Source organism: Anabrus simplex, chromosome 2 (genome assembly GCF_040414725.1).
Source record: "Anabrus simplex isolate iqAnaSimp1 chromosome 2, ASM4041472v1, whole genome shotgun sequence".
Classification (NCBI taxonomy): Eukaryota; Metazoa; Arthropoda; class Insecta; order Orthoptera; family Tettigoniidae; genus Anabrus; species Anabrus simplex.
The window spans coordinates 1,206,103,879-1,206,248,057 of NC_090266.1; positions in this window are offsets into that span (position 1 = coordinate 1,206,103,879).

The following is a 144,179-nucleotide window of genomic DNA, read 5'->3' on the forward strand; positions in this document are numbered from 1 at the left end:
CTTCCCTTTCCTAATATGTTTACCCTCCAGGGTTGGTTTTCGCTGGGACTCAGCAAGGGATCCCACCTCTACCGCCTCAAGGGCAGTGTCCTGGAGCGTGAGACATTGGGTCGGGGATACAACTGGGGAGAATGACCAGTACCTCGCCCAAGCGGCCCCACCTGCTAGGATGAACAGGGGCCTTGCGGGGGATGGGAAGGGATAGAAAAGGAAGAGGGAAGGAAGCGGCCGTGGCCTTAAGCTAGGTACTATCGCGGCATTTGCCTGGAGAAGTGGAAAACTACGGGAAACCTCTTTCAGGATGGCTGAGGTGCGAATCAAACCACCTCTACTCATTTGACCTCCCGAGGCATAATGGCCCCGTCCCAACTTTCGTACCACTTTTCAAATTTCGTGTCAGAGCTCGAAATCGAACCCGGGCCTTCGGGGGGTGGCAGCTAATCACACTAACCACTATACCACACAGGCGGACAGAAGGCTTATTACTGGACAGTAAGTGCCGATAGGTAAAGTGATGACCGTAATGGACCCGCTTAATTACAACTTCCGTAATCATAATAATATTACTGCTACTACTACTACTACTACTACTACTACTACTACTACTACTACTACTACTACTACTACTACTACTAATAATAATAATAATAATAATAATAATAATGTCTTTACGTTCCACTAACTAATTTTCACGGTTATCGGAGACGCTGAAATGCCAGAATTTTTTACCGCAGTGTTTTTTAGTGCAAGTAAATCTACAGACACGAGACTGGCTTATTTGAGCACCTTCAAATACCACCGAACTGAGCCGCCATCGAACCTGCCAAGGTGGGATCAGAAGACCAGCGCTCTATCGTCCGAGCTACTCAGTCCGGCATTAGAGGTTGGAATAAGTTGGTCGTGTGGTTAGGGGCGCGCAGCTGTGAGTTTGCATTTTGGTGATAGTGGATTCTAACTCCGCTGTCGGCAGCCGGGAAGATGGTTTTCCGTAATTTCCCATTTTCACACCAGGGAAATACTGGGACTGTACCTTTATTAAGGCCTCGAACGCTTCCTTCCCACTTGTATCCCTTTTTTCTTCCATCGTCGCCGTAAGACCTACTTGTGTCGGTGCGACGTAAAACAATTTGTAAGTACATGTTTCGGTAATTCCGGAGACATGTCCGCAATTATAAGATTAATAATTCGGACTTGTTAAAAGTTCAGTGTTTTCTGTAGTGTTTTCTGACATATTACCAGCTACGGAGTTTGAGTGGGGCGTTTGACTTTTATTTTCGTAATAGTTAGTAATAATGGACTAACACAGTTTTTATTATAATATTGGTACGTGGCTTTACGACGAATGCAAGCTGACAGCCGCGCGCTCCTAATCACACGGCCAACTCGCTCAGTAATAATAATAATAATAAGAAGAAGAATAAGAATAAATGTTTACGTGCCAATGGAGACGCGCGGCTTCGGAATTTTGCCCACGGGTATTCTTTAACGTGCCTGTAATTCTACCGATCAGAAGCGGACGTATTTGAGCACCTTCAAATACCAGGGGACTGAGCCAGGATCGAGCCTGCTAAGTTCATGAAACCAGAGCTTGAACCGTCTGAGCCACTCAGCCTGGCAACGTTTATTTTGATACGTTTAATAGGCACTGCAAAAGCAGAATGCTTTAATTTACCATTAAACAAGTTCTTTTCATTTGGAAGTACGAAGAGGAGGTACGTTTAATTAATTTATTTTTATAACATGTCCCTTATTGATATGAAGCAAAACGTTCGATGTGCTTTGACAATTCAATTCTGATACTGCTCACTTGGAAATCCAATCCCACGCATTCTTTCGTTTACGTAAGAAACTTTATTTACGTACACGTCAACACGGGGTGTTTCTGCATACGGCGAGTTGGTCTCCCAAGAATCCATGGTATTGAAATCACACTGTGGGAGAATATTTCACGTAAGCAGTTTGACAAATTCACTAGACCTGTCACGTGCCGGTTTGGTCGTGTGCTGTTCCTAGCGACGGGGGTGTGGTGGGACGGGTTCCCGCCCCTACATGAAACCACCGGACTAGAGGTATGAGCTGTCTGTCTGACCTTGACCTGAATAACAGCTGTCAGAGAGGCGAATTATCGTCCGTACTAGTACGCGAGTTACTTCGTAGTAGTACGAGGGCTATTTTTTTTTTCAAGGTCCGATCGGTCGCGACAGTCAAACGCCCGCGAATATATGATGAACCGCTGCGCAAATGTGTTGCGCAACGTCGTTGTATTTGAATAATTCCAGTGTATGAATACCACGAATACCATGATATGCTGCTAGTGTATCGTGTGGCAGAACAGAACACGGGTCGCCCTCCATGAATCTATCGGAAAAGGCTTCCCAACAGACGGGTGCCGAATCCAGCAACGATACTAGCTGTACTGCAGCGTATTCGCGATGCAAGTTGTGTTACATCACGCTTTCAGAAGCGATGGCCTAAACGGCCACGTGTAATTCTAGACGCGGAAGAAGACATCCTGACAATGGAAATGAAATGGCGTATGGATATTAGTGCCGGGAGATCCCAGGACGGGTTCGGCTCGCTAGGTGCATGTCTTTTGGTTTGACACCCGTAGGTGACTTGCGCGCCTTGATGATAATCAAATGAGGATGAAGACAACACATACACCCAGCCCCATGCCAGGGAAAATAACCATGATGGTTCAAATACCGACCCTGCCGGGAATCGAACCCGGGACCCCTGTAACCAAAGGCCAGCACGCTAACCGTTTTGCCATGGAGCCGGGCATCCTAACAATAGTAAACGATGATCCCGGGCGCCGTACGCGTAGTATATCACGTGCCGTTGGTGTACCAACTTGGACCATACGTAGGACACTGCATGAAGAACGAGTGCATCCTGACCATATTCAACGGGTGCAGTGTCTTTGACAGCTGATTACCATTTTCTTACGAGTTGATGTACGTCGCCACGACACAGATAGATCATACGGCGACGACGGGACAGGAAAGGGCTAGGATGGTGAAGAAGCAACCGTGGCTTTAATTAAGGAACAGCACCAGCATTTGCCTGGTGTGAACCTGGCAAACCACGGAAAACCGTCTTTAGGGCTGCCGACAGAGGAGTTCGAACCCACTATATCCCACTCATGGGTTGTGGAACATCCCCATTCAGTAGGAGAAGGCAATTTCCAGCATCGGTTATGAATTAATACCTGGATGGGTGTAGTAGGAAGTCGGTTACGTGGACTAATCATCTTTTTATTAATGTTACCTTGCTCCTGTAGATACAGTACGTTACTTGAGCTTTCAGAGGACGTGTCGCTTCGACTACGCAGAACCACGTGGATTTTACACGATGGTGCAGACATTTCCTCAACGGTGGACAGGACGATGTGGAACTATCAATTGGCCAGCCAGATCTCCAGACCTTATTCCAATGGACTTTTATGTCTGGGGGAAAATGAAACACAAAGTATATCGAACTGAAGTAACCACTTCGGACGACTTCCGTGAACGTATTGTTGATGCAGCAGAGGATATTCTGAACAACCCTGGTGAAATGAAATGAAATGAAATGTCGTATGGCTTTTAGTGCCGCGATATCCCAGGACGAGTTCGGCTCGCCAGGTGCAGGTCTTTCCATTTGACTCTCGTAGGCGACCTGCGCGTAGTGATGAGGATGAAATGATGAAGACAACACATACACTCAGCCCCCGTGCCATTGGAATTAACCAGTTAAGGTTAAAATCCCCGACCCGGCCGGGAATCGAACCCGGGACCCTCTGAACGGAAGGCCAGTACGCTGACCGTTCAGCCAACGAGTCGGACACAACCCTGGTGTCTTGGCGCGAATGCGTCGCAACTGGATTCGGAGAAATGAAGCCTGCAGGGAAGCCCAGGGTGATCACTTTGAACAATTGCTACGAGTTTTACTTTGGTATGTCAGATGTTACGCCATTTGTGCAACGTAATGGCTTGGGAGTACAGTACAGTATCGTTATAGTATTTTGAGTCTCGATAGGTCGATATTCTCATAAATCCGAGCAGGGAAACTTATGTACCGGTAACAAAAATTATAATCGAGAGTTTCAGTGCGCGAGTGCGGAAGACGTGCTTGTTAAAACGCTAGACATTGACCTTGAACGCATTTCGGCAGTTGCTCAATCCTACACTGCATGTTGTTTTCATTTTTTTTTTGCTACTTGCTTTACGTCGCACCGACACAGATAGGTCTTATTGCGACGATGGGACAGGAAAGGGCTAGGAGTGGGAAGGAAGTGGCCGTGGCCTTAATTAAGGTTCAGCCCCACCATTTTCCTGGTGTGAAAATCGGAAACCACGGAAAACCATTTTCAGGGCTGCCGACAGTGGGGTTCGAACCTACTATCTCCCGAATACTGGATACTGGCCGCATTTAAGTGACTGCGGCTATCGAGCTCGAGTTAAAACAGAAGACACTTTGCGTGTTTAAGGGCCGAGGACCTTAAAACAGCAATCATCATCATCATTAACACGTATAAAAATTCAAAAAATGCTTGTTTGATATTCATCACTACTGAAATATGAAAAAAATTCAATCCAATTAGTTATTTCATTCTCACACTCGTAGAGGGGTGCGTGGGCCGTCAGCTATACGTGTAGCTCTTGGGCCATGGAGTAAGGAAGTAGAGTTGTGAGGATGAAATAATTCAAGTTGGACGTATGTCTTGTACATACAATAAATTGAATTGAACATGTTAGTACATACCTGAACGCACAGAGAGATAACCGCAGCAACAACATGGACCCCAGAGTAGGCCCACAGAACACACCACCCAGGACAGAGACCCCCCAAACACCCCGTTTATTGAGTAAATGTTCGTGGTACGATGTTGACATAGTACAATGTTGACATACATACCTGGGTAAATAAATAAACAAACAAATAGATAGAAGTAGTTGGCCTTGAACTTGCTGTGCCGAGTGAGACGAGTTCTTAGTCCAAATATGTGAACAAAACAAGCACTGAGGTCATTGTCCATGCTACAGTTTTAAAGGCTACAGAGCAGATTAAAGGCGATCTATCACAAGGCCGAACTTAAACATGTAACAGAACGTAAGATGTAACTCTGTCACATGAGAAACGAAACACACCCGGGCTGGGGAAACAAACACAGATCTTGCAGCACTGTCTTGAAGCACAGGACAGAAACATAGAAGTATACCGGCACACGACACAAAAGTTGAATTAAAGACGGAAAAAGTATTGTGTCACATGAAGCTAAACTAAATAATAAAAATAATAATATAAAAATAACAATAATATTAATAACAAAACATCAAATATGAATAACAAGTATACGACTTAAAAGGAGAGTAAAAAGAGGAATAAGAGGAAAGTATGAACAGGTGAATAATAATAATAATAATAATAATAATAATAATAATAATAATAATAATCAAACGAGAAAAAAGAGTAATAAGAAGAAGTTCAATATGAGTAGTATCAATAATAATAAGACTGAATAATAATAATAATAATAATAATAATAATAATAATAATAATAATAATAATAATAATAATAATACCGGTAATGTTATTTGCTTTACGTCCCACTAACTACTCCTACTGTTTCTGGAGGCGCTGTAATTTAGTCCCGCAGGAAATATTTTTACGTGCCAGTAAATCTACCGACACGAGGCTGACGAGCTGCTTCGAATGCCACCGGACGGACCCAAGATGAAGCCTGCTAAGTTGGAAACAAGAAACCAGTGCTTTAAACGTCTGAGCAAGTCAGACTGGCCACTTTTATTTTGCTTTATTTTACCATTACACATATACTTTTCGTTTGCAAGCACGAAATAATAATGTAATTTTTTACGTCCCAATAACTACTTTGGCGGGTTTTGGAGATGCCGAGGTGCTGGAATGTTGTACCGCAGGACTTTTTTTTAATGCAAGTAAATCTACAGACACGAAACTGGCGTATTTCAGCACCTTCAAATACCGGTACCCCCGAATTGAGCCTCCATCGAACCTGCCAAGATGGGATCAGAATACCAGCGGTCTATCGTCCGAGGTACTCAGCCCGGCATTAGAGCTTGGAATACGTTGGTCGTGCTGTTAGGGGGGCGAAATTGTGAACTTTCATTGGGAAGATACTGGGTTCGAACTCCACTGTCGGCAGCCCTGAAGATGGTTCTCCGTGGTTTCCCGTTTTCACATCAGGAAAATGCTGGAGCTGAACCTCATTTAGGTCACGAACGCTTCCTTCTCACTTCTACCCCTTTTCTGTCCCATCGTCGCCATAAGACCTATCTGTGTCGGTGCGACTTAAAGCCAATTTTGAAAATCATCATAATTAGGACATTATACAACTGTCGAGATCCATAGTTATAAACGATGAGAAGTATTTTCTAGGCAGATATTATTGGCGAGTTGTCAATGATAATAATAATAATAATAATAATAATAATAATAATAATAATAATAATAATAATAATAATAATAATAGTATTTGCGTTACGTTTACGGTTTTCGGAGACGATGAGGTGCCGGAATTTAGTCCCGCAGGGGTTCTATTTACGTGCCACTAAATCTACCGGCACGAGTGTGACGTATTTGAGCACATTCAAAAACTACCGGACTGGGCCAAGTTCGAACCTGCGAGGTTGGAGTCAAAAGGCCAGCACCTCAACTTTCTGAGCCACACAGCCCGACAGGAGGCACGAAATGTAGGTACGTTTAATTTATTTATTTGTATAACATGTCCATTATTCGTTTGAAGTAAAACGTTGGCTGTGCTTGCCTAATTCAATTCAATCCCATGCTTGCTTTCGTTGGCGTAAAGACATAGGTTTTCAGGTCATTTCCATACTCACTAGACCACGGGGCTGACGACCACAGATATCCCAATCCCCTAAGTGACGTAACAGCAAATGAACCAGTATTAACGCTGACAATTCGATACAGCTCCAGGGTCCGAAACCGATAACTAGGGTTGTCTGACGGAAACTAAATACTAACAACAAAACCAGTCTGGCGAGAATGTAACGTAACATGGTGAACACCGGTAGCAGCCTTCAGCTGTTATCGTAGTTCAGTTGCTCGTAAACATAAAACCAGTTTGGCAAGTATATTACGTAACATCTCGTGGCATTAGAAAGGAAGCGTTCAGCTGTTACAGTAGAACCAGTTTGGTACGGATGGCGCGTGACTTGCCTGTTGTCAACGGAAAGCTATTCATTCGCAGAACGAGGCATACTACCTATTCTAAAAACATCATATCACTTTGCTCTCGAAAATAACTTCCGCGGATTACTAAAAGTTTGATATATAGTGGTTCGTCACATCGTTCTCTATTGCTACAAGAAATATCTGCACGTATACACCTAACACTCTGTATATCAGGAGACAACGAAATAATTTAAAACGCTAAATTGACACTACCAAACAAACCACGACACTTGCTGAGATACAAATCAGACACATTGTAAACTACCAGCCGTCAACGATAAGTACGCTCTGTTAGTTCGAAGATGTAACAGCATAACGTTCTAATATGAAACATGGAGTCGACAACCTCCCGACCTATATCGATAAATTCTATCTTTCTTAACTACGTATGAAGAATCTGTTGTCCGAGAGAGTTGGCCATGTGCTTAGGGTCGCGCAGCTGTGAGCTTGCATTCGGGTGATGGTGAGTTCGGACCACACTGTCGGCAGCCATGTATATGGTTTCCCGTTGTTTCCCATTTTCACACCAGGAAAATGCTGGGGATGCAGGCCTACCTCAATTAAGGCCACGGGTGCTTCCTTCCCACACCTAGTTTATTCTATTCCACCGTCGCCATAAGACCTATATGTGTCGGTGTGGCGTAAACGAAAAAGAGCAGTCTGTTCTTGAAATCTCATCTCATAATTTTGTTATACTCGAAACAGTACATTTCTCTGACCTGGACGTGCGCGTAGATAAATTCTCGTAGTAGTCCAACACGATGGCAGCCTTGACAAGTTTTAAGGCTGCCTCTGCTTTTCTGTACAGGTTTAGATATAGCACGCTGTAATGAGTAGTGGGAATGTCATACGCCTCATTAGGCTAGGAATCGACAGTACCTTGAGGAGGCATTCAATCCATTGGTTGTCCCTCTCATGGCGAACGTTGCAAAGCAGATGTTTCAATAACACGATTCACACACACTTTACGTATTTTCAGTGGAGATCTCTACATCACAACTTTACAGTGGTTGTTATATCTCCGGACTTAAACCCTATTGAATGCAATCATTTCTCCGCGGTCACCTCGAAGTATAAAGGAACTGACTCTTACGATCCTGCAAACGTAGACTGCAATACCTCGGGAAGAAATCCAAGGCTTATTGACTCCCCACCTCAAAGAATTCGCCATTATATTAGAGCTCAGTATTGTTGCATTCTCTACTGACTCTTTCAGACGTAACCACAGAGGAAGCAGAATGTGTCATCAGCGTTGTATTGCCGAACCATTACCGTGCATAGTCAGTTGTTGTAATGTCCGGCTCCCTGCTAGCTTGTGCTAGCCTTCGGTGTAAGGTGACCCTGGTTCGATTCCAGGCCAGGTCAGGGATTTTATCTTCATTGGTTATTTCCTCTGATTCGGGGTCTGGATGTGTGTACGTACAGTACTCATCATTACAATTCAACACAACTAGGGCCCCATCCTCACAGACGCACAGGTCACCTAAGGGCATCATTTCGAAAGACCTGTACCAGGCCTCTCTGGAAGCCATAGCCATTATTATTATTATTATTATTATTATTATTATTATTATTATTATTATTATTATTATTATTATTATTATTATTATTATTATTATGATTATTATTGCAATTTCTAATTCAGGAAGTTTAAAATGATTACTGCTGAAATATATTTCTGGAGATGTTCAACTGCATAATTAAGAAAAGGCTCAGTCTGAAACACAATTACGCGTACAACAGAAATTTTTTAAGATGGCCATACAGGAACGTAATGGATTAGAGATTGTCAAGATGGCTTAATCAAGTAAAGAGAATGTCAGGTGGCGGACTGCAGAGAAAATTTTCAGATTGATGAGATAAAAGCCGAAGGAACTGGACAGTTCAAGGGAGAGTGGAGAGGGTGCTCTCGGAGGACCACGGGTTTAATGAGGAACATGAGGAAGACAGAATATTTTGGAGAAAGAACACTAGTTTTGTGTGAGGAAAAGCCACTACATTGAGTAAAACTTCTTATTGAAAGAAATATTGCTCTTAAATGAAGATGTAGTTAAGGCTTAAGCATCACACTGTATAAAATATGATACTGGGGTAAGAGAACGCCTTGTGGGTATTTCACGGCTTGGTACAAAGCTTGTAACATTAATATTCGTGTGTAAGCCTTGTACCACGAGAGCAGGTGGAGATGTCATCCTTGAACAAGATTACTGCGTGTTTAGGAGGAGTTTATGTCTTCTGCTGTCACTTGCATTTATCAGTATGTGAAAGTGACTAATGCAAGACACGCAGGAGATTGTTAAATGAAAGTATAATTGCTTTTGTAGGGCACAAGGGAAAAAGGGGGGAATGCCATCTGATCACACGGTACTAGCCAGTACGGCCAATACATACGTAATGAACAGAAACAAATACTGGAGAACTTGTCCAATACGGGAAAGGGAATTGTCTTGGAGATACTAAGCCATTTAGAAAACATGTACACGTTAAGAATGGGTAACGTCTACACGATAGAGTGGAAGAAAGAGAAATGTCAACCCGTGCGTGTTGCACAATTTGCTGATTGTGGAATTAGGCTAAAAATAAAACGACTCTGAAACCATTAGAACCAGTCGTTCTGCTGAAGATGATATCGAGTACTTTAAAGGTAGACAGACCCGCGACACCTCCTTGCTAGAGAACCTAATGGCATGTGGTATGAATGCATTTCGGTGTCCTATGAAAGCTAAAGGTACGTATTCTGCAAGACCTTTAACATCAGTTACACGAACCTACTACGCTGGCGTAGCAGGGGGCGTCCCAGGTGGCGGTTAGAGGGGTTCTAACCGGCTTGCCGGCGGAATTTAGCGCAATAAAATAGCTCTCGTGGACCAAACACACAACCCTCTATGGGTGGGGAACGCAGACGAAGAATAGGTACACCCACGGTATCCCTTGCCTGTCGCAAGAGGCGAATAAAGAGATGACCAAGGGATGATCGAATTAGAACCGTGAGACTGCTTGTAATTAGTACCATCACGCGGGGAACACAGTGGGTCGCCTTTAATTGCGAGCGGTACCCCTATGTTAGGTACACAATAGGTTCATGATTAGTAGCAACAGAATGTGAATCAGGGTGGGATTTACAGTACCCGTGATTAGTACCCCTACACGCGGAACACCACGGGCTTACGTTGCCTGTAAAGAGTACTATTATGAGAGAAACACCACGGGTCTAGGCGTCGCCTGTGATTAGTACTACTATATTACGAGCGATACAGAGGGACAGCGTTGCCTATGATTAGTACCCACTATGTGAGGAACACCACGGGATAGTACGAGTCCCTGTGATTAGTACACCTATGTGAGGAACACCATAGGTTTGCGTTGCCTGCATTTGTACGTGGCACCGCAATCTGAGAAACATCGTAGGTCTGTAGTAGTACCATAATGTGCGCAATGCCGTCAGTCTGATTAGTACCGCATGAGTACCATTATGGGGGGCAGATGACCTGGATTTTGGACCCCTTTTGACAACAAGTATCATCGATTCATGATTGTGCTTTAGAAGCAGTCACTTGGTCAGTAGTACTATTGTTTTACGATAGTTTCTGGGAATGTGCTGGCTCCGTGGTGTAGGGGTAGCGTGCCTGACTCTTACCGGGAGGCCCCGGGTTCGATTCCCGGCCAGGTCAGGGGTTTTTACCTGGACCTGGGGGCTGGTTCGAGGTCCACTCAGCGTACGTGATTAGAATTGAGGAGCTATCTGACGGTGAGATAGCGGCCCTGGTCTGGAAAGAATAACGGCGGAGAGGATTCGTCATGATGACCACACGACACCTCGTAATCTGCAGGCCTTCGGGCTGAACAGCGGTCGCTTGGTAGGCCAAGGCCCTTCAAGGGCTGTAGTGCCATGGGGTTTCTTTGGTTTCTGGGAATGTGGGGCATTGTGGGCAGGATCCACTGATTGTTTTAAATACATATTCACCCTGTCATTCTTCGTCATCACGTTTTGTATTCTTGTCAGTGGATGATTTTGGAATTTTAAATTGTCATTACATCTCGTCTGATTTCGTACCATTAGGGGCCGATGATCTACATGTTAGGCCCCTTTAAACAACAAGCATCATCATCATCATCATCAGTTAAGCATAGCCAAACCAGCAAAAGCAAATTCACCTCCCTACAGGCCATGAAGGCCCTTAGAGGAGTGGAAGGTAAGGGCTTCCACCATTGTTAACCTCGGCACATGATGGGGTAGAATGGTTAGCTCTACGCCCGGCCGCCTTTGCCCCCAGGAATTAACCTGTTACTCTTTTTTGGTGTAGGCTGACTGAACCTCAGGGCCGTATGCACCTCCGGAAGTGGAAATCTCGTTTCTTAAATTTTACGACTTCCTGACGGGGATTCCAACCCACGTCCTTCCGGGCAAACCGAGCACGCCTTTACCGCCTCGGCCAGGTGGCCCATATAACCGCACCGGGGAGTAGTTAAGTACACGTGACACCTATACAGCTCAAGCATATAATTTTGAAATTAAAGGTACTTAATACTAAGTGTGAACGCGTTTAAGCAAACTGAAGCAAAATTACGTAACATAGGCACCGATAACTTTTTGTCTGGCTACTTACTGTGTTGTCCAGTGTGTTTGTAGCCTTTGTGGCGTGCAGTTACTTGTGTGTTCGCTCTGTGTGACTCACGCTCACTTATCGTACGGCAGTACGGACTTAGTAGTGTGGACATTTATTCGTGCCTTTCAGTGACTACGTCTACTAGTGTGTAGCCTCATGAAATAACTAGCAGGCCCATTTGGGGAGGGCAGTCCTCCCCCCATATCACAGTCAAATGTGCTCATACCGAGCAGTATACAGCAGGTGTCTCATAGTGTCGGGAGTGCTTTGGCGGTTCTAAATCAACCTACGACTGTAATGTGGAGGCGAGTTTTCCATCTGTTGTGGCGGTCAACAAGCGTGCATTAGAAGAACCTTCAGGTAACATCGATAAGAAACAAGCAGTTACACCAGAAAATGCTACAGGTAATGTTTTACAACAGATATATTCTCCCAGTGATTCCGGGTCTAGCTCAGCTTCTAGTCAAGGTGATAGTGTTTCTAATATGAATGTGGAATCAGCTGTGCTTCCTTCTCAAAATAGCGGAACACCGCCTCGGCTCAGTGCATATGATTATAACAAAGCTAACCGGTATCACATTGACTCTTCAGGGCCTTACTACATCTATGTGGAAGGGAAAGAAGGAAACATAGGTAAACTACATCTGATGGCGTTTGGTAAAATAATTTATCGGGAATGTCCATCTCACCGTCGAAATATCAAAGATATTTATTCCATCGGGAGAAATCTTCTTAAAATGGAATTTCATTCAGCACAAGCAGCAAACTGGTTCGTTAGTTCTACTTTCTTTTCCTCACATCAATTAGAAGGTTACATTCCGTCTCATGTCATAACTCGATAGGGTGTCATTCGAGATGTACATAAAGAAATAGAAGAAGACGAACTATTACAAGTGATAGATTCTTCTGTTAAAATCAGACTAGTCCATCGTATGTACAGGCGCACAATGAAGGACAATGTTTAAACTGCTGTCCATACGGACTTGTGTGGTTACTTTTGACTCTCAGACGCTGCCAGACAGTGTATCAATATATGGGGCACGTTGTGAGGTTTCTCCATATGTGGCTCCAGTACGTATTTGCTACAATTGCTTGCGCTTCGGCCACATAAGTAAACACTGTCGTTCACAGGGTAGATGCAATAACTGGGGTGTGTCGCATACTCCAAACCCCTGCTCACTGCCTCAGCCTCAGTGCGTACACTGTCAAGGTCAACACAGTGCACTCAGTAAAGAATGCCCGGAGTATAACAAACGATTAGAGATAAACGAGGTTTCGGCCAAATATAACATGCCATTCAAGTAAGCTAAGGAAGCTGTTACGAAAAAATCGTATGCTGAAGTGGTTCAGCCATTACCTCTCACACATGAGGAAGCTTTTCCTCCCTTACCAAGACACCAGAATCACAAAATTACCGTGTTCCAACCTAGGCGAACTCCTCTGGTGTTTACCGAGACCATCTATCCCCACCCATCGGTATTTTACCATCCCCATGAAGTCAGTGGAGGTCCAGTGGGCCCCAACCCTTATCCACCTCAGCCGCACTTAATAGCACCTCTTACTGCAAGTCCCTTGCTTGGCAGCTCTTCTCAACCACCACTTACATCATCAGAATCCCTTATTACTGGTATCCTTAACCTAGTTACACACCTTCTACACGGAATTCTCCTATCCAATCGTGGTATCCCTTCGGCATCGGAACTTCGCGAAATGATAACACAGAACATTCATAGAAGCATTTAAAATAATGCAGTGGAATAGCCAATCAGCGCTGGCTCATAAACACAGTCTTAAAAAAGAATTACATGATCGGCACATCAACTTGGCAGCATTATCCGAGACATGGTTTCGCGCTGGTATACCAGTTATGTTTCCTGGATATAGCGTTCTGCGTTCAGACAGATGATGGATATGGTGGAAGTGGTATGTTAATAGGCAACAATATTCGTCACAGAGCAATATCCCTTAGATTTCCCGGAGCTCTTTAATTCCAAGTGGTACCGGCTCGTATCTTCCTCCCTAGGGTGGCATTTACATTAACCCCTCAGCGTCGCTGCCATTTAAATAGCTTCCTACCCCGCGGCCGGATGAGATTTCAAGTACGCGCGACTGAAATACATCGATTCACTTAAAGCGTTACTGCAAGTATAAGAGTAGCCCGATTTTTACGAAATTTGGAATTCCTTATGACAGAACTATGTACATGCAGATAATTACATACTTGTTTCACATTTCCTTAGTAATTTAGTTCCGTGTAATAGAGTTCGAAGCACTCTTTGAGACAGGGACTCACATCACACTCCTGGCAGCAGTACACTGACGTCTTCTTTTCGCCGTGTTTTGAACACGGGATACAATGTCTCTGAGGTTTGGATTTCCAACTCTTGGGTGCAATTTCCTGATAAAATATCTTTCCTGCAACCTTGGAACTGTATTATCTGATGCGCGCCGGACTTAAATACTTCGTTCCCCTCCCGAGCGAGCGTATTTTGTAAACAAACCTTTCACCAGCTGAACCCGATAAGGTAATTGCTCAATATTTGTCTCTGTGACCTGTGTGAGTATTATTAGAGAATTTAGCAATCAGAATTCACCGTTGAAAACTTCTCTTTGACCTGTATAATTATCTATAGTCTCTTACACGAAATTTCCAAGTACTGTTTCCTCCTCATCGTCACTTTCATAATTTACCACTGCTACATCATCTATTTCATTATCACTGCTGCTTATACTGTCACTACTATTTCCGACTAAACTTTCATCTGAATTGTACAATATTTCAAGCACGTTACTATCAGTCATACCACAGCTGAGCGCCGTGCGTCACACGGACTGATGAAGCTGCAGCGAGACCGAAAGCAACAGGACGAAACTGAATGAGGGGAATAACATTTATGACGAAACAAACCAACTAGATACATATTTCAAATAAAAGTTCGAGACAACGTCTTTCTAACGAGATATGTACCATGACCAACTGGTTCTCGTATCGTATGACAGAAAGCAGCACTAACTGATGCCTACACAGAGCGCTCGTAGAGAGTTACGAAAATATTACAAGCTGAGAAATAGACAAATATAATAAATAAATCACACTCCCAATGTACAAATAGAGCAAAGAACATCACTCGAAAAGACAAACTTCTCAGATCATCATTTCTTTATTTTATTCTGTGGTAAAAAATGAAGCAAAAAGACTTTAAAAAAAGCAAGAGATTAGTGCTCAGACTTATTTGATAAATAATTATCCTTGCAAAAACAACTACATTATAACGATTTTTCAATTCTTATTTACAACACTGATAAAGCCGAAAACGTCTTCTTGGAAACAAAATAATTTGCATATCAGTAACTCCAAAACTCTTCGCGCTATAGCCGTAAATGTGAAACCATGTATGGGTCTATACCACGTATAGAGGTCAGCGGCTACGGAAGAAAAGAGGGTCTATACCACATATAGAGGTCGACGCTGAGGGGTTAATATCTATCTATTGCCCATCACGTATTGTAATTCAACCAGGCGAATGGGACAGTTTATTTAACCAACTGAAACCTCCATATATTATATGTGGCGATTTGAACGCCCATAGTGTAGCTTGGGGATGTGCTTATACGGACCGTGCTGGAATAGCCCTGCAAGATATGATGGATGACTACCACCTGGTCATACTCAACGACGGTAGTTCTACCCTTATATCTCGGCCTGGACATTGACCTTCGGCAGTAGATGTAACTATTTGTTCTCCAGCCATCGCTGCCAACATAACCTTGGAAGCACAACGATACTCCCTGGGATCTGATCATCTTCCTATCGAAATTCATTTACAAAATAGCTACGCCTTGCGTACAACCTTCTACCCCACCACAAAATGGAACACCAAACGAGCAAATTGGATTGCCTTCAGCGAGAACATAGACTCCCAACTTCGTACTGCAACTCTCCCTACCGACCCACTTACAAAATACGACAGTTTAATACACATCATAAATGCTGCAGCTTCGGTTAGTATCCCAGTGAAACAGCCTTCCTGTTTTCCGAAACAACCCCCTACGCCGTGGTGGGACATAGAATGTTCCCGAATGATTGCAAGAAGGAAACTTGCTTTTAAACAATATCGACGCCTTTCTTCCTGGGAGAATTATACTAATTATCAACGCACAGGTCAAAAGATTTTTAAAGCAGAAAAGGCGATCCAGTTGGCGAAGATACAGTGAAGAAATTAGCAGAGAAACCCCACTTACTACAATCTGGAATAAAGTAAGATCCTTAAAAGGGCTGGAGAGTAGCTTCCCACGTTCTTCGTTTCCGTCTGATTGCGTCGAGGCTTTTCATAGTCATATTGCTCCACCGACTGTACCGTAGTTGCCCGGTTGGCGCTCTTCACAGAACTGGGATCGCACTCATTTTCTGTCACGGTCACTCACTTATAAGGAACTCCAACAGGCGTTAAAATATAACAACACTGCCCTTGGCAAGGACTACACCCAGTTCTCGATGTTATCCCATCTCCCTCGCACAGCGCATGTTCTACACATTTTTAATAATATATTTGGACACGGGAAGAATTACCTTTGGACTGTATTACTCAAATTATCATCCCTATTCTGAAGCCTGGAAAGGACCCTAGTGACCCTTCTTCTTACAGAGCAATAGCTCTTTCCTCGTGTGTGGTAAGGACTCTGGAAAGGATGGTGAGAACACGACTTGAGTGGTGGTTAGAACACCAGCAGCTGCTTCCTCAGTCGCAGTATGGATTCCGCCGTGGGAGAGGAACATTGGACCATCTCCGTATCTTCACTTCTGCAATAGAACATGGTTTTGTGATTAATGGATATCTTACGGCTCTTTCACTGGATATCAGCTCAGCCTATGATAACGTCAGTATACCGGTTCTCTTCAGTAAGCTTGAAGCAATCCATATCCCTCCAGCTTTTATATATGGTCTTCAGACATTGTTACAAGAACGATATATCTATGTACGAGATGGACACAGTCGTTTACATGGCCCTCGTCGCGTGTGTAAAGGTCTCCCACAGGGTGCTGTGCTCAGCCCGGTTTTGTGTACAATTTATACCTCTGATCTTGAGCATCTGTTCAGCCCCTCGATTCACGTTTTACAATACGCGGACGACGTGTGTATTTACACTACTTCCTCTAGCTCCGAGGTTACATCTCTTCGTTTACATTACGTGGCCTGCGAACTGGCAAATGGTTGCGTAATAATGGACTTGAATTGTCTCCATCGAAATCTACTGTGGCGACTTCTACGCGGAAGAGAAATTTACCTCAGCTTGGTGATATCCATTTAGGACCATTCACATTTCCAGTGAAATCATCATTACGCCTATTGGGTATGCACTTTGATAGTTGACTAAATTGGAGTTGCCATATTGCTCACCTTCTTCCAAAAATTGAACGAGCGATTAATATTCTCCGCTTTAATGACCCGTACCTGGTGGGGAGCTGATCCTGTAATACTTTTGACTCTGTATCGTTCTATGATACGCTCCATGATTGATTATGGGTGTTTTTTGTATGGGAATGCTCCTGCATACGTCACAAAGAAACTCGACACCATACAATTTCGGGCGATCCGCATCTGTTTGGGTCTTATGAGATCCACACCAACAAATGCTCTCTTAATAGAAGCTGGAGAATTATCTTTGCTAATGCGCCGATAAATGATAGGCAAGAAATTTCTGCTACAACGTTCTGCTATTTCACAGCATCCCATTCTTATTACACTTCAACGATTGACCGTTATCGAGGAGAGACATGGACGACGCTCACGATACAAGCCACAGCTTCTGTTACGCTGCTACAACGAACTGAAAATGGTTTTCGCACTAAATCTCAAAACACGAACCATGCCCGGATTTGAAGCCAGCTTTCAGAGTTCTTCATATCGACTGCCGATATACTATCTACCTAGATATCTCACCGCAGAAGCTCATACACAGAACTGCATTCCGGCTCTGATTCGCTCCATGTGGCCCAATAGTTCTTATATCTTCACGGATGGTTCCAAATTCGCCGACTCGGTGGGATATGCATATTACTGCCAACAAACGGGAGAATGTGGTAGCTTCAAACTGCCGCCCGAAACCTCTATTTATACAGCGGAAATTTTAGCTATATGTGCTGCACTTCATTTTTGTCAAAACAGGCGATTCGATTCTGCTCTCATCATTACGGACTCCCAAAGTGTTATGAAGAAATTACAAAATCTCAAGTGGAATCTCCAAACGCATGGTTACTTGTATGACATCGCAGAGCGAGCTTTCAACATCTACCCTTCAGGTTGCTCCATAGTATTTCTTTGGGTCAAAGGACATAGTGGAATTTTCGGCAATGAAAAAGATGATGCACTAGCCAAACGTGGTGCATCGGAAGGGTTCTTTACAGCGCTGCAACTTCCATGGATGGATTTTATTCGCACTATTCGACAACAAATTCGTCAGAAATGGTCTACGGAATGGGAAACATCTCAACTGCATAAAGGTAGAGCTTATGCTGTCGTACAACCCAACATCCCTCCTAAGCCATGGTATTAGAAGTTTCATCGGTCACGAGGTCTAACGGTATACGTCATCCGAATGCGACTCAATCATGGATCATTCCCTTCACACCTCTATCACATAGGAGTTTCGGCTTCACCACGCTGTCGATGTCAGTATGCGAAGGATGGAGATCTCAACCACATTTTGTTTAAGTGTGGCCTTTATGAAGCTTCTCGCAGCCGCTTTTTATCTGAACTATCTGATCTACAAGTGCCGTTTCCGACCTGCGCTGCATTGGTGTTGCACGGTGAAAACCATTCAGTTCTCAATGCTGTGATGAACTTCTTGAGAACCGCGGAAATAAGAATTTGACTTTGTGCTCTTCGCATTTTTGCCAGTGTTGTGCAGTGTTTTGTGTTGTGTTTGTTCTCCCCCTCTTCTTCCGGAAGAGAGATTCAGTGTCGTGTTCTCTACTTGAAGACTGTGGCAATCTGATTTTCATTCTTGTATGTCCTTTATACTGACAATTTATTTTTTTATATGTGTGCAGTGTGTGTACCTTGTACATAGAGGATTCTCACAACGTAAGTAAAGGTCAAGAGTGTTAGCACGACCAGGGATAAAAATAATAAATTAAAGGAAATACTTACAATTATCCCAACAAAGGCCGTCGCTGATTGAGGAAGCACTGGACACAAGAGGCCTAGCGAATCAACTAAAAATTAGCTTAAATAATTGACTGAAATAATAATTCCTTGATTCATTTAAGAAAACTTTAATAATACCAAAACATTTATAATTTACCGACCTCAAAATTAATTTTTTTTAACTGTTTTAAAGATACGATAAATACTGAATTCTATTTAGATCAATTAAAAGAATAACCCAGTAGAAGGTAAAATCCTTATATCAATAATTGCTGAATGAAAACAGAAGACCTCTTTAGAATAATAAATGAACGAGGTTCAATTGAAAATTAAATAATTAAATCCACCATAATAGAATGGATAATGAAAACCTATCTAATAGACTATCTCGGTTTTCGGAGGTTGCGTGAAAACAGTAAGGATCAACCAAACACACTATATCACCAAACGAAGAAATAATTCAGGAACATGCAAAAAATCACAGAAGTAGGATAAAATAATTCAATATTCCCCAGAGACGATAACTAAAATCGAAGGAGTAAGTCAAATACAGCAGAAAAGATCCAATGCACGCAACTATTTCCAATACAGATGAATGTCAATACTACAATAATCCGCAGATTCTCAAATGTCAGTTTCAACACAGCAACGCCCCCCATTTCGTTTGCATTCTATTACACAGGACAACCGCCATGATTAAAATGAGAACACGATGTACCGAGTAAGTCATTAGATCAGCTTTCATTTAAAGCACAAGTTTTCTTTTTAACAGCCCGAAATGGTTTGAAAATATTTTAAATAATAAATATTTGATTATGTTTTAAAACAAGAAAAGAAATAAAACCAGGTTTTTAAGGTTATACAATTAATTCGTACACCATCTTGTCGGAGCTCCTTGAACATAATTATTCCTTTCGTGCACGAAACCTAATATAACTGAATGCAGAAGCAAAATTAACATATGATTATCTTCTTAAATTAAATTGAAACCTCAAATATTTTCACATTACAAGTTAACGACAATGACCTGTTTTCGACTCTAAATTTTTTTTTAACCCACAAATAATCCGAACATCACCTTTAGAAATTCTCACATATCGTAGACTTAAGTGCTCAGCATCTTAGCACTATAAAATAACAGGATTAGTTCCTCAGTTAAAACAGTCATAACATCCAATGAAGCTACTTACGAGGTCGGTGTTTTCAAAAATTAAATCATTTCAAAAAAACAAACCACATCTTTGGCACTTATGCCAGATGGAGAATCCATCAACCGGGATCAAATATCCGCACCATCTTCCCTTCTTGTAAGATAATTTGTATCTTTAAGACACAACCAGCAGAGATTAGCTCAACGCGTCTTCCAGTTTAAAGGGCAAGAAATAGAACAACTGCCACGCTGATTGTTAGAGCACGGTTCATGGCCAAGCAAGCTTATCTTCTTGGCGCCCAGATAGCAGCACAACTACTCACTTCGAATGGTAAGTACTAAATCCACCACTAGATGGCTCACCATCAGCAATTTAATGAAAAGCCCATACAGTTACGATATTCAACACTCGGAGATGCAGACAAATGATGTGAAGGCATGAATGTAATAGAGACAACATAGTACCATGACGAGTAGTTATTCAACTCCATTACAGCCTCCCCCCCGAAACCATCAACCTGGGGTGGCGTATCACAAGCAGTCATAGTTGAAAACCATCTGTTGTCTCAAGAATATGTGTAATAAAGGTTCCATCTTCGATAATTTAACATAAACACTTCTCAATATGAACAGAGATATACTAGGGTGATATATAACAGTGATCAGACCACTCACAGTTGTTTAGTGTTCAATTAAGTCCATGTTTTCACGCGCAATATCATCAGCACGCCAATTTTCTTTAACATGTTCAGATAATACTAAGATTACTAAGGTAATCGGAGTTTGCTTAATCACAATAAATTTTCAGACACATAACCTACACAAGAAAACAGGTCTTACAAGGTTTAAAACATAGCATAATTCTCATTCGAACATAATTCAGGGCTTCAATTATAGGGAATGACAAGACTTCAAGAGTGATAACCATATTACCACATAAATACCCCAAAAGGAAAACACAAGAAGAAGAAGAAGAAGAATAAGAAAAGGACCAAAAATAAATAGGAAAACATAAGCCTCTACAAGAAGTAAGTCAGTGCAACGAACATTAGATAATTCTTCAAGTAACTTATCACACTAATCACTTTATCATCAGTTTCCTCCAATCCGATCAGAATACCACAGCAAGAGCCGAAACCAGAATATCAGATCATTCACGATAATTATCACATCAAGTTTAAGTGTAGCAAATAAATCAATATATCAATAAAGCTAAAATTTTAACAGACATATCTGTGAAATCAAAACTCCCCAATCAATAGATGCTAACCCTTTTTTTTATTTTCAAATCATTTCTTGGCTTAAATTAATATTCCTTTCGCACAGCTTCAACTTCCATAGGCCTACTACACATATACTCATTCCAAGCAGAAGGTGAAAACAAGAAACAATAATAAATAGAAAGATACTGAAAAACACGTTTAGAACAGAAAGCTAAGCAAGAGTAGAAGATATGAATGTTTAGAGCAATGGTAAAAGGTTAATTACAGTTGGAGACATATGTACAATTCAGATGTAGGGTACGCGTAAGGTGGGTCATCAACAACCGAACTATCAGCAATTACCAGGCAATCAACACACAATATCAACACTTACACCGGGATAGAAAATGACCAGGAGAAACACCGGAGACTAACTAGCCTGAAATCACATAGTCCTACTACAAGCTCCCATATGCAGGTAGAGGATCGGTGACTGCAATACCGACTGTACAAGGAGAATAATCCCATACTTATTCTTCTACATCACAGAACGATAAGTTACGATACCAATGACACTAATCCAGGAAGGCTCCAATTTTTTTTTAATGCGCTAGACAGGCAGGTTAATCGAAATGAAAATTAAGATCGTAGGATTAACAAGATGACTTCAGAAGAACGGTTTATGGCAGAGAATATAAGAAATTGAACCAAAAACAAGACGACAGTCACCAAGATACCAATTAGCTAATAATCATTTCCAAAAGAGTTGTAGGTGCATAGATTAGTTCAATTTAAATCCCACTCGACACCAAGAAATCACATCAAAGGTCAAGTCCAACCTTCTCTTGATGTCCATCGAAAACTCCCCCAAACTAGATTACCACAACAATCCAACACCACTCTAATGATTACCAGTGCCGATGTGTCAGCCACAATGGTAAAGGACATACAAATCCTCGTCAGCATCCCACAAATCACAGAGTGCCCACCCAATATCATTACAACAACCGCAATAACCACCATCATGACTTCAGAGGAACACAGTTACCTCTCAACGAAACCATAATGCCACCCCAACATAATTCCCAAAATCAAACCCATAATTCCAAACTTCACCGATACACAAGGATCAGAAACCATACCATAAGGTCAAAAGGATGTACACTCCTTAGGTCATGAATCCTATATTACCCAAACCAAAATCTCACAATAACCCATGAAGCCGACGAATGCCAGTTCTCTAACATGACTCTACAACTCTACACCAAATCAGTACAGCAAAATAGGTATAAATTTCCCTAAAACCCTCAGCAGAAAGAAAACAGATGTACAGGCAAGATACTCGACTGCAATTCAAAATAAGGCCACCCGATTACAACTTGCATAGGCTCAGAAATAACGCTACAAGATATAACGGACCACCTACCTTAGTAGTTCACATGCCTAACCAAATTAAAGAACAGCAACAAGGGGTTCATTAAATAAACGCGATGTATACAGAGAACCAAATTACTTCAAAGAAAAACGTGAAGTTCATTTACCCAAAAAAAAGAAATCCATTTTTCCCCAGAAACCAAGAATTAAGATACAGTAAGAGCACAAGGCTCATGCACACAGCAACCAGTAACTCTTCTCCAGCTCCGGGCGACAGGATTTCACCCAGTTAACTTCACTCGGATAAAGGCAGAGTATCCAATACCCTCAACACCTTTCCTCAAGTTTTCATAACAAAACCTTTAAGACCCATAGCTCAGAGAAACACACTTTTCTTATTATCACCGCAAGTAAGAACCCAGACAAGGAAATATCTCGAGATTACAAGATACATCAGAAATTTTACTGTACTACATTATGGAACGCAAACACTCAACATAGGTAATTAAAATCATAGAATTTTTCTAATAGACACTATATCAATACCAATATCACCAAAAAGAAATTTTTTTAACACAGAAGGTTTTCTTATAGACATCCATCCTGCACCCTGCTGAATCATACTACCAAGGCCACATTACCAAAACTGGGAACCACCTCAATTCTCAATTTTCAATCTCCCACCACAACAGGTCCCAATTAAATTCACACCGATCATACTTAACGATGATAATAACATTATTTTAAACTTCCATCTATTGATCACTGAGTATTAATTTCACAGATATTCCCTACTTAAACATGATGAAACATCAAATACAGTCTTTCTTACATTTGTCCACTTCAACAAGATTCATACTTACCAAGGATGAAAATTATCAAGATACACACGCCCCAATACATAACTTCCCAACCTCCATATGGACAGCACAATTTCCGCACTTCCATTACCCATTTTAATCAAACAATAACCCGATTCATTATTACCAACCACCAATAAGATTTAGAACTCAACCAACCCCCCACAATATATCAAGTCGCTTTCACTTGGGATAAATGAACTCTCCGAATCCTTTTTGCCACAGGATCACTGACAAGCATAGATACAGGGCTCAAAAACTGCAATATCGTACAAGGTCCCTGAAATCTAGGAGCTAATTTTGAAGTAAATTTATTTATAGCCTTGCTGACAGGATAACATTTTACGAAGACTTGGTCTCCAACACTTAGCTTGGTGGGTTTTCTTCCTTTGTCATAGTTCTTTCGTACCTTTTCATACGACACAGCCAACCTCGTTTTGGCCTCATCCCACACCTTTCGCACATCGCGAGGAGTAGAGACTTCAGGAAGCAGTTCCTCAATTCGAAGGAGATTAGATAGAGGAGAAAATGGAACAAAACTCAACATTAATTCCATAGGAGTTTTGCCATGAGACTCATGAACAGCAGTATTAAATGCATATGACAACCAATGAAGACAGGTGTCCCACTTGGTATGATTCGAGTGGTGGTAAGCTATGAGAGCAGATTTTAAATTTCTATTCATTCTCTCGGAATATGAGGGATTGGGATAATATGGAGTAGTGGTCACATGGGAGATGCACAAATCAAACAAGTACTTCCTGAATAAATGACTAGTAAAGCCAGCAGCATTGTCAGATACAAGAAACTTAGGAGTTCCAAAGGAGGCAAAAATAGAATTTAAACAAGAAATAGTGGACTGCGAATTGGTTGATCTAGTCGGGAAGATCCAGCAAAACCTGGTAAACCCATCAATGCACACCAATGCATGAGTATTTCCTCGACTGGAACGTGGAAAGGGTCCAACATAATCGATAAACAATCGTTCCATAGCTCTGGAAGCTTGAGTCGATGACAACAACCCCGCACGTTTGTTTAGATTAGGTTTACTAATAGCGCAACTTTTACAAGACTTAACCATGGATGTGATATCCCGATCCATGTTTTTCCAAATAAAGAACTCCCTTATTTTTGACCTAGTTTTGAAGTTTCCCAAGTGTCCACCAACAGGACTATCATGGTAATACTGAAATATGACAGGAATTAAAACCTTGGGGACAACGATCTTTATCCTTTTATCATAACGAGATTGACAACAGAGTACCCCTTTCAGCAAGGAATAGGGTTTGATAATTTTACCAGAATTAATCTTTTCCAGAATTTCCTTTAACTGAGGATCATCGTTTTGATGCAGAGCAATATCTTGATACAACATTGGAAGATTAGTCAAGATAGAATTCACATTTACCGAACCAATTTGAGGTACACTCTTCGCTTCCAAGTTTTCAAAACCATCCTCCTCATCAAACATACGACTAAGCCCATCGGCGATTACATTTTCCGTTCCACGAATGTGCCGAACATTAAATTTAAAAGCAGAAATTCTCAGCGCCCACCTAGTTAGTCTTCCAGTTCTTTTGGGTCTTTTCAGAACCCAGGAAAGAGCTTCATTGTCTGTCTCTAAATCAAAATTAACATGCTCCACATAAACACGGAATTTCTCCAACGAAAATAGTACCGCTAAACACTCTAATTCATAGACAGAATATTTCCTTTCCAGAGGGGAGAGAGCTCTAGATGCGTAAGCGATAGGACGTCTACCCATTTCCGACTCTTGCAATAAGACGCCTGCAATAGCCTTCCCTGAGGCATCAGTCTGGATAATGAATCTTTTATTAAAATCAGGAATAGCAAGTATAGGGGCATTACTGAGAGCTCTCTTCAAGGTTTCAAAGGCTCTTTGTTGAGGGTCTTCCCACACAAATTTGACATTCTTTCTACGTAAGGAATTCAAAGGGGCAGCAATTTCAGCATAATTCGGAACGAATTTTCTAAAGAAATTAGTCATGCCAATGAATCTGGCAATCCCTTTTACATCTTTAGGTGGTTTAAAATCGTGAATAGCTTGAGTACGGGCATGATCAATTGAAATACCCTGTGACGATACTATATGTCCCAAGAAGGAGATTTGAGATTTGGCAAAATTGGTCTTGGAAAGCTTGACAGTTAAACCTGCTTTCTTCAATCTTTCAACTACCTCCTGTACATGCTTGAGATGATCTTCGAAATTTGCAGAATATACAACAAGATCGTCAAGATAATGAATAACGTACTTAAATTTCACATCCCCAAACACAGAATCCAGTAATCGAGTTAACACAGCCGCTCCCGTCGACAGCACAAAAGGTATAACCGTGTATTCATACAGATTCCAGTCAGTGGCAAAAGCAGTGAGAGGAGTAGATTCCTCATCAAGAGGTATTTGGTTGTATGCCTGATTCAAATCAAAGGTCGAAAAATAATTAGCACCATGGAACCAAGAGAAGCAAGTATGCAAATCCGGTAGGGGCACAGACTGCATGACGATCTTACGGTTTAACTCTCTATAATCCGTCACTGGCCTGAAACATCCAGATGACTTGGGCACCAGAAACATCGGAGACGAGTACGGAGAGATAGAAGGTCGAATAACACCATCCTGAAGCATCTTATCGATGATTTTCTTTAATTCAACCATCTTAGGTGGTGATAACCTATAGGGCGGAGATCTAACAGGAATCTTGTCCGTAATATCAATGTGGTATTTAAGCACATTAGTCAATCCCAATTTATCAGTGAAAACTTCAGGATACCTAGCACAAAGATCACGAATTTTACGAGCTTGATCGAGAGGCAGGTGATCAAGATCTAATTTATTACCTTCGCCTTCCTCAACATCCTCATCCAATGCACAAGCAGAATACCTTTGTAACACTACATCTTCATGAAATTTGAAAATTCTATTAGGACAAAATTTGAAACTAAAGTTCCTATCTTGTAAATTCAAAATCATTCCAACCTTGCCCATAAAATCCGTCCCTAAAATTACTTGATAAGATAAATCAGAAGCCACGAGACAATCTGTCTTCCAAGTAAACTCGGCAATTCTAATTTTGACAGATATACAACCTAGAATTCTTAATCTGCCTCCATTAGCAGTCACACAATTAAGTTTAGAAGTCCTAATTTTAGGTAATTTGCAACAAACCTTCATCCTCGAATACCAAGTCTCACTCATAAGTGACACAGCACTACCGGAATCTATCAATCCCAATGCAGGTTCGTTATTCACTTCAATACAAATGGTCGAGGTTTTAGAAACAACATTACTAGAAATACCTAACATTCCCGGAAAAGAACACTCATTATTCACATGACCTTCAACCGACCAGCTCTCATCATCTGCATTGGGCATACCACACGGTCATTGAAAATTCCTATTGTTTACCTTAGGGCACTGCCTTTTCATATGTGACTTAGATCCGCAAACATAACAACTACCATTTTGTCTACGACACAATGTATCTTTACTTCTCTCGGAAGGGCAATTATTCCTCAGGTGATCTCTAGATCCACAAGCGTAACATTTTTTGAAGGAAGAAGAAGGCACAGGATGAGCGGAGACATTGTTAGACCGAAATGAAACACAGGGAGGGGGATACCTAGTGTGCCGGGACTCATCTCCATGTTTTACATCCTCGGCAAATGTACAAGCTTGCTCGAGTTCTGCAAAACTACTCGGGCACTTAGTCAAGGATAAAAAGGACCGATATTGAGGAGTAATGCCTTTGATTATACGACCTACCATCTCTTCTTCCGGTACCATGATTTTAAAAACCTCGCAATAAAATTTCAAATCCAAGACATAGGCCAATAGATTTTCATGCAAGAATTGCGTTCTATAACAATGTTTTGGAACCAGACTTTGTAACGCTAGGGACGGAATAAACCTTGTCAAGATTAACTCGTGAAATTCATTTACACTTAAATTACTGCTAATAGCCTTAGAAATTTCTCTTTTTAGTACACCTTGACAGTTGGGAAATAACACTCTAAAAATTCCCAGAGCATCCATGCAATACACATTAGCCGACTCAGATAATTCTACTAGAAACCGCAGGAATTTGATGGTTTCGTCAAGGGAATCTACAGAAAAGGTCATTACATTTTTGAAAAGATCCTTAATAGAATTAGGAGCCGAACTTGACCTAATCAACAAATTCTCAACCGCAGGACTAAGTCGGCAGCAATGAGATGAGGATGGATTATTGACGGTCTGAGGAGTAATTAACTCATTAGTGGCACCAAGGTTGTTACCTTCATTAGTTTCAATCTCATCACTTAATGATAACTGACCAACCTTCTTCATATTAATCATAAAATCGAGTTCAACCGAAACATTAATTACTGAAGTCAACAACGAAGTGCATTGAGACATCAATTCACCTTCAGGTCCAAGAGAAATCAAATCTTGCACCCTGTTAATAAAGTGATTGGTACGAGCTTTTAATCTTTTCAATTGGTAATCTGATGGATTACACTCTTTTAACTGTTTTATAAACACTAATAATTCGTTAATAGAACTGGACATTGCATGCACTGACTTACCCAAGTCGATGCTCATGTTACCTGGATCTACAGGGGAATCAAGGGAGCCCAGAAGCAAGTTAACATCGCCTTCCATAGAACCAGTGGACACTAAACCCCGAATATCGAGCTCATACAACAGCTCACCCTTCCTCAGCATTCTTGGCAACAACACAGCACGTGCACTCATATTGATATGAAACAGAAAACACCAAGGTTAGCACTCAATATAATCCTGTCTTTCCCTTCACAAGTTTAATTAACTAGTCTCAATTGACTTATTATTTCAGTCAAGGTGATATCAATGGCCTGACGAAATAGCCAACAGTCACAAGAAACAAGAAAGAAAAATATGCTTTCACAAGATATCAGAACGTAGCAGTACAAAAAACCACGCAATCTGATACCAAACACACTCTCACAACGTAAGTAAAGATCAAGAGTGTTAGCACGACCAGGGATAAAAAAAATAAATTAAAGGAAATACTTACAATTATCCCAACAAAGGCCGTCGCTGATTGAGGAAGCACTGGACACAAGAGGCCTAGCGAATCAACTAAAAATTAGCTTAAATAATTGACTGAAATAATAATTCCTTGATTCATTTAAGAAAACTTTAATAATACCAAAACATTTGTAATTTACCGACCTCAAAATTAATTTTTTTTAAACTGTTTTAAAGATACGATAAATACTGAATTCTATTTAGATCAATTAAAAGAATAACCCAGTAGAAGGTAAAATCCTTATATCAATAATTGCTGAATGAAAACAGAAGACCTCTTTAGAATAATAAATGAACGAGGTTCAATTGAAAATTAAATAATTAAATCCACCATAATAGAATGGATAATGAAAACCTATCTAATAGACTATCTCGGTTTTCGGAGGTTGCGTGAAAAGAGTAAGGATCAACCAAACACACTATATCACCAAACGAAGAAATAATTCAGGAACATGCAAAAAATCACAGAAGTAGGATAAAATAATTCAATATTCCCCAGAGACGATAACTAAAATCGAAGGAGTAAGTCAAATACAGCAGAAAAGATCCAATGCACGCAACTATTTCCAATACAGATGAACGTCAATACTACAATAATCCGCAGATTCTCAAATGTCAGTTTCAACACAGCAACGCCCCCCATTTCGTTTGCATTCTATTACACAGGACAACCGCCATGATTAAAATGAGAACACGATGTACCGAGTAAATCATTAGATCAGCTTTCATTTAAAGCACAAGTTTTCTTTTTAACAGCCCGAAATGGTTTGAAAATATTTTAAATAATAAATATTTGATTATGTTTTAAAACAAGAAAAGAAATAAAACCAGGTTTTTAAGGTTATACAATTAATTCGTACACCATCTTGTCGGAGCTCCTTGAACATAATTATTCCTTTCGTGCACGAAACCTAATATAACTGAATGCAGAAGCAAAATTAACATATGATTATCTTCTTAAATTAAATTGAAACCTCAAATATTTTCACATTACAAGTTAACGACAATGACCTGTTTTCGACTCTAATTCTTTTTTAACCCACAAATAATCCGAACATCACCTTTAGAAATTCTCACATATCGTAGACTTAAGTGCTCAGCATCTTAGCACTATAAAATAACAGGATTAGTTCCTCAGTTAAAACAGTCATAACATCCAATGAAGCTACTTACGAGGTCGGTGTTTTCAAAAATTAAATCATTTCAAAAAAACAAACCACATCTTTGGCACTTATGCCAGATGGAGAATCCATCAACCGGGATCAAATATCCGCACCATCTTCCCTTCTTGTAAGATAATTTGTATCTTTAAGACACAACCAGCAGAGATTAGCTCAACGCGTCTTCCAGTTTAAAGGGCAAGAAATAGAACAACTGCCACGCTGATTGTTAGAGCACGGTTCATGGCCAAGCAAGCTTATCTTCTTGGCGCCCAGATAGCAGCACAACTACTCACTTCGAATGGTAAGTACTAAATCCACCACTAGATGGCTCACCATCAGCAATTTAATGAAAAGCCCATACAGTTACGATATTCAACACTCGGAGATGCAGACAAATGATGTGAAGGCATGAATGTAATAGAGACAACATAGTACCATGACGAGTAGTTATTCAACTCCATTACAGGATGACCAAATGTTGTATCAACAAAGGTCAATTAAATAAATTAAAAATAAAATAAAAAATTACTGTGTTGTCAGCGTACTGGAATTCAGTTCAAAGGGCCCCTGGTTCGATTCCTGGATAGGCCAGATATTTCAACTCCACATTGTGAACTAACCAACACACGCGCTGGGGTGTCATCCACCCCAGGTGATTAAATTTCTGTTCGCAAGGGTGCAAATATTCATTTAATAATCTCTGCTGCTCAGTACCTTTTCGTCTGCAACCCCGTTATATGTATTAAAGATTAGCTATTTCAAACGTCGCTGTTTACGACTGCATGTCAAAAAAGTTGACTGGATTGGATTGCACCTCGCGTGTATATTTGTGTAACAAAATCCCGTCGTTTGATTATTGCGACTATTTTGCTTCTTAGGTATCAATTACCCATTATTGTCTTATATTCAAAATATTTTCCAGTCATAGTAAAATCTGTATTGTATTCTTTACTAATGAACTAGACATTGGCGTATTTGAAACTAGAACTTGTACTATATATATATATATATATTCTTGTACACAACAGGCGTTCAGCGCTCAAATACATGTTCACAATAAAAAGCAATAATAATAATAATAATAATAATAATAATAATAATAATAATAATAATAATATACAAATAATACTAAACTGAAACTCGATATACTAACTAGCTACCTGAACGAAATACTCCTGAACAACCCTAACCTACTAAATATATCCTATACAAGATCATTTTATCTGCACAATTCACCGATTCCTCGTTCCAGCACACTCATCACGTATCCTTATGCACTCATCGACTTGCGTCACATTCGTTGTTCCCTGACCTACTCTCGATAAATACCAAAACAACGCTAGTCAGCAATTACATTCCATCCTGTCAAATCACATACAAACAGCCCCTTCCTTTACAAAATCACACACCATTTACTCAACTCCACCCACTCCACTATTTACCCAATACCATTACTCCCCTCACCATTCATTTTATCATACTATATCCATCCAGTGCATATCATCAAATTATTAAACACGCTTACTTTTTCAATGCTGTTAGTCTTACAATCTTTATTTATAGCTTCAATTTGTTCCTCTAACCACGCCTTTTTTACCTCAAAAATTTTCTTTTTGTACTCCTTCCTCAATTTGCAGAAAACCTCCCTTTCTGCGCTCCCACCTTTCTTTCTATACTTTTCTAACGCACCCAGCACCCTCCTCCTCATTCCTTCACACTCTCTATTAAATCATTCTTCACCCTCTTTCTTATTTCTCCTTCTACATTCTGCCTTCTGCGCTATCATCTTTATTGGATGTAGCAGCAGTTCCAAGGCTTTATCAATATTATTCTCCTCTAACGCACCTTCCCACCCATATTTCCGAAGTTGTACTTCCTCCTTTGCTACCCTATCCCAATTCCGTCCCACTGTCTCTGACCATTTATACTTATTATATCCACCTCCTTGTTTATCCTTCGTCTCCGCTTCCTTCCTTATACACTTTTCTTCCCCCATTTTCAACATAACCCACACTGGGAAATGGTGTGAATCAAGCCAGTCTCCTATTTCCATTCTTACAATATCCTCCATCACTCCTTCCGAGCTTAAAACCATATCTATCACACTACCTCCCTTCTCAGTAACATATGCCAATTTCCCCGTACTGTCACCCTCCATCCATCCATTCAAATATACAAATTCCCCGCAGCGCACATCTCTAGGAGCTTCTCCCCATAACTGATTATAATTTTATCCTCACTCCTTCTACTTTTCAACATACATATACCATCCTCCCTACTATGTACTGGGCTCTGTTCCCCTATTCTCGCGTTCCAATCTGCGAATAACAACATATCCTCTTCTCCTGCAAACTTACCTCTTATCCTACTAATATCCACCAAAAGCTCTTCAAAAAAATACGTATTTGCATATGCTGAACTACTAGGATGGCAATAAACGAACGCTGGATTTATTTTATTCCCCCTTCCCTCAACCCCTCCCATATTCAATCTCAACCATATAGTTTCTATCATATCTGTCTCTATATCCTCTACCATTTCACTAATTTCTTCCTTAATTAATACTATCATCCCTCCTGGTGCACGTCCCTTACTCCTCTCCTTTCTTCTATATTTATATTTAATCACAAACCCCTTCCATGTTATCTCCCTCCCTGTTTCCAGCCACGTCTCCAGTAGTGCCACCACATCGAAACTTTCTATTACTTCCCGAACTTTCTTATTTCCTAATTTGCTTATTAATCCCACAATATTCACACATCCTATTTTCCAATATAGTTATAATTTCCCTCCCTCCCTTCTAAGTCTCCTTCTTTAGTCTTATTCCTTGTAGTTCTCTCCCCTTCATCCCCTATCTCCATTCCTCCTTTTCTTGGCGACCTATTCCGCTCCACGCCTTCCGTATCCTCCATCCCCTTACGGACTTTACCCCAAAGGTCTTTTTAAACTCTTACTTCTTCCCTTGTTCATAACTGATTTATCTTCCTTTCTATCAGACTTCTTAAGTCCTATCCCGCTCACTAAACCACTGCACTCTGTTCTCGCCGTTTCTTGCTGCTCACCCTCACTCACCCCTTCACTGTTCTGATCTATGTCCACACTACACTGTCCATTCTCACCTGTGTTGATCTCTCTTTCTTCGGTTCCACTCCTCGTTGTTACTTCTTTCTACCTTCCATCTTGCCTTGTCATCTCTCCTCCCTCGGCACTAGCACGATCGTCCATCTCCTTCAACTTCGCCAATGAGTGCTCCCTCTTCTGTTTGTCACCACCAACATCTGGCCTCTTATTCGTGCCTTTAGTCCCTGATATCTCGCTCTCCAAAGGTGCCTATTCAGTATCTTCATATTTTCACTTCCTTGCTTTCCCATGTCTCTTTTCACCCCTACTTTCTGGCCCTGTAAATTGTTGCCGTTTCTTATCACAATTTCTGCCATTAGTGTTGAGAAAAACTTTACCCTAATTGGCCTCCGCCCTTTTGTTCGTCCCACTCTCTCCACATCATCAATGTCCACTTCACTGAAGTTTATCTTCATCCTATCTCGTATGACATCAATCACCTTATCAATCAGTTCAATCTTGCCTTCCCTCTCACCTTATTCCACACCATATACAAATATGGCTTTCTTCATTCTCTCCTGCCTGTACCCCTCTGCTTCTCTCTTCATCATCATCACCTCCTCTTCCAGGTGTTTCACTTTCCCTCTTAATAACTCTATTTCTTTCTCATTGTTGTCCACTCTCCTGTTCGATTCCTCAGTCATCGTTTCCAGCCATTTCTTCATGTCTCCTACCTCCTTCCTCTGTTCCTCCATCATGTCCTTTATTTCCTGTACGTCCTTCTTTTTTTAACACCCGTCCATTCTTGATCTCCTTCCTCTGCTTCACCTGCCATTTCCCAATCGCGGCCCGGTACTGCTCAATACCGACCATGTTTACGGCACGCACTGCACCACGCGACTTCACTCCTCGGCTGCTCGAGCTGGACTGTGGCACAATATATATATATATATTTGCTATTAGCTTTACGTTGCACCGATACAGATAGGTCTTATGGCGACGATCGGACAGGAAAGGGCTAGGACTGGGAAGGAAGCGGCCGTGGCCTTAATTTAGGTACAGCCACAGCATTTGCCTGGTGTGAAAATGGGGAAACCACGAAAAACCATCTTCAGGGCTGCCGGCAGTGGGGTTCGAAGCCGCTATCTCCAGAATACTGGATACTGGCAGCACTTAAGCGACTGCAGCTATCGAGCTCGGTACAGTATATATGGGAGAAGATACGTTCCGGCAGTGGAACTGAATAGTTCTTGCAACTACGAGAGCATACAAATTTCACTTCTTCCAGCCATATCTATAAACAAAAATAAGTACCGTAAGAAATCGTCATTGTCACTTATGAGTCATTTAGAGCCAACTGATGTGAAAAATTTAATTTGTTGAAATTTGGTGTCAAACAAATCTTCATGTTTTATCACAGGTAAATTTTAATGCACTTTATTATATAGTTTTCTGGAATGAACGTATACTTCAAATGGTTTAATTTGTTTTATTCATTCATATTTTTAATATAAATACATTTTCAAATTTATTTCTGAAAATATTGTTAAGAAATTAGTAATTTTGTATTAATATGCAAAGTATTTGGCATATTCACAAGTTGTGCATGCACATTTTAGCTCATTAATATGGTTGTAGAAAACATTCGGAGCATACGAATTGATCATAGCCAATAAGAAGAGTTACTTTTACATAAATTATTCTAAAACACCCAAGGAACTCGTATTTTAAACATGCCTATGTTGAAATACTAGGTAAACATGAATGAATCATCTAGTTGTAACCTCAAAACAACACCACCTATTTCCTCTTCATTAATACCTACGCTCTTCTTCGTACTATTCCTTCTTTTCACCTCTAAAAAGGCGTTATTTCGGTATCTTATTGAAATATATACCTCTCTGATACGTTCTTTAAATCAGTATACATATCTAATGCGGTATTTAATATTCATATGCATTTTATGTATGTGCAATGTGTATTTTTTATATATATTGAACCCATAACCTTATATATGATGATATGATTTGATTTTGTATATATGATATGATTATACTTTAGTATCACTAGGTTTTATCATTTTATTAATAATTCTATTGTTATTATTGTTAACATGTTTCTCTTCTACCTCTGATTATTATTATTATTATTATTATTATTATTATTATTATTATTATTATTATTATTATTATTATTTCTTCTACATTATTTAAAAGTAGTAGTTATTATTAAGGGGGTTTTAGGTTGAGATTGGTTAAGTGTAAGAGAAGGCATTACGTCTATAACCTTGCCGGGATGCACAAAACATATTATCTTATTAGTAAAAAACTTTAATTTTATATAAATATAAATTCTGGGGTGTAATGCATTCCGCGCGTGTGTTTGCGTTTTGAAACTAGGTGCGTGTGCGCAAGGGTTAATCCTCTGAATCAGGGATTGCGTTTTTTTGCTCGTTATATTCCACTTTTCTTCATCAACATGTAACACCGTACTACTAAACATCACAGGAACACGCAATAATGAATGCATCCCTCCAAATAGGGATGGCATCAGAAAGTGCAGTCGGCTGTTAAACAGGGCCAAATCCACATCGAGCGCCAACCCGTAATAAATTGGTATAATATGCAAGGTTCTGGTAATACGTTAGACCCAAAAAGAACTGAACTGTTGCGAGTTCCCTTGATGATTTTTTGAAGTGTATAATAGAGCGTCCTTTGAATGTCTAATATCACTGATATTCGCTGTTATTTTCGCGATAAGTGTGTAGTTATATTTTTTCATCATTTTCTTTTTACTTACCAGAATTATTGAGACACTGTGCGTTATGTAGGGCCTAAATACAATTCCCATTCCTTAGGCTTCACAACATGTATTGTTGTGCATTTATTATTGTAGGCGTTATTGAAAGTGAAAGCTTTCAGAGTGGATGATCCTTAAACTTGAATAATTTAACATTCCCTTGTTCTTCCCGTGTAACCGTAATTTATGAATGCCGTAAAATCGCCGAGCGAGTTGGCCATGTGGTTAGGGGTGCTCAGATGTGAGTTTGCATTCGGGAGATGGTAGGTTCGAACCCCACTGTTGGCAGCTCTGAAGATCGTTGTCCGTGGCTTCCCATGTTCACATCAGGCACATGCTGGTGCTGTACCTTTATTAAGGCCACGGCCTCTTCCTTCCCACTCCTAGACCTTTCATATCCCATTGTCGCCATAAGACTTACCTGTACCGGTGTGACGTAATTGAACCTGTAGAAAAAAGAAGTAGAATCGATTTCTCTCAGCGTTTGGGTAAAGAATGTTAAGGTAGAATATTATTCTTGCGAAATATCACGCATTATAGGATTTCTTTTTACACCTGTCGTGTGAATTATTTGTTGACTGAAATTCATCTTGAACATTCAACACTAGTATTCTTAACTTCCACATTTGGATAATTCAGCGTGAGTGAGTTGGCTACGTGGCTTGCATCACGTAGCTGTGATATTAAATTCGGAAGATGGTGGGTTCAGTCCCCCAACTGTCGGTAGCCCTGAAGATGATTTTCCATGGATTCCCATTTTGACACCAGGCAAATACTGGGGTTATACCTTAATTAAGGCCACGGGCGCTTCCTTCCCACTCTTAGCCATGTCCTCTTCCATCGTCACCGTAAGGCCTGTGTGTGTTGTTGCGACGTAAAACAAAAGTGACAAAAAGTTACATAATCCAGAATAATTTCCAGGACTGGAATGGAGTTTGTAGAATTATTACGGACTGTAGAGGAGTGTAGATTCATCTGTTAGCATTTGGATAAAGAATGTTCACTTTGAATTACTCTTACGAAGCGCCGTACGCCATCAGAAAAAAATTAACCTGCATAGAAACGAACTGCCGCACAAAACATACAACCACCATTCAGATCACCTGTTAGAAGTTTAAAACTTGAGTACGTATGCATACCCGTAGTTCCGTTTTCTTATATGGGGTCAGAGATGAGGTGCGATGAAATTATATGGCATAATTTACGGCCAGATGCCCTTCCTGTCGCCAACCTCAGTTGAGGAGCTAATGAAGATGAATGATGATGAATGAAACTGGGTAAGGATGTGGATGGAATCGGCTGTGCCAGGCTGAGTGGCTCAGACGGCCTTCTGACCCCAACTTGGCAGGTTCCATCCTGGCTCAGTCCGGTGGTATTTGAAGCTGCTCAAATACGTCATCCTTGTGTCGATAGATTTATTGTTACGTAAAAGAACTCCTGCGGGACTACATTGCGGCACATCGGCGTCTCCACAAACCATAAAAGTAGTTAGTGGGACGTAAAGCCAATATCATTATTATTATTATGGAATCGGCTGTGGCCTATGAATAGGAACTGTCCCGGCATTTGCTTGGAAAGCACAGAAAACCATTCTCAGGACAGCCACTTGTCTCTTATCGTTAAAACGTGCGGTCACTCCACTGGGCAAGTTTAAAACTTGAGTGAAATAGTAATTTCCATTCCATTTACTCCAAGAAGCATGCAAAGATTCAGGAGGATTATTTCTAAATTTCGTACTCTTGGAAGCACTTTATAAACCCTACATATCGAGTGACGGAATTCTTTTTGCTAGTGGCTTTATGTTGCACTGATACAGAAAGGTCTTACGGCGACGATAGGATAGGAAAGGGCTAGGAGTTGGAAGGAAGCGGTTATACTGACACTAGATTAGGTACTTTGTGTTCTGGATTTACTCTTTCAAAACACCGTCTGAGTTGCAAACTCTTTTTGAAAACTTATATTACAGTACACTTCGATGATAAATAATTATATTGGCGTTAAAAAGACATTCAATTCCGTGATTTCAGAATGATAACTAATAAGGTAACTTAGGGAGATCCCGACATGAAGGAGAACTCGACACTTTTAAGCTTAGCGCCTCTGGTTACCACAGTACTGCACAGGTCAAACTTGCAACTACATTTACTGGAGCCGTATGGTTTTGTGCTCATAGTCATCCTGTTAGCTGAAGTTTATCACTATAAATACAAGGCGTATGAACAATTAAAAGTGAGTAAGTAAGTGATATATGAATTAAAAGTAACTTGCTATAATATCATGAGTAAGTTGTGTAACGAAATAGGTAGATATGCGATACTTTTAGGATAATATTTTAGGTTAGGCACACTAAGCAAGTTTCGGAAAAGCGGTGATGTCAATTCCAAATCGCCAAACCTTCAGCTTGGTAAGTGTTGCGACCTCTTGCCTGCCAATGAAACTCGGGGAGATCTAGACACGACAAGCTGGGAGATCTCGACACGTGTTGAGATCTCCCTGAATCTCTAAACCGGGATACATTTTGGGGGACATGGTTTAATGGTGCGTTAATAATACAGTTTAGCAGAATTAATAAATGATGACAATGTAGTGTATTAGGATATTTATAATATTTTTGTAATGCGATATTTTTATAATAATGTTTGTATCGTTAAGTTAAACTCAAGTTACGAAGATTGGAGACTGATGATCAAGTAGAAGTTTCGCATTAATAGTTTTGCATCCAAATAGTTATAGGTGTAGGATGCCACGGAAATATGTGTACAAAGGTCCGCTTGGACGATGGAATGCAGAAGATATGGCTGCTGCTAAGGACGTGAAGGAAAATGGAACTACTTTAGCAACAGCTGCAAAGTTTTTCAGTATTCCAAGGAATACACTCAGATCCAGAATACTGTCTGGTATATCTACCAATAGAAAACTGGAAAAACGAGCAACAATTGACAAAGCTATGGAGGACCAGTTAGTCAACCATCTTTTTCATCTCGATTCTAAAGGGTTCGGGCGAACAGTGACCGACTTACGAGAACTGGTTTTTAGGTTCACTCAGAGGAATGGTGTTAAGAAGCATATTTTAAAAACAAAACACAATGGTTTGATATGACTGGGTTTTTCAAGAGCCTGGAAATATTTTCTGTGTCAATGAAACTGGTGTTCAGCTCATATTTAAGGGAGGGAAGATTATCAGTGAAAAAGGAAAGAAAAACGTGTTTCACAACACCACGGCAGAAAAGGGATCTACGGTAACAGTAATGGTGTGTGGCAATGCTATTGGATATGCTATCCCACCCTTTGTTATAATGAAAGGGGTAAGGCAAAGATACACTCAAAAGGAATGCCCAGTGGATCAGTTGTTAAAATGTCCGAATCAGTGCATATGACCACTGAGGTATTTTCATTATTCCTTGATCACCTAAACCGTTACAAACCTCGGGACAGGAATCTGTTCATAATTGACGGACACTCAACGCACTGCAAAGATCCGGATGTGCTTGATAAGGCATCAGCTGTATGAATAGAGATGTGTTGCTTCCCCACATCCGCCACGATGACTTCACAGGATTATCGGGAAAATTTAAAGAATAGGAAACGCGAAAATGAAGAGAATCCTTCAAACCGAAGGACAACAACGAGAACTCGGCGTGTGCAACGGGAAGCTAGTTTCTCAAGCAGTTTTCTATGCTCTGAGAATTACTGCGCAGTATGTGACGACAACCGTAATGAGGCATGGGTCCAATGTAGTGGGGAATGCAGGAAATGGTTCCACGAGATGTGTGTGGAAAACGGAAACGATGAACAGTTTATATGTACCCACTGTGTACAATAGTTGTGTAACTATTCGGAAGTCCTACCTAGTGTCAGGTTCTCCCTAAATGCGGGAGAAGTGGACATTATTGCATCCTTTATTTATTTGATAATTTAACATGTTATGAAATGTTTTTTTCCATAAATAATAGAAAACATAAACTAACAGTGTACAAAATCACATGGGAAATAATTGAAATAATTGAAATATTTTACAAATAAAGCATGATCAAAATTACAGGCTTTTGCTTAGCGTGTCGAGATATCCCTGAATTACTATAATATTGGGTAAGTTTGAGGAGATAAAATTCCATCCTCATCAACAGTTCATCACCATCGATCGTCGGAGTGGCTATGAAGTATGATCAATTTGTCGGGATTTCCGCGAATTTATGGACTTTCAACGTAGACACCGCGAAAATAATGGTCTTTGCGGAAAACGGACTTTCTGGCAAAAATGATTACAAACTACATCGCCGTTAGTATTATGAGTGATGTGATAACCTCCCTCAGAAATGGACTTAAAACCAGCACGGTAAATCCAATCCTTACTCTGTGTGTCAGTTCTAAGTATGTGGGAAATGTATCATAACACCCTACCAGAAAATGTTGTCAAGTATATTGGCACAATGGCAGTGTACCGCTGAGTAGACAAACCCAGCACTTAACAACTCAACTAGAAGTAAATGGATGAATTATTATTTTAATCCACGTTGATGAGCAAAATGGTTTAAATTTCCTTTTTTAAATTTTTATACAGAAGTAACATGTAAGGTTTGGCCTAATTTTTAAAAATTTTGATTCATTTTGACGCATATCGATGGTGCGTGAGCCGTAGCTCGTATCCCACAATGCTCTTCCGATCTATTATCCTCCTTAAGAATGGTCATGGCTTCGAGCCACACGTGGATATGCAGTCCGTCAGGATAATGTTCCTTGTGTTCATTTCCCTGTGCTAATATGTAAAGGTAAATGAACCTTCAATACATTATACTGTAGGAGTGCGTAAATACATCATGAAAATATGCATTCCTACAGTACGGTACGGTAAGGTTCAGTTTACTTGACATATTGGCATTGGAAAATGAACGCAGCGAACATTGTTTTGATGAACTGCATATCCATGTGTGGCTGGGAGGCGTGGCCAATCTTAATGAAAATAAGAGATACTAAGAGCATCCTGAGATACGATGTTTGCTCGTACACCATCGATATATGGATGTTGGTGTGATTGGGAAACTAACTATTAGTTAACACTGTGGCTATGAACCTCATTCGTAACTCAGATCAACGAGCAGGGCGTCACATCATAGGGGTTGTGAATCGAAGAAAATACTGTATAAATTAATATTTCATTGTCTTTAAAGCTGACAATATGCAAAAGGAACCTGTATGAACGCCATATGGCGGATGAAAAGTATTATACTTCATTACACGAAGCATTAATCTATTTAATTTACTCCAACAATCCCTGGACTATATTCTAATTATAATGTTCAAATATGGAATGTGAAATGCAGGATTATTTAACGGATGTGCGACCGCCACAGCGAGAAACTAGCAATTTATCAAGTGGCCATAATTGTTAATTCTGTATGTCTATAGGCAAAGAGGGTTCTGTGTGGTGAAATCTCCCGAGAGAAAAGACCTGGCTCCATTAACCCGGTGTACTTTCGCTTTCAATTGCTGATTTCTGGAGGAAATGAAACTGTAAATATTAGTCCATTTTACCTTATGTGACATTACATAGAATTGGACGTCTGGATTTGTAGGGAGGATACCTCGTACAATAACTGATAAGCTACAGGAATGTTATCGGCAGGATAGGAAGTGTTAGATATAGATGCACTTCGTACTACCGCTCTCGGATATAAGTGAGGATCAGAGCTGTAGCCAGAATGCAGAAACATCACATATAATTATTAAAGATATGGTAAGAGTGTGAATTTGTATCAGGAAAAAAAAGGCACGAATTTTACTTTCAGAGACGGGTAACGCATCATTTTGCGTGTGATGATTCTAATGACTAATTCATAATGTGTGATACCTGAAGCCATCAATTTTCACTTTCGACTCAGTTAATTTATAACTGTTACGTTCTTCAATTTATAACTGTTACGTTCTTCAGTCTGTCGAAACTAATTGGGAATAAGTACATGTGTAAACTGTCTGAAAATGAAACCATATGGGAAGAGAATTATACTTGAAAAAGAAAGAACTTAATTAAAACAGATTAGGTTATGTTTCGTTATGGAAATTGCATCATCAGTTTATATCAAATTACGCTCAAATGTGTTTAGAAATGTATAAACATTTATGTCTGACCGTTACCGATTGACAGCAAACATTATTCATACTTTCTTTTCCATGTGATTGACATCGAAGAAAATACCAGTAAGGCAGAAGATCGAGCAAGTTACAAAGTCGCTCACATCATTGCGATGAATAATAATCCGTTCTCGATGTGTCCTATCGTGAAACAGTGTATACTCACCTTTGCGGGATGTTTTACCCCAGAAGAGGTGTGGAATTTGAAGCGGCCTGTCTCTCACAAGACAGTATCTTGTAGCATTCGCGGCATGGGAAGGGATTTGGAAAGACAGCTCAAATGTAAAATTCTAACTTCTGTGGCTTTTTCACTTGCACTTGATGAAAGTAAGGATGCAGTAGACTACGATCAGCTAAATGTATATGTGCGTGGTGTCGAGATGAAACTGTAAGTTACGGAGGGTCTCTTAGATGTGGTACCGGTACTGCTGAATTACACTGCTACAGGTCAAGATATATTTGAGGTGGTTTGTGAATCCGTGAACAATATGAACTTGTCATGGGAAAAATCTCCATTCCGTGTCTTCAGACGGCACGCCGCAAAGAGTCGGGCGACAGTAGACTTCGTCTCTCGGTTAAAAATGAAGTTAAATGTTAGGTCGGGAATGACGTGGTGAATATGCACTGTTTTATTCACCAAGAGGCACTTTATGCCGCAGCAATGGAACTGCAATCTGTTTTGGAAGTAGTATGGGCGTGTGAAAATTTTATCCGGCGGTACAGTGCTAATCATCGTCACTTCAAAAGTTTTTACGATGATATACCCTACCACAGTACTGTACGCTGGCTAAGTTTGGGAAAGTTCTTGACGTATTTTCTGCCATTCGTGAAGAAATATCTCAGTGATAAAATACACTGACTGACAGAGCAAATGCAACACCAAGAAGGAGTGGTCAGAACTTTATGCCAATTGCAGGGTAGACTGACGTCACTGAGGTATGCTCATGATGTGAAATGCGCCGCTGTGCTGCGCACGTAGCGAACGATAAATGGGACACGGCGTTGGCGAATGGCCCACTTCGTACCGTGATTTCTCAGCCGACAGTCATTGTAGCGTGTTGCCGTGTACCACAGGACACGTGTATAGCTAAGAATGCCAGGCCGCCGTCAACGGAGGCATTTCCAGCAGACAGACGACTTTACGAGGGGTACGGTGATCGGGCTGAGAAGGGCAGGTTGGTCGCTTCGTCAAATCGCAGCCGATACCCATAGGGATGTGTCCACGGTGCAGCGCCTGTGGCGAAGATGGTTGGCGCAGGGACATGTGGCACGTGCGAGGGGTCCAGGCGCAGCCCGAGTGACGTCAGCACGCGAGGATCGGCGCATCCGCCGCCAAGCGGTGGCAGCCCCGCACGCCACGTCAACCGCCATTCTTCAGCATGTGCAAGACACCCTGGCTGTTCCAATATCGACCAGAACAATTTCCCGTCGATTGGTTGAAGGAGGCCTGCATTCCCGGCGTCCGCTCAGAAGACTACCATTGACTCCACAGCATAGACGTGCACGCCTGGCATGGTGCCGGGCTAGAGCGACTTGGATGAGGGAATGGCGGAACGTCGTGTTCTCCGATGAGTCTCGCTTCTGTTCTGTCAGTGATAGTCACCGCAGACGAGTGTAGCGTCGGCGTAGAGAAAGGTCAAATCCGGCAGTAACTGTGGAGCACCCTGCCGCTATACAACGCGGCATCATGGTTTGGGGCGCTATTGCGTATGATTCCACGTCACCTCTAGTGCGTATTCAAGGCACGTTAAATGCCCACCGCCACGTGCAGCATGTGCTGCGGCCGGTGGCACTCCCGTACCTTCAGGGGCTGCCCAATGCTCTGTTTCAGCAGGATAATGCCCGCCCACACACGGCTCGCATCTCCCAACAGGCTCTACGAGGTGTACAGATGCTTCCGTGGCCAGCGTAGTCTCCGGATCTCTCACTAATCGAACACGTGTGGGATCTCATTGGACGCCGTTTGCAAACTCTGCCCCAGCCTCGTACGGACGACCAACTGTGGCAAATGGTTGACAGAGAATGGAGAACCATCCCTCAGGACACCATCCGCACTCTTATTGACTCTGTACCTCGACGTGTTTCTGCGTGCATCGCCGCTCGCGGTGGTCCTACATCCTACTGAGTCGATGCCGTGCGCATTGTGTAACCTGCATATCGGTTTGAAATAAACATCAATTATTCGTCCGTGCCGTCTCTGTTTTTTCCCCAACTTTCATCCCTTTCGAACCACTCCTTCTTGGTGTTGCATTTGCTCTGTCAGTCAGTGTACATGAACCCCTCACAATCTCCAAAGACTCTATGGTTAACACTGCATGGTTCGTCACAGGAACAAACACCCGCGTACTTAGGCTTGGAAATTACTGAGTATGGTAGAATCGTCTTCGAAATCAAGAGCCGGATTGCCCAAATAAAGTCTATTTTTATGCAGAAAAGTAGAATTCTGTGTTCCGACAGGTTCAACCTCAACCTTGGTATAAAGATCTTACATTCATTCGTCTGGAGCGTACTACCGTGTGCCTTAGACACCTGGTCGGCAAATAAAAGTGATAACAAATGCTTAGAGGCTTGCGGGATGTGATTTTTTCTAAATAATGTTCAAAACTTGCGTGCAAAGGTAAGATGACATACGCTGTGGTTTCCCGTAGAGTTAGGCATACGATATCTCTGCCGAACTTAACACGGAAATGACATCCTTCCTGGTGAGGTTCCATTTTACGCCATCCTTCATTAATGGTAACCGTTATGCAAGGCTACATTGCTGCAAAGAGACCTTGAGGAAGACGACAGATTGCAATAGATTGCAATAGCAATGAAGAGAACAACCATCCGACAGATGGCATGGAACCGTCTTGTGGCAACAGACCAGTCCTTGGGCAGAATACTTGTTGCTTACTATTGTAGCTTCTAACTGACCATCGGGGAGAGCGGAGCCTGGCCTCTCACCGCTGGTTTCTGAGGTTCAAACCCCGGTTACTCCACGTCAAGCGGATGTGGGACAGATTTTTCTCCGGGTATTCCGGTCTTCCCTGTCGTCATTCATTCCAGCAGTACTCTCCGATACCATTTCATAGAGTGAAATATTCAAACTACAAGCTAATAGGATTATGGTCAAAGAGTCTGGAGGCCTCACCTCCTAGTTTCCGGCAACGATGCCATCAGTAACTATTAGGTAATAGGTGACGTTCTTGCTTGCTGTTCGTTTGTTACCTCGTATACTAATATTGTAGATTAGCCCTTCCTCAAGCTATGTACTGTATATAATTATTGTCGTTAAGCGTCACAGAAATTAGCTAAATTAATAATTTTGTAATGTGAGCCTCCGAGGTTAAGGTGGCAGCGCGCTGGCCTCTCACCACTGGTTTCTGAGGTTCAAACCCCGGTCACACCATGTCAAGCGGAGGCGGGATAGATTTTCCTCTGCGTATTCCGGTCTTCCCTGTCGTTTATCATTCCAGCAATAATCTTCGATACCATTTCATCTGTCATACATTAATAATTGCCCCCGAGGAGTGCGATAGGCTTTGTCAGTCGGAACAATCCCTAAATTCGCCGTTAGATAGGCTTCATTCACTCCATTCCTAACCCGATCGAATGACTGAAAACAGACAGTGGATTTTCAATAATTTCTTAATTTTTAAATCCTATAGTAACATTGTAATTGTGTGCATCATCATTATTATAATTTTTATTTGATAAACATTTGTATTATTTTCATTTTAATTATAATACTGTATTGTTTAATATATGTAAGGCCAGATTGAGTGGCTCAGACGGTTGAGGCGGTGGCCTTCTGACCCCTACTTGGCAGGTTCGATCATAGCACAGTCCGGTGGGATTTGAATGTACTTAAATACGGCAGTCTCGTGTCAGTAGATTTACTGGCACGTAAAAGAACTCCTGCAGGACCAAATTCCGGCACCTCAGCGTCTCCAAATCCGTCAAAAGTAGTTAGTGGTACGTAAAAGCAATAATAATATTATTATTTATATATGTAAGCTATTGTATTGTTAGTCTACTTCCTTTGATTGTGAACATGTAAATATTTAATTTTCTGGTTAGATAGAAGAGGGGACCGACAATATAAACATATCGTACTCTATCATCATCAAATACGGAGTCTTCACCAGGATTCAACCCACAAAAAAAATTCAGCACAAGAAACACATATAACGCATCCGCTGTTTACAAACTCAAATGTCGTAAAAGTCCTAAACTCCAAACCGGTAAAAATTTGAAAACCTGAAATGCAGAACACGTCAGAGGATACAAACACAGAATCTAATACAGCAACTACTTACAACACAGGACGCAAATACACATAAAAATATAAGTATGAAAATTCTTCTCTGGAAGACACAGCTCTTACACACTACGTTAGGCTTGTTAAAGACGTTGGCCTTTACCAGAGGGTTGCCGCAAGCATGAAACTCGTGGAACACAACTGCAAATGACATAATTAGACCTGTGAAGCCTCTACGGTAGAAGCAGAACAATTATAAATGACATTTCTTACGTTCCATTTATATTGTGTGTAAAATTGAAAATAATAATTATGCTCGTTCACATTCAAATATATTTCGCATAATGGAATTACGAAGAAACAGCGATTATAAATATGGTTTATAATGTATAAATATTTCCCCCTCAAAGTAAATTCGAGTGCGCATATAGAGCGTTATATTCATATTATACCTGAAAGATAGGAAAGTCAGAACGTGTGTATAATTAAACATGTTTAATAATCGAAATTATTTTGATGATTCATCAACTAGATAAATACTTCATTTAACATACGATTACATTCACAAAGAAAAAACACATTTCAAAATATTTCTCTTTATAAGAAATTAATAATGAATAAATATTCTTCAGTAATTACTAATGAATTATATTGTAATATATAACAGACAATCTTAGATAATGTATAGACCTCGTCACAGTGGAGTAAAAACATGTAACTAACTTTTTCTTTGCATGTGTTGTGATTTTATTCATTTTGTTTCGATTGTTTTTTTCCACAATTCTTTGAACTTGTGATTTTGTATCGATTTAAAAGTAGCCATTACAACAGGGCCTCTCAGGGTGCATGCACCGGTACATTGCCCGGCGCAAAGTGCAAAAGACGAATTCGCCAGGTTGACCAGAGTGCTGACCTCCACTCTTGGATTTTAAACAATAGCCACATATCTCTCTTTCTATGCGCCTGTCTCCCGCTTCCTCACTTGCTCTGCAGCGCTCCACCACCCGAGCCGAGTTGAGCCGATCTGAGCCGAGCTTAGCCGAGTAGCCCCGAGACAAAACGCTGGTCCGAGCCGAGTCGGTCCGATGCACGGTGTATAGAACCTCTGCGTCTCAGTTTGAACGCGTGATATTTTGGGCGCATGAGAGGCCCTGCATTACAACATACGACCTTCATATCTCACCATTCATCGCGTTCGATGGGTTTCGGGAGACATGCCTTTAAACCAGAACGGCCTGGTCACGGCTGTGACTGTTATGCCTGCCCGGGAACAATAAGAAGTACGGTATATAACACAACATATCTCAAAACACAAACTGACACAATGCAAAATCCCTAGGCGTTATATCGTACACCTATTTGGCAATATTCAAGGACACACGATGACAAGGGTTCTGTCATGGGGGTTAGTTGCTGAGGGTGGCGGATCCGCACGGTATAATAATTATAATTTCCTGTGGCTATTTCCAGCCGTGTGCAGCCCTTGTAAGGCGGACTCTCCGATGAGGGTGGGTGGCAACTGCCATATGTAGGTAACTGCGTGTTGTTGTGGTGGAGGATAGTGTTGTGTGGTGTGTAAGTTGCAGGGATGTTGGGCAGCACAAACACCCAGCCCCCGAGCAATTTGAATTAACCAATAGAGGTTAAAACCCCAACCCGGCCGGTTATCGAACCCGGAACCCTCTGAATCGAACGCCAGTACGCTGACCATTCAGCCAACGAGTCGGACGGATCCGCACGGTTAAAGCGGGGAAGCATTCCTTACTCAAATTTAAATGAAGTATTTTTATACCGCTGCAATTGCATATACTAGTTAAACAAATTAACAGACATTTATTACCATTCGTGAAATTATTTCCAGATTAATCAAAATGCCCATGATTCATGGTGTGGATTACTGTAGTCATGGCCTAGTTTGTGAACCATGGGCAACGACTGAGTCGCCTAGTATGTGTTCCGGAGAATCTGGATACCAGTTGCTATGGAATTGGAGTGGGCATCTTGCACACATTCTGAGTCATAGCTTACCTTGTGCTCAGAAGGCTAGGAATATACAATCCATCGGTCGTCCCTAACTTTATAGAAGAGAGATCTTCACTGGGACTGTGTGTAAGTTGGGTAGCTTCCTGCTTCACAGAAATTACCGAGCTCAGAACATTTTAAGCAAACCTCGGACCTATGGGAGTATTGGACTCCCACTTCCACTTGGCATGCGAGGGACTCCTTGAGAACAACTTAGGGAGTGAAATTGAATTCGATGGTGAGTTATCAATATTAATGGGGATTGCAGAGGAAAGGAATGAAACTGGCTGAGTTAACCAAGAGGATGCGTCTGGATGTGTTAGGAGTTAATTATATTCGGGTAAGGGGGGATAACGAGGAAGAGATGGAAGATTATAAAGTGTGCTTTACAGGTGTTAAAAAGGAAAGGGCAGAGTATGAGGTAGGACTGTTCCTCAGGAATACTGCAGGAACCTACTACGCTGGCGTAGTAGGGGGAGAGGTGACACTCCCACGTGGCGCATCCCAGGTGGCGGATAGGGGGTCCTAACTGGCTTGCCGGCGGACTTGAGGGAAATAAAATACCTCTCGCGGACCAAACACAGAACCCCTTGTGGGTGGGGGACGCAGACGAAGAATTCACCCATGGTATTTACTGCCTGTCGAAAGAGGCGACTAAAAGGGGCGACCAAGGGATGATCAATTTAGAACCATGAAACTGCGTGTGATTAGTACCACCACGCGGGGAAAACCATGGGTCGCTTTTACTTGCGCGTAGTACCACTATGTTGGATACCAAATAGGTTTGTGATTAGTAGCAATCGAGAGCGCGACGGCTTTTACAGTGCCTGTGATTGGTAGCACTATATGAGCGACACCATGGAATGAGGGAACCCATGGTTGTGGCTTGCCTATGATTAGAACCCACTATATGAGGAACACCATGGGTAGTACGAGTCCCTGTGGTTAGTGCCCTTATGTGATGAACACCATAGGTTTGCGTTGCCTGTAAATGGCGCCACAATGTGCGAAACGGCGTAGGTCTCTTATACATGTGCGAATTTCATTACCTGTGAGTAGTATCATAATGTGTAGAATACCGCGAGTCTACACTACTCTTGATTAGTACCGCAGCATGATGTGCGATATAATACAGACCACTATCCGGTCTGTAGTGAACTAAGTATCCCTAGGCTTAGGGCAGAGAAAACGAAATCTGTCTGCAGGCGAATAACGGTAGAAAATCTCTGGGAACGAGGAAATTATGTAGAAATACATGGATAGGATTAGCGAAAAGTTCCAAACAATAGGCAGTAAGCAGGTTCAGGATATAGAAAGGGAATAGCTGGCATACAGGGATGCTGTAGTAGAAACAGCAAGGAATGCCTAGGAAGTATAAAAGAAGGGAAAAAGCGAACATGTTGGTGGAATGATGAAGTGAGGCTGTGAGGATCAGATTTTCATTATGTGCCAGGTAATTGAAAACTGCTACGAGAAGAATAGACAGTATGTTTCATAGATGTAGAGATGGCATATAACAGAATATGTTAAGCTTACTGGGAGACTACGGGATTAAGGACAGGTTATTAAAAGCACTCAAAGGCACTTATGTTGTCAATTGGGTTGCAGTGAGAATTTACTGTAGAATGAGATCTAGGTTCAAGTTTCTGGCTGGGGTTAAACAACGCTATAATCGTTCACGTTTGTTGTTCCGAGTTTACATGGATCATCTACTGAAAGGTAAAGTATAAAGTGGCAGGGAGGGATTCAGTTAGCAGTTTGGCCTATGCCGACGACTTGGTCTTAATGGCATACTGTGGTGAACGCGTGCGGTCTAATATCTTAGAATTTGAAAATATGTACTATGAGTATAATATGAAAATTAAGGAGGAAGTATGCTACAACTAGGAAATTACACCCACTTAACACTAATCACAGCAGAAAATAGAAATACCGAGCGAGTTGGCCGTGCGGTTACGGGCGCGCAGCTGTGAGCTTGAATTCGGGAGATAGTACGTTCGAACCCCACTGTCGGCGGCCATGCGGCTGGTTTTCCGTGGTTTCCCATTGTCACACTAGGAAGATGCTGAGATGTACCTTAATGTCCCATCGTCGCCATAAAGCCTATCTTTGTTGGTGCGACTTAAAGCAAATTGTATAAAAATAAAATAAAAAAATAAGTAGAACGACTATTCGCAAAATGAAGTAACGGGCAACAGAAAAGGCAAGACCTCGAAGGACATGAAAATGAAGGACACCAAGGGGCCATGGGGAAAATAACGCCCGGAACAGGAGATAAAAAATAAGTGACACGTGTTGTCCTAAATGTTGAAAAAAAGGGCAGATTTGTTTTGAATTTGTAAATCCTGATTTTTGTCATTCTTGAATTCTTTTTGTCTGTGTCTCGTAAAATGTGCCGTTCATCCACCACACTCCCTCTCTCTCTTTCATCTCACTCGCTATCTCTCTCCTTTGGGGCTCACTCTCAGCCCTGAGAGCCCTGGGCTGCACGCTCGTGAGGATACGAGGAGATGGAGTATATAGCCCCGAAGCTTAATAATGGTTATCGGACTGAAGAGTTCACAGTTCTTACCGTGGGTGGAAGTAGCAACATTTAATACCATTCCAGGCTTTTCTACTACTTTATGTTTTGTTCTCTACATTAACAGCAATTTTCTCTCAACATACTTAGATTTGCGCATTAGTAAAACGACAGACTGCATCTCCTACTGATAACATCTCAGAGATCTCAATTGTAGTAAGTTAGATAGAAAGTGGGGAGCATTCAGCCAGTCGTGGCCACCGTACTTTGTTTTTAGTACGATATCACATTCATAGAATGAGATTAAAAAAACTTGCAATCCCTCTATCTGTATTTGCAGAAGGAATTAACTAAGTACCGCTCAACTTATTTCAGATTACGACCACCTAATGGAAAATTAATTAGAGTTTTATTGCTCACATTCCGTATAAAACGTATTTACTCCCAGTGCTGGGGAGAAAAAAGAGTACATCGCTTGAGGTAATTAGCTCGTGGCGCCATAAGCCTGTGGTCAGGCACTCCTCTCACATTATGTCACTTTTCATTTGAGAACATTCACCTCGTGACAGTTAAATACTAACTCCTCGGCGGATGGAACTTACGGCTGCATACTACTTTGGCAAAGATAAAATCGATACCGAAATATACCCAGAAATGTCTGCACCTTGGCCTAAATGCAACAGACTCCATACTCAGGCTCGAATTGTTTTCTTCGCAGTAAGTTATCCAACATTTGAATCGTTATGCCTCATCAGATTACAAAGTGAATCTTATATTTAAATTGTCATATACTAGAAGAGGAGTCTTCAGGTCCGTGTTGATCGTACTGTTACGGTTGCGTAGCTGTGAGGTCGCATTCGGGAGGTGGTGGGTTCGAATCCCACCGTCGACATGTCTTCTATTATATCCTGAGATGTGTCTGCCCTATCTTCTTCTGTTCAGTAGCCAAAGGCTAATTATAAGTAAATGAACATTATTATTTGTTATCCTATAACTGGAGTAATATGGGGCTGGGATATAGGCTTGAGTTGCCCTGAGATTAGTGAAGTACACTTCCATATTTTTGGCTGCAGATCATACCAGGATACTCCACTCAGAACATCGAAAGTGGAACTCTATTTACCTAGAAATCTTTCTTCGGAGTTTCTATGGGTATTCCAATATTTAATATACTTATTGGAAGATAATTTTCCAACATAAGTGAGGAACTTCACCACATCGATATAATAATAATGTTATTGGATTTACGTTCCACTAACTACTTTCACCACCAGTCAAATGCTGGGGCTGTACCTTAATTAAGACCACGGCCGCTACCTTCCCATTCCTAGGCCTTTCTTTTCCCATCGTCGGCATAAGACCTATCTGTGTTGGTGCGGCGTAAATCAACTAGCAAAAAACGGCTTTCACGGATTTCGGAGACGCCGAGGTGCCGGAATTTAGTCCCGCAGGAGTTCTTTTACGTGCCAGTAAATCTACTGACATGAGACTGACGTATTTGAGCACCTTCAAATACCACCGGACTGAGCCAGGCTCGAGCCTGCCAAGTTGGGGTCAGAAGGCCAGCGCCTCAACCGTCTGAGCCTCTCAGCCCGGTACACATCGATATAGAAAGGAAGAGTTTTAATGCGTTTTGTGTGAAAATGCACGTTCAATTCGGACACAAGTCTCATGGGAACGAAATATCATTCAAAATATAATGCTTATTTACTATGTTAGTTATTTTGATGTGACTGCAAGATATTGCCTCTCTTTTACCTCATCTTATTAAGATACACTTCTAAGGATGGTTACTGAGTTGTACTTCCTCCTAAAACATTAGCCACCACTGAAACTTACGATTTACTCCATACGTGGGAATTTCTTGAACTTACTGTGAACATGTACGACTGTATTTAGTTTGTTGATATGTTAACGTTCAGTAATGGTTAAAAATTATCCCCCATCAATAGGAATCGCAATATTTTCAAACAGAATTTTACTGCAGAGTTTAATCTTAAAGCAGGATGAATATTCGTTGTTTTGGAAATTGGAAACCAGTAGAATTTATCCTCCAAACATCTTAATTGAATGTGTAAATTCAGTTCGTAATGAAATTCGTGCTGAAGTTAAAACCTGGTTGCTAATGGTTGTGTTATGTACTCTTTCTCCAATGAAATGTGTTTACAAATGGGAATGTTACCTGATAGGTTATTTTTTGAAACTAAATGTTCGTAACTAAAATACAATTTTCTGTATCAGACATACAACATTGGATTAACTTCTGTTACATATTGAATAAAATATTAAAGAAGAGCTATAATACACAGTCTATTAAAAAGTAATTGAGATACCATGCTGATAGATAATTTTGTTGTTAATATGATCCGTGTTCTCTATATCTTGTTGACCTAAATGTGTAGAGCCATAAGACGATTTTAATCGTGGTCCGCATATTCCTAGATTCTCGAACAGGGCAATAGGCGCGAGTTAAATGTGCCAGTCCTGCGTAAATAGAAGGTGAATGGACGTAGTGACAAAGACGAATGTTCCAAGTGATCGAACATTCTGAACAACAGAGACTGCAGAACCCTCATGTGTGAAATTTTCTAAAACATAGCACGTAGATGGTCACCATCAGAGAGGAATTACAGTCCCCAGCACAGATATCTACTTCCACTGGAACGAAGAGCCATCATCTCGGATGTTTCAGTACAGCAGCTTCACAGAAATTACATATATAAAAAAAGCCGAGGCTCCAACAGTGTTTGGACCATCGAAACTGGATCCTGGAGTCATGTAAATCATTTGTGTGGCGTGACAAATCAAGATTCACGCTACTTCGATCCGACGGACATGTATAGTTGTGGCTGTTACCCGACGAACTCTTCTACGAAAGTGTATACTGCCTACAGGAAGTGTGATGCTTGGTGGTGGAGTGACGTGGGGACGTTTTTTGTACCAATTACAACCGAAGGCATGGGCTCGTAATTCTACCATTAAATGGTAGATGATGAAATGCTCCAAACAATGAGGCATTTTTACCCAGCCGTTCCCTGTCGTTACTTCCAGCATGACAATACCAGGCCTGATATCGATCTCATCGAACATATTTAGGGCGATTTGGACCAGCAGATCAGTTATCGGAGGGTGTCACCATCTTTCACTGCCCAAAAGTCTGAGATGTGGCAAAAGGGATGGTGGTTTACTCCAGGGGACGTTCAATACAAACTAGCTGAGAGCATGCCTGACAGTGTGGTGGTTACTGTCATAAAATCCAGAGGTGGTTCTACGAAGACCTCAGACAGACATTTTGGATAAATAGTCAACTATTACTTATTAGAAAGTGTATCAATTCTGAACACTGAAAATACTAGGCACCATCAGGCCTATTGAAACTAATAGTCCAGTCAAGATGTACATCCGTGCTTGCAAAAGGCCCGGTCGTTCTGAATTTTGCATATGTTTTTAGGACCTAAACCAATATTAAAAAAACAGATTTGCAATTTCCAAAGTGTTGTACAAGCGGCGGTGTACCCAAAAAACCATGAAATTTTCTGGTTTTGCTCAATATCTCAGTGAAAGAAGGGTTTTACCGGTGTCGTCACTCTATATACTTTTAAAGTAGACTAAATTTGTAAAACGTTGAGACCAGGGGGCGTTCTATACAATCATAGGTTCCCAAGATACAGTTCGTCGAAAATAGGCAGTTTTTTCCAAAAATTGAAATTTTGTCGAAATGGTCAATTATTTTGTGAAATATTTTTTTTAAATACGCATCCAATGTCAAATATTATATGAAATGAACTTGTAGTAAATTTAATTAGCTTTCATTTGAGACCAGACTCTCAAAAAATGGCAGATAACCATAAAGTCGTGAGTGGGTTTTGAGGGGAAATGCAAATAAACTGTTCTCAGGTCTTTTTATGGTTTTATTTTTCAAACAGTTCATTTTTTATTGTTGAAACTTGTTTGAGGGAAAAAGAAAGGATGATATACCTATTGGGAATTACGTCATCATCAAACATTGTTTTATATACCTACATACTAAAATGCTTGTACAAACATCATGGTAAATTACATTTACACAAAAATGTAAACTAATATAAATCATGTAGGTATTGTGTTTTGGTTGCCAAATCATGCCTTTCTTTTTATCTAAGATGGCCCGGGCTTGGGCTCGCACGAAGATGGTGTCTCGATGGCCGTGATGGACGCTGGGAGAGGCGCTCAGTCTGTAATCGAGTCGTCTTCATCGTCCGAGCATTTCAGCTCCACATCCGGGACGTTAATGCACAATTTGCCACCGCATGACTGGCAGAGGACTGAGCAGTAGATCTCAGCCTTTCTGCACGAGCAGATCCCAGAGCACTCTTTCTTGAATTTACATGAACTTTTTCGCAGAAGGGCAGGAGGTGCGGGATCCATGGTGGTGGGGATGGTGGAGAGTCCCTGAGAAGACAGCTCCCACCTTCAATCAGTGGAATTCAAGTTGACTCCCCGCCACTTCTGCACTTGGAGGTAGCACCTTGCTGCATGGTGGCCTGCGGCATCTTCCATCGGTGGCAAACGGGCGAGGTTTATGCTCGTTGAAGTGACAAACGTCGTATACCTCAGGAAATCCAAAGTATCCCTCACGATGTCACCACCATATAGAGCCACAAAGCACTTGATGCCTGCTTCTCTCATGGCTTGTGGGACGGAGTCTGGCCGAAGGAAGACCTCCACTTGCTCAGCAAGTGTTTCACTCTTGCTCAGGAGTGTGGTGATTTTGGTCTTTCCTTGGCCAAACGGTGCTGAGGGGATATCGAACCCGATGAATAGTACCGATGAATAGTGAATAGTACCGTCCCTGGTGATCGCTGGGAGTCCTGGTGGTTGTAGGAGGTCGTAGAGTAGTGACAGGAACCAGCTTCGCCCTTTGTGCTCTTCAGAAGGTAAACTTATTCTCTTCAGCGCCTAAACCATTGAGAAGAACGAGCAGGTCGACGTCTTCTCCAACTATGACGAACCGATCGGCTACTGCTCTTTTTGAAAGCACCGTCATGACGGACTCTCCATCCGCATCTTCTTTGGCAACAGCCACTTCTACTCCCTTCTTCTGAAAGGCGTCACAAAAAAGAGTTATTAGGCGTATCTTGTTGTTCTCATTGACCAATACATGCTCTTGAACAATTTGAACTACTGTGGATTCATCGAACATCAATTCGTAGATGGAATGAGCTGCGTAGCGCCGGAGTCGTTCCGCTGTTTTGGTGTTTTTTTGGTAGATTCTTCGGGGTAGCCATCAGAAACGATGGAGACATTCTTCCCAAAGTGGTTACGGCCGTAGGTGGTATAACGCGCCAAAAGTGCTCGAACTGTGCTCTTCCGCTGCCACACGACCTTGTGCAAGAGGTAGCTACCGTCCAAAACGACGGGAGTGCTTTCATCTATCGGCGTGTGTGTGGAAAGAGGAGTGAAGGCAGAGTACAGAGTGGATTTTGTGCCCTTGCGCATCCCCTGTTCATTGAACAGAGACATCTGGAACGGGACCAACTCATACTTGAAGTCCTCCTTTAAATCCTCAGGACCTGTCAGTAAACCACTACTGATAGAAAGCAAATTGTTAGTTTTGGGAAATGGAGGGTGGAGAGCAATCCAGTTTGAGTATTTCAACATTACTGCTATATTGGACGATTCGAAAACGTCTCATGTCTACATGCTGCTCTCCAGTAGGATATGAGGTGCTGCAAAAACTTTCAAGTTCTTCACATATTTTCACCATAAACACCATTCCTGTCATCCATCTTGCCAGCATACTGTCGGAGATTGCCCTTCCTTGGGTCAACCCAACGTAGGTTTTCATGGATCGCGTCAGCTTCTGTTCAATTGTTAGGTCTGACCACAACCCAGACCAAAACTTGTCAGACCGGCAAATGGTGAATGATCCATTTGTGAACATGTCGTATTCACTTTCATCCATCCGATCTTATAGGGCCATCATATTCTGAAGATAGAGGTGCGCGCTTTTAGCGTACAAAAATATCCAGCTGCGTGGACAAAAGGGATCATCTTGTGGACAGTGTACAAATGAATGTTCCAATAGAAATTAAATAAAACCATAAAACCATAAAATGACACGAGAACAGTTTATTTGCATTTCCTCCCAAAACCCACGCGTCCCTGTTTTTGTTTATCTGCCGTTCGGGAGAGAACCGCTGGGCCTAGAGATACCACTATGGTCTCAAAGGAAAGCCAATTAAATTTACTACAACTTCATTAGTAGTATAATGGGACAGTTCTGCGGCCTCCTCCTCCGCCCGCGGCGCGGGAAATTTGAATTTTGGCGGGAGATTTGAATTTGTAAACAAAGCCACGTGCTTTTTGACAGCTGTCATCGACAACAACGCATCGCTAACCTCACTGCTGCCATCTTGACGGGCCTAAACCTCACTAGTGCCAACTTAATCTAACTAGCGTGAGGTAAACAAAGCCACGTGTTTTTTGACAGCCACGTGCTTTTTGACAGACAACAACGCATCGCTAACCTCAGTACTGCCATCTTGACGGGCCTAAACCTTAGTGGTACCAACTTTACCTAACTAGCGTGTGGTAAACAAAGCCACGTGCTTTTTGACAGCCACGTGCTTTTTGACAGCTGTCATCCGCCATCTTTAAACACTGTGCTGCCCTCTTTAGATGTAAAATTCGTCACCTGTCATCGGCAGTGCTGCCATCTTGACGGGCCTAAACCTTAGTGCTACCAACTTAACCTCACTAACGTGAGATAAACAAAGCCACGTGCAGCTGTCATCCGCCATCTTTAATCACAGTGCTGCCCTCTTTAGCTACTTACCTTTGAAATGTGGCGGCGGATAATTTGAACAATGCTTTTTGACAGCAGCCATCTTTAATCACCGTGCTGCCCTCTTTAGCTACTTACCTTTGAAATGTGGTGGCGGTAAATTCCACGTGCTTTACAAACCTATATGCTTTTCTGACAGCTGTCATCCGCCATCTTTAATCCAGAAAGAGCAGTGCTGCAATCTTTGTGGTGGCGGCAAATTCCACGTGCTCTTGTTTGGAAACAAATCAACATGCTTTTTAGACAGCTGTCAATCGCCATCTTTAATCACCGTGCTGCCCTCTATGTGGTGGCGTTAAATTCTACGTGCTTTACAAACCTATATGCTTTTCTGACAGCTGTCATCCGCCATATTTAATCCAGAGAGAACAGTGCTGCCCTCTGTGTGGTGGCGGCAAATTCCACGTGCTCTTGTTTAGTAAACAAAGCCACGTGCAGCTGTCATCCGCCATCTTTAATCAACAGAGCACCGTGCTGCGGGCAATTTCGTCAGTTGTCATCCGCCATCTTTAATCTACAGAACACCGTGCTGCCCTCTTTATGGCTACTACCTTAAGCACGTAGTAGCGGGCAATTTGAAAAGTTCTGTTAGCTATCATCCGCCATCTTTAATCAAGAGAGCACCGTGCTGCCATCTTTAGCTAGATACCTTTGAAATGTGGCGGCGGATAATTTGAAAAAATGCTTTTTGACAGCAGCTATCTTTGAGCACCGTGGTACCCTCTATGTGGTGGCGGCAAATTCTACATGCTTTACAAACCCACGCGCTTTTTTTCTTGACAGCCATCATCCGCCATCTTTAAGCAACAGAGTACAGTGCTGCCCTCTTTGTTGTGGCGGCAAATTCCACGTGCTCTTGTTTGGAAACAAAGCCACATGCTCTTTTGACAGCTGTCACCCGCCATCTTTAACCAACAGAGCACTATGCTGCTATCATGCGGGCAATTTCGTTAGCTGTCATCCGACATCTTTAATGAACAGAGCACCGTGCTGCCCTCATGCGGGGCAATTTCGTTAGCTGTCATCCGCCATCTTTTAATGAACAGAGCACCGTGCTGCTCTCCGTAGTAGCGGGTAATTTGAAAAGTTCTGTTAGCTGTCATCCGCCATCTTTGAGCACCGTGCTGCCATCTATGTGGTGGCGGCAAATTCCAAGTGCTTTACAAACTCACGCGCAGCTGTCATCCGCCATCTTACATCGCAAACCTCAGTGCTACACTCTTTAGTTGAAAAATGGTGGTGGATAATTAAAAAAAAGAAAAATTCTACAGCAGCCATCTCTCGACGCTAATTGCACAAGATGGTGGCTATACATGACTCCTTAAAGGAGCTTATGCAAGATGATCGCTATACATAGACGCCCTTGGGATGCTTACGCAAGATGGCGGTTATACAAGGCTCCTTATGAGACACCCTAGGGATGCTTGCGCGAGATGGTGGTTGCTCTTATGAGGCGGCTTAAGGATCCTTGGCTAGAGACGCCCTAAGGATGCTTGCGCAAGATGGCGCACGCAAGATGGCGGCTATACATAGCTCCTTATGAGACAGCCAGTACTCGATACAACATGTGATCAGAACATTGATTGATGTGTTCAGAACACAAAATAAGTAGAATCGAACACTGTACTCGATACAAGATGTGATTCAAACATTGTCTGGTGTGTTCAGAACACTACATAAGTAGAATCGAACGCTGTACAACATGTTAGGGGATACCTTTGTTCTAAGAAGATCAGATTGAAACATAACAAGACTAGAATTGAACACTGCACTCGATGCCGTTACATGTGATCAGAACAATGATTGATGTGTTCAGATCCCTAAACAAGTAGAACCGAACACTGTACAAAATGTTAGGGGATATCTTTGTTCTAAGAAGATCAGATTTAAACATAACAAGACTAGAATTGAACACAGCACTCGATACAACATGTAATCAGAACATTGATTGATGTGTTCAGATCACTAAACAAGTAGAACCGAACACTGTACAACATGTTAGGGGATACCTTTGTTCTAAGAAAATTAGATTGAAACTAACAAGACTAGAATCGAACACTGCACTCGATGTCGTTAACCTTAACATGTGATCCGATACAACATGTTAGGGGATACCTTGTTCTAAGAGAATTAGATTGAAACATAGCAAGCCTAGAATCGAACACTGTAAGAACATTGTTTGATGTGTTCAGTACAACTTCAATGATTTACCTAGTGTAAAACACACACTGTGCACATATCGCATAGCTAACACTTCAAATGATTTGCTTAGTACGAAAATAAAAAAATCTATACCGCGTAGCTAACTCGTTCATCGCACTGCTCAGACGCTTAGTAATTGCGAATACACTCATACGAAAATCAAGAAAGCACACTGCGTAGCCAACTCACTCGGCTCACTCGCTTAGTAATTGCAACACTGATACACACACGGATAAGAATGTTCCGAGATACTACATACTTACATGTTTTTTAAGGGGGGTGAATGATCAAAAATTATATGTACACATGTTGTCTCCTCCAAGTTGTAAGATGAAATAGACGCAGTACTGCGAGTTTCCGCTCTAGCTGGCGAACGGAAGTAGCATGATATCTCAGCAAAAAAAATAATACGCGTGAGGTTGCAAGTCAGACACAATGATGGATACCGCGAATCAAATCCTGGCAACTTATGCCGTCGGGAAGGGTATCCGGCGAGCATCTAGCTGTAATTCCCCGATTCTCGAGTTAGAAGTTGTAAAACATTCTTAATCCCAGTTCTTTGACGTCAGGAAGGGCAACCGGTCGAAAACATTAGTGTATGATGTAAGAGGCTAGATACTGCTAGTTTTGCGTCAGGAAGGGCAACTCAACAAATTCTTGCGATTTAAAATCTTCGTTTTGCGTCAGGAAGGGCATCCGGCAGTAAAACAATAGTTCGTGATACAGCGATTTAAAATCTAAGAAGAGCATCTAGCTGTAAAACCCGATTCTCAACAGATTCTTAATCCGAGTTCTTTGACGTCAGGAAGGGCAACCGGTCGTAAACAATAGTGTATGATGTAAGAGCTTAGATACTACAAGTTTTGGGTCAGGAAGGGCAACTAGTCTTAAAACAAAACAGATTCTTAATCCGAGTTGTCAGGAAGGGCAACCGGTCGAAAACTATAGTGTATGATGTAAGAGGTTAGATACTGCTAGTTTTGCGTCAGGAAGGGCAACTCAACAAATTCTTGCGATTTAAACTCTGTAAAACATATTTTTAACCCCAAGAGAATCGAACCCGAGACTACCGGGTGAGAGGCATGCACACTGTAGGCTATAGGTTTGTTCTACAGTCTTTGAAATTGTACGCGTATCTTCCGGCTCGACTAACCTTGAACGAAGACACGGTGTGCTGATAAGCGACTTGTAACTCACGAACGTCTTCTTAGCTGAGTAGCATTCAGCCCATGCAAGCTCTGTACGGAGAGGTTAAAACACAGTACCAATTAAGGTTGTAAAATATTCTGTTCTGTAAAACTGAAATAGTCCTCCTCTGTGGTGTAGTAGTTAGTGTGATTAGCTGCTTCCCCCGGAGGTCCGAGTTCGATTCTAGCCTACTCCTACCGAAGAAGCCTGCACAAGGCTTATTACCTCCATCCGACAGATGAATCACACTCAACGTCTTGTACTCAAAATCATTTTCGAAGGAGCCTGCACAAAGTTTAACGCCCCCATCAACAACCCTTACTTATTGCTGGCTTTTTTGCACACCCCGTCTCTTAGATCATACACCATAGTTTTACGACCGGTTGCCCTTCCTGACTAGGATTTTAAATCGATAAGTAGATGTCCCGACATAGCCTACTCCTACCGAAGAAGCCTGCTCAAGGCTTATTGTCTCCATCCGACAAATGAATCACCCTCAACACTCTTGTACTCAAAATCATTTTCGAAGGAGTCTGCACAAGGTTTAAGGCCCCCCATCAACAACCCTTACTTAATGCTGGCTTTTTTGCACACCCCCCCTCTTAGATCATACACCTTAGTTTTATACGACCGGTTGCCCTTCCTGACTAGGATTTTAAATCGATAACTAGATGTCCCGACATAGCCTACTCCTACCGAAGAAGCCTGCACACAGCTTAACGCCTCCATCCAACAAATGAATCACACTCAACACTCTTCAATCATTCTCACTACTTACGAAGATAGCGGGTTCGAACTGGAAGCTGTAAAAAATAGCAAATGCTAGGCGAGGGACCTGCGCGATCGTCATTACATGATCTAGCCGGATGCCCTTCCCGACGGCATAAGTTGCCAGGATTTGAATCGCGGTATCCATCATTGTGTCTGACTTGCAATCTCACGCGTATTATTTTTTTTGCTGAGATATCATGCTACTTCCGTTCGCCAGCTAGAGCGGAAACTCGCAGTACTGCGTCTATTTCATCTTACAACTTGGAGGAGACAACATGTGTACATATAATTTATGATCATTCACCCCCCTTAAAAAACATGTAAGTATGTAGTATCTCGGAACATTCTTATCCGTGTGTGTATCAGTGTTGAAATTACTAAGCGAGTGAGCCGAGCGAGTTGGCTACGCAGTGTGCTTTCTTGATTTTCGTATGAGTGTATTCGCAATTACTAAGCGTCTGAGCAGTGCGATGAACGAGTTAGCTACGCGGTATAGATTTTTTTATTTTCGTACTAAGCAAATCATTTAAAGTGTTAGCTATGCGATATGTGCACAGTGTGTTTTTGATTTGAGATAGCTATGCGATATGTGCACAGTGTGTGTTTTACACTAGGTAAATCATTGAAGTTGTACTGAACACATCAAACAACGTTCTTACAGTGTTCGATTCTAGGCTTGCTATGTTTCAATCTAATTTTCTTAGAACAAGGTATCCCCTAACATGTTGTATCGGATCACATGTTAAGGTTAACGACATCGAGTGCAGTGGTCGATTCTAGTCTTGTTAGTTTCAATCTAAACAAAGGTATCCCCTAACATGTTGTACAGTGTTCGGTTCTTAGGATAAAGGTATCCCCTAACATGTTGTATCGGATCACATGTTAAGGTTAACGACATCGAGTGCAGTGTTCGATTCTAGTCTTGTTAGATTCAATCTAATTTTCTTAGAACAAAGGTATCCCCTAACATTTTGTACAGTGTTCGGTTCTTAGGATAAAGGTATCCCCTAACATGTTGTATCGGATCACATGTTAAGGTTAACGACATCGAGTGCAGTGTTCGATTCTAGTCTTGTTAGTTTCAATCTAATTTTCTTAGAACAAAGGTATCCCCTAACATGTTGTACAGTGTTCGGTTCTACTTATTTAGTGATCTGAACACATCAATCAATGTTCTGATTACATGTTGTATCGAGTGCTGTGTTCAATTCTAGTCTTGTTATGTTTCAATCTGATCTTCTTAGAACAAAGGTATCCCCTAACATGTTGTACAGTGTTCGGTTCTACTTGTTTAGTGATCTGAACACATCAATCAATGTTCTGATTACATGTTGTATCGAGTGCTGTGTTCAATTCTAGTCTTGTTATGTTTCAATCTGATCTTTTTAGAACAAAGGTATCCCCTAACATGTTGTACAGCGTTCGATTCCTTTTATGTAGTGTTCTGGACACACCAGACAATGTTTGAATCACATCTTGTATCGAGTACAGTGTTCGATTCTACTTATTTTGTGTTCTGAACACATCAATCAATGTTCTGATCACATGTTGTATCGAGTACTGGCTGTCTCATAAGGAGCTATGTATAGCCGCCATCTTGCGTGCGCCATCTTGCGCAAGCATCCTTAGGGCGTCTCTAGCCAAGGATCCTTAAGCCGCCTCATAAGAGCAACCACCATCTCGCGCAAGCATCCCTAGGGTGTCTCATAAGGAGCCTTGTATAACCGCCATCTTGCGTAAGCATCCCAAGGGCGTCTATGTATAGCGATCATCTTGCATAAGCACCTTTAAGGAGTCATGTATAGCCACCATCTTGTGCAATTAGCGTCGAGAGATGGCTGCTGTAGAATTTTACTTTTTTTAATTATCCACCACCATTTTTCAACTAAAGAGTGTAGCACTGAGGTTTGCGATGTAAGATGGCGGATGACAGCTGCGCGAGAGTTTGTAAAGCACGTGGAATTTGCCGCCACCACATAGATGGCAGCACGGTGCTCAAAGATGGCGGATGACAGCTAACAGAACTTTTCAAATTACCCGCTACTACAGAGAACAGCACGGTGCTCTGTTCATTAAAAGATGGCGGATGACAGCTAACGAAATTGCCCCGCATGAGGGCAGCACGGTGCTCTGTTCATTAAAGATGTCGGATGACAGCTAACGAAATTGCCCGCATGAAAGCAGCATAGTGCTCTGTTGGTTAAAGATGGCGTGTGACAGCTGTCAAAAGAGCATGTGGCTTTGTTTCCAAACAAGAGCACGTGGAATTTGCCGCCACAACAAAGAGGGCAGCACTGTACTCTGTTGCTTAAAGATGGCGGATGATGGCTGTCAAAAAGAAAAGCGCGTGGGTTTGTAAAGCATGTAGAATTTGCCGCCACCACATAGAGGTACCACGGTGCTCAAAGATAGCTGCTGTCAAAAAGCATTTTTTCAAATTATCCGCCGCCACATTTCAAAGGTATCTAGCTAAAGATGGCAGCACGGTGCTCTCTTGATTAAAGATGGCGGATGATAGCTAACAGAACTTTTCAAATTGCCCGCTACTACGTGCTCAAGGTAGTAGCCATAAAGAGGGCAGCACGGTGTTCTGTAGATTAATGATGGCGGATGACAACTGACGAAATTGCCCGCAGCACGATGTTCTGTTGATTAAAGATGGCGGATGACAGCTGCACGTGGCTTTGTTTACTAAACAAGAGCACGTGGAATTTGCCGCCACCACACAGAGGGCAGCACTGTTCTCTCTGGATTAAAGATGGCGGATGACAGCTGTCAGAAAAGCATATAGGTTTGTAAAGCACGTAGAATTTACCGCCACCACATAGAGGGCAGCACGGTGAATAAAGATGGTGGTTGACAGCTGTCTAAAAAGCATGTTGATTTGTTTCCAAACAAGAGCACGTGGAATTTGCCGCCACCACAAAGATTGCAGCACTGCTCTTTCTGGATTAAAGATGGCGGATGACAGCTGTCAGAAAAGCATATAGGTTTGTAAAGCACGTGGAATTTACCGCCACCACATTTCAAAGGTAAGTAGCTAAAGAGGGCAGCACGGTGATTAAAGATGGCTGCTGTCAAAAAGCATTGTTCATTATACGCCGCCACATTTCAAAGGTAAGTAGCTAAAGAGGGCAGCACTGTGATTAAAGATGGCGGATGACAGCTGCACCTGGCTTTGTTTATCTCACGCTAGTGAGGTTAAGTTGGTAGCACTAAGGTTTAGGCCCGTCAAGATGGCAGCACTGCCGATGACAGGGGACGAATTTTACATCTAAAGAGGGCAGCACAGTGTTTAAAGATGGCGGATGACAGCTGTCAAAAAAGCACGTGGCTGTCAAAAAGCACGTGGCTGTCAAAAAGCACGTGGCTTTGTTTACCACGCGATAGTTAGGTAAAGTTGGTACCACTAAGGTTTAGGCCCGTCAAGATGGCAGCAGTGAGGTTAGCGATGCGTTGTTGTCTGTCAAAACGCACGTGGCTGTCAAAAAACACGTGGCTTTGTTTACCTCGCGCTAGTTAGGTTAAGTGACAGCTGTCAAAAAAGCACGTGGCTGTCAAAAAGCACGTGGCTTTGTTTACCTCGCGCTAGTTAGGTTAAGTTGGCACTACTGAGGTTTAGGCCCGTCAAGATGGCAGTACTGTGGTTAGCGATGCGTTGTTGTCTGTCAAAAAGCACATGGCTGTCAAAAAACACGTGGCTTTGTTTACCTCACGCTAGTTAGGTTAAGTTGGCACTAGTGAGGTTTAGGCCCGTCAAGATGGCAGCAGTGAGGTTAGCGATGCGTTGTTGTCGATGACAGCTGTCAAAAAGCATGTGGCTTTGTTTACAAATTCAAATCTCCGGCCAAAATTCAAATCTCCCGCCAAAATTCAAATTTCCCGCGCCGCGGGTGGAGGAGGAGGCCGCAGAACTGTCCCATTATACTACTTTCATTTCATGTAATATTTGACGTGGGATGCGTAGTTTAGAAGATATTTCACAAAATGAATGACCATTTCGAAAAAAAATTCACTTTTTAAAAAAATTGCCTATTTTGGAAGAACTATATCTTGGGAACCAATGGCTGTATAGAGCTCACTCTGGTCTCACATTGTAGCAAATTTAGTATACTTTAAAAGTATACAGAGCGAATATACCGGTCAGACCCTTCCTTCACTGAGATATTGAGCAAAAGCTGAAAAAAGTCCGAAATTTTCATGGGTTTTTGTGTACACCGCCGCTCGCACAGCACTATGGAAATTGCAAATCTGTTTTTTTTATATTGGTTTAGGTCCTAACAACATAGGCAAAATTCAGAACGACCGGACCTTTTGCAAACACGACCCCCTTTTCATGTTTAACTTGACTGGACTATAAGTAGTAGTATAATGGGAGAGTTCGGCCGCCGCCTCCACCGCAATGCTCCCAGTGGCCCCCTCCGCCTCCGCCTCACGGGTGGCCCTCCCAGTGGCCCCCTCCGCCTCCGCCTCACGGGTGGCCCTCCCAGAGGCCTCCTCCGCCTCCGCCTCCCGAGGGGGCCTTCCCAGAGACCTCCTCCGCCTCCCGCGGGAAATTTGAATTGGTAAACAAAGCCACGTGCTTTTTGACAGCTGTCATCGACAACAACGCATCGCTAACCTCACTGCTGCCATCTTGACGGGCCTAAACCTCAGTAGTGCCAACTTAACCTCACTAGCGTGAGGTAAACAAAGCCACGTGCTTTTTGACAGCCACGTGCTTTTTTGACAGCTGTCATCCGCCATCTTTAAACCACAAAGCACTGTGCTGCCCTCTATATCGCAGTAGCTGCAAAATTCGTCACCTGTCATTGGCAGTGCTGCCATCTTGACGGGTCTAAACCTTAGTGCTACCAACTTAACCTAACTAGCGCGAGGTAAACAAAGCCACGTGTTTTTTGACAGCTGTCATCCGCCATCTTTAATCTATAGAGCACAGTGCTGCCCTCTTTAGCTACTTACCTTTGAAATGTGGTGGCGGATAATTTGAAAAATGCTTTTTGACAGCAGCCATCTTTGTGCACCGTGCTGCCCTCTTTAGCTAGATACCTGTGGTGGCAGGCAATTCCACATGACAGCAGCCATCTTTAATCAAGAGAGCACTGTGCTGCCATCTTTAGCTAGATACCTTTGAAATGTGGTGGCGGCAAATTGAAAAATTTCACGTGCTCTTGTTTGGGAAACAAATTCACGTGCTTTTTTTCTGACAGCTACCACCCGCCATCTTTAATCAACAGAGCATAGTGCTGCCCTCTTTAGTTTGAAATATGGTGGCGGCAAATTCCACGTTCTCTTGTTTAGAAACAAAGCCATGTGCTTTTTTGATAGCTGTCATCCGCCATCTTTAATCAACAGAGCACCGTGCTGCGGGCAATTTCGTTAGCTATCATCCGCCATCTTTGAGCACCGTGCTGCCATCTTTAGCTAGATACCTTTGAAATGTGGTGGCGGCAAATTGAAAAATTTCACGTGCTCTTGTTTGGAAACAAACTCACGTGCTTTTTGGACAGCTACCATCCGCCATCTTTAATCAACAGAGCATAGTGCTGCCCTCTATGTGGTGGCGGTAAATTCCACGTGCTTTACAAACCCATGTGCTTTTCTGACAGCTGTCATCCACCATCTTTAATACAGAGAGAACAGTGCTGCACTCTATGTAGTGACGGCAAATTCCACGTGCTCTTGTTTGGAAACAAAGCCACGTGCAGCTGTCATCCGCCATCTTTGAGCACCGTGCTGCCCTCTTTAGCTACTTACCTTTGAAATGTGGTACGTCATCCGCCATCTTGCATCGCAAAACTCAGTACTGCCCGGTGGCGGCAAATTCCACGTGCTCTTGTTTGAAAACAAAGCCACGTGCAGCTGTCATCCACCATCTTGCATCACAAACCTCAGTGCTACACTCTATGTGGTGGCGGCAAATTCTAAATGCTTTACAAACCTATGCCCTTTCTTTGACAGCTGTCATCCGCCATCTTTAATCAACGTGCTGCCCGGTGGCGGCAAATTCCACGTGCTCTACAAATCAACATGCTTTTTTCTGACAGCTGTCATCCGCCATCTTTAATCACCGTGCTGCCCGGTGGCGGCAAATTCCACGTGCTCTTGTTTGGAAACAAAGCTATGTGCAGCTATCATCCGCCATCTTTAATCACCGTGCTGCCCGGCGGCGGTAAATTCCACGTGCTTTACAAACTCACGCGCTTTTTGTCAGCTGTCATCAGCCCAGCAATTCTCTTTCTATATAATAATTCCGTGTGGCTATTTCTGGCCAAGTGCAGTCTAAAAAAATAAATCCTAGTCTTGTTACATCAGGAAGGGTACCTAGCTAAATCCTGGTCTTTCAGCGTCAGGCAACTCAACAAATCCCCCGATTCTCGAGTTGTAAAACAGATTCTTAATCCGAGTTCTTTGACGTCAGGAAGGGCAACCGGTCGAAAAACATAGTGTATGATGTGAGAGGCTAGATACTACTAGTATTGCATCAGGAAGGGCGACTAGTCTTAAAACAAATTCTTGCGATTTAAAATCTTAGTTTTGCGTCAGGAAGGGCATCCGGCTCTAAAACAATAGTTCATGATTTAAAATCTAAGAAGTGCATCTAGCTGTGAATCCCCGATTCCCGTGTTAGAAGTTGTAAAACAGATTCTTAATCCGAGTTGTCAGGAAGGGCAACCGGTTGAAAACTATAGTGTAAGAGGATAGATACTGCTAGTTTTGCGTCAGGAAGGGTAACTCAACAAATTCATGCGATTTAAAATCTGTAAAACACATTTTTATTCCCAAGAGAATCGAACCCGAGACTACTGGGTGAGAGGCATGCACGCTAAACTAAACTGTAGGCTATGGGTTTGTTCTACAGTCCTTGAAGTATCGGCACAGTCATTCTGAGCGAGTTGTGGAATGCATGTGTTAGCTGAAATTGTACACGTATCTTCCGGCTTGTGTAACCTTGAACGAAGACACGGTGTGCTGATAAGCGACTTGTAACTCACGAACGTCTTCTTAGCTGAGTAGCATTCAGCTCCTAACATATCATGATTGTACGGAGAGGTTAAAACACACACAGTGTCAGCATATAGCACACCCCTATCGAAAGAGCCTGCGCGGTGCCGGCATGTAGGCTTCTCCTGATGAAGGAGCCTGCACAAGGTTTAACGTCCCCATCAACAGCCCTTACTTAATGCTGGCTTTTTTGCGCACCCCGCCTCTTAGATCATACACCATAGTTTTACGACCGGTTACCCTTCCTGACTAGGATTTTAAATCGATAACTAGATATCCCGACATAGCCTACTCCCTCCGAAGGAGCCTGCACAAGGCTTATTGCCTCCATCCGACAGATGAATCACCATCAACTTCTTGTACTCAAAATCATTTTCGAAGGAGTCTGCATAAGGTTTAATACCCCCTATCAACAGCCCTTACTTAATGCTGGCTTTTTTGCACACCCCGCCTCTTAGATCATACACCATAGTTTTATACGACCGGTTGCCCTTCCTGACTAGGATTTTAAATCGATAACTAGATATCCCGACATAGCCTACTCCTACCGAAGAAGCCTGCACAAGGCTTATTGCCCCCATCCGACAGATGAATCACCATCAACGTCTTGTACTCAAAATCATTTTCGAAGGAGTCTGCACAAGGTTTAACGTCCCCATCAACAGCCCTTACTTAATGCAGGCTTTTTTGCACACCCCGCCTCTTAGTAGTTTTACACGACCGGTTGCCCTTCCTGACTAGGATTTTAAATCGATAACTAGATATCCCGACATAGCCTACTCCTACCGAAGAAGCCTGCACATAGCTTAACGCCTCCATCCGACAGATGAATCACCATCAACACTCTTGTACTCAAAAATCATTTTCGAAGGAGTCTGCACAAGGTTTAACACCCCCCATCAACAGCCCTTACTTAATGCTGGCTTTTTTGCACACCCCGCCTCTTAGTAGTTTTACACGACCGGTTGCCCTTCCTGACTAGGATTTTAAATCGATAACTAGATGTCCCGACATAGCCTACTCCTACCGAAGAAGCCTGCACACAGCTTAACGCCTCCATCCAACAAATGAATCACCCTCAAACACTCTTCAATCATTCTCGCTACTTCGGAAGATAGCGGGTTCGAACTGGAAGCTGTAAAAATAGCAAATGCTAGGCGAGAGACCTGCGCGATCGTCAAAACATGATCTAGCTAGATGCCCTTCCCGGTGGCATAAGTTGCCAGGATTTGAATCGCGTACCCTGACTAGAAGAAGCCTGCACATAGCTTAACGCCTCCATCCGACGAATGAATCACCCTCAACACTCTTCAATCATTCTCGCTACTTCAGAAGATAGCGGGTTCGAACTAGAAGCCGTGAAAAATAGCAAATGCTAGGCGAGGGGGCCTGCGCGATCGTCATTACATGATCTAGCTAAATGTAGTTTTAGCTCAATACCTACAGGTAAGGAATACCGCGGATGTAGCTTAGTACCCTCGAGAAGTCGAGGATCGCGCGCTAACATTCCAAGGCTCGAACTCTTAAATTCTGACACCTCGGCATCAACAGGAGTTTCGATTCCGGCTTAAATACATCATCCTGCGGGACTACAGGAAAGCTCTTGTTGCATAAACACTTCGTTCCGACTGTACTGCAGTTGTCAGCGATTTTTTCACATCCGCTTGGTAACAAGCAGCACATTTACTCGCTGCAGTCTGCGCGAAGTGCTCACAGTTCTCTGTATGCGTTTATTACGTACACACATCTCCCGTCTGCTGTGAATATTATTCTTCAGCCTTTATCTTAAGGTAAGGGAGAACTGTTAGTTACTTTTTTTTTGTAAAGCAACTTCTACGCTAGACATCTACATTCATATATGTTTGTTCTTTTAGGTACCGTTCGAAAGTACGCATTTTATTCATCCCAGTAACAGTCTGCAGCACGTGCATTTTTTTAAAGGTATGTTTTCGAACTTTGAGTTGTAAAGATAACTAGGTTAGGTGATGTACCCTACACTACATTCATATATGTTTCTTCTTTTTAGGTACGACTAGAATATTATCATTCGAGTTTCAGGCTTGAACGCACGCATTTTATTTCATCCGAGTAACATTTTGCAGCGCGAAGATTTTAAGGTATGTCTGACCTCTATTCGTTGAAACTTGGTTTCTTCTAAAACATCGTAACTTTAGTCTATTGATTAATAGTTGTTCTCTTTAATCCTCACGCTATAGACGAGGTATAATTTCAAACACGCGCACATAGCTATGTCTGCCCTCAACAGGCTGAAACTTGGTTTCTTCTAAAACATCGTAACTTTAAGCTAATCATAAATAGTTGTTCTCTTCAATCCTCATACTATAGACGAGGTATAATTTCAAACACGCGCACATAGCTATGTCTGCCCTCAACAGGCTGACACTTGGTTTCTTCTAAAACATCGTAACTTTAGTCTATTGATAAATAGTTGTTCTCTTTAATCCTCACGCTATAGAAGGGGTATAATTTCAAACACGCGCACATAGCTATGTCTGCCCTCAAAAGGCTGAAACTTGGTTTCTTCTAAAATATCGTAACTTTAGTCTATTGATAAATAGTTGTTCTCTTTAATCCTCACGCTATAGACGAGGTATAATTTCAAACACACACACATAGCTATGTCTATCCTCAACGGGCTGAAACTTGGTTTCTTCTAAAACATCGTAACTTTATTCTATTGATAAATAGTTGCTCTCTTTAATCCTCACGCTATAGACGAGGTATAATTTCAAACACGCGCACATAGCTATGTCTATCCTCAACGGGCTGAAACTTGGTTTCTTCCGAACATCGTAACTTTAGTCTATTGATAAATAGTCGTTCTCTTCAATCATCATGCTATAGGCCTAACTCACAGCCATGTCCAACCTCTATACGTTGAAACTTGGTTTCTTCCGTAACTTTCACCTAATCTCTATCGGTCGTTCTCTTTTCAGATGTTCCCCTGCTGCGAGGAATGTAATGTAACGTTTGCAAGGCGTGATAACTTCATGCGCCATATGAAATCAAAACACCCTAGCATAACATCTGCTTTATGTAAAGTTTGTAGTGTGTATTTCGCTAACGTAGTGCGATACGAGGCTCACTTAGCTGAGGTACATCAAATATCTACTTGCCCTCAGGTAGTAGTAGGGAAAAAGCGTGCAGCTACTGATGTAGCTGTAGAAAGTACTAGTAGTAAAAAACCTAGGAAAAATGAACTTCAAACTATTCACTGTGAGCACTGTAACACTGATGTACCATCTTCGCATTTTCAGGGGCTCTTACGGAGTAATGCGCATAAAAATAATGCGTGTAGAAGTGGTAGTAACGCAAACATCGAGGAAATTAATACAGCATTTAAAAGTAGGATTGCTAGTTACAGAATTCGCACCAGTCAAAAGTTTCAGAGCACTTCAAACTTCTTAAATTGCATTCAACCGGATGTACAACAGCTTCTTGCTAAATCTTTGTCCAATCATAATTTATTTAAAGTTAATTTTGAACTTTTCGCCTTGTACATTAAAAGCACGGATGAATCCGAAATAACGGACATTAAATCATTTAATACGAAGAATTTTGTCATAAGTCAGTCGACTAATTTTAGTGATGTACTTAGGGATGTCTCTAACATTATCTCAACTAAGAGCGAGGAATTTCAGGAAAAGGAATCAGGGTGGGCTTTAGTTGAGATAATGTATCTAGAAGTTAACATCAATAAGTACAATCCCATGCGAGGTTCATCGTACATCGAGCTGCCGACATGGATTCAGCGAAAAGAAGCTGTTGTAAACATCCAAAACAATGACGAAGCATGTTTTGCATGGGCGGTGATGCTAAATCGAATGTAGCGAATAGAACATCATCGTATCCACACTATTCAACGCAGCTAAATTTCGATAGTATAGAATTTCCTGTGCTGATAAAGGATATTACGCGCTTTGAGGAACTAAATAACATTAGTTTTAATGTGTATGGTGTAGAGAAAAAGTCTGTAGTAGGTCCTCTGTATTATACATGTCATAAGAAGAGTACTCATATTAATTTACTCTATATTGAAAACAGTGAAAATAGCCACTTTTGCTGGATTAAAAATCTGAGTAGACTTGTTGGCAGTCAGTTGTCAAAACGTAATGGTAAAAAGTGCCTATGTGATGGATGCTTGCAGTATTTTAAAACTGAAGGTCAGTTAACGGGGCATTCCAAGAATGACTGCAATCATGTACGTACAGAGATACCTACTACAGGCAATAATGTTTTAAAATTTACAAATTTTCACAAGCAGATGTGGGTACCGTTCGTGATTTATGCAGACTTTGAAGCCATCCTCACGCCATGCAACACATGCTCACCTAATCCTGACAACTCTTTCACTAATACTACGCACATGCATGTCCCGTATAGCTTCGTGTATTACATCAAGTGTAGTTACGATAGTACGCTTAACAAGTTAGAGCTGTATCGAGGACATGATGCTGCTAAAGTATTTTTAGAAAGACTTGAAAGTGATGCAGTTCGTCTTGGTCGTATTCTAAATAGTAATATTCCTATGAAGCCACTCACCGAAATTCAGTTAAATGATCATGAACGTGCTACAAAGTGTAGCATTTGTGATGGGGAATTTTCCGAAAATGACCCTAAAGTTTTTGATCATGATCATTTAACTGGTTTCTACAGATGTGCCGCTCATTATAGCTGTAATCTTAAGTATAGAGTTCCTAAATTTATCCCTGTAATTTTTCATAACTTATCTGGTTACGACTCTCATTTCATCATTTCACAATTTGGAGCTTCAGATGAAAAAGTAGATATAATCCCTCAGAATAAAGAGCGGTACATTGCGTTTGCAAAGTCTGTAAAAGTAGATGCTGAGCATTCTATAAAACTGAGATTCCTTGACTCGTTTCGCTTTATGGCGAGTAGCCTCGATAAACTTTCTAGTCATTTACAGCCTGAACAATTTACGGAAATTCGACGCGTTTTTCCCGAAGAAGCGCAGTTTAATTTACTTCGGCGTAAGGGTGTTTTTGTTATGAATATCTCGACTGCTTAGACCGCCTCGAAGAACGTGCCTTACCATCGAAACAATCCTTTTACAGCTCGCTGAATTCAGCAGATATTAGTGATGATGACTATTTACATGCACAACATATCTGGGAGCAGTTCCACATTCAAACGCTGGTTGAATACTCCGATTTATATTTAAAGACAGATGTACTTTTGTTAGCTGATGTTTTTGAAAATTTTCGCTGTGTTTGCATGAACACCTACAGCCTTGACCCATGTCAGTATTTTACTGCACCTTGGTTAAGTTGGGATGCTATGCTAAAACACACACAGGTGAATTTGGAACTGCTGACTGATATTGATATGGTGCACTTTATAAAATCATCTATTCGAGGTGGTCTAAGTCAGTGCAGCGGGCGGTATTCGAAGGCGAATAATAAGTACATGCCGAGTTTCGAATCTAGACAGGAATCTCGGTATATCGTTTACCTCGATGCTAATAATCAGTATGGGTGGGCGATGAGTCAGCATCTACCGGTGAGTGGTTTCCGCTGGCTGACGCAGTGCGAAATTGATGCTTTACAGCTACACACCCTAGGTGATGAAGCTGATAAAGGCTATTTCCTCGAAATTGACTTACAGTATCCTAAAGAGTTACACACTTCTCATAATGACCTACCGTTCTGCCCTGAAAATATGAAGCCCCCGTACATTGCATCAACGACGAAAATGCTCATTGCTAATTTGTGTGATAAATCTAAGTATATCTTTCATTACCGAAATTTAAAACAGTGTTTGCAGCATGGTTTGAAGTTATCCAAAATTCATCGCGTACTAGAATTTAATCAGTCACCGTGGCTAAAGCCATATATCGATCTGAACAATAATTTAAGAACGAATGCGGTTAACGAGTTTGAAAAAGATTTCTACAAGCTCATGAATAACAGTGTGTTTGGTAAGACTATGGAAAATGTTGACAAACGCGTTGATGTAAAATTGATTACAAACTGGGAGAATATTAAGAAAAGGTATGGTGCTAACTATTTAATAAGTAAACCAAATTTCCACAGCTGCACCATCATACATGAGAATTTAGTTATTATACAGATGAATCGTGTTAAGGTTAAGTATGACAAACCTACCTACGTCGGCTTTGCAGTACTTGAATTGGCTAAAACACTCATGTATGAATTCCATTACGATTATATGATGAAGAAGTACGCGCATAATGCGCAATTGCTCTACACAGATACCGATTCGTTTATTTATCAGATCAAAACTGATGACTATTACAATGATATAAAGCCGGACTTGGGTAGGTTTGATACAAGTAACTATCCTGCAAATAATCAATATCATCTACCGCTAGTGAACAAAAAGGTTCTAGGTAAAATGAAAGATGAATATGCTGGGAATATTATCGATTCATTTGTAGGTACTAAATCCAAGTCATATTGCATAAAACTCTTAAATGAATTACAAATAAAGAGATTGAAGGGGGTTAAAAAGAATGTCGTTCAGAATCAGCTAAGTTTTGAAAACTATAACAATTGCATTAAAAGTAATCCGCCTGTTTTGCATAAGCAAATGTCTGTCATTAGAAGCAAGAAGCACCAGTTGTACACTCATTTAATTAGTAAGGTAGCCCTTAATAGCGATGATTGTAAACGGTTTGTCATTCCAAATTCTACCAACACGCTAGCCTGGGGGCATAGTAGTATTGATAGGTACTACTTTACATAAACATTATGCTAGAGGTGTGTACTTACGTTACGCTGTCTTACATCACAATTCACTGTAGGGGAGAGGTACGCTGAGAGCGTAGTACAGCAAGTTTAAACTTGTACATTCAAGAATTGCGTCGAGAAGTACGCAAACATCACTAGGGTAAAACGATTCGAGATAAAACTTGTACATACAAGATGTAAATAAATAATGTAGAATTGGCATATTCTTTTATTTTAGGTTAGGCATTACCTTGCTCCCGCTCCTTATTTGCAAGATAGAGTTTTTGTTTATTACTCATAGAAGAAAGAAGGTGATGAGCAGATTCGTAAGTATAGTATCGTCTAGTTCGGTGAGTATCTCGAGGGCAGAATTTTTTACCTCAAAAGTGTTTGATTCTAGTCTTGCAATGCAGTGTTCTACAATATCGAACTATGAACAGGACGGTGCTCAAAGATGGCGGATGACAGCTGCACGTGGCTTTGTTTCCAAACAAGAGCACGTGGAATTTGCCGTCACTACATAGAGTGCAGCACTGTTCTCTCTGGATTAAAGATAGTGGATGACAGCTGTCAGAAAAGCACATGGGTTTGTTTCCAAACAAGAGCACGTGGAATTTACCGCCACCACATTTCAACTAAAGAGTGCGGTACTGTTCTCTCTAGATTAAAGATGGTGGATGACAGAAAAGCACATGGGTTTGTTTCCAAAAAAGAGCACGTAGAATTTGCCGCCACCGGGCAGCACGGTGATTAAAGATGGTGGATGACAGCTGTCAGAAAAGCACATGGGTTTGTAAAGCACGTGGAATTTACCGCCACCACATAGAGGGCAGCACTATGCTCTGTTGATTAAAGATGGCGGATGGTAGCTGTCCAAAAAGCACGTGAGTTTGTTTCCAAACAAGAGCACGTGAAATTTTTCAATTTGCCGCCACCACATTTCAAAGGTATCTAGCTAAAGATGGCAGCACGGTGCTCAAAGATGGCCGATGATAGCTAACAGAACTTTTCAAATTGCCCGCTACTACGTGCTTAAGGTAGTAGCCATACAGAGGGCAGCACGGTGTTCTGCGGATTAAAAATGGCGGATGACAGCTGACGAAATTGCCCGCAGCACGGTGCTCTGTTGATTAAAGATGGCGGATGACAGCTATCAAAAAAGCACATGGCTTTGTTTCTAAACAAGAGAACGTGGAATTTGCCGCCACCATATTTCAAACTAAAGAGGGCAGCACTATGCTCTGTTGATTAAAGATGGCGGGTGGTAGCTGTCAGAAAAAAAGCACGTGAGTTTGTTTCCCAAACAAGAGCACGTGAAATTTTTCAATTTGCCGCCACCACATTTCAAAGGTATCTAGCTAAAGATGGCAGCACAGTGCTCTCCTGATTAAAGATGGCTGCTGTCATGTGGAATTGCCTGCCACCACAGGTATCTAGCTAAAGAGGGCAGCACGGTGCACAAAGATGGCTGCTGTCAAAAAGCATTTTTCAAATTATCCGCCACCACATTTCAAAGGTAAGTAGCTAAAGAGGGCAGCACTGTGCTCTATAGATTAAAGATGGCGGATGACAGCTGTCAAAAAACACGTGGCTTTGTTTACCTCGCGCTAGTTAGGTTAAGTTGGTAGCACTAAGGTTTAGACCCGTCAAGATGGCAGCACTGCCGATGACAGGTGACGAATTTTGCAGCTACTGCGATATAGAGGGCAGCACAGTGCTTTGTGGTTTAAAGATGGCGGATGACAGCTGTCAAAAAAGCACGTGGCTGTCAAAAAGCACGTGGCTTTGTTTACCTCACGCTAGTGAGGTTAAGTTGGCACTACTGAGGTTTAGGCCCGTCAAGATGGCAGCAGTGAGGTTAGCGATGCGTTGTTGTCGATGACAGCTGTCAAAAAGCACGTGGCTTTGTTTACCAATTCAAATTTCCCGCGGGAGGCGGAGGAGGTCTCTGGGAAGGCCCCCTCGGGAGGCGGAGGCGGAGGAGGCCTCTGGGAGGGCCACCCGTGAGGCGGAGGCGGAGGGGGCTACTGGGAGGGCCACCCGTGAGGCGGAGGCGGAGGGGGCCACTGGGAGCATTGCGGCGGAGGCGGCGGCCGAACTCTCCCATTATACTACTATAAGTATTGTAGGTAATTAGCAGTCACTGAAGGGTTGTGTCGATGGGATATGATTCATTGTTTCAAACAGAGACAACTAGACATCTGCGGTACATTTTCTACTAACATATATTCCACACAATTAGGTAATTTAAGTGTAAGTTCTAAGCAGTCACTCCACCCTAAACTACCGGCGTGTTCATTGTTGTAATATTACGGTCAGACGCGATGTTGCAGCAGACAAGGAAATAGACAAATAGTATGAAATGGAAACTTTTTAAGCACTTGTTTATTTTAATGCAGTGTAAGTACGAAGTTGAGGACAGAAATTCGTAGTTCATAAACAGAAACAAGATTTTATGTTGACATAGATTAAAGTATACCGTACCATACTTACCATAATCCGCATTCGATGTAGGAATCATTGCTTAATTTATAGAGGCTTCTATTATGAAATGAAAATGAACCACATTGTGATTTTATTCTTTAATTTCTCTTATCATTTTAAAATATGTCCGACATCATACAAATATAGAATGATTTTCGACGATTCTGGGATAGGAAAAGTCTAGGATTGCATAGGGCATGATTTTCATTTACAAGAAACTATCCTACTCTGTAGCTTGTGATCGAATATAGTCCCAATCTCCCAACCTTTCTTCGGAAACTGCGTCCGACATTTTCAAAGATCCAGTCCCCCTGCAGGTCAGTAATGTACTGAAGCTGCGACTGTGCACTCTGAAATGTATACGATTTAACACAGCACTCATCTCTTTAGCACAGCTGAAGGTCGGACTGCGCAGAGAACAGCACATCTCCACAGAATACGGTAGGAGCGTACGGCCACGACTTCAGACTGAAAGAAAGTGCTCCTAAAATCTTCAGCGACAATGGATACACAGGAATCTCTTTCCCAGACTTCAACAAGGTCAAGGATAAAAAAAATTATTTATAAAACCAAACTACTTGACTTCCGTTCATATATAGAAATTCTCTTTACGAACTACCTCAAGGATATAGGCCTGGAACATTCAATTTTTTTCTAAAATTAATTTCCCAGAAGAAGGCATAATTTTATTTCATCGATTGCAAATGCTAAACACACTTGAGCTCTTTAGGCCTTTTCAGCCGTGAAATTACCAGCTTTTCACCCCAGTGTAGCAGTGGGCTCATCATTTGGATTGCTACAGCTTTGAAATTACCAGCGTTGCACCCCAGTGTAGCAGTGGGCTCCAGTTAGATTGCTACAGCTTTGAAATTACCAGCGTTGCACCCCAGTGTAGCAGTGGGCTCCAGTTAGATTGCTACACAAAATTCAATTTAGAAAAGGCACTATCCACTGCCTGCACGACTGCAGGCGGCGTATCACAAGACATGTTTATAGGGTAAATTTTTTTCGAAATTTTCATCTCCAACATGCCAAAGTCACCGAAACTAAACTCTAACCGTATGATGATGATACAGCTCTGTTTAGGATCTTCTGGCAGGCACATAGAGACAAACGGTACATTTATAACCGCCAATCAAAATTAACGATCCTCGGAGGCCTGGGTTGGATTGCTGGCACTGTCGGAAATGACAGAAAGCCTGGTATGTGGTTAAAATGGCATGTGCTGCTCATCTCCATTTGCGGTGTGTCTGAAAAGAGCTGCACCACCTCGGGACTATTGTGCTTGTCACAACATCAGTGCTCGAATGTATAATAGAACAATAATTAATATCTTGAGAAGTAGGTAATAGAGGTAATCATTGACGGTTTGTTTGTACAAGTAGAGGAACTCGAAATGTTTCTTTACATACTCAATACACCATGAATCGCGCGTCATTGGTGGTGCGCCAGACTCCCTCACCCCGCCCCGCCAGCGTGCTTCGAGTTGTCCGATGTTGAAAGTGATCTGCACGTGTCCCGAAGGCGTTTGTACCATTTCCTGACTGATATATAAGCGGGAACATCGTCTCTTAGTCGCAGCTGATACTCCAGTCGAAAATGGCGGTACAAAAGCCTAAAATGACGTTGCACAAGCCTAACAGATAGCTAGCGCGACGCATGCTGTGTTCCGCAGCCGTCTGAGCAGCCTAACCTTCAAAGAAGAGAGACAGATGGGACACTTAGCTCTCAGGTCAGGTGAATGTTGGGATGCTTACTTAAATAAAAATGCACACGTCAAATGCAGTTTTCATATTTAAATGTATCATTCGAGCAGCAATCTTCAATGCAACAAAACAAATTGAGAGAGGTGGAAAATAGCTTTGACGTCTGTTGCGCCGATAATGGGAAGCATATAGAGACGTATTAGATGTGTTAAAAACAATTTGAGTTTCTCTAGTTCTAGAAACAAACCCCCAATAGTTATCTCTATTACTTCTGAAGATATTCATAATTATCGTATTACACATTCAAGTCGTACACTCTGTATATCCCCATGCTGTAATATTCTGTCTGTTAGGTCATCAGCCCAGAGGCTGGTTGGATCCTCAAATAGCATCACCAAAGGTTATGCAGTTATAAGGAAAACTCCAAAAACCAATGGCAGCACCAAAATGAGGCATACTAGGCAAGATGAGGAGTGAGGTAGTTTGCCATTGCTTTCCCCAAATGTCATGTAAGCTCTACACATGCCGTCAAAAATCGCTCACCACACCTAAACTCTCCCAACGGACTGCCACATGACGAAGAACAATTCATCCTCCAAATCACACACGTTTCCAGTTCTTCGCTGTCCAGTGGCGTCAATGTGTACATCATTTTAGGGCGTCATCTGGTCTTCTTCTTCCCCTTAATTCCTGTTTGTCATTTAAAATCGGGTCCTTTTAGACCCCTCTTTACTTCGTTCCAGGAGCTACGTTTCAGTGTGGCTGGGAACCCGGGCCTCTTAGTGACTTGATCGTCTCTCACAAGGGAAATCGCAGCTATGCGATGGCATATTGCGTTCAAACTTTGGATGGTCAATCTACGTCAAAAATAAACAGATACGTAACCGAAATTTTGTGCCATTGGCCTTTATTTAACGAGAAAATGGCCTTTAAAATTTACTGGTTCATTGCCTATTGGCAGTCTGAGTATTGCTATCTGTAGGACTGCAGGTCAAGCGGTGCCCATCCCTGAATTTTACGAGGGCGTTTCGGGTTCGAGGCGTGCCAGCACTTAATTTTCACTTCATCTTTTCTTTTCCACTGTTCTTTTAACTGTTTTTGTTTCCATGGTCATCGGACTGGGAAATAAGCATACTAAATACTATGCAAGGTGAGTTCTGCATGTCGCGTGTCGGTAAACGACACACAGTTTCCGTACGCACGTAGAAAATCAAACAATTTCGATGCATGGACAATGAGATTGAATAACAGATAGTTTTTTTTTTTGCTAGCTGCTTTACGTCGCACCGACACAGATAGGTCTTATGGCGACGATGGGACAGGAAAGGGCTAGGAGTGGGAAGGAAGCGGCCGTGGCCTTAATTAAGGTACAGCCCCAGCATTTGCCTGGTGTGAAAATGGGAAACCATGGAAAACCATCTTCAGGGCTGCCGACAGTGGGGTTCGAACCTACTATCTCCCGAATACTGGATACTAAGCGACTGGAGCTATCGAGCTCGGTGAATAACAGATAGAAAAAATAACAAAACTTACCCGATTACAGAGCTCTCTCTCAGCCTGTAGGCAAACGTTGTAACGTGTGATCATATTCCGGTTCAGTCTCTGAAATTCAGCCTCAGGAACTTTAAAATGTCGGCGTGAGTTTCATTTAAAAATACCAATACACGAAAAGAAGCTTTTGAACAACAGAAGCCATGAAATACACTTAACTGATCAGTTAATAATTTATAAGAAGCAATCACGCTGTACGGAAGTTTATCGCAGACTGGTTGAAACCATGACATCACTGGATGAGCTGTATGAGTCAGGCGGCTATTGCATCATTCACTCGCCCAGACACCACACAGGGAATACCCTCGCACTGCATAAAAACTGTACCACAAATTCGTTTTCTATCAACCCGCCTTGCCACCCGTAGCTTGAAAAGTCACAGTTTTTCTTGTTATTTGTATGACAATTGCTGCAGGTGTGATAACAGAGAGAGAGAGAGAGAGAGAGAGAGAGAGAGAGGAAGGGAGGGAGGGATATAGTGAAACTGTTTACGTTTTACAGCGAAAAATCAACGGCAGGCTGAGTGGCTCAGACGATTGAGGCGCTACCTTCTGACCCCAAGTTAGCAGGTTCGATCTTAACTCATTGCGGTTGTATTTGAACAGTAGCGTAGCCAGGATCGACCGGAGGGGTGGGGGTGGGGTGTTATATTTTCAAAATGACGATAGAAGATAATGATTGTTCTTGTGCGTGTGTGGTGCGCTCATGCTTGTCATTATAAGGACACTGATACAAGTTAATTATGTTCAGATTGCAGCACCGGTACACTCAAAATATTAAATTAAAATACAGAACAAGGACCAAATGATCAAGGTCTAAGGCAGGGCCTCTCAGGGTGCATGTACCAGTGCATTGCACTGTGCACGGTGCAAAAGACTACTTCGCTGGGTTGACGAGAGTGCAGACCCCAACTCCTCGATTTGGAGCAATAGCGCTGTCTCTCCCTATCACACGCCTGTCTCCCTCGCTCCGCCTGTCTCCCTCTTCCTCACTTGGTCCGTAGCGCTCAAAATCCGAGCCGAGTTGAGCCGAGCTTAGCAGAGTAGCCCAGAGACGAAGCGTTGGTCCGAGCCGAGTGGGACCGATGCACTCTGCACATGAACTCTGCGCCTCAGTTTGCACGCGTGAGATTTTCGGCGTTTGAGAGGCACTGGTCTAGAGTTTTACAGCGAATAGTATGTTCAGATTACAATGTAAAATCCAACATTCGAGACTTTTCAGTAATTACATTCAAGAGATCTGTTGGTTTTAGATTTATGTCTCTGTGAATGTTCAAAAGAGCCAACCCATTGAGTCGATTTTCACTTGTTTATTGTTAGTTTCTACTTATTTTCTTTTTAAAAAATTTCATGGAGTGGGGTGGTTTTAACCCCTCAGTGACCCTTCCTTGGCCACGCCCCTGTATTTGAAGGTGCTCAAATACTCGTACGTCAGCCTCGTGTCGGTAGATTTACTGGCACGTAAAATAAGTCTTGTGGGACTAAATTCCGGCACCTTGGCGTCTCCGAAAAACATAAAAGTAGTTAGTGGAAGATGAAACCAATATTATTATTGAAAAATCAACTTCGGGCTATAGTAAAGGTGTTTGTTTCGGTACAGTTTGCATTTAATCTGCTCATTAACTAGCTATGAGTCCGTATAGAGAAAAAAAAAAATAAACGGAAAATTTGAAAGAGAAGCTGGAGAAGAAAAGTTAAAATAATATGCCGGCGCGCCTTCCATATGGAAAATTTGACCACAAGACCAGCGTTGCTACAGACACTCACATCCAGATCATCAAGAGGTATGCAGGCTGTTGCACTTAAAGGAATATTTTCTCGTTAAATATGAACCAATGACACAGATTTCCTGTCACATATCTGCAAATTTTTTACGTACATCAACCTCCCAAAATTTGAACAAAATCGGTGACCCCGTTACTGTGGCTTCTCCTTGTCAGTGTGCGATGTGGAAATGAAGAACCTTGGCTAGTGACTACTGTTTGTTTCTCAGATCTATATTTTGAACACCATTACTCTCAGAGGAGGATGAGGTGTCCTTTCAGTATAACTGTGGAACCCGAGGAAGTCGGTGTTATATTGCTGCTAACTATACTTCAGCAGAGAAAAAGGAAAGCAATCGAAGAAGGCGAGTTTGAGTTCATCCTGTAAATTTAGATACTCAAACAGGAGCCTGTAAGGACATATTTGCAAATCTCCCAACCACTCGGACGAGTCTCGAAGAGGTGAAATACGGTGTGCGACGTATGTCGGCTATACGAGACACGGTTCGTGCCAGAGGAAGCCTAATCTGAGGGGCCAAGGCGGTTCTCGTTTGAACATCCAGACCTGCCTCTCCCGACACCCGCAGCATCACACGGAGACTCTGCTTCCTGCGCCCAGTGTGAAAGATGTTTTGGCCACTTAAAGTATCCAGACCGAAGCTCTACCTCCTTCTTCACTCCCACAACAGTTGCCCTTTGGGTCTGTCAATACTTGCCTCATATTGCTCCCTTTCCAGCCATGGCTGCCCTCTTTCTCAGCTCTGTTCGGGTCTTACTCCACAACTCTGGACTTCTTACCCTCTTTCATTCTGATGACATGACCATTCCACAGAACAGTTTTCGTTTGAAAGGATGAAGCAAGAGACTCCAGATGGAAGTATTCTCGTATCATTGTGCTTCGTACACGATATCTTCTAATATTCCCTTCGCACGGTATTTAATTTCAGCTGCCTTAAGTCATGAGTAGCATAAGTCTATATGGCAGTTGGAAGGAAGATAAAGTTTTGCAACATTGTTAGTTCTTCACTTAGCGCGAATATTGTAACCTGCATTGCCTACAAAGATACCACGCCAGCTTTCTAAACTCAAATAATATAAAACTTTCCAAGTGAGTCAGGAACTCTGCCTCCTATTAGATAAAATCGTTAGATTCCCGGTGTTATAATTTATTGCTTTCTATGAAATCAATACGTGGATTGGAGCCAATATCACACAATAGGCAAGAGCGGGTCGTGGACACTTTCACGGGATACAGATACAACGGTAGGTAGATAATTTATCGCAGGGCGTTAGTAAGGAAAGGAGGAATAATTCGAACGGCTATTGGTTAGCTTCTTCCAACAAATTACTTTCTAGGACTTTGGAAATTAAAAGCTCCATGGAGTTCGAAGTAAAGTGCAAGTGGGGTAAATGAGAACTGCAGGAGGAAAACGTATCATTGTCTCTAACTCAGATATTGATTATGGTGGTAGCCGTACTTACATTTGAAGGTTACAGGGGAAAACCAATAGGCATTTTGCTGAGGAAAGGAAATAAACTTTCAGACACTTAAACATTTGTGCCTTTCTCATTGGTAGTATTTTTTAAAGTTTTGGTAGAGTGCTTGTTTTCCTCAAGTACAAGAATATTAATTTTTGATTTACATGCGCAGTTAATTAGTTAATTTTACAATGACTTTGATGGTTATCCTCTGTATTTTTTTAGAAATAAAATACATTTTGCAAGTTTTGCTTTGCAGTAGGTATTGTCTGTCTGTTAACTCTGCAGCCCGGAGTCTGATTGGATCCTCAGAATGAATATCACTAAAGATCATGCGTTTATAGAGAAAATACAAGAATCGGTACCCGTGCCATAATGAGCTGTACAAGACACGATGAGGGGTACAGTAGTTTGCCATTGCCTTCCCCACTGGACCATGAACTCTTATTGCAGCTCACCTGGTCCTATGACTAACACCTTTCATAACATAGATATTTGATGAGAAGGAAGCCACACTTTCCAGTGGCGACTCTGTTAAATGTAACATGAAAGCTTTTTATTGTGCCAAACACAAAAGTTCAATATACACTGACTGACAGAGCAAATGCAACACCAAGAAGGAGTGGTTCGAAAGGGATGAAAGTTGGGGAAAAACAGAGACGGCCCGGACGAATAATTGATGTTTATTTCAAACCGATATGCAGGTTACACAATGCGCACGGCATCGACTCAGTAGGATGTAGGACCACCGCGAGCGGCGATGCACGCAGAAACACGTCGAGGTACAGAGTCAATAAGAGTGCGGATGGTGTCCTGAGGGATGGTTCTCCATTCTTTGTCAACCATTTGCCACAGTTGGTCGTCCGTACGAGGCTGGGGCAGAGTTTGCAAACGGCGTCCAATGAGATCCCACACGTGTTCGATTGATGAGAGATCCGGAGAGTACGCTGGCCACGGAAGCATCTGTACACCTCGTAGAGCCTGTTGGGAGATGCGAGCAGTGTGTGGGCGGGCATTATCCTGCTGAAACAGAGCATTGGGCAGCCCCTGAAGGTACGGGAGTGCCACCGGCCGCAGCACATGCTGCACGCAGCGGTGGGCATTTAACGTTAGGTGACGTGGAATCATACGCAATAGCGCCCCAAACCATGATGCCGCGTTGTCTAGCGGTAGGGCGCTCCACAGTTACTGCCGGATTTGACCTTTCTCCACGCCGACGCCACACTCGTCTGCGGTGACTATCACTGACAGAACAGAAGAGTGACTCATCGGAGAACACGACGTTCCGCCATTCCCTCATCCAAGTCGCTCTAGCCCGGCACCATGCCAGGCGTGCACGTCTATGCTGTGGAGTCAATGGTAGTCTTCTGAGCGGACGCCGGGAGTGCAGGCCTCCTTCAACCAATCGACGGGAAATTGTTCTTGCACATGCTGAAGAATGGCGGTTGACGTGGCGTGCGGGGCTGCCACCGCTTGGCGGCGGATGCGCCGATCCTCGCGTGCTGACGTCACTCGGGCTGCGCCTGGACCCCTCGCACGTGCCACATGTCCCTGCGCCAACCATCTTCGCCACAGGCGCTGCACCGTGGACACATCCCTATGGGTATCGGCTGCGATTTGACGAAGCGACCAACCTGCCCTTCTCAGCCCGATCACCATACCCCTCGTAAAGTCGTCTGTCTGCTGGAAATGCCTCCGTTGACGGCGGCCTGGCATTCTTAGCTATACACGTGTCCTGTGGCACACGACAACACGTTCTACAATGACTGTCGGCTGAGAAATCACGGTACGAAGTGGGCCATTCACCAACGCCGTGTCCCATTTATCGTTCGCGGCGCATTTCACATCATGAGCATACCTCAGTGACGTCAGTCTACCCTGCAATTGGCATAAAGTTCTGACCACTCCTTCTTGGTGTTGCATTTGCTCTGTCAGTCAGTGTAAATATTACACCATAACATTTTAAACTAAATCCCGCCAAGTGTTTATCTCGAACACACTTCGTGAACTCCCCATTCTTAGTAAATACTCCCTCCTCAATATCTCTTTATCATCTCTAACAGAATAAAACGACTTAGGAGTGTTGTTTGACAGTGAATTATTTTACCCTCATTTACAAAAATCACCTCACGAGCAATGCCACTCCTCGGTTTGTTGTATAGATTTTCTGACATCACCGGTATCCACGCCCTCAGAAACTACTATGTATCTTGCATCCTACCGATTATCGAATTTAGTCTACCTCTTCTTCCACTAATCTCGGCCACATTGACCGCGTGCAGTGAATCTTCTGTGCCATTGTTAGAGCCATACTATCTGATTGTAGAAACTTGAGTAGCAATCGGATACTGGAAAAGTTAAACCTTCGTCCTCCATCTACTCTTAGGAAAATAGCTCACCTTAAATTCCTATATAACTCTGTTAATGGTTTATTTCGTTCTCCTGAACCTATATCCTTCTTTTCCCTACATGCCCTAAATAATCGCGAAGCCACGATACATCCACCACTTAATATTCCGTATTCCCGCCTCTCTCTTGTTCAAGGAACTTTATTGATTCGCATTCCAACCCTCCTTATTTCTCTATCTGCTGACTGGAACTTGGATGTTTTTTCTTCTTCGTATGCCTTCTTTAATCGCATCTTCCTTAACTTTTCCTTCACATTCCTGTTTTTTTTCTCTTCTCATTGCTGTCCTCTCTATTGTGCATAACATAATATTTATTTATGTTTTACTGTACTGTACCGTTACATATGTGTCATATTCATATTTTTCTTAGTTTGCCTAGCACCAAGTGAGTTGGCCGTGCGGTTAGGAGCGCGCAGCTGTGAGCTTTCATTCGAGAGATAGTGGGTTCAAACCCCATTGACGGCAGCCTTGACGATGGTTTTCCGTGGGTTCCAATTTTCACACCAGATAAATGCTGGGGCTGTACCTTAATTACGGCCACGGCCGCTTCCTTCCCACTCCTTGCCCTTTCCTATCCCGTCTTCGCCATAAGACCTATCTGTGTCGGTGTGACGTAAAGCAACTTATATATACAGTGCCTAGCTATGAGTTCTTCTCTTAGTTGTACTCTAATTCTTTAATTTTCCTCATTCTTCTTGTTTCACAATATTTTTCTTGCTAGTTGTTGTTTCCGTACATTTAATTTTCTTCCGCTAATTGTGTTTTTACTTGACTTTTTCATTTATACTTTTTAAAGTTTGCAATGTGCTGCTCCGTTATAAATATATATCTCACTGCAGAATTGTGTAATTCGGCATCTCGGTATTTTGATCTCTCAAATAAATAAGAGCTATGTCCCCAAAATTATTTTAACGATATCTAAAGCTGCTTCTAATATTAATGATTTGAAAGCGGTTTATAACAAATAACATACTGCGGTACAGGTATGGTGTTCTCTCAATCTATAATACAGAGTGTTCCCAAACACCCTCAAAGAGTTCCTATGAACACATGCCCTGCGGTCAATCGTTAATCCTAGGTCTGTTTCAGTTATTAACTGGAATGTGGGTCGAGTTCGTATATAGGATTCAGTTTAGAGTTAGACATGCCGTTACGGACACTGCAGTGCTTCGCCAGAGTGTGGAACAAAGTTTCTATCGAATACGCGCAATACCTGGAGTGTTCGAACGTGTCTGACAACCAATGAGGTGGCGAGTTCAGTAGTGTATTGAGGCACACGGTGGACAATTTGAACACTTCTTATATAATAATGCATTATCCCCGCTGGTACACCAACATAGCGACAGTTACTTGACATGTGATGTGCCAGGTAAGGCTATTACCAATACTTCCATTGCAAGGTTTGAAAGTCTGCGACTTGTAAAAGATCAACCGTAGAGCTATGTTCATGGCGACTTTTGTGTTGTTTTCCAAACATTCGTCATATCATATCATGCAGAAGTTTTTTAATGAGAGTGTAAAGTCTAATTGTTTTCGTTCAGTTACATGAGCTATTTTAAATGGAAATTTTAAATATCTGTTGTTCGTAAAAACAGTTAATTCATTCTTTTATATTCCAAAATATATCCTTACAACCCGGCAGTATCTCAAGTGTCACAGGTTGATAACTCCTGAGGTAAAAGATACAGCTACAAATAAGTCTTTCATCTAAGAAAATTTATCACCTTGTTATACAGGGTGTTTCAAAAATACATTGCATAATTTCAGGGTTGTTTTCCCCACACATAGAGAAGAAAAATGTGCATATAGACATGGGTCCGGACATGCATACGTTTTTGGCCTCGAGGTTCACCTGACCTAAACCCGTTCAACTTGTGTGGGGTTATGCAAATTCTACGGTGCACGCAGCTACTCTGGAGGATGAAGCAACACTTCAGAATTATAAGGTCCTTTAACACAATACGCACAACAATGGGCATACTCGAGTGTGTTTGTAACTCTATGTGACAACGAACTCAAGCTTGCAGTATGGCAGGAAGCAAGCGTTTTGAACACCTCTTTTAAGGTAATTACTGGAGTACATGAGTACATGCAAACCAGTCCTCAACATCTGATGTTCTAGCACATAACAGGGTTAACTATCTAGATCAGTACACATTTCTGGATCCATATTGATATACAGTTTCTTCCTTCTCTATATGTGACGAATTCCACCCTGCAATTATACTGTGTGTTTTTGAAACAACCTGTATATCGCAGTACATCAAAAGCAAAATTGTAACCTCTTTCTACTACGGTGATGAAAATGTATGCGTACCAAAGTTCATAGCGTTTTGTGAGTCAACGTATCTTTACTCACGTACGTCTACAATATATCTATAATAATCAACGCAAGCGCGGTCAACTGATTGAAACCACAACCTTCACACAGTCAGTGGCTTTTGGTGGAAGTTACTACATATTTTCTGGTTTGTATCAAGAGATTTCTGAGTGTAATAACACGAAAAACAAATGGACTTACGTTAACAAGTATTATCCTAAGACAAAAGGCAGATGATTCGGTCTACTATGATTCATTATTAAAAAGTATGTTGTGAATTACTGGAGCTTGCTTCATTTATATCCATTATCAGAAACATAGATAAATGGCTGTAGAAGCATGTTCCAGCCCGAGAGATGAATAAAAAACATTCAGCGAATATTTACTATATTGTTTTTCCAATTAATGTACGAAATCTAGAAAAACGGATAATTATACGGTTTTCCTCAAAAGATTAATTAAAATATGGGTGATTTTTCTGGTGTTTCTACAATAATGAATACTATATTGTGTGCTAATTTACCTCAAAAGGACACTTTATCGTCAGAAATATAATCTTGGTGTTCAGATGTGATGGACTGGGTTGATTTTTATTACCATGGTCGGAATTATTATTATTATTATTATTATTATTATTATTATTATTATTATTATTATTATTATTATTATTATTATTATTATTATTATTCTTTCGAATGGGCCACCAGAGGACCACGTGCCAATTTCAATTCCTTCTTCTTTGTTCTTTCCTATTCTTCCAGTACGCTTTCATCTGTTCACTATGTTTCTTCTTTCTGTCTTCAGACCACTTTGAACCAGTCTTTTTTTACTTTCATACCTTGGAATCCTTCTATTTTCAATACTTTTTCCCGAAAGCCTTCTCTATTATTTATTTCTTCTGTTGTTATATTGTTTTTTCTAAATCCTTTCTTACTTCATTGACCCAGCTTGTCGTTGATTTCTTACCCCACAAATATCTGAAAATCTTACTGGTTAATCTACTATCTTGCATTCGATATAAATGTCCAAAAAACATAAGTCTCCTTTTCCTCATTACATCTGATATATTTTCTACTTTTTGATATTGTACCAGGAAAAGTTTTTGGGTAAAGGGCATGAGTAGGACCTCAGGGAGTGGAACTTGGTTTTGGAGCGGATACAGAGTAGGATAGACTCGCAGAGCGAATAATAGATGGTTAAAAAATTTTTTTCAAAACAATTTATTAATTCTTCACCCTGCAATATGATTATTGGACTCAAATCTGGCATTGAAATTAAAAGTTTGAACGTAATCTTCCTGAATTCTGTTCATGAAAATGGAATAAATATCACTGATTCCAAAGTCTTTCATATGTGAGAATATGAGGTATTGAATTTCCACCTAAAGTCTTTCTAAACCTAAGCACACACTTGTAATCGTAAGTTGATATGAGAAATTAAATTTCTGTTAAAAGTTTTCAGTTTTCAGTTTGTAAACCTTGATATATAGCACACTTGAAAAGCCTAAAGTCTTTCTGTGAGATATAAAAATGAAATTTGAAATTAAATTAATCACTTCTGAGAAATTATGAGAACTTTGAAATATTTGTTCACACGCGGCACTGAAGTTTCCACTGTTCAAAATTAATGACAAATTTTTAGTCAGTTTGTTACTACTCACTTAAGGAAAGAAATGTTGCTACAAAATGTCGAAGGATGGACATCTGGAATGTTCCGTGGAGAATCAGGATCGGCGATGTTCCCTTAACACACCACGTTGACGTTCCCGATGAGGTGATGACGGCTGGAACTGGATCATGTAGAATTGCAGCTTGTTAGGGTGATTTTTCGCACACGAATAATTCACTTAGTGCGAGTAGTTATCACTGACACTGTCATTTACTGTTGAACACTATTTATGGCGTAATTGAATTTCAAGACGTTAAATGAAGAATCACAGTCCTTCCTGTATGAAATACTATTTAAAGTCGTTACTGAAACGTTCATAATTACACAGTTCACACTTGAAAAGGCAAATCATAGTCGATAATCACAGTCTTTGAACACAGTCATTAAGTCACTAAGGATTATTTTCTGCTTATCTTGTTATTATAACGTCATATTACCTCAGAAAAAGTTCTTAGTTTTCACTCAAATTACTACTGTAAGTCGTATACTGATGTGGCGTGAATAAAGAAATACAGTTCAATACTCGAAAAGAAATGAGTTCTAGTGATTCTACACATTAGTTTCTGTAGAAGTTCAATATCATTTGAAGTAACCTAAGTCTACACGTAATGACATATTCTGTGAACGTTAAATATTTGATATTTGCACTTCAATAAGTTCACTCGTATTATATTCTTAAATGTCTTTTAGAATTAGGCTGTAGTCGCGACGCGATGTACTAAATACAGTGCGACGTCTTTTATAATTCTGTCGGCGATATAACTTCGTGTTCCGGAAATGCGACGGCAAGTACTTTCACCGTGACTGCGCGAACATACTGTACGCGGGTCGGTCTCTCCTCTGTCTCACTCACACACATCTGTATACTCGTCCTTGTAATGGCCTGCTTGCTGGCTGGCCTTGACATATATAGATACCAGCGCTGGGAGGGGTAGCATCTCTTGGCCATGTGACCGTGAGTGCGTAATTTCGTTGAGACTTTAAATTATTATAACTCAACAACCCCATGGGATGAATTAATTCGAAATTCACAGGGATTAACTTTTATGACGTCCGCTACGATTCAGCGTTTGTCCCGTTGAAATTGGTTAAGGCGTTGAAAAGCTGGCAAAAGAAAAATTCTTTTCGAGAAATATCTCTAGGGGAGGTGAGCTTCGAGCGACAGGTGACGTCACTTGACTCCGCCTAGTGCACTCGTGGGGTCTGGCACATACTGGAACATTCTTTACATAGATGTTCGTACGTCGGTCGGATCTTTTATGCTGGAATAACGTTTCTTTCGATTGATATGGACCAGGACCTAGGCTTTCCTGGTACAATATATTTCAGCATTACTTCGTAATTTCCAACCTTCTGCTGTGTTTTGTGGGTCTAATATTTTCCTCATGATTCGCCTTTCTAGTATTTCTAGTTTATCTAAATTATAGTTTAATGCCAGACATTCGCTTTCATATAGGAATTCTGGCTTCACTACTGTGTTGTAATGCCTTATTTTTGCATTTTTGGATAGGCATCTTTTATTGTAGATATTTTTGGTGACACCATAAGCTCTCTCCATTTTATGTACCCTCTCCTCTACTGCAGATTTTTCTAAACCATTTTCTTGGATTATTTCCCCTAGATATTTGAATTTTTTTACCCTCTCTATTTGGCCAAAATCTGTTTTCAGAAATTTTGGTGCATCCCAAATATTTGTAAAAAGTTTGTATTTTCTGCAGAAATTCTTAAGCCAGTTCTGCTGGCGATTCTTTCGAAGACATTTACTTGGGTTATAGCAGATGTCACATTTTCAGAAAGTATTGCAAAGTCATCTGCAAATGCTAGACAATTAATATTATTATTATTATTATTATTATTATTATTATTATTATTATTATTATTATTATTATTATTAACGAATACATCGCAATTGGGAAATATACCGGTGGCAGTGATCACTTACAGTAATGTGATAATAAAGTTAAAACATAATTACCCAACATCAACATCAACAAACAATTCCATGGACATAAAATATTACAAGAAATGCTACTAGATTAACTTTCTGAACTCAGCATCATCATATACAAATTCACACACAGCTTAAGTATTTCCAGTGCTTAACACTACGTCTTACAATACTGTAGGTTTAACTTGCTACAAGCTTAACATTACAACACCGTCATATACTAATTCACACGTACCTTAAGTAACTCAAAACTTTACACTACCGGGCGAGTTGGCCGTGCGCGTAGAGGCGCGCGGCTGTGAGCTTGCATCCGGGAGATAGTAGGTTCGAATCCCACTATCGGCAGCCCTGAAGATGGTTTTCCGTGGTTTCCCATTTTCACACCAGGCAAATGCTGGGTCTGTACCTTAATTAAGGCCACGGCCGCTTCCTTCTAACTCCTACGCCTTGCCTATCCCATCGTCGCCATAAGACCTATGTGTGTTGGTGCGACGTAAAGCCTCTAGCAAAAAAAAAAACTTTACACTATGACTTACGGTAGATTGAGCGATCCAGTTACAATTACCTTAGCATTGTAAATAGAGCACGTTAATATACAAATTAACACATACTTTAAATATTTCACATGCGTTAATACTATATTTACAGTGGGTTGAGCGTTTCATTAAAATATAACACCATCACACAGAAATTTACACACAGTTTAGAGAATGCTGGAGTCTATTCTTGAAGCATCTTACATTTTTGGGTAAAGGCTCTAAGACAGCGGCAGATAATGCATTGCAATCATCAACTCCCCGATTTAAAAACTAATATTTACCATAGTTAGATTGACTCTGTTGGTCTGTCCATTACGCGTGGTGTCTTTAATCATCTATAACCTGGAGTGTATTATGTTTTCCCCTATGATGATTTCACTCGACGAAACATCCGATAGAGTAGCACTCAATGGAACCAATAACTAGTTTAAGATATTTTGTGTTCTGTGTTTGTCTTCCCTTGTATCCTTCATTTCTTCTCATCGTGACGTGAAAGCTCATCCTCTATTAAATTATGTTGTGAAATATTGTTTCTTCTCTATGTCACGATCGGCACATTTTGTGCTATTTCCTGTTCAATGTAGTTATATGGAAGGTACTAAACACTTCAAGGTCCATAAAGGGTACCTACCTTCCTTACCTATTAACAATCGGCGTGAGCTCTGTCTCTTGGGTCCTTTACTGGTTCTTCGTCACTTGCTTAGGTAATAGGCGGGTTTCAGTAATGTTAATCTATCTACGAAATGAGAAATGAAATCAATGAAAATCGATGTTTATTCAAGAAATTATTTGAATATAAATTTTAAAACAAAGCATTATAACTCGAACTCCAGCTTGTTCGATAAACACAATCAACAATGATAATTACAACGTAAAATTGCAAACTTAGATGTCGGTCCATGACATAGTCGCAGGTCACATCGATTCAATTAAGGGTCCATGCCGTACAACCACTATGTGGCACATACCGATTGGACTGCCTTAATTATACCAAGAGTCCAGAGTTCGTGTTACGAGGGCTCGATCATCACGAATCATTATGATGGTACATGGAGTCTTACGCGTACATGGAGGCCGATTTAAGGATTTCCAGACTTTCTTTACTTCACTCTTAACTTAAGACAGTGGTTTCTAGTAAGGATGCCTATCAGGAGGTTGAGTTAAATCCTCTCTCCTCTGCGCCAATTAAGCCCACACTATGTCACATCACGTCGTGACATTTAAAATAATGCTTTGTGCATCCCTCAAAAATTAAATCAACAAGTACCACAAATATTCTACTTTGGACATCCCTGGAAATGGTTAAATCCGCTCATTATTGTCTCATTTCAGTCGCTTCAAATATACATTCAAATCTCGGTTAAACAAGTTCATATTAAAGAATGCGATCTAATAACATACATATTACTCAATGATAACATTTCAATTAGTTTCATTCAAGTAACGAACTCCATTCTAAAGAATACAATCTGATTTTCAACACGTTGATTCAATAAAAGACGGCAAAGTTACCGTTACCCTCCAAGTGTGCGCTCCACACTATCAGCTGTCTAGCGGAACGAGATTCCCCTCCTAACTTCGATTGACAGGAACCATATGTTCTACTCAAATTTAAACTGGTCTTTAAAGAAAAGATATCTGCGATCTCGCTGATAAGTTACAAAATACGACATTCTTGAACCAAACAGATTATGCGAAGAGATTTACTTTAAGATGTCACTCAATATTCATACATATCACGAACCTACACTTTTACGTGGAATATATCCCTATTTACATATCTAAACATTACACAAATAAATCTCTTGGGTTTCACACAAAGTCTCCTGGCATCATTTACAGGCTTCCAACCACCTGATTCACAAAATCCTACCTCAACTCACATTTAGCAAGCCTTGACCACTTGCTTAAACACAACAAAAATCTCGACGAGATTAAAATAGAGTATAACTCATAGGATCCACAATGCTGTACACACACAGACACTGTGATAATGAAACATCTCCGCATAACGTGACCTCGTATTTCTGCACTGGACTTCACAAAAATGACTGACAGATTTTACTGTTATTTTCATTGTGGGTTACACACAGTTTAAAACGGACATAGGAATAGCAATCCCTTCGAAATAGATATTTATTGATCTCGCCTCGTAGCTTTCCTTAATAAAACTTTTTACATTGTTCCACAAGCCATCGTGCCTTCATTTGACTGAAAATGGTTAACCACGGATTTCTTGCCCAACTTTCGTCATTATTTCAAACAGACAATTTTACATCAGATTAAAGATCTTAACTTGACACCACAAAATACAGAAAAATAAACACACGGAAATGACAATCTAGAAATTGCATCGTTTCGTAACCATCATTTCACTATTTTACAATACTTCACACGGTATTTCGCAAAATTTCATTACTTTATCCAAGCGTTAAATACAAATGACCCTTCGTCATATTTTCTGACATTTCAAGAAAGTAAATGGGTGACCAAACTGCGTCACAACTACACATACACTATAAATGGTGACATCATGAAAAGAACAAACAGGCGGTAATGGTGATCATACTCCTACCTTGGACGTACTTCAGCTTCGATCGTATTAATTCACCAGTAACTCTCCGGGATTTTATTTAGCCATTTTAACACTTTTGGCTTCACATGCCCGGTGGTTGGACTTTTAGTACCAGCCCCTACTTGTATATCGTTTCGACTTTATTACTAACTCTTTATTTAGGAGGGCTATCTAGCTGAGACAGTCAGTTCACCCGCAAGTGCTTGTGCTCGATCCCCATCCAGGAAGTCGAAAAGATTAGGAAAGAGATTTCCACTTCTGTGGAGTCACATGGCCCTGAGGTTTATTCAGCCTACACCAAAATTGAGTACAAGAGTGAAAAGACGGCTAGGCATGCAGCTAACCACTCTATCCCATTTAGAGTCGAGGTTATGCGTAGTGGAGTACTATAACTTCCACTCCACGAGCTTCATGTCTTGTATGGTGATAGTTTTGCTTTTTGTTATACAGTGTCTCTCATATAAACCCAGACCGACAGCTGCATCACTCCAACTTATGTCGCGTGTGGCCGCCCTGCTTTAAAAGTGTATACAGCCTTATATGAAATCTTACCTGATAAAATATGTTGGAAATATCACCCTACATAATGAGGGACTTCATAAACACCATCAGGATTTTCTGCACACCAATAGCGAGATTTATGACAGTTACGACCATTAAGATGAAACCAGGCCTTACCCGAAAAGAACACAAGTTGTGAGTCAAATAAACGATCATTCAATGATGCAAGACACCACGCACAATCTCTCACTCTCGTGGCTGGAACAGCATGTTTTAAACAATGTTAAAACTGTTCGTGTGCACGCATGTTTCTTTTTGAGCACTGACCCAGTAGTTTCAAATTTATTTACAACGTATTAATTTACAATTACGTGAATCTGTGTTCGTGAAGGTGGCACTTCGCCAGGAAATTGCTGAACAAATGCATCGCTTTCCGTCAAGCCGACTCGAACTTAAAAAAAATTTTCCATACGAAAATAACTGCCTCGCCATGTTAACAGCTGAGATTCAGACTGGCGACTGTTAGTTCGAACACTTGCAAGGTCAAGAACAATGCGCGCGCCTCCCGTACTGCTGCTTAAGTCTCGGAGAGTATAAACGCCTCTGGACGGTGTGGGTTTATGTGAGAGACCCTGTATATCGGGTCATTATAATTAAATTTTCCCTACTTAACCCACTCAAGACAGGAATCTATTCGTAGTACGCATACCAAATGTTGTAGGAATAATGTCCAGATTACGGACTACAAGATTTGCAAGGTTCGCTGCTCCTGAATGATAGGGTGTATCAGGGGAATGTTCCTACATATGCTGATCTGAAGATGAGCGTATCAAGGCATACTAATGGAGGTGCTTCGTACAGTCGTGCGAAAAGCTCTCCTACACTTTCAGACTGTCCTGAAAATAGATGGGTGCCATTCCGAACACACTTATTAATGAGACGGTCACTAGGTTCATAGAAATCAGGCATGGTGCATGATATGGCAACGCATTAAAAGTGTATAATTCGAATTGCTCATTCATTGTTTCTCTTCCGTATGCCCTTGGCAATGTTCACATTTCGTTTCATCTTCGTTCGTTCGCTCGTTTTCTACCCACAGTAGAGACGGTTAAGTAGGCAAAGTGTATTTTTAAGAACCTACACAAGCGCAATTACCCGTGTTTCATACGGGTTAACTTTTTGTTAAGGATCACTTCATTTTTTCCACTGCGCACAATACAAATGAAAAAAGTAAGTGGAGTGGCCGCGCTATGGCTAGGAAGCCAAGCCCTAGATTCGAGAGGTGCGTGGGATCGAAACCCACCGTCAGCTGTCTTGAAAATGGTTTTCTGTGGTTTCCTGTTTTCACTTCTATGCAAATTTCGGGACAGTTCCTATTCATAGGCTACAGCCGATTCCTTCCACCTCCTTACCTAATTCCACTCACCATCTTTCATATTATTATTATTATTACAATTAGCTTTACGTCGCACCGACGGTGAGAGTTGAAGGGGCTTGGAGTGGGAAGGAGGGGGCCATGACATTAAATTACAGCCACAGTAGGCCTATTTGCCTACTGTGAAAGTGGGAAAACACGGAGAAACATTTTCAGGGCTGCCGAAAATGGGGTTCGAACCCGGTATCTCCCGAATGCAAACTCACAGCTGCGAACACCACCATTCCTTTCAACTTCATTATATTGTCAACTGAAGTTGCCGATATGAAGGGCATCCAGCCGCAATAAAATGATATATAAATTCATCTCACCTCATTATCGATCCCGTATGAAATAAACGTGACAAATGTATACATAATACAAATGAAAAGAATATTTTTTGTTGGCTGTTAGGAAATGCAGAGAACCTCTGAGACCATTCGCCACCTGCCTTCAGGTCACAAGTTATACTGAACATGTTTGGCCGAGGTATATCGGCTCACCAATTACAGGAGTCAACTGCTAGTGTTATATAACACGGTTTCAATGTACACTAGTTAGAAACTGTGTCGTACATTAACAAGCGCGGAGGAAGGACAATAACCGTCTTCCACTGATAGCCAACATAGAGGAAGGAACTCCTGCCCAAATACACATGAATCTTTTACGTACGTGGAGACAAGTTTATAATTGTCAGATTCAAAGGAAAGTATCTGAGGAATATAGCTAAAACTTGGAACAACAAAATTTAGGTTTCCATGTTGAATATTAAATCTAATATTTAATGAACTCTTGGAACATGTAGCCTAATTATATGATTTTGAGCTTTAGTGAACAAAGAATAATTAGGGATATGGTGTGCAGAATATTTTAAAGGTTCTGCAATCATTCAGTTAAAAAAATAATCAAATATTTACAACAGTCTAAGTAAGCTATCATGACACATGGAATTACGTAATTTATTATTTCTCTAACAGTTAGATTTCATGTACGACGTACACTTTATCATTAACAGTGAAATATTTTCTAGCATATTCCATAAAAGAGTGTTTTTTATACATCGCATAATGATTTTTTCTTGACAAGTGCAAAGTCATCTTTTCTGTACACCTAATTTTGAACATTCGCCTGAACCACCAAAGACGGGAAAGTTTGAAGCCAGCATATTTCATATTTCCTCACCATCCCATGTCTCGCATCCGTAAGTGCTCCGGATGTACCCTTTAAGGGTAATTTTCCAGACCTCAGTACTCAAACTGTTGGATGATACTAGACGTTTCTGTCTTGAGGAATCCTTTATTTTCTTGGCTAGGAGAATTCGACTCGTGATATTCACCTTCCTTCTCCCGTCAGATGCAAAGTAACTGCCCAGAGAACAAAAGTTGTTCAGCTCTTCAAGATCTTGGTTTCTTGATTTTAAATTATTGACGGTATCTCATTCCTGCCATTAACGAAAATCATGTAGTATATTGAGGATATGTCTTCTACCTTGGCTAAAAGTTACTTGAGGTCATCTTCACTCTCTGTTGTTATAATTAATGTCATCACCATACCTCTGCATATCAACATTTTACCATAGATCTAAATTCCTACAATTACTTCCTCTCGAGGTTCATTCATTGCTGCTCTTATGTATGAATTGAATATCACAGAAGACATCAGAAACCCTGTCTAAAACCTTTCCTCTTTTATTTCATTGCCCTTTTCAACAATGGCCACCTGGTATATATAACGTTCCCATAAATATAAGAACAAATTCCGTGTTATTCAGGAAATCGAAAAATCCACCCCAGTGAATGTTGTCAAATGGCTTTCCTGCGTCAAAGAAATACCATTTAGGTGTGATTATTCTTCCTGAATCTCTGACTAATAATAAGCCTCTGGGCTAAACTAGCTTCCCTCTTTCCTTTTTGCTTCCTCAATTCAAATTTGTACTATTATTATTAACCAGTTTATCAGCTTAGTGTAACATATATGAATTTCTTCTTAGCAATAAAATATCGCCTGGCTTTTACAATGTGTGGCGCTTAGGGAGAGGATAATCGACTACTCATTGGCATGATTTATGTACGTCTACCACTTATTACAGTTTCCACTCTTTGACACGATGATAAACATGGCAACATGGTATTGCTTAAGTAGCTGTAAGCTTGAATGCAGGAGGCGAGAAGTTCGTACTCCGCAGTTGGTTAATTAAACGCACGGCCGTTACCTTCTTACTCGTAGCCCTTTCCCTTTCAGGCGTCTCTAAAAAATGTACAGTATATGTCTGGGTGATGTTTGACTGCTGGAAAATAATAATAATAATAATAATAAACTCTGAAGCTATTATCACGAATACGTATTATTCATCAATACAACCCGTTTGAAACTGACCAACTTCTGGCACATCTAGCCCCGAGGGACCTTGATCCATGAAGGCAACTTCCGTCCAAATGTGCAGGTGGCATGAAGATAATATAGTCACGTGGCCATTGCAACGACATACTAATTTTATGACAGAATGATATGCCTCTCCTATCAAGCAGCTTTGCACTTGGCCTGGATTAAGAGTGAAACCTGTTCTTGCCTTCAGTCCAGGATGAAATTGGATGACGAGGTGGGAACCACAGCTACAGGCTCCGGTTAAGGGGCAAGCATGTTACCCCTCTACCACGACGGCGCTGTCCTGATTAACATCCCAATAACTATTGCCCTGCAGGTGGTGCACTTAAAAAAAAATCACAAGTCTCATTCTATTATAGCTGATTATGAGCTCAAATGTATGCCAGTGTTGGTCTGCGTTCCCGAATAGTCACATATTATCTACCTCCTTAGAAAGTGGTCAGCTTTCTCTCTTATTTAATGTTGTACCATTTCATTTGAAGTTTGTAAGGAAATGATCGTTTGGTTATTATTTGTATCGATGAAGCTAACACTTCAGAACACTCTTCATTAAATTGTGAACTTTCGTGACATTATTGCCTCCTTATTTCAGTATTTCGTATCAGTGCAATAGTGTTCTAGAGCTCTCAGAAGCGTAGATGGCATGCAGTCGTATAACCAGATTCTCTCCATCTCCCTCTTATGAAGCACCTCAACACTACCCCTCACTACCAGAATGCCCTGCTTCTGGCCATCAGATCCTTCTCTTCGTGTGTTACATCCGTCTTCACATCATTCCCCAATATGCGCTACCTACGTAGCACTCTTCAAACCCAGTTGCACACGCCGATAATATGACCTGTGTTAAAGTCGTTGATATACATGTAGGGCTGTATCACACGAACACGTGGAATTCCCATTGTCTTTTGATTACGATGCATTGAGTTGTGTGGCACTTCTCACAGAAGTGAAATGTCCTCGACTTTGCTCACATTAATTAGCGTTGACTCGATAAGCATGGGCAAACCACTTTGCAGTGCTAGTCATATTGTTCAATGTGCACACCGCGAATTTCATAGTGAAACTTTCGTTAATCCAGCGACGCGAACTTCGGTTTCGATTCCTGGTCTGGTCTGAGATTTTATCCGCATCTAGTTTTTTTTTCCATGGCTCCGACACTGACTACCTCTCTCAGTACACAACTCTTCATGTACACAAAACGCACTACACTATCAACCACCACAGCTACACGTAATACTATGGTCGTGTGACGAGAAGTCGAGTGTATGCAGGGAAAGGGGTGTGAGATGTGAAACTATCTCCCGCGCATGTACCTATCTCAAGTCTCAAGGCCTGACAACGAACATCTGTTGCGTCCGCGGTGACTCTTGCGAATTTACATGCTGTTGTTCTTTAGTTGAACACTTACTATAATTACTGTATAATGGACAGTTATCAGAATCTCCATGCATCTGTTTCTTCTGTTACGGCTAATGTTCGTAATAAGTATAGTATTTGTTGCTCGTTCCGTACCTATAAGTTCCCGCGAACTCTCGTCAGACGCAGACAGTATTTAATACCTCCTTCAAAATAGGTTGACTGGTCGAGTTGGCCGTGCGGTTAGGGGGCGCGCAGCTGTGAGCTTGCATCCGGGATATAGTGGGTTGGAAACCCACTGTCGGCAGACCTGAAGATGGCTTTCCGTGGTTTCCTATTTTCACACCAGGCAAATGCTGGGGCTGTACCTTAATTAAGGCCACATCCGTATTCTTCCCATTCCTAATCCTTTTCTATCCCATCGTCACCATAAGACCTACCTGTGTCGGTGCGACGTAAACCAAATAGCGAAATAGGTTGATGTCAAGAAAGACATCAGGCGTAAAACAGGGCCAAATCCACATGTGTGATACAGTTGTCACCCGCGATCCCACTAGGAGGACGAGAAGAAGGAGCAGGATCCAACAAGGATAGAAGAATATTTTTCCTTCTGATTTTAGTGAACAGCGATCTATTTACCTTCGTCACCACTCACCGGAACAAGACCAGGCCTTCACCTACTAGATCAGCCGACCTCACTCTTGCAGATTGCCAGCAGCAGCTAGAAATGCGTAGAATCACTTATGCTAAAGCACTTCAGTTAAATGTGAACCAAAAACGAAAGCAATCACTATATTCCTTCAAAACAGACAAAATCAAATCGGTGTGTGTTCCTTGTAAAAGCATTCGAAGGATAGATGGTTAGCGTGCTGGCCTGCGGTCGAAGGGGTGCCGTGTTCGATTCTCGGTGGAGTCTGGGATTTTAACATTTTTCCGATGGCTCGGAGGCCAGGCGTGTATTCCGGCTTCAGCATAAGAATTCAACATGAGGCCTCATTGTCACAGACACGTAGCAATTCGAAAGATCTGTACCAGGTCTCACCGGAGGCCATACGCCATTATTATTCCCCAGGTATTCGGAGTTGACCACTCTATTGATCTTAGTACTGTAGATGTTGTGGCATAACAATCAGGTTATCGAAGAATTTTCCGTAGAAACTGAGATAAACTTTTACAGCATTCGATTAATCAATACTTACTACAATAATTTAGTGTAGACGACTTTCATCAGATTTGATTAACAAGTCTTAGAAAGATGTAAAACTACTACATTTCACGAAGTGACTTTGGTACGCAATGTGGCTCATGCAGCTGTAATCTTGCAGTTTGTGTGTCGAATGGCTGCTGTTGAGAGGATTTTTCGAGGTTTCCCGTTTCATCTGCTATCCAACCACTGTCAATGAACGCACGTAAAATTAACTCGCTATATAAAATCTCATCACCCTGAATGGTTTACTACACTGAAGGAGTTCAGTTTTGATTTGGATGGAGTGAACATCCTTTGTCTCTTCAGTGACTAGTTTTTTATTCTTAGTACAAATTTAAGGTTCGTTTTGTGAACTCTGTCGATGACTGCGTTGTGAAATGTAACTCTAGTCTCATTCTGATACAGATTGTGTACGCACAACATACATGTAACATTTTCATCGTTCTCCTGTAAACAAGGTTTCCTAGTAGGTGGTATGCCGTATGGCGTTAACAAAATCAGCTGTGCTGTCCTTTCCCCAACTCGAAATGGAATTGCTTCCTGATTATTTATTAATTTTACAACAACGTGTTTATTTCCTTGAACTACAACTACCCAGATTCAATCTGGACACAAATGGGAAATAAATTCCTACAAGTTGATCGGCAAAGAACCCCATCGTGTACACACCTGTTTCCAAACCATTTGTCTAAGAAAGTCAGGTTTTATTTTATAAGTTCAACATCCACTGAAGTATTTTATTCTATCTTGTTATTTATCAGGATACCGAACTGTGAACATACAGCATAGATACAGCACTTGAAAGTCATTTACAACGGCTGGACGTACCTCACCACTAACCGTCTCTAGGTCACCTTGTTTACAGTGAGATAAAGTCACCCATTACATGGCTGTGTTTCACTGAAATTACTTTATTTTCTTCAGAACTAAATAGAACGTTGTTGACTTGTTTTCTAAGTCTTTGATTACAGGCTTCTATAAAATATGACTTTCAGTCTCGAATCCGCGTAGGATTTCGGGAACTCGAGAACTGAGCGCCAGATAATATGCGAGTGACAAGGAGATTACATTATGTCTCCATGGGCAGTAAATTACAAGTCAATTGTCAGCTGACCTCTTTCCTTTAGTATCGTTAAGTAGGGGTCAGTCATGACTCCAGTCCGTCTCTAGAGACGGGGAATACGAGAGCAAAATGGCGTTGGTCAATAAGGAGAGTAATAATTATTCCTACAATAGATCGTACTTGTGAAGTGTGTATCTAGTGTTTGACAGTCCGAAACACAGGTTGTTCTAAACTAATAGTTTGCTGCAATTCACTGTTAAGAACCAAACAATCCACCCCCCACCCCACCCCACCCCACCCCACCACACCCCCACCAAACCAAACCAAACCCAACCAACCGCATACACACATGCTTTTTCATTATAGATTGTTATGCCTTTCAGCGTTCAGTCTGCAAGGCTCTATGAATTAACCGTGCACCTCGACATTCCTCCATTTGCAACTAGCTCAATGGCCTCGTTTAATTCCGCATCTCTTATCATCAAATTATTAAAAGATGTATCTGGCCGTCATTGCCTTAGTCTCCCTCTACTTCTCCTCCCTTTGCTCGCCGAGGGTATTATTCTCCTATGGAACGTATCCTCCTCCATTCACCTCACATGACACTACCACTGAAGCAGGTCAATGCGTACAGTTTCATCCATCGAGTTGTCCACCCGCGTAGCGTAATGCTTATTACTATTAACTGTCGACCTCGGTGGCCGGGATTTAATTCCCGGTAATGCCGGAGATTTAAGAATGGCAGGAGGGCTGGCGTATGGTTAAAACGGTAGGGAGCGAGTTTGTATACCTACATGGCTAAATGGTTTGTATGCTGGCCTTTGGCTCAAGGGGTCTCGGGTTCGAGTCCCGGCTGGGTCGGGGATTTTAACCCTCGTTGGTTAATTCCGTTGGCTCGGGAGCTGGGTGTGTATGCAGTCTTTATGCGTTAGATTTCATCATAAATAAGGCTCCATTCTCACACCTGCACAGATCACTGAAATTTATTCTGAGTTCGAAAAACCCCTTCACTTTCATTTGAATTTAAATGGTCGTTATGAACCTTCACCTTGCCGTATGTAATTAAAGGATATATGCAAGATACTAATCCTATAGTATCATTCCAGTCAAGCATTCCATCCCAAATCCTTCAAATATACACCTGTCGACCACACACACGCTTACAGTTTTGCCATTAAGGTATTTCCGAAAATATACACTGACTGACAGAGCAAATGCAACACCAAGAAGGAGTGGTCAGAACTTTATGCCATTTGCAGGGTAGACTGACGTCACTGAGGTATGCTCATGATGTGAAATGCGCCGCTGTGCTGCGCACGTAGCGAACGATAAATGGGACACGGCGTTGGCGAATGGCCCACTTCGTACCGTGATTTTTCAGCCGACAGTCATTGTAGAACGTGTTGTCGTGTGCCACAGGACACGTGTATAGCTAAGAATGCCAGGCCGCCGTCAACGGAGGCATTTCCAGCAGACATACGACTTTACGAGGGGTATGGTGATCGGGCTGAGAAGGGCAGGTTGGTCGCTTCGTCAAATCGCAGCCGATACCCATAGGGATGTGTCCACGGTGCAGCGCCTGTGGCGAAGATGGTTGGCGCAGGGACATGTGGCACGTGCGAGGGGTCCAGGCGCAGCCCGAGTGACGTCAGCACGCGAGGATCGGCGCATCCGCCGCCAAGCGGTGGCAGCCCCGCACGCCACGTCAACCGCCATTCTTCAGCATGTGCAAGACACCCTGGCTGTTCCAATATCGACCAGAACAATTTCCCGTCGATTGGTTGAAGGAGGCCTGCACTCCCGGCGTCCGCTCAGAAGACTACCATTGACTCCACAGCATAGACGTGCACGCCTGGCATGGTGCCGGGCTAGAGCGACTTGGATGAGGGAATGGCGGAACGTCGTGTTCTCCGATGAGTCACGCTTCTGTTCTGTCAGTGATAGTCACCGCAGACGAGTGTGGCGTCGGCGTGGAGAAAGGTCAAATCCGGCAGTAACTGTGGAGCGCCCTACCGCTAGACAACGCGGCATCATGGTTTGGGGCGCTATTGCGTATGATTCCACGTCACCTCTAGTGCGTATTCAAGGCACGTTAAATGCCCACCGCTACGTGCAGCATGTGCTGCGGCCGGTGGCACTCCCGGAACTTCAGCGGCTGCCCAATGCTCTGTTTCAGCAGGATAATGCCCGCCCACACACTGCTCGCATCTCCCAACAGGCTCTACGAGGTGTACAGATGCTTCCGTGGCCAGCGTACTCTCCGGATCTCTCACCAATCGAACACGTGTGGGATCTCATTGGACGCCGTTTGCAAACTCTGCCCCAGCCTCGTACGGACGACCAACTGTGGCAAATGGTTGACAGAGAATGGAGAACCATCCCTCAGGACACCATCCGCACTCTTATTGAATCTGTACCTCGACGTGTTTCTGCGTGCATCGCCGCTCGCGGTGGTCCTACATCCTACTGAGTCGATGCCGTGCGCATTGTGTAACCTGCATATCGGTTTGAAATAAACATCAATTATTCGTCCGTGCCGTCTCTGTTTTTTCCCCAACTTTCATCCCTTTCGAACCACTCCTCCTTGGTGTTGCATTGTCACTGTCAGTCAGTGTACTTTAATTGATGCATCCATTTGAGTGAATGTACGGTGATGGTTTTGCGACGATAATTTGCTTGAATTGTCTAACACTGTGTAATGTAGGAAGCTATTGGATTCAAGTTTAACAGGCCACACACAAATTTGATTCAAAACTACCCAAACCTTAATGAACATATTTCAGGTCAATAGAGTCTTTCCGACTCAGTTTAATGGTATGTTTTAAACAGAGCTTCATATCCCGTAAAGGACAAATGATGTGGACTAACGGACATTATAACCTTGTTTATGTCTAGAGAGGTCAAACTCCAGTTGAAATGCGGAAACATTTTGCTTTCATTACAGTATATTCATAATTTTAATTTCACCAAAATTATTACTAAGTTTACCCGATGTTTGTGTAGTACGATCAGTGAATTGTCTTCCCAGTTTATAAGAAGAATACCCATTTGTATTCACTTTCCTCTTTATAACATGATTGTTTATCCGATTTTAAATACCTTTATTTGATTTTATGCTCAATATTTTATGAAAAGAACGCCGTGTGTGAGCAAAAGGTAAATATTGCTATATCCACTACAGTGTGTCTAGTGACTTGATATTGGAATTGGTTGGCTCTCTATATTGTATAAAATACTGGCCTTCATTGATGTTCAAAGAATGAGAAGTCCACTTTCCGAGGATCGCAATGTGTATTAGAGATCAGTAGCATTTGACGACTACCTTTTCGTTAATCCTCGTGCATTGTAAGATATGTGAGATACTGGCAACGAGAAGAACATTTCAGGTATCCAGCTTTTTATAACACAGCCTTAATGTAGTAATGCATTTTATTTTTTCTTCATTTCCTACATGTTAGTTTTTCTACCAATTTTTAAATGTTTTCCGGGATGCCTTTATTGTCTGTCTGTTGATTTATCACTAATTAAACCACTGACTTTTACATAACTGAGATAGAAGGAACAAACCTATAAACAGGAAAGCGGATAGCATGTATCTGCCTGTTTCATTAGTGAAATTTTTCAATTACCTCAGGTGTTACATGCTTCTTACTCGCTGATCACAGAAAAGTTTTCATTTGTAAAACGTTGTCTCATGTGCTTCACAACTCATTCCTCTGCATTCATAGGCTATCTTACAGCAGGTAAAATAGAATTTAACACTTTTGCTGTAAATTGACGAACAGATATATCCAAACCACTTCATTTTTTATGCCACGCTCAGCAATGCTGGAAGTACCATAATATTCAGCTCACCAATCTACTATAATATAAAATACTTCCTTTAGTTAAGGGCAGGATTAAAAGCTATTCGTAATAAAGTAAGAGTATTACAATTGGCGAATCCTAAACGATATACATACAACTTGCTTTACGTCGCACCGACACAGATAGGTCTTATGGCGATGATGGAATAGGAAAGGCCTAGGAGTGGGAAGGAAGCGGCCATGGCCTTAATGACGGTACAGCCGCAGCATTTGCCTGATGTGGAAATGGGAAACCATGGAATACCATCTTCAGGGATGCCAACAATGGGGCTCCAACCCACTATCTCCTGGATGCAAGCTCACAGCTGCGCGCTCCTAACCGCACGTCCAACTTGCCCGGTCTAAACGAAATAAGAAATCTCAATGATTAACTGTTAGAGTGTAGTTTTTTCGATTTCGACATCAACAAAGCATAACTGTACATATCATTGAATGAAGTCCCCGAAAGGTGGTCGTCTATGTTTATGCGAGCAAATTTCGAGGATCATCAAACGGATATTGATACGGTTTTCAACGTTGTGTGGAGCACTTACCAAGGAAGGTTTAGATACACCAACAAATAATCTACAGCGAAAGGGAGCAGTGAAAGGTGATGCAGTGTAGGAATTAAAAGAAAAAGCGGCTCTCTGGGCTCATTCTGGGCTTACCTATCTGTTTGTTTGTTTGTTTGTTTAGTCTTTAGCTCGAAAGCTGGTTGGGTCCCCAACTAGCACCACTAACATTCATGCAGCAGTAGGGAAACCACAACAACGGCTGGTGGCGCTAAAATGAGTGGAAGACCTTGAAATATAGACCCCATATATGTGTGCAAAAACGTTTCTATGTTACAGTTTGCATTGAAATTTCAACCTTAAAATTTGGAACAACATTTCGAGATTAATCACGTAATCCTTACCTAAATATGGTGCTCCTTACATAAATATGTTGCTTATTCACCTAAAAAATCTTATATGAATACCGAAACAATTTATAATTTGCATGAATGGTTTTGGGGATATCGTCGTAGAGACAAAAGGTCTAGCTAACATGCAGACCACACGTAGATACATTCAATTCATCAAAAGTAAAATAACTTAATTTATCTACAAGGAAATATTCAAGTTACAGTGATAGACTTTCCAATATTTATACCGTAGGTCACTAGGATTGACTGAAGGAGGACGTTGAAGTGAATTAAGAAATCTTATTAAAATAAAAATAGAACACATCAGTACGAATATGTGATATTCATGAAATTATTTTTGAATATAGAACTTGGTGCGTACTTGGGCTGGTTATGTTACAAGGGGAAAACCAACGCAACTATTACATGAAATCTGAAGAGTTTTGGAGATATTCGGTGACGTAGCTATCAGCTAGAATTCGGGACTTGGTGGGCACAAAACCCACTGTCGTACGAGGTAAAGCAAATTGTAAGCAATAAAATAAAAATACGGGTATTCACTGCCGTTTGACAGTCTTTGCTGAGCTGAGCTAGTGAGCAGACGTGCGTGGTAACGGTGCGGAAGTGCAGGAAAAGCAATATGGGCGTAACAGTGCAGCAGTATAGGAGTGTGATAGGGCGATGGCACAACCGGGTCAAGTGGATCAAGACGGACTGTAAATCAGGATTTAATAAAGAAATAGGACTGACAGAACTGTTGATGGCGGCAGCTATAGTGGCTACTCTATTAGTCATCGGAGGCGTCGAGATGAACCCAGGCCCATTGACATGGGAGGACATTGAGAAAATCAAGGAAGTTGTCCGCGATGCTTCTCAGGCTGACCAGACCAAAGAAATGTTCAAAGCACAGTTCCAACAAATCAACGATATGAAGGAAAGCATAACCAAAGATCTAACAGAAATAAAGGCGAAGATAAGAGAAGACAAGGAAGAAAGAGCTATAATAAATCAGAGGATACAGGAGCTAGAAGAACAAGTACAGGTACTTCAATGGCGAGATAGCAGAAGAACGGAGGAGGAGAAGAGAAGAAATATTATTATTTACGGACTGGATGAAACGGAAGGAGAATCTAAGATGGAATTGATGAGCTCAGTCCTTAAGCTAATGAGAGAGAAATTAGGCATTGAGTGTACCGAAAGGGAGATAGATGATGTGTATAGGATGGGAAAGAATAGAGGAAGAAGACCCGTTAGAATTAAGTTTGTTTCCTCATTAATGGCAAGCCGAATTTTGAATAGTGCGAGGAACTTGAAGGGCAGCAGAATTTGGATAAAAAGGGATATGGACAGAAACAGCCTCCAAGAGCAAAGAGTTCTACAATTCCATTTACGACAAGCAAGAAAATCGAATCTACGGGCATTTATAAGAGGAAACCGCTTGCATGTGATGGGAGATACCTGGGCGAGAACGTGAACGGTCAGTGATCTGGGTGATATGTTTAAGGAACGAAGTAAGCAGTTTGGGTCATCAGCGGAAGTGCATGGTGAAGGAGTGATGACACAAGAGATTCCAGAGTATACGTGCGATGCTCGGGTTGATAACCCCGGGCAGGTGATTCAACGGCCTACGTCAGATCTTCCAGCGGAGTTAAATAACAGTGGGAGGAACGACGAGGCGAGCCGGATGTCAACAGCGGCGCCGCGTGGAGGAGCTGAGGATACTTCCAGGCGTAGGTCAGTGAGTCTAAAAGACTTTTTTCAGAAGAAGGGGATGGGTTCAGGTAGTCGATTAAAACTCACAGAAGAACTATCTGAGAAGGACGTTATTTGCTCTCCGGAGGGAAGTATAATGGAAGTGGAAAGATCTAGAATAACTAGAAGTAAGTCAGGAAGTTTAGAACATAGAAGTAAAACATAACTAGAGTTAAAGGTATCATGTGTTAACACTGAAGGAGTATGGAGCAAAATAAGTAACGAAGACTTTAAAGAGCTACTGGAAGAAATGGACATCCTTGGGCTTGTAGAAACTTGGGCTGATTACAAGAAAAACTTAAATATAGAAGGGTGTATCGTATGGAGTCAATATGGATCAAGGAGATCCAATAGAGGAAGGATATCGGGCGGAATTTCAGTGGTTATCAAAAACAACTTAAAAGATAGAATACAGCTGTTAGAATCTGAGTTTAAGGAATTAATCTGGATAAGAATACTAGATAGGGTCAATTGGAGGAATGAAATATGTATAGCTTTTATATATAATCCACCTTTGAGCTCCCCATTTGCGCAGAATGATTTTTTTGAGAATTTAGCGACAGAAATTAGACGAATGAGAAGTACGTATGATCAGGCAAGCATTATTATTATGGGCGATCTTAACGCGAGGATAGGGGACAAGAAACCAGTCTATAGTAAACTTGAGGACGGGGTATTACTAGTTAATAGAAATAGCCAGGATAAAGAATGTAACAGAAATGGAGAAAAACTACTAGAGTTATGCGCGGTAGAGGAGCTTTATATATTGAATGGGTGGTGGTTTGGAGATGAGAGTGGAAAACTAACCTATATAGTAGAAAATGGGGGAAGTACAATTGACCTAGTTGTATGCTGTAGGGATAGTTTGCAAATTATCAAAGAGATAAGCATTAAGGATTGGGCAGAGGCAAATCATATGCCAGTATCTATAAAATTAATTATTCAAGAGATAGGAGCGCAAGAGATCGTTTACGATAGCGTACAGGAGAGGAAAATAGCTAGGTATAGTTGGAGAGAAGAATTGGGAAATGAATTCAGAGAGTACTTCAATGGAGAAAATTTTGAGATTTGGAAAATAGGTATTGTAAAATTGATAGAAGAGAATAGAGTGGAGGAAGCCCTAACCAGGATAGAAAATTTAATAGGAATGGCAGGAAAAGGTATGAGCAAAATCTAAGTAAAACGCAGATAAGAGGTGGATGGTATAATACAGAATGTGTAAAGAAAACGTCACAAGTTATGAAGGCACTTAGGAGATACAGGGTGGATGGTGGTCAAGTAGCTAGAAACGAATTTTGTAAAAAAAGGAAAGAATACAGAGAATTGTTAAGAAAGATGAAGTTGGAATGGCAACAAAAGATGGCTGCAGACATAAATAAAAAGTGTAAGGACAATGACAGTAGGAAAGTATGGGATAAAATAAATCAAATAACCAAGAAGAAGTCGGGCTCTGGGGGGACCAATATAAGTTATAGTACATGGGTCCAGTATTTCGAGAAATTATTAAATAAAGAAGACAAATGGAGAGCTCAGCATGAGGGGATTACTGTTTCGAGGGGTTTGAGTGTCACTCTGCCTGAATTAAATGAGGCTATTTCGACTCATGAAATAAGGAACCTGTTACAAGGAGCCAAAGAGGGAAAATCAGGAGCTATTTCAGGTATCACATATGAATTTTGGAAAGAGGTGGGAGAACGAAGCGGCATGTTGGAAATTTTGACAAAGATATTCAATAAGATATTCGAGAAAGGGATATTTCCAAAAGCTTGGAAAGAGGGGATTATATGCCCTATATACAAAAATAAAGGGGATAGATTAAATCCAGGAAACTATAGGGGAATAACCTTATTAGATACATTGGGGAAAGTATATACGGGTATACTAGCAAATAGACTAAGGAACTGGGCAGAGAGACATTCAATCCTCTCGAAATTTCAAAGTGGCTTCAGAAGAGGGAGAACAACATCAGATAATGTTTTTATTGTGAGAACTCTTATTGACAAATATGTAAAGAAAAAACGTGGAAAGCTCTATATTACATCAATAGATTTAGAAAAAGCATTCGATACTGTGAACAGGGGGGCAGTCGTTACTAGATTGAGACAAGTAGGAGTGTCATGTAAAATGATAAGGGCTATAGAAAAGATATATGCTGAAGTAAAGTGTACTGTGAGAGTCAAAGAAGGAGTAGTAGTAGGAGATATTATTTCTAAAATGGGTTTGAAACAGGGATGTAAATTGTCACCGATTTTATTTTTATTGTTCATTAACGATATACTAGAATTTGAAGTTGAGGAAAGATTAGCACTGCCGTGTTTAGAAAATCAGGATATTCCTGGTCTTGTCTTTGCTGACGACATACTCCTGTTCACACTAACGCCAGTTGCAATGCAAAAAAGTATTGATGGTATCGAGAAGTACTGTAAAGAGTGGAATATGAAAATTAACGCACAGAAAACTAGAGTAATGGTGTGCAAAAACGGGAACAAATTAGCAAAAAAGGAAAAATGGTATCTTGAAGGAGTAAATCTGGAAGTAGTTAATAAGTTAGAATATTTAGGAATTATCATATCAGGAAATGGAAATTGGTCTGAACACGTCAAGAGAGCAAAACTGATTGGTACAGCAGCCCTAGCTAGTATAAGAATATTAGATAACAGGATGCCTAATATTGATTTTAGGGTACAAAGAAATGTATACAACGCTGTGATTAAATCTAAAATGATATACGGTTCAGAAGTATGGGGCACAGAAAAGGCAATAGTAATGCTCGATTCAGTCACTAGTAGATTTATTAAAATAATAACAGGCTTACCAATATGTACAGCGAATAGTGGAGCAAGATTAATGTGTACTGACATTAATATAAAAGTGTATATAATTAAGAGATTAATAAAATATTGGTTTAGGTTAAAAAGGGGAGGAGGGGGAGAAATTCTAGATATAGCTTACCGACACCAAATGAGGTATCAGGATGGGTAATGGGCGGGCAACTTAAAGAAAATACTAGAAGGAATTGGGATGGGGAACTATTGGGACAACGATTTAGAAGAAAGAAAAGTCTGTGGGAGAGTGGCACAGAGGGTAGCAGATATAGAAATACAAAGGCTAAGAGCTGAGGGTAATAACAGGAGAACTCTGGAGGAATTCATGAATATATACCCAGGTATGAAAATAATACATGATAAATTAACCAAAAGAGAATACAGGGGAATGATATGGTGGTTGATGGGAGTTTATAAAAATAAGGCATTTACAGAAGTTGCAAATACATGTTTATTGTGTGAAAAGGAGTTAGGAAATGCACATTTCTTGAGACAGTGTGAAAGTACAAGAGCATTACGGGTTAAATACTTGGAAGCGGAAGAGATAAATTAAATGGAAAGAGAATCTGAGTACTATACTCTTGTCAAATTAATAAACAGGGAATGGAGAAGGCCAGGGAAACTATCAAAACTATTCACAATTATAAAAAGCTTGTGGGAGAAAAAAATGAAATTAGTGCATGAGGGAAGGGGCACATGCTGCTGAAAAAAAAATGAAACAGCGAAATTAGCACGAGTACACATGGTTGAAAGGATATTATGGGACATTTAAGCTACACATACAGGAATGCATGCTAGTATTTCAGGATGAACCAAGTCTCGGCTCTCCTACTTCGGACGACCGAAGTTGGAAGAGGGAGACTCCAAATCGACCAGTTACCCGTACACTGAATAAGAAGTTTAAAATCATTATAGTCAGTAGAAGAAAACATACGGAAAGTAGATATCTCTGAAGTATCATCTCTGTATGGGTTAATAATAACGAAGTTTTGTAATCATGTATGTACATAAAACAACTTTGATTCACAGATATGGAACATTATAGAGTTTAACTCACTAATAACTAAGGGCGACAATAATTATAAGTTTAGTATTATTTTCGTTTCTTATATCTGTTCAGTTTTGTTCCCTTGTTCCTTAGGTATTGTATATTTCTAATTAGTAGATTCAGTTCATTGATATGTAAGCCGTACCGTACTACTTCTAATGAGGTTGTTTGTTGTTTGTCTGCCTGTTTTATTTTACTTTGGTTTTGTTAGTTAGTTCGTTTTGGCTACCTTCTAATGAGATTGTTGGTTTTTCGTCTGCCCGTTTTATTTTATTTTATTTTATTTTGGTTTTATTTTAGTTTGGTTTTGTTAGTTTGTTTGTTTTTGGCTGCTGACGTACAGTACAGTTGGAAGAGGCGGGGATAGGCCTGACCTATCTCAAGCTAAAGTGTTGATTCGGTACGTCTGCACATGTAAAGTAGTGAATAGTGTTAGGTTAGAGGAAGTAAGTTGTCAATGAGACAGTGAAAGATGAGCCGAGTTATGGAATCCGTCTCGGCAGTGAAATATAGGTGTGACAGCCTACACGTAGAGCTAGGCAATCCGCACACATGTGGGTTGTTACAGGAAGGAGTGGTGAGGAAATAACATTGACAGCTTAAAGGGTCTATGAGGTATCGGTTTCCGAGCCTCATGAGACATGTCTGGTCGTGACATCCCAGGGAAGGGTGGTAGCAGTTCCTCACCAGGGGTGATGTCGCGGCCAGACAGATTTAGGATAGATTTAGTATATATTCATGTAGTAAAGTAGTTAGTTTAGTTAGGTGGTGTGTTGCATGTGGAGCTGGCGATCCGCCCATATGCAGGATGCTACAAAGTAGATTTAGAAGTAGTTAAGTAGTATATTTATGTAGTAAAGTAGTTAGTTTAGTTAGGTGGTGTGTTGCATGTGGAGCTGGCGATCCGCCCATGTGCAAGATGCTACAAAGTAGATTTAGAAGTAGTTAAGTAGTAAGTAGTTAGTGTCTAGCTATAGTCTGTGAGTGTTTATTTTATTGGAACATTGTAACTGGGCGAAAGCCTGTTATGTTCAGTTCAATAAATTCATTCATTCATTCACTGCCGTTTGAAAAGACTAGTTCAAAAATGATTTGTGAAGTATTAAGCAAGTATCAGGTAATTTATTGATGACCAGTCTTAAAATTCACTGTGGTATTGCTAAACATGTATTTTAATAACATTCTTCAGAAAGAATATGTACTATCGTCAAATTACTCCTAGCTACTTTAGGATTGCAGGCGAGTTGGCTACACGGTTCGGATCATGTAGCTGTTGAGCTTGCATTCGGGAGGTGGTGGGTTTGAATCCCATCGTCTGCAGCCACTAAAATATTATTCCGTGGTTTCCCGTTATCACACAGAGCAAATTCTGACGCAGTATTTTAATTAATGCCGTGGCCATTTCCTTCCCAGTCCTAGCGCTTTCCTCGCTTTGCGTCGTCACCGAAAACATTCAGTGTGTTAGTGCAATGTTAGAAAACAGACACCGAGCGAGCCGGCCGTGCGTTTACGGGCGCACAGCTGTGAGCTTGCATTCGGGAGATGGTAGGTTCGAACCGCACTGTCGGAAGCCCTGAAGATGTTCTTCGGTGGTTTTCAGTTTTCATTCCAGGTAAATGCTGGAACTGTACATTAATTAAAGCCACGACTGCTTCCTTCTCACTCCTAGCTAGTTTCTATCGCATTGTCGCCATAAGACCTATCTGTGTCGGTGTGACGTAAAGCCTATAGTATGTTTAACAAAACAAAAAAATAGAGAAGACGAAAGTAAACTGTTAATTGTCTTTGATGTGTGAGTTTGTGAGATTGGTGTGCCTGACACTAGACTTACGTTTCACGACTATTTTAAGGGACGCCCGCGGGGCTGAGTTCATGCGCTGGCCTTCTGATACCACCTTGGCAGGTTCGATCCTGGCTTAGCCCGGTGGTATTAGAAGGGGCTCAAATACGTCAGCCTCCTGTCGGTAGATTTACTGGCACGTAAAAGAACCCCTGCAGGGCTAAATTACGGCACCTCGTCGTCTCCGAAAACCGTGAAAGTAATTAGTGGGACCTAAAGCAAATAACTTTATTATTATTATTATTATTATTATTATTATTATTATTATTATTCCGGGGTTACCCGTGGAACGCAGAGGTGAAAGAAGGTGCCGGGATGAATGGTTCTAGCTACAATGTCAAGAAAAGAATTTAAAACTGAAACTGAAGGTTATATTTTCTTAAATAACAAAATTTTCATAACAATGAAATGTCAGGTGCACTGACAAATTCTAGACAAGACAAGAAATCCAAAATTTAATGACTGTTTTAAAAAACCTGGGCTTCATGCCCCTCGCTTTACAGTTCTTGAGCCCCTAGCTCCAATTTACAAAAAGCACAAATTTATTCAAGGGCAGAAATCCCTTATTACATGGAGTACTTGCTCCCAATTTACATCATGAAGCCTGCCAGAGGCATTTTTACAACACTTGAAAAGAGCTGACGTGCTCTCAGTTTTCCAAGCCTATTTAAGGCAATATCAGAAAATTACCATCACTCGCCACCAAGGCACAATTTATAAAATTTGAAACAGGGGTAGGCCTATCTGGTACCCAACCTATTGGGCCGTTGCAGAAAAAATCAGGTTAAGTAAATGGCCCGAAACACAGACTGAATGGAGGCGTGTACTTGCACTCCTAGAAATGAGTTCTTAAAACCTAAAGGTCACTAGGCCGATGAAACAGGGGCTTTTCTCCAACTATGGAGGTGACTCGTATAAGAATAAATTAAGACATTACAGAAAGGAAGAAAACCCGTTACAGAACGTAGTCACCTCAAACCAATATGAAGGGGAGCTCGAGAGGGTACATCACTCTCTATTCCCGATTTACAGTTGAAGATTTTATGAAGTTTTTACATTAGCCGGCAGAAAGTTACATTTTTAGAAAAGTAGGTTACATAGTTAATGAGTCGGACCTTTCCTTCGGGTTAAACTGCGCACCTAGCAAGAAAGTAAGATGTTAGGTGGCCATTACCTTGCTGAAGAACTGCTGCCTGATGAAAGAGGTGCCGCCCGCCTCCTGCTTAACACGGACATTTAGTTAGATGACGATCAAATGGCCAAGAGACGAGAAAAGCCGCTGTTTATAAACCCTCGGGGAACGTTCGAGATCATTCATGAGTAATCAAGACACACCCACAGAATTTTATTAGTTAAATTCAAAAGTAACACTCAGAATCAAGGAAGGAGCCTGTGATAGGCGAAAAATTAATTACAAAAATTAGGGATTGGCTAGATTCAAAACTGGCGGAAATAAAAGACAAATATTGTCAACCCAAAAATAAAGGAAAATCAATCCATTAAAAAAAACTTATGAATACAAAACTTCTTTAAATCAAAAGTTCTTTCACTTCGCACCAGGGTGCATGATCATAGTTTTTTGGTAGTGTCTTCTATGAGAGAAAGTCCAAACTTCTTGATGAATGTCCAACAAAACAAGTAGAAATACAGTCAGTTCAGGAAACTTCACAATAACAAAATTATATCATATATTATTGGTGACATCTTGTGAGTATCCCAATATCGGCAGCCCTGAAGATGGTTTTCCGTGGTTTCCCATTTTCACACCAGGCAAATGCTGGGGCTGTACCTTAATTAAGGCCACGGCCGCTTCCTTCCAACTCCTAGGCCTTTCTTATCCCATCGTCGCCATAAGACCTATCTGTGTCGGTGCGACGTAAAGCCCCTAGCATAATAATAACATCTTGTGAGTAACGTTTTAAGTAGGTCTAGTTTCAAGTACACGGTTTCTCCAATAGAGGGGCTCTCTTAGGCACGAGATTTAAATGCGCGGCGTTTGGGTGTACCTCCCGGTACAAATTATTATTATTATTATTATTATTATTATTATTATTATTATTATTATTATTATTATTATTATTATTATTATTATTTAGCGACGACCGTCTCTTAGTAATATTTACTTGGAGCAGAAGGATACAATGATTTATATTTTTCACGCTTGTGCGATCTTAATTGATTTTTAATATTATAATCCCATCAGTGGGGTATTGTACTAAACAAGAAACGTTTAAGGATGGACGATATCCTTATAAATGTATCGTAGTTTCTGAATAAGGGGTGATTTTTCATTATTATAATGTGGACATTCGGACATTAGGGAATTTCATAGTGTGTCGTAAGTGCAGAACTGGCTTTTCCAAACTTGAAAACGGTGCAGATGATTGGAGTATAAGTGTAGTTAAGTAGCATTACGAATCCCTCATTTATGAGCTAGTTCCGTTTATTGATATAGGTAGTTTATATACACTGTTTACTGAATAAAAGGGCTGCCTGGCCGAGGCGGTAAAGGCGTGCTCGTTTCGCCCTGAAGGACGTGGGTTCGAATCCCCGTCAGGAAGTCGTAATATTTAAGAAACGAGATTTCCACTTCCGGGGGTGCATATGGCCCTGAGGTTCACTCAGCCTACACCAAAATGAGTACCAGGTTAATTCCTGGGGGCAAAGGCGGCCGGTCGTTGAGCTAACCACTCTACCTTATCACGTGCCGGGGTTAACAATGGTTAAAGCCTTTACCTTCCACTCCTCCAAGGGCCTTCATGGCCTGTACGGAGGTGACTTTGCTTTACTTTGTTTACTGAATAAAGTTTAGTTCATGAAAGAGCTAATTGTTCTATGGCAAGAAAGGTATACAATTCATACTAATGCAAATAACTTGTTTATGCGTTTTGCTTTATCAGTACTTGAACGGGGTTTCTTGCACTTACCATGGTGTTTAAGAGGCAGCAATACCAGGAACGAGTATATAATAACCTTAGACAAGAAGTTACGGTTATTAGATAAAATTTACGGGTCTGAATTTGAAATATTATATTTAACATAAATTTTACATGGAATATTCTTTATATCTTGAAATAGTATTCTAGATGATAGTTTTCGCTGTTATTGTTTGAGTCATCAGTCCATCAGTTTGATGCAGCGCTCAATGCATCCCTATCCTATGCTAACCTTTTCATTTCTACGTAACTATTACATCCTACATCAGCTCCAATCTGCTTGTCATATTCATACCTTGGTCTACCCCTACGGTTCTTACCGCGTACACTTCCTTCAAAAACCAACTGAACAAGTCTTGGGTGTCTTAAGATGTGTCCTATCATTTAGTCTCTTCTTCTCGTCAAATTTAGCCAAATTGATCTCCTCTCACCATCTCGATTCAGTATCTCTTCATTCGTGATTCGATCTATCCATCTCAACATGAGCATTCCTCAGTAACACCACATTTCAAAAGTTTCTGTTCTCTTTCTTTCTGAGCTAGTTATCGTCCATGTTTCACTTCCATACAATGCCACACTCCAGATGAAAGTCTTCAGAAACATCTTTCTAATTCCTACATCAATGTTCGAAGTGAGCAAATTTCTTTTCTTAAGAAAGCTCTTCCTTGCTTGTGCCAGTCTGCATTTTATGTCCTCCTTACTTCTTCCATCGTTAGTTATTTTATTACCCAGGTAACAATATTCATCTACTTCCTTTAAGACTTCATTTCCTAAATTAATATTTCCTGCATCACCTGCCTTCGTTCGACTGCAGTCCATTACTTTTGTTTTGGACTTATTTATGATCATCTTGTACTCCTTACACAACACTTCGTCCATGCCATTCAGCAACTTCTCGAGATCTTCTGGAGTCTCAGATAAAATAACAATATCATCGGCAAATCTCAAGGTTTTGATTTCCTCTTCTTGGATTGTGATTCCCTTTCCAAATTCCTCTTTGATTTCCTTTCCTGCCTGTTGAAAAGGAAGGGGTGACAGAATGCAGCCTTGTCTCACTCCTTTCTGAATTGCTGATTCTTTTACAAAGCATCTAATCACTGCAGATTGATTTTGATACAGATTGTAGATAATTCTTCGTTCTCGGTATCTGATCCCAATCACCTTCAGAATCTTAAATAGCTTGGGCCAATCAACACTATAGGATGCCTTTTCTGGATCTACGAACGCCATGTACGTGGGCTTGTCCTTAATTCGATCCTTTAAGTCCAGACGTAAAGTCAGGATTGCTTCACGTGCCCCTACATTTCTTCTGAAGCCAATTTAACCTTCTCCCAACCCAACTTCAAGTTGTCTTTCCATTCTTCCTAAATAATACGTGTTAAAATTTTGCACACTTGTCAGCACCGGTTTTCTTGGGAATGGGTATAACAACATTCTGCCGAAAATCGGATGGCACTTCTCCTGTCTCATACACCTTACACACTAAATGGTATAACCTTGCCATGCTGGTTTCTCGTAAGGAAGTAAGTAAATCAGAGGGAATGTCATCAATTCTAGGTGCCTTGTTCCTACTTAGGTCTCTTAAAACTCTATAAAACTTTGACCTCAATATTGGGTCTTCCATTTCATCAGCATCAACAGTCTCTTCTTGTTCAGAACCAAATCATCTACATCTTTACCTTGATTCAACTGTTGGATATGTTCCTGCCATCTTTATGAGTTATCTTCTTTCCCTAGAAGTGGTTTTTCCATCTGAGCACTTTATATTCATACACCTAGATTTCGTAAGATTTCCTTGATTTTCCTGTATGCAGCATCTACCTTTCCTAAGACCATACAACCTTCGACATCCCTGCACTTCTCCTTTAGCCATTCTTCCTTAGCAACCTCGCACTTTCCATCCACGTCATTATTTAATAGCATGTATTCTTTTCTGCCCTCTTCCATGTACAAGGACTAGCATTCTAGCATTCTTGTACTTCCATCGTTCATAAATCCGATCTAGTATCTCCTAAGTTATCCACTGATTCTAGTTGATCTTTTCTTCCTTCTTAACATTCCTTCAGCAGCCCTGCTGACTTAATTTTTCATGACTATCCACTCTTCCTCTATTGTGTTTCTTTCAGCGTTGTCGTTTAGTCCTTTGCAACATGTTCATTTAAACAATCCTTCACACTCTTTTCTTTCAACTTGTCTAGATCCCATCTCCTTGAATTCTTTCCTTTCTTCAATATATCCAACTTCAGAAGGCATTTCATGACCAACAAGTTGCGGTCAGAGTCCATGTCTGCTCCTGGGAAAGTTTTGCAATCCAACACCTGGTTTCTGAACCTCTGCCTAATCATAATGAAGTCTATTTTATACCTTGCAGTGTCTGCTGGTCTCATCCACGTATAGAGCTGTCGTTTGTAGTGTTTGAACCATGTATTAGCAAGGACTAAATTATGATCAGTGCAGAATTCAACCAGCCGACTTTCTCTTTCGTTCCTTTGCCCAAATCCGGATTCTCCTACTGTATTGCCTTCTCTTTATTGGACTACCACTGCATTCCAGTCTCCCATCACAATGAGATTCTCGACACCTTTTACATATTGTATAAAATCTTCTATCTCTTCATATATATATGCTTCCAATTTCATCATCATCCGCTGAACTTATAGGCATATAGACCTGCACTATTGTGGTGGGCATTGGTTTGGTGTCTGTCTCGACGACAATAATTCTTTCACTATGCTGGTCATAGTAGCTTACCCCCTGCCCTATTTTCTTATTCATTATTAAACCAACTTCTGCATTTCCCCTGTTTGACTTTATGTTGATAATTCTGTAGTCGCCTGACCAAAAATCCTGGTCTTCGTACCAACGTACTTCACTTATACCAACTGCATCTAATTTTAGTCTATCCATCTCCCTGTTCAGATTCTATAACCTACCACAACAATTGAAACTTCTTACATTCCACGCTCCAACTCGCAGAATGTCAGTATCCACCTTCCTGATGATCGCCCCCTCTCGTGTAATACTCACCCGGAGATCCGAATGGGGGACTAGTTTACCTCCGGAATATTTTACCCGGGAGGAGCCATTATCGGTACATCATTCATACAGAAAGAGCTGCACGTCTTCGGAAGTTAGTTACGGCTGTAGTTTCGCGTTGCTCTGCAAGGCTAAGCCATGTTGAGTATTTTTACAAGGCCATATCAGTCAATCATCTAGACTGCTGCCCTTGCAACTTCCGAAATGCTGCTACCCCACTTTCGATTAACCATTCGTTAGTCTGGTCTCTCAACAGATACAGATCCGATATGGTTGCACCTGCGGTTCGGCTCTCTGCTTTCATTGAGACGCGCAAGCCTGCCCACCGCGGCCAGGTCACATGGTTCACAGGGTTTGCTATCAATATCAATTCAAGATTTCTGAACAATTTAATGTAATGTTTAGTTTAACATTGGGGAAGAATTTTTTCCAAATTCAACCTTGAAAATCGGGCCTTTGCATTATATAAAGAAGATGGGCACCGACAGGGTTAAATCAACAACTAATCAATCAGACAGGAAGTACTCAGGTCTTTCCATGGGCTTTAAGATTGTATTTATTGTGCTCGTAAGTTTCCTTAAGTTTCTTTCACTGAGGAACTGAAAGTATGCTCCCTTTCTTTCTCTCATCAACCTAAATTCAATTTACAGGCATTCATACACATCACGATATGGTGATCTGATCTGAGAAGACGATATATAACGAGCCGAGTAAACAGTTATACCGTTTACTTGCATTCATAATAGTTAAATGCTAAATGACTCCATCAGAATTCGATCGTCCTATTCCCTTGGTATTCAAAACAAGTGTTTAACTAACTGAGCTACACATGCAGGAAAAGAGAGTCCTTTGTGATGAAGTTAAACGACTCATCTGATATGAAATATGAACATAGTGATACGTCAATTGGATGGCATTAATACTCATCTGAAAGGTACGAACACTTTGACGTGCCATATGAATAGTATTAATACACATCTGAGGTAAGGTCTTAACACAGCGATACGTCAAATAGATAGCATTAAATACGCACCTGCTAGCTGAAATGTAAGCGGAGTGTATGGCTCACTTCAAAGTCAATGAATAAACTACAAGGGAAATCCCCGTTGTTTTCCATACAATCTCTAATTGTGTTACAGTAAGTGGCTTTCTTCATGTTTCTGACCTCGGAAACTCTGATTTCCCCTTATTTTCCTGCAGCACGGATGTGCGTGCTCGCAGTCAGTTAATTTCTTGCATTAAGGAGTTAAAGAGAACTGCTTTGAATATTTCCTAGCACTCATGAACTGTTTCGTGAACAATTAGCACAGCCTTATTTCAGTAATTGCGGGGAAAAAGGAGCAGTTTTATTTGACCTACAAGACTCACGAACAATTTCGTGAAGGAAATCATTGATATGACAGATTTATACGTAAAGTAGTTGTTGAACTAGAGTAGAAAATGCTTAAATTTAATGAAACACGTACAAGCTCTGAGTGAGGATTAAATGTCCGCCGTTTGCTTTAGCGTAAATTGGGAGAGATTTTGCAGAGGTTAAGATCATTTAGTGATCGATATTAAACTTCAAATTCATTCAAAATTTTTGAGTACAAATTGCATAGATTGGTGAAGCTAATTCCAGCATCTTCATGGTGTGTGTGTTTTTAGTGATTCAGCTCCTGCAAGTAAAGATCTGTCACATATAGATAATTATGTCCTTGGTACTAATTTTTCGACTATTTATACATCTCCTGGAGCAAATGTTGCTGATCATAAATTTTGTTAGCGCCTTGAAAAGAGAAACGAATCGTTTGGCGTGTCACGTATTGGATGTTGTGTTCTGTACAAAACCGGAGGCGGGTAGTCTTGAAATTAATTTCTTTTGGAACACATACATACATACATACATACATACATACATACATACATCCTCGCATCCTCACATCTTCATTATACCTTTCAGCATACAGCCTGCAGGCCTCTGTGAATATACTAAATGCCGTGTAATCCTCTACTTGTAAGTAGCTCTGTGGTCTCATTTAGTTCGGTACCTCTTACATTTAAATAATTAGAAACTGAGTTTAACAATTGGTCTGCCTCTACTTCTCTTACATTCTATTATTCTCCTAGGTAACCTCAACTCACATGACCATACCGCCGAAGATGGTTTATACGTACAGCTTCATCAATCAACTTCGTTCCTAACGTAGTCTTTATTTCCTCATTCCGAGCACCCTCCTGTCATTTTCCCCACCTATTTTTACCAGCGATCATATTTGCTACTTTGTCTTTTTCTTCTAACTTATGAATATAATACCCTGATACCACCCAGATTTCACTCCCGTAAAGCAAATTTGGTCTGAAAACAGACCGATGTAAATATAGTTCCTTACAGAATACCGCTGATCGCAACTGCGAGCTCACTGCATTAACTTCGCTGCACCTTGCTTCAATCTCACTTATCGTATTACCATCCTGGTAGTATACACATCTTAAAAAATTGAAATGTTCTACCTGTTCCGGATTTATATATGCAAGATGACATTCACAACTTCTTAGGTTGCTTACTTACAGACATGACTTCAGCCTTGGAAAGGCTAAATCTCATATCGTACTCATTGCACCTATTTTCAAATGCCAAGATACTACATTGCAGGCTTTAAGCACAATCTGCCATTAAGACCAAGTCGTTGGCATTTCCACGTCGCTAAATCCTTCCCTGCCAATTTATACCTTTGAATAGACGAACCATATAAACAATGACAACAAAGCTGGAAGATTACAACATTTTCTAGCCCTTATCAGTACCTTCAAAAAAGAACTAGTTCTACTGTACAATCAATTCTCACTGCAACTCAAATATCAAAATTAATGCTTGATTGCTTTAAATAACCTACACTTAATCCCATATCCCCGAGTACGGTTAACGCGTTAACATCATTTCCCTCTGAAATCTGTCTTATGCCTTCTCTAGATCCACAAAACGTAAACGTGACTGTCAATTCCTCCCGTAGCATTTTGAATTACCTGGAACATACTGAAAAAATGATCCTGACATCCCCTATGCCATCTGAAACCACACTGGTTTCCATCCGTCGGTACACCCCGTGCATTTGCCTGGTGTGAAAAAGGAAAACACGGAAAACCATTTTCAGGGCTCCCGACAGTGGGCTTCAAACCCATTATCTCTTGGATGCAAGCTCACAGCTGAGTAGCCCTAACCACTCAGCCAACTCGCCCGGTCGCCTGGTATTCTGATCAATGAAATACGTAAATAGTTATTGCAATCCTTCCTGTTCCTTTGCTTATAAATAGGTGCAATTACTACTTTCGTCTAATCAGACGGTACTTTACTCACATTCCATGCTAACCTTAATACTCTATAAAGCAATTTCATCCCTTCCTTTCCACTATGTTTCACAATTTCGGGTCTAATTTAATCTATTCCTGCTGCTTTATAACAGTATAGTTTATTTACCATCCTTTCATCTTCCTCAATGGTAATGTCTCATCACATTTGTCCTCTTTTGCATGAACTCAGTTTTTCGCGAAGTCGCCAGAAATATTTCCTTTTACGTTGAGAAGATATTAGAAATGTTCCTTGCACCTGTCGAGTGAGTCTTCGGGATATGTTATGAGCTCACCTTATTTACCCAAAACACTATTCGTTTTCTCTTTGCTTCCATTGATAACATTACTGTTGTCCTGAAATGTTTCCCTGCCATTTGACCTAACCTTTCCAGGTTATTACCGAAATCTTTTCACAACTTCCTGAATTGAACAACTTTCCGTTTCGTTCTGTTTAATCTGCGTACAATTATCCGTCTGCATCAGATCTTGTTTTGGGCTATTTCTGATACGTCGTCCCTTTACGTTTACAAGCTGCCCTCAAATCATCATTCTACCAAAATGTTCACTTTTTATCTTTCCACACATTTGTTCGTATGTATTCCCTTGCTGTTTCTGTTATAGCATCGTTGTATGCCACCCATTATCTTTCTATACCCTGAACCTGATTGCTGTCTAATTTCCTATCCTAGGCCTAGAAATACTTAATTACATTACAGATTTGATAGTGGTGTGCATCCTCAAAAAATCCTAACAGATTTCTTGAATTAGAAGTCAATCATGATATAGTCTATTGTGAATCTGGTGGATTCGATGTGTAGCGGTGAGAAGCTTTAAACTTTGAGGATATATTCGTAGTCCCATTCCAGTAAACGCTTCACATTTCTAGTAGCTTTCATATCTTCTTCATATTTGCGTGTAACCTTTTTTTATCTTTTAGTTCTACTTCGAACTCTCTCATTGAAATCGCCCATTAGCACTATCCTATCACTGCTGCTGACCCTGACTACGATGGCACTCAGTGATTCATAAAACTTGTCAACTTCGTCCTCATCTGCACCCTCACATGATGAATACACTGAGACATTTCTCGTCCAAATTCTTCCACCAGCTATATATATCCACATGTTTCGCTCATTTATGTAACATAATATATGTTGCGTGCAATAGTATTCCTAATGAACAGTCCTACACCACCCTCTGTTCTTCCCATTGTAACACGTGTTAAGAATAATTTATAATCTCCTTTCTTCCTCGTTATCTCCCTTTACCCGAATATCGTTAACTCTTGTCATATCCAGATGCATCCTCTTTGTTGACTCAGTCAGTTATACTTTATTTTTTCCATAGGCCCCATTTACATTGACAGCTTGCCTTTGAATCCCATTTAGTTCGCAAAGTTGTTTCCAAGGGGTCCGTCACTTGTCGATTACTTTACTCCCATAGGCCCCAGGCTTGCTAAAACTTTCTGAGCGTGCTCGATGAAAATTCTGTGTATCATGATGCTACCCTAGTCACACCTATTCCCAGTGGGGTTCTCTCCTTGAACGGTTCAGAAACCACCTGTGGATTGTACATTCTTAGCCCCCTGAGCACAAGAAGTGACATAAGTCAAAATTTATCAGAGATGCCCACACCTATTCCTTAGCAACTAGTATCCCGAATCTCAGGAACACATACTAGGCCACTCGGCCGTTGCCCATGGTTCACGAACTAGGACGTGACTAGTTACCCACACCCTGAAATTAGGATAATTCCTCTTTATTAGTACCATACTTAGTAGTATTAACAGGGCCGATGACCTTCGATGTAAGGCCCCTTTAAACAACAAGTAAAGCAGTAGTATTAACATTACTTGTCTGACTCCTTGACTGAATATTCAGCGTTGAAGCCTTCAGTTCAGAGGGTTCGGGGTTCAAAACCCAGCCGAGTCATGGATTTTAATCGCTGTTGTTTAATTCCTCTGTCTCGGAGACTGTGTGTCTGTGTTTTATCCCAACCCTCTCCTGTTCGTATTCAGACAACACACCTTACTACCAACCACCAGAGAAACACGCAATTGTGAATACATAGCTCCACTTATGGTTAGCGTCAGGAAGGGCATCGGGCAGTAAAATGATGCTAAATCCACATAAGCAACTCAGTCCCTACCCACGACCCCACACATGTGGGGAAAAGTAGTAATAGTTGTTCACGGATTGCCCAGGATCCTTCATATCACTGTCGCAAAGATTGGATTGGCAACATATGTTGGGCATTCCTGTTCATCAACGTCTTCGAGTGATTTAATTGACTTAACGTGTGCGTTTTTTTCATTGTGGTATTTCGGTGAGTTATTTAAGTTATTAAGGGAAGGAAGGTCACGTATGAAATTTGTAGGTCTGTAACAGGTGTTCAAAAAGATTGATTAGTGAAATATTCTCTTTTTTTTCGCTGTTTGTTTTGCGTCACGCAGGCAATGAGAATAGTTACGGCGAAATTTGGATAAGGAAGATGTGGGAATGGGAAGGAAGCGACCCCATGGCGTTAATTTACAGCCCCAGCATTTTTCTGGTGTGAAAATGGGAAACCACGGAACACCATATTCGGGGCTGCCAGCTGACATCTGTGGGATTCTTTTCTTTGACAATGTGCGTTACGTCGCACAGACATAGGTATGTCTTATGACGACGATGGGATAGGAAAAGGCTAGGAGTGGGAAGGAAGCGACCGTGGTCTTATTTAAGGCACAGGCAACGGGAAACATCGTAAAACTGTTTTCGTGGCTGCCGACTGTGTGGTTGAAACCCACTATCTCCCGAAAGCAAGCTAATAACAACGTGACCTAAATCGCCCAGCCAGTTGCAGGGTCACTGAGATTTGTACCTACCATTTCGCGAGCGCACAGCTACGCCGCCAAAAACTGCGTTGTCAATTCGCTCGGCGCCAAGACCTTTAGCATTCTGAAGGTGATCGGGACCAAATACAGGAAAGGGCATTTATGTACAAACTACAAAAATGAAACTACAGTGATAAGAAGTGAGGATATTAAAAGAAAGCACTTACACTGGTAGGAGTATGGCGAGGAGGCAGTTTGTCCCCATTATTTTAAAGTTCGTGTGGAGCAGGCGTTAAGACCTTTCCTTTCCTTTGGAGAAGGCGTAACAGTTGAAGGGGAAACTGAAACGGTGAGATTTGCTGACGATTGTGCTATGGAAGTTCATGTGAGTGTATACAGGGTTTAACGATAAGGCACCGTCAAATTTTCAGGACACATTCCCGAAAAGTAGAAGAAGTAACTACACTGCCTGACAGAAGAACTGAGGCACACAGAACGGAAGGAGGAATAGAAATGAAAGTTCGCGTGTTGAGAGGGTATGTGATGTTATTTTAGTGATTACAAAATCGAGTCAATGTTACAAGGAATTTTGCAGTACGTGCCCACTTATCAGTATGACGTTGCACCCGCTCTGGCCAGGATGATTCGGGTGTAGCATCCTCTCTTGAAGCAAACTGGCCCACGATTGTTGTAACTGGTCCCTGATATCCTGGATACTGGCGCGGGGACGTAGTTGACGTGCGAGCTGGTTCTATACATGTTCTATTGGAGGCAGATCTGGGGATCTTGCTGGCCACAGTATTACCTCAGTTCCACTCAGACAGTTTATAGAGATATGTGCCGTGTGTGGGCGAGCATTGTCTTGTTGAAAACTGGCACCATGATTCTGTCGCAAGAGAGGTAACAAATGTCCGTGACGCAGTGTTGTGCAGTTAGTTCCCTCATTGACTACCAGCCGTGACCTGAAGTCATACCCGATGACTCCCCACACCATGACGCCAGGAGTAAAACCACTGTGCCTCTACAAAATATTGGAAGAATGGGACCTCTCCCCAGGTCGCTGCCACACTCGCAGACGGTCATTCGTGGTAGTGATTCATCGCTGAACACAATGCGACGCTATTCATCAGCAGTCCATACTTCACGGCCCTGGCACCACTCCAGAAGCAGCCGTTTGTGTTGTGGTGTTAACTGCAGTCTACGCATGGGGCGTTAATTACCTAGTTTGGCTGCTGCTAATATCCGACCAACGGTGCGAGATGACAAAGAATATTACAGGGAGTCAATACTTGTTCCAGGATGTCAGGCGCAGATGTGAGGGGTTAACGATGTGCTTGATGCACAACACGCCCATCCTCCCTTGTGGTAGTCACACGTGGTCGACCGGTACCTTGACGACGAGTAAGCCTGCGCTGACCTTCCCATGCATTCCAACATCGGGCCACTGTCACGTCCGAATCCCCACAAATCTGGATATTGCACGATTTGACCAGCCTGCCAAATGAGTACCCAAACTGAGGTCATTTTTGAACTCTGTCAGGTGCTAATAAAGCTGTCTCAAGCGGGTACGTGGCATTTCCGTGTCCTTCACTGTGATCATTCAACATCTGACGCTGTTCACTGTACCGGGCCTGGTAGCAATACCAGTGCACTCTGGTGGCTGTTCTACTCGTCAGAGAGGATTGCAACTGTAATCATTTACTCTAGAAGTACCAAGGTGTGGTACAAAGTACCACAACACGGTTTTTCTCCTGCAATTTCTGTAAATGCGAAGGAGAGGATGTGAAAGAAGTATTTATTGTTCTTTAGTATTATACCGTCAACGTTTTCTTATATTTGTGTATATTTCTCCCAATTATCCTTTTAAATTGATTTCTGAGCTTTAGTCACAAAATGCCACACCTTAGTAATCGATGGTACCACACATGAAAATTACGCATTTCTGTAGTATCCCTTATTATTTATTTCCATTCTTATGCTACAGTGTGTCCGCTGTTCAATAATAGCTTATAATTCACATGCTTCCATTGTTGTAAGAGTTCAGTTGTTGTGAGAGCAGTTGATTGACAGTGGAATATTTGAAAATGGATGACAGATTTAGCGACAGAAGTACTGCGAGAGAAATAGAGCGTTTAGATTTGAGTGATAGTGAGGTTTCTGAAATAAGTGAAGCTGATGATGGGACTGAGAATATAGAAGATATTCGAGAAAGAAATGAAGAGAATGAGGTTAAGTTGGGTGAAGATCAGGACAACAGTGTAGATGGAACTAGAGCTGTATCAAATTAAACCATTGGTGCAGAAACTTTGATTGCAACTAGTGGAAGAATTCCAAGAATCTATTGGAGTAAACCACACAGACATCATCAGTGACGTGTACAGAATATTGTTACAGCTCCCGAAGGTCTTCTCGCACCTGGTAAACTACACGAGCCAAATCCTGTGGAAGCTTTCTGTAAGTTTTTCAACGGTGACATTATATGTAAGATTGTGCTCGAGTCAAATAAGGAACTTGAGGCAAGGAACTTCACCTTGACTAATGACATTGAAATATCAGCCTATGTAGGCTTACTTATTTTTATGGGTGTAAATAATGATCAAAAACTACATTTACTTGATTTGTGGTCAAAATTACTTTAAAGAAGTGTGTACTATGATACTATGAGTCTAGAATTTTTTTAGATGTTACAAATATATCAGATTTGATGATAAATTGACTAGGCTGGAGCTAAGGCAAAAGACAAGTATGCTCCAATAAGGGAAGTTTTTGAGAAACTGAATGACAATTTTCTTTCCTTTTACAGTCCGCGGCCTCACCTTGTTATAGACGAAATGTTATCTCTCTTTAGGAGACGGTGCCCATTCAAGGTCTTCCTAAAGGACAAGCCTGGAAAGTACGGAATGCTAATACGAATGATCACAGATTAAGAAAAGCGCTAGGTCCTAAGAAAGGAAGTATATGCTGGTAGATCAGATACCATTCCCGCGAGTGAAAGAGGTCCTACTGCAATTGTTCTAAGATTTGCTAGTAACTTCTCAATACCTGTAGAAACATAAGAACAAATCGCTTCTACACATCTGTAGATATAGCAGATAAACTATAGACTGAACATAACCTAACACTAGTTGGAACAGTTCAAGCTTATAGGAAGTATATACCAAAGGAATTGAAGAAAATAATTGGTAGGGAAGTTTCTTCAAGTAAATTTGCTTTTTATCAACATGAACCTGGAAAATCGCCAGTAACTTTGGTTTCTTACACAGCGCGTGGCAGCCCTAAACGTGTAGTGATCTTTTTATCAACTTAGCACAATGATACTGCTGTAACCGATATGGAGAAGAAGAAGATCGCCATAAAGGGGGTGTTGATGCTCTAGATCAAATGATACGAGCTACGACTACCAAAAGAGATACACGAAGATGGCCACAGTCATTGTTCTGTACTTCGATTGATATTGCTATGTTGAATGCGTATACACTTTTTATTTTGAATTTTACCGACTGGAATATTGCCAAATCCAATCGATGACGATTGTTTCTGCAAGAAATTAGTCTTCAGCAAAGTGCACTAGAACCGCTAGTTATAAATGCTTTCCTTTGACTGTGTTGGGTTACGATTGAATGAAAACAATGTTAAAAATAGCATATCTTATTACATTTTCTATTCAAATTCTATCACTTTCTCACTGTATTTTTGGTTTCTTAGCACACGTCATTGGTGCTCTTGGGTGAATGGAAGGTAAAGGTTTGCATTAACATCGGCACTAAAGTGTTTCACACCAGGGAAATGCTGGGGCTGTACCTTAATTAAGGCCACGGCTGCTTCCTTCCCACTCCTAGCCCTTTCCTATCCCATCGTCACCACAATACCTATCTGTGTCGGTGCGACGTAATGAAACTAGAAAAAAGTTTAACCAATACGGCTGAGGATGTCGTTACACCGATTTGTACGTAGCACTCCATTATCTGTAACCCATCCGACTGCGTAGCAGTGATCTTCAAAAGTCCTTATGAAGCAAAATATTTATTTGGGTGAACCTCAGGACTAAGTGCTTCTCGTTCCTTAATTTTTCGACTTCCTGACGGTGATTCCAACAAACGTCCTTCCGAGTGAACAGTGCACTCTCATTTATCTCAGCTAGGAAGATTCAACATTTTCACTATACTCAAGATATTCACATATCGTTTGATGGATGTTTTCAAGTTTCAGAATCGAATGAGTTATGTTTTAGAAACCTGTTAGTCATCAACTTTTTTATTTTCATCTTATGTAATAAAATAAAAGTAGCAACGTAGACGCATCGTTGCATACAGAATTTACCGTTCTTTTTCAATTTGTTTTACGTTGCAGCGAAACAGATAGGTCATGTGGCGACGACAGGATAGGAAAGGGTGACGAGAAGGAAGGAAGCGTCCGTGGCTTTGCATAAGGTACAGCCTCTCTATTTGTCTGGTCTGAAAATGGGAAAACCGTCTTCAAGGTTGTCGACAGTGGGGTGCGAACCCACTCTCTCCAGAATGCAAGCTGACAGCTACGGATGTGAGGACACTGCGAAGACGAAATTCGAAGATTATGGAAAAGTGTGTACGACTGGAATAACACAGACGGGGAAATGGACTGAAAAGGACGTTGATTTAGGATATTCACGTACACAAGAACCTCGTTTATCCGGATTAAGTGGGACCGGAACCGATCCGGATTATCGAAAATCCGTATAATCCGAAAAAAACTAAAAAGCAAATACAGTACATATTATATAAAATATTAACATAAGTTGTACAGTAAGTTAATACCTTCTTTTCAATTGTACAAAAGAATATAAGAACACGTCTTACATTCAAGACTCTGTTTCATGCACTAAAAGAATGTGTGAGTTTTTCTGTCTTACATTTTTATATCGTTTGCGCGCAGCACGATCACGAAGAGGTTTTACTATCAACAGTTGTGCCGGTGTGGTTTCAGTCAAGGATTCTAAATAGGTCATCAGTTTGTCCAGCTGTATTGTTGCCTCTCCATGAGTTATTGTTTCTTCTGATGGAGCGCCGGTTTCATTTTCGAATTCACCATCAGTGAATTAAGAGTGCTTTGCATTCAGAAGAGCATGGGTGTTGGGTTAGACACTCGCGCACTACCCGTGTCACAGATCCTTGCACCAACATTAAAAAAACTACAGAACGTCATCTATACATGTAAACACAGTTCAAAACACAGAACATACTTTCACACGAGATTTAATTCTCCAGACATCTACAAACCACAGACAATCACACCATTTTCTTTTTACACACTCCACGAGTCCTCCATTTCCCAAAGAGTACATAACCAAGTTCAAGGAAGTAAACAACACAAAGAACACATATTACTGGTTTCTCACATCCTCCCCCCTCGATTGTTGCACGAAGCAACAATCAACTATGCTCAAAGGTTCAGCTTCTCAGGAAATTTTACTCTCCTTCCGCTTCTCGTCACCTGTACCTCCCTCAGTGGAGACATTGAAGGTTGTCGATCTCTGTCATCAACATCAATGACAGGACTAACATCTGAAGGTGAGGATCCCTCCAACAAGTAGAGTCTCTGTAAAGGGCGGGTAAGTTCACCAGAAGAAGTCTTCAACCGTACCACTCGTACCACACCATCTCTTCCAGGATATACCTCAAGCACCTTGGCAATAGGCCACTCGATCCGCCTTTTCTGGTCGCAACCAACGAGCACAATGCCCCCTTCCTTGATTTTTGTAGTTTCACCACTTGACTTCTGATGACAGTGTACAAGCTGACCCAGATATTCATCCCTGAATCGCTTCCTCAAGTCCTGACGTAGTTGCTGGATATATCTCATCCTTTTTGTTAAATACTTCTCATCCATCAAGTCCAAATCAGGAGTACTCACATTAGGCAGGTCTTGTAGAAACATGCTAGGCGTGATTGGACTCAAATCTTCAGGATTTTCTGACATGTAAGTGAGAGGTCGAGAGTTTATCAGAGCCTCGCAGTCACATATTATACTCAGTAGTTCTTCGTAGTTTAGAGACGCTCTTCCCAGCACACGACGAAGGGCTCTTTTGATTGTTTGGATGATCCGTTCCCACCAACCTCCCCACCAGGCAGCGGTTGGAGGGTTGAACTTCCACTGGATTCGTAGCAACGAGGCATCTTCTTCTATCTTGCTCCAGTCAATGGATCTGAGCAGGTTATTACTCCCAACAAAGTTGCTTCCATTGTCGCTGTAAATTATCTTTGGCCTTCCTCTTCGCGCAATGAACCTACGAAGACTCATAATAAATCCATTTGTTGACAGAGTGGTTATTAGTTCTAGATGAACTGCCCTATACACGGCACAAGTGAATAGTACAATCCACGACTTCTGTCCTCCCTTGAGGATTAGTGGACCTGCAAGGTCTGTTCCCACAACTTCAAACACCGATGCGTCCTTCACTCTATCTTCTGGAAGAGGGCACTGCACTTCTGGAACCATACGTTTGGCTTCATGTCGTCTGCATTTCTTGCACGATGCAATCACATTTCTAACAGTTCTTCGACCTTTCAGTATCCAGTATCTCTGGCGCAAGTGAGCTAGTAGTATATGAGTTCCACTATGAAGCAGTCTTTCATGTTCCTCCTGAATCAAAAGCTGAACTAGTTTATGCTTGTTTGGCAAGACAATGGGACATTTGAAGTTATCATCGTCCTTCCTTTCCACAATTTTCGTCTTCACCCGCAGGATTCCTTCTGCATCCTTGAAGACACATAAAGATTTCAAACTAGAAACCCTTTCTTTGGTGAACGTTTCCTCTTGTACCAGTTGTATAAGCTTCTTTTCAGCCCTTTCTATTTCTTGCACTGTTAACTTCCCTTTATACCTTTCATTTCTTTGTTTTGCACTATTCTTCACAAATCTGAATATCCATGCCACCATCCTCACTATCTTGGTATACTTTGAAAAGTACTCCAGAAACCATGAGGCAGTACTACCAACTGTCATCACTACCCCTCTCTCCTCTTCCTGACAAGAGGACTCTATGTCCACAGCCATATTACTAGGCCATTCCTCCTCAGGTAGCCTTAGCCATGCTGGTCCCTCCCACCAGGCAGATTCTAAGAGTTCTTTAGCCGAACATCCTCGCGACGGGAAGTCAGCAGGATTTTGTTTCCCAGGGACGTGGTTCCACTCATTCCTCTGTGTGAAGTTTAGTATCTCCTTTATTCTGTTCTCTACGAAGGTTCCCCATTTTCCATCCCTCCTAATCCAACTCAATACAATAGTCGAATCAGTCCAACAATATTGAGGAGTCTCCATGAGACCTAAACTGTTCTTGACAGTGACTAGCAGTCGGACACCAATGCAGCAAGATAACAATTCTAGTCTAGGTATAGTTACTTTCTTCACCGGTGCAACTCGTGACTTCGCTAGTAACAACTGCACTGTCATCCCACAGTTACTTTCACTTCTTAAAAATACAACAGCAGCATAGGCTGAAGCACTAGCATCACAGAAGACATGTAAAGTGTATGATGTTCGATCGCTGCTTGAAGTAAATCGTCTAGGAATTTCAACATCAGCCAAACAATGCAATTCTTCTAACCACCTCTCGAAGTTTCTTTGCAGATCTTCCGAGACCTCAGCATCTCAGCTTGTCTTCTCTTTCCAACTTTCCTGCAATAGTTTTTTCGGTACAACAGTGACAGGACATGTATACCCTACAGGATCAAATACTGCCTGACAGACAGACAAAATCTTTCTTCTTGTTACAGGTGGCTCTATATTTTGTATTTTCCCTACACAAGACAGGCTATCAGTTGTTCTGTTCCATAGCAATCCGAGTACCGGTATGGTTTCTTGAATCGCATCGCTTTCATTTAGTGCAGTACTCGCCCAACATCTTAACTCAAACTTTGCCGTGGCCATCAAAAGAGAAGCCTCCTGTATGAAACAGTTTAATTCTTCTTCCGAACTGACTGAAACAACACAGTTGTCCACATAAAATGAATGCTTGAGTTTTTCTGCAGTTTCACGGTACCCAGCAGGGCAATTATCAAGATGATGCTCTATAACAGCTCCTAGAATGAACGGGCTGCAATTTACACCAAATACCACACGACAGTGGCGAAAAATCTTAATCTTCCTAGTCGCATAATCATCCCACCGAAGGAATTTCAGATAATTACGGTCCACTTCGTTCACAGAGATTTGCAGAAATGCCTTCTTTATATCTGGCACTACTCCTATTTTTCTTTCTCGAAATCGCAGCAGGATGGATGGTAGAAGTTCCAGCAAGTTGGGGCCTTTCTCCAAACAGTCATTTAGGGACAGCTTTCCTCCTTGTTTACTGGAAGCATCAAACACGGGTCGGCACGTTGTAGTTGAATCACTCTTGAAAACTCCACGATGAGGCATAAAGTATCCCTGCTTGTTTCCAATGTCATCATCAACTTCTTCAATTATATTTTCTTTTATCCAGTCTTGTAGTACTGAATGATATTCTTCGTATCTGTTCTCGGAGACAAGTTTTGAAGTCATCGATGCAAGTCTTTTCTCTGCCACCATTCTGTTATTCTCAAGATCCTCTCTTCTTTCACACCAGGGTAGGCAGACTTCATATCTACCATCTTTGTTAACAGCGACTGTTCTCTTGAAATGATTCAAAACTGCTAACTCCACCTCCTCTCTGTTTTTCCTGTCTGCTGGATCTGTAATCCCGAGCACATCTAACCTCCAGAGTCTTGACAGATCTTCACTATGTGTTAGTAAGGATGTTACCAGGTTAGCCGTGTTACCATGTCCTGTAATTTGTGTTGATCCCATTATCACCCAGCCAAGACGAGTTTCTTGTGCCACTAAGCCACACTGTAGTCCTACCATATTTCCCGTGAATAAGCTTCCTGCATAATCAGCTCCAATTAAAATGTCAATAGTAGGATGACCAGCTCCAGTGTCAGAGACTACAATGCCCTTCTCTTTTAATTCTTGCAGGCAAGCACTTTGGTTAATGCGAGGAATTGAACCACATATGGAAACTTGATCTAAGGCTTCAATCTCACATGAATAATTTCCTGTCATGCTCTGAAGTGATACTCGATATCTCTTGTGTACTTGTCTTTGCGACGAGATTCCCCCAAACAGAACTTGTATGAGATTCTCAGATCCAACACAAGAACAAGCCATTTCCAGAGCAGTCTTCTTTAGAATATAGGAACGCTGGGATCCAGTATCTATTATCGCCCTTATCACACGTTGACCACCCTTAGCTGTGATAACTACCATTAGAGTCTGCAACAGGACGTTTGGAGAACAACAGTGGTTTGCACCAACGACACTCGTGTTTTCCCTTCTATTTTCTTCTGACAATATTGGTTTATCGTTATTTCTAGGCAGATCAGAACACATTATCGGATAATGTTTTTTCCCACAGATCAAACATTTTAGTGAGGATTTACATCTTACAGACCTGTGTCCGGGTTTTAAACATGTGAAACAAGCCCGTTTAGATTTTAACATGTCTGTCTTTTCCCTAAGAGACATCCTTTGGGCTTTAAAACACTCCTTACTCTCATGAAACTTCTCACAAAATACACAAACATTTGATCGTGTATTCTGTTTTTCACTAGTCAACAGATTATATGCAGTAGGTACACTTTCATCCTCTGAATCTTTTCTTTCATTGGAGGTTTTACCTGATCTATGAGTCAATTTAAACCCAGTTTTAGCTAACATTATCCTCTCCTCTCCTTCCACCTCAGCCTTTAGAAATTCTAGCAACATCTTCAATTTTTCACTGTAATCACTTGCCTGAGTCACACTTGAACTACTCCTCATCCAGATTCTCAAAAGCTCCTCTGGAATGCTCGATTCAACAAGTGGAAACAAAATTGCCGCATGCTTGTCAAAAGTCACTTCAATGGATTCCAGCGCTCTTAAGTAACACTCAAGTTTATCGTACAGTTGTAAAGTATGTTCCTTACCTTTCACACTGGTGGCATTTTTTATGACCAAACCTAGGAGCTCTCTGATGTAGAACTCTGTCAGCAACTCCTTCTTACCAAATCTTTCAGTCAGTCCGTCCACTGCCTTCTGATAGTTTTCTGCAGTCGGTGGATAGCTGTCGATGATCTCTCGTGCTCTTGTTCCTGGAACTGTCGCCTGGATCAGGTACTGGAATTTGTCTTCCGCTGCTATGTCTTCATCTTCATGAATTCTGCGAAACTGACTCCAAAAAGAAAGCCAGTCCTTTATGTCACCGCTAAATTTAACCAACTCAATTTTTGGTAATTTCATCTTCTTTTTATGTGACTCAACAGAACATGCCATCTCAAACCTATCATTTTCTTGGGTTACACCTAACCTCTGAGTGTGTGCTTCTATTTTGAATCTCACAGCGTCCATTTTATCCCTATATTCTTCAATATTGGTATACTCATCTTCATATTTCTTATCTCTGCCTTCTTCTTGCAAAACCAAGTCCAGTATTTGCTCATCTAACATCGAAAGTTCTTGAAATAAACGTTCCAATTTTACGGACATTAACCTAACATCTTCGTCATTTATTGCGTCTTTATTTAGATCATCTAATAAAAGTCGGGAGGTTTTCGTGAATGATATCCTCACAGGTTTGCGTTTCTTACACTAATTCTCCATTGTGGCACGTACAGTTATACTTATCACGTCGGGGTCACCAAATTAAATGTTGGGTTAGACACTCGCGCACTACCCGTGTCACAGATCCTTGCACCAACATTAAAAAAAACTACAGAACGTCATCTATACATGTAAACACAGTTCAAAACACAGAACATACTTTCACACGAGATTTAATTCTCCAGACATCTACAAACCACAGACAATCACACCATTTTCTTTTTACACACTCCACGAGTCCTCCATTTCCCAAAGAGTACATAACCAAGTTCAAGGAAGTAAACAACACAAAGAACACATATTACTGGTTTCTCACAATGGGTTCAAATCCCACCTGGGCCATCCTGGGAATGGTTTTCTACGGTTTCCCACTTTCAATTCCAGGCGAATGCTGGGACGGTACCTTTGATAGAGCGTGGCCGAATTATTTCCAATTCCTCTCCTTGACTATCCTTGGCGGAAAAGATATTCAAGAAGAGTCGATCCCGTAAAAGAAATACTGTACAAGTAAACATAAATTTTGTTATTTTTGATCCGGATAAACAGGAGATCCGGATTAATGAGGGTCGTGTAAACGAGGTTCTTGTGTACTTACATACGCACACATTTTTCCCTGAAGTTTCCCTGCACAACTGAAATGTGAATCACTTTGCGAGTAGACGAACAACACAATTCAACATATTATTGTGTTAAACGTCAATCGAAAACTAAATTTATTATTAGTTAAAGTATAATGATAGAATATTCTTCATTAGTTTCTGAAATCCCTTCACCTGTAAACGTTTCAACCAGACTAGCAAATATTTTAACATTTTGTACAAGTCAAATACTTGCTTCCATAACTTCTAAGATCATGATTTAAGTTTCTTATGCAAACATTCTTATGAATATACTCTACGTTATTACTTATTACGTTTCCTATGTTTTCCCACAAGTTTGAAATTATTGACTTACGATGAAGTAAAATTTAGCTAAATCTTCGTAAACTGTAATGACTGAACATTTTTACAGAAATGCCTTGTGTTTAATGTGAATACCTTTTTGGGCATTGCATCAACATCGTAGTAAATAACCTACTATATTTCTTTCTCAGTACTTGACAGTATATCTCGAGAGGCTTCAATTGTTTGAAGGACACCTGTACTTCCAGGTGAGAAGTGTAGTTTGTATGCACGTCAAGACGCTGTTCGCGAGACTTGTGCGATGTAGAGAATCTTGTAACAACTAAAGTTTGTTGCACGGAGATGTGTTCCATGCCTTCATGTACACCAGAGATATGGGAGTAGCGTTCTGTTTCCTGACAAGACTACGAACATTCATCTCATTTCTGCATGTAACTTCATACAAAACAGTTCAGCAACTAGTTCAGAAAAGGTAACACGTTTTAGTAGTTCGATTGTCATTACTTGTTCTTTTCTCAGGACAGTACTCTTGTATTACTTGAATTCTACATTCGAATGACATCGCAAGGTAACAAAGTAAACCATGTTTTCAGTTAAGAAACTGGGAACACTTAAAATACGTACTTATTCACATGGAACAATGAGAGGGTGGCTGGGCGTTCCGCAGTATTGCCGCTTATATGGGGCCTGATATGTGATCTATCGGAGGTGGAGGTTACTCACAGCCGTCTAGCCCCGCCCGTACCACTCCGCTGCACTGATGAGCGCCTGACAGAAGTATCATTCGGTCCAACCTGACTGACCGAACAGCAACCGCTCGTGTAATCAGAGGTTCTACGGCCCCCAAAATGTCCGGACGAACAAAAAACAATAGGGAGGTAGGTTTCCTTCTCATGGCCGTGTTCGCGTTCGTAGCCGTGTGTATGAGCGGGATAATATCTCATGTATTCGCACTCGCGATACCGGACCGCACACCTGTAATAACGATATTCGGGGGGAGGGGGAAGAAGCTGTACATCTCGATCGCCTCTGCTATCCATTCAGGGGAACATGACGAGTGCGTCCTACATTTGTGTCGTTGTCCATCTTGTCAGATCATATCTCAGCTGAATACAGGAATCAGTCATTCAGCACGATTGCGAGAGTACTTGCAACACAGCGTGCTCTACACGATGTTCTACTCTGGCCCACAAGATCTCCAGATCTTAACCCAATGGATCATATGTGGGGTATAATTGGATGGCTCCTGACGTCCAGCCCAGCCCCGGCAGTGACCATCTCTCAGATACCCTAAGAATTACAGCGAGCATTAGTACCAGAGACATATATCGCGCTCTGGCGACTCGTGCCAGCTCGCTTCCGACGAGTTGACTCGAATCGCCAGATCGTCTGCGTTAATTCCACTCACCGTGCGGAGCGCAGATTCGCTGACCTGGAATAGAGAGGCGAACTAACGTGCTGGCTTTGAGTAGCCTGAAGTCTGAACCAGGCATATAACTAGGATGCAATCGTATATCTGTCCCTTAATCCCTCTTCCTTATACGGGGTCGGGGATGAGGTGTGATTTAATTAAATTAATTAATGACATGAAATGAATGATTATGGATGATACTGGGTAAGGAGTTGGAAGGAATCGGCTGTGGCCAGTGAATCGGAACTGGGAATAAAAATGAATTAAAATGGGAAAAGGTGAAAAAATCGTTCTCGGGACAGCTGACCTTTGTGTTCGAACCAACTCGTTTCCCGAATGCAGAACTTAGCTCCATAGCTGTAGTGCGTTAACACGCATGGCCACTCAGCTTGGTAGACTAGGATGGTAATACTTCGTGTAATACACATCCAGTTTCAAACTTAATGACACAAAAAATGCATTGTAACTGCGTATTAGATGTGGAGAAAACATTTCTTCTTGAATACGGCATAAATACTCACATTTTTGACTAGTTACATATTTTACATACCAATATGATTTAACTGTAATATAATGCAACAATACTGGGGAGAGTAGGAAGTTTTCGGCCACTCACTGGATCCATCTTTGCTCTGAATTTAATCAAAGTATATAGCTTTATAGTATAGTAACACGGATACGTGCCAGTTATTCACAGTATAGCTGCAGTCGCTTAAGTGCGGCCAGTATCCAGTATTCGGGAGATAGTAGGTTCGAACCCCACTGTCGGCAGCCCTGAAGATGGTTTTCCGTGGTTTCCCATTTTCACACCAGGCAAATGCTGGGGCTGTACCTTAATTAAGGCCACGGCCGCTTCCTGTCCCACTCCCAGCCCATTCCTGTCCCATCGTCGCCACAAGACCTATCTGTGTCGGTGCGACGTAAAGCCAATAGCAAAAAAAAAAGTAAAGTTATTCACAGTAGAAATCAGTACAAATATAGAGTGCAGTACCGTCACAAAACTAACGTTGGCTGACTGTACTACGTTTATCGGTAATGACTGGTGTAGAAGCACTCGTTGCCAGAACTGCTAACATTTGGCAGTTTCGATATCAATGTTCGTCGTCTTCCCACTACTGAACTGGATAGGCATGGTCAAAGCCACTACTTCACGGTGTAACAAATATGTAGCCCGCTGATAGCATGCATACGAGCTAGCCCGGCTCGCAGCGATGTGTTGCGCGTGGCATAAGCCAGCTCACCAGAACCAAGCTTGCACGAGCATGACTCTGCGTGGGGTACTGTACCTTAGGGAGACATTCAGCATTTGTATGACATGTTACATGCCAGAATCGCTGTATGTGTGGCGTTCCGGGTGATTACACTCCTTATTAAGGTGTCTGCTGTATGCATTATATTTAATGTCCTATATGTGCCATAGACTTGATATTTCGATCAGTTCCACATATTGCCTCCTTATTCTAGTTGTCCAGATTTGGGACATATACGAATATTCCTAAGAAGTGTTCTCAAATGTGCATCCATTGAAATTCTACAGCCTGTTTCCGGGTCATGATTGGAATGAATGAAACCCCATCTAGCTGCGAGGATAGGAATTGTGTCGGCTGCCGAAGCCTGTCGCACTCCTCTGGAGCAATGATTAATAAATGACAGATGAAAAGAAATGATGATGGGGAGTGATGCTGGAATGAATTATGACAGGGAAAACCGGAGTACCCGGAGAAAAACCTGTCCCGCCTCCGCTTTGTCCAGTACACATCTCACGTGGAATGACTGGGATTTGAACAACGGAACCCAGCGGTGAGAGGCAGGCGCGTGCCGCCTGAGCCACGGAGGCTCTTACATCCATTAGTTTATTTTTTAATAATGTATTTCTTGTTATGTGTTATTGTAAGCAGACATTACGTTCATGATACCTCCTAATTGCAATGTATATATTAGTAATAATACATTAACCAAGCAAGTGGCTGTGTAGCTTGAGTTACGTAGCTATCAGCTTACATTCGTGAGATAGTGGGTTTGAACCCCACTGTTGACAGCCCTGAAGGTAGTTTTCCGTGGTTTCCCATGTTCACACCAGACAAACGCTAGAGCTGTACCTTAAGGTCACGTTCACTCTCTCTCCACTCCTAGGCCTTTCCTATCCCATCCTCCGCCACGTGCGGCGTAAAGCAAATTGTAGTAAATAAGAAAGAAATTGGTCAATGCTACGAGCAGAATAGACAGGACTAGAGAAGCCATACGACAGTGAACCGAGGGAAAATTATTAGCTCTACTGAGGGATTTTGTGATTAAATGCAGATTATTACTGGCAGTGAAAGTAATTTATGTTGACAGTCGGGCAGCACTGATAATTAATGATAGAATGAGACAAGGCTGTAATCTTTCACCTTTCCTGTACATAGTATGTACATAGATCGTTTACTGAAAGGTATCAAATGGCAGGGAGGTATTCAGCTGGGAGTCAGTGCAGTAAGCAGTTTGGCTTATGTTGACGACTTGATCTTAATGGCGGACTGTTTTGAATGCCAGCAATGATCATCTTGGATTTTGAAAAGTTGTGCAGCGAATACAAAATGGAAATTAGAATTTTCAAGCCTAAAACGATGTCATTTAAGAATAAATCTGCCGTCAAGTTGCGAATACAAATCTGGAAGAGGAAGATCATTTCAAGTGATACTTGGATGCTGATTCTCCCATGACTTTTGTAGTCTATGCTGACGAGGAGGCCTTACCGTCGTACCGAACCGATTCCATTCACTTCCACCATCGTGCAGACCATAGCGAGAAATTTCAAAGGGTTCAAATTGCAATGCGCAACCCCCCCCCCCCCCACCCAATTCGGAGAAAATATAATACTGGAATATTTCGAGTGTGTTCACGAGACCAGCACGCGACACATTCCCGCAACGAAGCTGTAATGCAATGAGCTAACTCCTTACTACCGAGCAAGTAGCCACGCGGCTTGGGTCACCCAAATATAGGTCGCTTCTTTCCCACTCCCAGCCCTTTTCTATCCCATAATACCTATCTATGTCGGTGCGACGTAAAGCATATTGTAAGAAAAAGCAAAACCTCCTTACCTAAAAAGCTCGTGATCAATTAGAAAGCCAGTATTGTGATTATTTAAAAAAACGGACAAATAATACTCCGGAAGTAGAAATGTATTCAAATGTACTTCATTCGCCAGTTCGATTGAATCACAAACCAGGAGGCCAAAGGACGCGCTACGTATGACGTACAGATT